The sequence below is a fragment of the Monodon monoceros genome, unplaced genomic scaffold, assembly GCF_005190385.1.
Source record: "Monodon monoceros isolate NGI ecotype Baffin Bay Population unplaced genomic scaffold, NGI_Narwhal_1 Super_Scaffold_21, whole genome shotgun sequence".
NCBI lineage: Eukaryota > Metazoa > Chordata > Mammalia > Artiodactyla > Monodontidae > Monodon > Monodon monoceros.
Genome location: NW_021703778.1, coordinates 78,665,924 through 78,779,789, shown reverse-complemented (window position 1 = coordinate 78,779,789; position 113,866 = coordinate 78,665,924). Strand labels below are relative to the sequence as shown.

The following is a 113,866-nucleotide window of genomic DNA, read 5'->3' as shown; positions in this document are numbered from 1 at the left end:
CCTGGCAGTGTGCTAGGTGCTAGGACTCCCAAGTTTTAGAGCCTTTGGAAGTAAAGTGGTCACTCTTAGGTTTTGTCACATGATGGGCTGGAGGGCATTACCTGATTTATAATCTCTAGGGCAGGAGTCAGCAGGGTCTGTTATTAGCGGTCTGCATCTGCTGGACTAGAAACAGCTACCCTCCTCGGCCAGGCCCAACTTGCTAAGCTGTGATGCCTTCTTTGCTGACTTCCCATCACCCCATCTCATGGGCTAGTGCTGGCTACCCAAACAGGTAAATGAGCCTGTCCTGTGCCAGAGCTGAAACCCAGCTCCTAGCTGGCACCGCCTCTGCTGTGGACTTCTACTGCAGAGAAAACCACAGGACAGGGAGGAAAGCAATGGGGTAAGATGTTAGGCAAGTGGCCCCTGCTCTCTGCCTCAGTTTCCCCACCTAGAAGACCTCCACTTTTAAAAGCTGGTTTCTCAGGGTATTTACAAATTGCTGTGAGGTGAAATTCTGCCTGAGCATTCACTGTTGCCTTCCTGCTTGAACAGGCAGTAGCAGTGTTAGAACTGCCGCACAAGCAGATGAAGACTGGGGACAGAGATGCCGAGAGGTGGTCCCACCTCTCTGAGAACAGAGTCTACAGTCACCGAGTTAGAGGGTGCACACAGACAGAGGAAGCCACTCACCTGAGGACAGGCGCAGGGCAGTCTCTCACAGCCTGAAGTGCAGGAGGTGGAGAGTAAAAGCTTTGGCTTTCACGGTTCCCCCGGGTGCCACAGCCCAGAGTTATGGCTGGCGGGCAGCTGGGGACCGGTGGAGATGGAGCCTGAGCACTCCCTGGGAGGTTTGCAGCTCTGGGAAATAGCTCCCCTTGCTCGTCAGCCCATTCAGAGAGCCCACTCTGGTAATCTCCCAGGAGACAGGAGGGTCTGGTAACAGCTGCTGTCTCCTATAAGCCAACAAGAGGGTGATAACAGTAATGGCTCCCATTTATTCATTTCCTGTTGTGATGGGTGCTCTTTGGGTCTGTGATGGGTTTTGATCACAGCCTTGCAAACTGGGTGCTGTTTTCCTTGCTTTACAGAGGAGAAAACAGACACAGAATGATTAATTAAATGACTTGCCCAAGGGCATACAGCTAAACTACTGGCAGGATTCAAACCCAGGTCTGTCTAGGTTAGATGCCATGCTGGATATGGTGAAACGAACTGTGGGGAAATAAACCAGGTGTCGTCAGGAGAGCCAGAGAGAGAAATCAGCCTACGTGGCCCCTCAGGCTGGAGGGACCCCCCACCCTCTCTGCAGAGCCCTGTGGCTCCTCCCACAGGGCCAGCCTCCTGGCTCCGCCCTGCCACGAAGCTGGAGAGGAGCCAATCCTGTGGCCAGGGTGCCACCCTGACCTGCCAAACCTGGCAGCGAAGGCAAGGCTGAGAGCCACCAGTACTGGTGGCCAGCCCCCAAGGCAGCTTGGCCAGAGACCTGCAGGCCTGGCTCTAAGTCCACCCAGGACTGGGGAGCTGTAAGACCTTCCCTGAATGACACAACTGGCCCCTCTCCAGTCAGCCCTGGGCAAGTCCTCCAGACCAAACCTTGGTTTTTCACATCAAGTCACACAGACTGGGGTTTTTCACAGACCCTGGACAATTAGAGGCTGGTGGCCAGGAATTCTCTTTGGCGTGGTGGGTGTTTATTCCATCAGTGACTCTCAGCTCAGGAACACCTTTCTGACTCCAAGCTCCTGACTGGTGCTGCCTCCATTCCTCTCTGGTGTAATTTTCTCATCTCTAAAGAGACTAAAGGTGGGGCCATACACTCTGTGAGCTGGGGAGAGCCTCAGATAAGATGAGGTCCAAGGAAGCCTTCTTAAAAACCAAGTATCTTACTAACAAGTCAATAGGGCACTTGCACAGAGTTGCTTAACAAGGATACCCAACAACTCTGGGAGTTAACAGCAGGTTTTGAAAGGACATCTCAGGGCAGGAGAGAAGTCTGGATCACTCCACCTCCACCCTCCATCTCAGATGCTGTGGTGCGTACAGGGTGTGCCAAAGCCCTGGATTCTCAGCCCAGCTCTGTTTCTGGTTTGCTACATGGCTCCAAGCGAATCCTTGGACCTGCTTCCTCACCCTGTACAGCAGGAATAATAACTCTCGTCCCCTCCGCCCCCATCCCCGTGAGGGTTGCTGGGATAGCTAATGACATAATGGAAGGGAAAGCCCTTTGAGAATGTTTCAAGGGAGACACAAACAGAAACCATCCTTATTAATAATGGATGCCTGGGGTGTTTCACTGCCTACCCACGTTCAGCACTTCTGGGGAAGGCTGCCCAGGAGATGCTCAGCTATTTCATTTGCTGCCACTGATAGTCTGATGTGGGGAGAGGGTGGTAGATGGGTGCTGAGAGGACGTGTGCCCCACCCCCCAGCCCCAGTAGCCAGCTCAGGCACTGTATCCCCACTGGTTCCCCTGTAAATAATGCCCTGGAGTCACCCCAAGTTACAGCACTGTTGTTCCCCAGACAGGAGCCACCTTATCTGCTTTCCTCTCCCTTTTCCAGTACAAGCCAAAAACATACATTTCCATGGCATAAACTGAGTGATGAATTCATATCTACTCTGGAATTTTTTTTTTTTTTTTTTGCTCCAGCACTGAGAAGTTTAGTATTGTCTCCTGGTGAATAGTTAATTTAATTATCCAAAGAAAATGATGGAACATTTGCTGCTAAATTTATTGCAAGCTACCAAAGAGACAGGGCTGGCATAATTTTACGCAGAGCCCCAGGCTATATAGCATAGGGGAGCAGGCTGCCTATTCATCCTGAAACAAGCAAATGAAATGGACTACCCTGGAGATCAATCAGGACATTAAACACTGTGATGAATGTGGCAGAATTCTTCAGTGTCCGAGATTTACAGGGCACCTTTCACCACGCACTCTAGGAGCCTCCCCAACATCAATTAGCCTCACATCTAGGTAGGCTCACCTCCACCTCCACTGCATAAAGAACAGGCATGGGGTTCTTGGACCTGGGTTTGCTAAGTACCACAAAAGATAGCCAGTGTGCAGACTAGATCCAGATTCTAGTACAAAGACCCCCTACTTCCCTCAGCAAGGAACGTTTTAGAATGGAGGAATCAGGTTAAAAGGGGACTGAGGGATTGGGGTCCAGAGTGTGTCACGTTCTTGGTGCTTCCGTGCCTTGTTCACGCTGGGCCTTTTGCCTGGGATACATTTCTTTATGGGTTGATTCTGACTGGTCCTTCTGAACTCGGCTTAGCTGTCTCATCTTGCTCCCCTCCACTTCAGCCTGCCCCAGTCAGGCTGGATTAGGTACATCCTCTGTGTTCCCAAAGAGGGACTCAGGATATGGCATGTGGTTGAGAGTAAACTTTGGCCCAAGGTCACCACTCACTAGCTATGAATCCTTTGGCAAATGTTTTAAGCTCTGTAGGCTTCAGTTTTCTCAACTGGAGAATGGAGAATACTACTATACCTTGTGGGGTTATGAAACTTAAATGAAATATAATGTCTGTAAAGCCCTCAGCACAGCATCTTGGGCATAAAAAGCTCTCAAAAGTGGTTACTGTCTCCATTTACCTAAGCTGCTTGATATCTGCCAACACATTCACACAGGTCAAAGCTTGAAGATATCTTGGAAGATTACCAAGTGCAATTTGCCGTTTTACAGATGAGGAAAATGAAGGCTAAAAGGAGAAGGAATGTGGCCAGGGTACCTCTGAGACCATATCAGAACAAGGACAAGAATCCAAGGGTCCTGGTGACCAGCCCACTCAGTGCTCAGCCCTTCCTGTGGTCCCCAGGTCCCAGACCCCAATGTTCCCCGTGCAGGCCCCACGCTGGGAAGGGAAACAGCCCTCCAAGCTGGACTTGAGTCCACAAAAAGGCAGCAGTAAGCTGCCTTTAACCACATGACCAGTTGTGGTAGGCAAAGAAGGTGAAGCCCAGACAAGTAAAACCTCACCATGGCCTGACTGCTCACCAGTCGGGCACCAAAGAAGGTAAATGCCAGCTTCCTTCCCAATAAATTCCTAATTCCATCACACGTCCATGTTTCTAATGATGAGCTTGCTGTTTTGAGGCAGTGCAAGCCAGAGGATAAGTCCTGGAGAAGCTGTTAGATGCTGGGGGGCAGCCTGGCACGGTGCAAAGGCCAAGCCCTCCAAACCTGGAGTCAGCTTAGGTTCCACATCTCAATTACTGCCTCTGCTCGGTTACCTCTCAGCCCATTTCTTCAGCCAGAAAGTAGGGGTTAATGATACCCCCTTTGGGGATCATAGTATTAGAGAAGGATATACAATGCACCTAGTAGGTTCTTAACAAGTAACATTTGCCGAAATTCTGGTTTGTGTTCTACCTCTACCATCTGCTTTGTGCCTTGGGGCAAATCACCTCTCCTGAGACCCTGACTTCTTCACTGTTTCCTACCTTTTCCACCTCTTGGAGTAACTTACATGAAAGTGCTTTTATAAACCAAGGATTATCAGCAACTCTTCTTCATTTGGGTTTCCCATAAAGTATTTTTAAAACCCTAGGGCTATACGAATTGTGGCATTATATCACCCTATATGGGCTTTTTTTTACAGGTTATCAGTCAAGTCTCCTTTAGTTCAGCAACAGCTAACCAAATCCATCTGTTACAATCAATAGTGTTCTCCGCGTTTCCCAGCCTCTTAAGCACACTTTTATGTGGACCAAAACAAAAACCCCTCTTACCCCCGTGAGAGACAGTGTGAAATGCAACCAAGCTGACTATCCCTTTCAGAAAGACAGCAAAGAGAGCACTTATGGCTGAGGTTTCATTCAAAGCCCCCCAGCCCAGTACAGACACGCCCAGGCTCTGCCGGCAGCATGGCTCCCACTCTGTCCTGGGAGGAAGAGTCCCAGTCTCTGCCAGCCTCGCCCACAGCACCGGACCCATTTCCACAGTCTCAGGGGACCCATTCTGTACCCAAAGAGCTTTCAGCCAAGCCCATCCGGGACATAAGGCCGGAGGATTCCTGCAACAGCCTCCTAATCACTTCCATCTTCTCCTCCTCCCTCCCTCCATCCTGTACACACTGCCAGGTTATTTTATTCCTCTAGGTTATGTTATTCCTCCAGATCAGGTTACAGGCCTTCCTCTATATATGTCAGTATCTCCCTGTTGCCCGGAGGGTGCTTCTTAAGACCTGTTCAGGTGGCAGGGCCTCAAGACATCATATGCAGCTATTTGTGGAACATTCTGGATATACTGACATGTTTAATTCTAACATACAAACAAGGAACAGAACAACCAGCAGAGAGCATTTTTAAGAATTCAACACATGTCCACTAAACAAAAGCTGTGGAGGGTCAGTGGCTGCTGACCTCCTTAGTTAATATCTATTTGCTACCTGTTCATTCACTTTGGAATCTACTTATATTAAGACGACATAGCAGCAACCAAAGTTTTAGAAAAACGTATGCAAGAAAGACTTAGATTGGGAAATTCTATTATTTTTTTTCCTGTAAATCAGGAAAAGACCGTTCACAGTACCATCCCCAGCCCAGCTCCTGAAATGGCAGTATTCCTTGAGGGCAAAGTTTGAGAATCACTGACCCATAAGGAAAAAGGACAAACTCCTCAGCCTATCAGTCAATGTCCTCTGCAATCTGGCCTTAACTACCTACCACCATCAACCCCTTTCCTGACGCCCTGTGTTTCCACCCGTCACTGCCTCAAGCATCCACGTGAGCCCTTATCTGTTCTACTTCTGCCCCACATGCTAATATTAATGCCTCCACGCCCAAGGAATAACCACAGCTGGCCCACTGAGGGAGCTCTCCCTGTATGTGTTGACTACATGCTATCTGCTTTTCTAATCACTTGGGTCTCATCTTCCCTGGTAGCTGCAAATCTTGAGGGCAGGGACAGCTTGTATTCTCAGAGCCCAGGAGGAAGCTGTTCTCCCTGTCAGGACCACAAGCTTCAGGACAGTGGCTGGGCCAGACTTCCAGGTGTTTGCTCCAGCATCCCACACAGCACAGCTGGCGGATGAACCAGGGAATATGCCCCATAGTACTGCTGAGAGACCGTGGGACCAGGGGCAAAGCTGGGTTCTGTACTTTCTCAACTATTGGAAAGCTGAGACCAGGGCCCTCACTGGGCCTCAGTCCATAGAGTAAGGAGTTGTTCGCTTGATCTAAATGGCCTCAAGGACCTACTCAGCTCTGCCCTCACAGGGCTGCCCTTCTACATGCGTACTTTTGCTCTCTCAGGGACTCCGGGTTCTGCCTAATTAACCAAATTCCCAGGGGCCGTATGAGGTTAACCGAAGACCTCAAAAAACTAGGGAGAATAGAAAGCTACTCCTAACACCTTTCCCCACACTGCTTCCAGAGCTACTGCTCTGGGTACTCAAGCCAGATGCAGGGGCAGTCATTTGGAACTGACAGCTTGGTTTCCAACAAAACGTAAGGAAAAAAAGGGCAGGTCAAATTGCATCTTCTGGCATATATGGTAGTTTTAACAATTTGCCCCCATCTCACACAACTGCCTTTTTAAGGTAAGCTTTAAGTGGGCACTTAGAGGGGCTTCTGAGTTGAACGAATTCCTGCTGGAAAGACAAGCCCAGAACACTGACTCTTCTCCTCAACTAGGATCCTCAGGATGTGCCCTGCCCACCCAGCACCAAGCACTGAGTGCCCTTTACCTGAGGTTACTGTGCAGCGACTCCCTGTTCCGTGAGCCGAAGTGAGGCAGATCGCATACTGCTGAAGCCACTGCTCTGAAGCCAAACTTCCTGGTTTCAAATCCTGGCTCTCATTTATAAGCTGTCTGAATTTGGGCAAGTTATATAACCTCTTTGTGCCTCAGCTTCCTCATCTGTAAAACAGGGATGATAATAATAGCATCTATCTTACAGGGTATTGTGAAGACTTAAGGGGTTTGATATATTTCAAGTGTTAGAATGGTGCCTGACATATAGTAAGCGCCATATTTAATGCTATTAAGATGGTGATGAGTTGTACCCAGTAAATTAAGTGAACAGCTGCTTAGAGCTGGGGCAGGGCAGTCATGATAGGAGGGAGCCAAAAGGGAGAAAGACCAACCAGTTCAACCCTGAGGCTAGGAGCCACACAGAGATACCAGCTGGGATGGTCCTCCGTGAGCCAGCACACCCTATATATATTGGGGGTACCTCTGCAGCCATCACCTTTGCTGTCTCTCCTCTCCCCCAGTTACAGTGTCCAATAGGGATGAGGAGTAAAAGAAGAAGGCAATGAGCAAGGTTAGCTTTCTTCAGAAGAGCCCCAAAGATAGCAAAAAGATATGAGAACTACTTTTGCAAGGGTGATTCAAACTGTGTGGCCTTGGACAAGTCACTTTACCTCCTTCACTTCTTCTCTGTGCCTCAGTATCCCTACCTGTCCAAGAAGTGTGAACCTGATGATCATTCAGCTCTGCATTCTAGGATTCTACAGTTCTAGCAGAGCATCACTTTGATGCTCCTCTCATCTCATTAAAAGAAGGCAGAAATGCCAGTGTTTCACAGCAAATGATTATGACACATCAAAAAGGGTTCAACTAGTCAGTCCCAGGCTGGCCACACAAAGGGACTGGCTGGCCCCTCTGCTCCTTCCCCTTATGTATCACTAGTCACTTCCCATCTCTTCCCTGCCATTTTCCTTGTCAACTACTATACCTTCTACAGATTGGCTTCAGGGTGGCAGTTCTCTTCATTCAACTTGCCTACTGACTCCTGGCCTTTCTATGACCCCAGATACCTGCCCACGCCTTCCTGCAGGCTTGGCCAAAGCCTCACCAGCCTCTGTTCTGTGGGCTGCATTCACACCAGCTTCTGGCCTCTTGCGACACTCTCAACCTCAGCCATGCCCTAGGGCAGCAAAGGGAGAGTGCCAGTGCTCACCACACATGTGGCCAACTCACATACCTGGCTGCTTTCTAAGACAGCCCAAAGGAAGCCACCAGGAGGGCAAAAGAAAAGCCAGAGCATTCTCTGAGCAGGACTTTAAACATTTACAATAATATCAAACTATCTGTTAGCGTAAGAGGCCATACTGTCTCAAAGCAGCCCCTCCTTCTCCACTTCCCTCTCCTTTATAGACACAAAGTCCTATCAGCTGACAAAACCTTAAAATGAAATGGAAAATTAAATTAACTTCAGCCAACTAAATATATTCAGCAGGTTCAGGTTTAAGTCAGGTCTGCTTTTGTCACATTAGCTATGATTTTCGGAAGACTGGAATATATTTAAGATAATATCCATGCTTTGTGGCCATGCTTTTTTAACTCTCAATTTGCCATTCTAGTTCCCTTATCTGTTACTAGATTATGTTGATTAGGCTGGTGGCAACATTCATGTTTACAATTTTGCCTAAAACACAGAGCCTTCCATGAACAACACAGGCAAAGATAAAATAATAAATTAACTTTCACTCCTTTTTTTCAATTTTCTCTCTTCCTTTACAAAGATAGGCATATTTCTGGTAATAGTTTTAAAGCTGTGAAAAGGCTTTATTATATATTTTATTACAGAACTAGAAAATTTCAAAAAATAACTGTGTGGAACCACAAATAATTAAAAAGAAACATAAAAATAACCCCATAAAAAAGCATTCCGGCGCCTGTTAGAATTTTCCCTCAAATTACAAAATGTAGCTCTCCACGCTTTCCAATGATTGTTACGTTAGCCATGAATTTCTATTTCAGCTGAATATACTTTGATACAATTTTCCTTCTTAAGACATGGTCATGGCTCATTTTTTCTTCAATAGTTCTGTCATTTCAGGAACAACCTGCAAATTTAAAAAAAAGTGTTATTAAGCAACTTGAGTCTTCACTGTGATATGGTCACAGCTCCTTAAGAAGTAAAAAGAGACCAAAAGAAACAATGTGAATCACTACAGAGGTACAAAGTGCCCCCTTCTCTCCCCCACCCAGGAACTCCCGGTTCACCCACAGCCTCTCTTCCCATCCATGGGGAAACTATAAACCTTAGTTGGGAAAGGTCACCTGGGACACACGGCTGGCAGGGCCAAAGCCCACTCATGGCCTAGGAGCCTTTCTGACACAACCCCAAACCTCAGAAAGGCACCACAGAAAATAGGAAGTCCAACTTTTCTCTGTGCTGAGAATAGTGTATATTTTTTACCTTCGTGTTTTCTAGCATTCTTCCTTCCCTCACTGCATTCCTGCCCTTCCTTCAAAGTCCACACCAGAGTCTCTTGCTTAGTCATGACTCCTATCAACCTCCTCTAGTACTTGTTTTCTCATTGTTCATTCATTCATTCATCATTCATTTAACAAACACTGTGGCTGTTGTTCCTCAGCATATGTTACTATCTTCTGGCACATAAAAATGAGCTGCATGCTGAACATTACCCATCATCACTCTTTATTAAAATCAAGGCCTTGTGCTGATGCAGTGGCTGGTCAGCAGACACAGTAAGAAACCACAGTGAGGGAAACTGACCGAGTTGGCTCCCACCTTAAAAAGGATTAATTACTAACCCTTGGTCTTGGCAGTTTAGTGGCTGCAACTGGAGCTTTTGGTGTGGAGCTGCTTTGTAACAGCCTGGACAACAGAGGAGGGCTACATGTGGGGACTGCAGGGGAATGTCACACAGAGCCCACCTGAAAACTAGCTGAGCCACTCATGTAAAATATCAATTACTCAGTCTTCCAAGGAGCTGTCGACTGCCCTAGCTCACAAAGATCCCAGCTGAACTCGCCACTGATGAATATAGCCTCTCAATTATTTAAGAGAGCTACATTTCCATTAGGTGGAAATAATGTGTTCGTACAAAATTTATTAAGGAAATTGTTGACATGTTGTTCCTTCCGAATGTCACTTTGTCTCCAGACTATTAAAAGGCCCATGTTTACCATGGAGCCAGGAGGCATTAGCTCAGGGGCAGCATTAAGTGCTGGCACCACTTCTCCCAGCTTTTCTCGGTGGAGAGACCATGAGCTTATGCCAGTCATACAGATGACATGCTAAATGAGCTTCATGTGGGACCTACATGTTTCATGAAAAATAGGCTAGAGCTCAACTTCTTTTAAATAAAACATTAATTTGGTTTAGAACACAGTTTTTAAAAACCTTACAGAATGTCCCGCTGCCACGCTCCCCAAAAAAGAGTCGAAGGGTCTTTCTCTCTCCATCCTCTACATCCTTTTTATTAGATCAACCTCAGACTTTCCAAGCATACCACACAATGCCTTAGTTAGGAAAAAGAACACGTCAACTCAGTTTACTGAGTATCTGATGGTCTTAGCACACTGAAAGATCTGGATTCTTATTTTTATTCTATTTTAGATACTGCAGAGGCAGTTCCCTATTCAGGTAAGACCAAATGAGAGTGAATTTATGTTTAAAATACGATAATCTACTGATGTAAGTCACAGCACAACTATATTTCACTCATTTACCTAGTATTTCCTCAGGATAAGCACTATGGGAGATAAAGAAGTTCAGGCCTGATTCCTGGCCGTGAGGAGTTCCACTCACTATTTGGAGAGAAGAGCCAGAGGCCTATGAACAACCCAATTAGAAATGTGCTCATCTTCCACTGTAATGTAAGAGGATGAGAAGAACGGGACTAAAAGCTCCAAATTCAGGAGTCCTGAGGAAAGTTGAGACTGGTGCAGACTAAGAAAAATCAGGACATTACCATGGAGAAGAAAAAGATACTGAGCAAAAAAATAAGGAGGCAAACAGATAAACACTGCAGGTTCCAGAGACAGTAAAGGGATTAGAATGACTCCAGTGAATGACTATGCTGGGAAGAGGTGAAAAAGGTTTAAAAAGACAGGAGATATGCCAAGTCTAATCAATGGGAACACAATAGTCTCTCCAACGGAGATGGACAACTGGATATCCACACATACAAAAGAATGATGTTGGATTGGACCTTCACCTCACACCATATACAAAAATTAATTCAACATGGATCCACAACCTAATTATAAGAGCGAAAACCATAAGACTCTTGGATCATGACAACAGATTCTTAGATATGACATCCAAAACATAAGCAACAAAAGGAAAAAATAGATGAACTGGCCTTTATCAAAATTAAAACCTTTTGTCATCAAAGGACATTATCAAGAAAGTGAAAAGACAACCTACAAAATGGGAGAAAATATTTAGAAATCATATGTCTGACAAGGGTTTAACATCCAGAATATATGAAGAAATCTTACAACTCAACAACAAAAAGACAAACAATTCAATTAAAAAATGGACAAAGGACTTGAATAAACACTTCTCTAAAGAAGATATACAAATGGCCAAAAAGCACACATGAAAAATGCTCAATATCACTGGTCATCAGAAAAATGCAAATCAAAACCACAATGAGATACCACTTCGCAACCATTATTAGGATGGCTATAATAAAAGACAATAACAAGTGTCAGCCAGCGTATGGAGAAACTGGGGCCCTTGTATATTATTTGGTAGGAATGTAAAATGAGGCAGCCACTTTGTAAAACAGTCTGACAGTTCTTCAAAATGTTAAACATAGAGTTATAAAGTAAACCAGCAATTCCATTCCTAGATATATATCCAAACAAGACGAATCAGTGCACAAAAACTCATACATGAATGCTCATGGCAGCATTGTTTACAACAGACAAAACATGGAAACAACTCAAAAGTCTATCAGCTGATGAATGGATAAACAGATTGCGGCATATCCATATGATGGCTATTACTTGGCAATAAAAAGGAATAAAGTGCTGATACATGCTAGAACATGATGAACCTTTAAAACATTATGCTAAGAATCCAGCCACAAAAGACCATATATTACATGATTCTATATCTAAGACTGGCAAATCTACAGAGACAGTAAGTAGATTAGTTGTTGCCAGGGGCTGGGGAGAATGTGAATAGGGAGTGGCTGCTAATGGGTATGGGGTTTCCGCTCAGTGTGATGAAGATGTTCCAGAATTAGACAGTAGTGATGGCTGCATAACTCTGTGAATATACTAAAAAAAAAAAAACCCCACTGAACTGTACACTTTAAAAGTGTAAATTTTACAGTATATGAATTACATCTCAGTAAAGCTATTATATTAAGAAAAAAACAAAGACCCCACTACCAGTCAGGTGGTGCCCTCTGCCCTATCACTCTAACTCTGATTATGATATTTACCATTTATTAAGCACCTACTCTGTAAATGTATGATAGGAAATACAAACAGGTAGGCTAATATTTAACACAGACTATACTAGGTGCAGTATAATCTCATTTAATTCTCATTACAAGGTAGTATAATATTTATATTATCTATGAGAAAGCTTATATTCAGAGAGATTAAATAACTTGGCTAAGATAATTTAATTAGAATGTGCCCAAGACAGAATATGAAACAAAGCTCATAATTACCATACCATGTTATTTCTGTCATATGAAGAAAAAAAAAAAAAAACCTTGTCCTAACTCATATGATTGTTGAAGGGTAAACTGAAAGGATGAATATAAGAAAATAAAATGTTATGCATATACATTTTTACTCCAGACATGATGAAATTTGGTGGACACAGTATCCCTTAGAGAATTATTAGTCTAATAGCTATATATACTTGTTATGTGTGATAGTTTGAAATTTTTAATTTTTAAACAAAAATTTGATCTAAAAAAGCCCTTTTTATACAGCTATTATTTGATTTATGATGTTAAGATCATAATCCCAAATAGATAATAATTTTCATTCATCATTTGCATACTTGTATTTTTCAAGTTGTTATACCTTTAAATATTTGATTTTTAAAGAGAGGGTGGCTCCAGTGAGAAGTATATTCACTGAGCCACCCTGTCTCTTCTTCTGTCAGAATTACTATAATATTCATCTGGAATCATTCTGATTTCAACTGAGAAAACAATTTGATTTCTATCTAGTTCTGCCTTGGCTGCTAGTCTGTCGAAGATGTGGTTCTATTTACTGCAACTTATCTAAGGTACAGGAGTAGCGGTGAACCACCCAGCTGTGGTACCTGATGAGCTGGAAAGGCAGAGTGATGAGAAAACGAACAGAATCAGGAGCCTGGCTTAGTTGTGCCAATAACTTGCTGAGCAGCTTCCCCAAATCACATCTCTCTGGGACACAGACAACTTAAGAAGAACACACCCTGCATGTTACTCATATAGTAATAAATGGGAGGCTGCAACTCAAGCAGAATTTTTAGTATCTTCTTTACTAGTTTTTCCCCAAACTGCGTTTTTTAAGGACTGATTAACTTTCTCACTTTGTATTAATCAAACGCATATAACTGTACTTCAGAACTTCTGAGCAGCATGAGATAGACACTACCATAATTCTAGCTAAAGGCAAATAAAAATTATGTCTTACTCCAAAGAGTCTCCCTATAGTCAAATGTGGACTTCCTAAGGGATGGAAGATGATACTCCAAGCAAATGGCAGCCAAAAGAAAGTGTAGCTACACTCATATCAGACAAAAAGACTTCAAGACAAAAAAATTAACAAGAGACAAACTGGACAATGTATAATGAAAAAGGGACAGTTCATAAGAAGACACAACTTATTAACATATATGCACCTAACAGAGGAGCATCAAAATATATAAAACAACCATTAACAGACCTACAGGGAGAAATTGACAGCAACACAGTAATAGTAGGAGATCCTACTTACATCAACCAATAGATAATTCAGACAGAAAGTCAATAAGAGCAGCCTTAAATGAAAAGTCAGATCTGATTTGACAGATTTGTACAGAACAGGCCATCCAAATGCAGCAGAATACACATTCTTCTCAAGTGCACATGGAGTTTTCTCAAGGATAGACCATATGTTGGAACACAAAACAACTCTCAATACATTTAAGAAGACTGAAATCATTTCAAGCATCTTTTCTGATCATAATGGTATGAATCTAGAAATCAACTACAAGAAGAAAGCTAGAAAAAAATCATAAAAATGTGGAGAATGAACAACATGCTACTGAACAACTGTTGGGCCAATGAGGAAATCAAAGGAGAAATAAAAAATTACCTGAAGACAAAGGAAAATGAAAATATGACATACCCAAATCTATGGGATGGAGCAAAAGCAGTACTGAGAGGGAAGCTTATAGCAACACAGGCCTACTTCAAGAAACAAGAAAAATCTCAAGTAAACAATCTACCCTCACACCTAAAGGAACCAGAAAAAGAACAAACAAAGCCCAAAGCCAGTAGAAGGAAGGAAATAATAAAGATCAGAGCAGAAATAAATGAAATAGAGACTAAAATATGATAGAGAAGATCAGTGAAACTAAGAGCTGATTCTTTGAAAAGATAAACAAAATTGACAAACTATTAGCTACACTCACCAAGAAAAAAAGAAGGCTCTGATAAATAAAATCAACAAAAGAGAGAAATAACAATGGGTACCACAGAAATACAAAGGATTATAAGAGAATATTATGAACAGCTATATGCTAACAAACTGGACAGCCTAGAAGAAATGGACAAATTCTTAGAATCATACTACTTTTCAAGACTAAATCATGAAAAATAGAGAATGTGAATAGACCAGTCACTAGTACAGAGACTGAAACAGTAATAAAAAGCTCCCCAGAAAACAAAAGTTCAGAATCAGATGGCCTCACAGGTGAATTCTACTAAATATTCAAAGAAGATTTAATACCCACCCTTCTCAAACTATTCCAAAAAACTGAAGAGGGAACGTTTCCTAACTCATTTTATGAGGCCAACATCATCCTGATACCAAACCCAGACACAGAAAACACAAAAAAAGAAAATTACAGACCAATCTCTCTGATGAATATAGATGAAAAAATCCTCAACAAAGTATTAGCAAACCAAATACAACAATACATTAGAAGGATAACACACCATGATCAAGTGAGATTTATTCCAGGAATGCAAGGATGGTTCAACATCTGCAAATCAATTAATGTGACACACAACATTAACAAAATGAAGGACAAAAACCATATGATCATCTCAACAGATGCAGAAAAAGCACTTGACAAGATTCAACATCCATTTATGGTAAAATCTCTCAATAAAGTGGGTGCAGAAAGAATGTACTTCAACATAATAAAGGTCATATGTATCAAACCCACTAACATCACACTCAGTGGTGAAAAACCAAGTTATCCCTCTAAAATCAGGAACAAGACAAGGATGCCCACTCTCATCACTCTTATTCAACATAGTACTGGAAGTCCTAGCCAGAGCATTTAGGCAAGAAAAAGAAATAAAAGGCATCCAAATTGGAAAGGAAGAAGTAAAAATGTCACTATTTGTGGATGACATAATTTGATATATAGAAAACCCTAAAGATTCCACCAAAAAACTATTAGAAGTAATAAATGAATACAGCAAAGCTTCAGGGTACAAAATCAACATACAAAAATCTGCTGCATTTCTACATACTGCCAATGAACTAGCAGAGAGAAATTAAGACAACAATCCTGTTTACAATCACAACAAAAAGTATAAAATACCCAGTAATATATTTAACCAAGGAAGTGAAATACCTGTACAATGAAAACTGTAAGACATTGCTGAAAGAAACTGAAGAAGACATAAATAAATGAAAAGATATTCCATGCTCATAGACTGGAAGAATTAACACTGTTAAAATGTTGATACTGCCCAAAGCAATCTACAGATTCAATGCAATCCCTATCAAAATCCCAAGGACATTTTTCACAGAAATAGAACAAAAAATTCTAAAGTTTACATGGAACATAAAAGCCCCCCAAAAACCAAAGCAATCCTGAGGAAAAAGAACAAAGCTGGAGGTATCCCATGTTCTGATTTCAAACTATATAACAAAGCCATAGTAATCAAAACAGCATGGTATTGGCACAAAAACAGATACACAAATCAGTGGAAGAGAATAGAGAGCCCAGAAATAAACCCACACATATATAGAAAATTAATTTACAATGAAGGAACAAAGAACATACAATGGAGAAAGAATAGTCTCTTCAGTAAATGGTGCTGGGAAAACTGGACAGCCACAGGTAAAAAATGAAAATAGACCATGCCCCACACAAAAATCAATTCAAAATGGATCACAGACTTGAATGTAAGACCTGAAACCATAGTACTCCTAGAAGAAAACATAGGCAGTATGCTCTTTGATATTAGTCTTAGCAACATCTTTCCAGATATGTCTCCTCAGGCAAGGCAAACAAAAGCAAAAAATAAACAAATGGCAAACTAAAAAGCTTCTGCATGACAAAGGAAATCATTGATAAAATGGAAAGACAACCTATGAAACAAGAGAAGATATCTGCAAATCATATATCCAATAAGGGGTTAATATCCAAAATATGTAAAGAGTTCATACACCTCAACAACAACAAAATAAACACCCTGATTAAAAAATGGGCAGAGGAGCTGAATAGACATTTTTCCAAAGAAGACATATGGATGGCCAACAGGCACATGAAAAGATGTTCAACATCACTAATTATTAGGGACTTGCAAATCAAAACCTCATTTCTGTTAGAATGACTATTATCAAAAAGGCAAGAAATAACAAGTGTTGGTGAGGAAGTGGAGAAAAGGGAACCCTCCTGCACTGTTGGTGGGAATGTAAATTGGTGCAGCCACTATGGAAAAAAGTATGGAGATTCCCCCCAAAATTAAGAATAGAACTACCACATGAACCAGCTATCCCACTCCTGGGTATTTATCCAAAGAATACAAAAACACTAACTTGAAAAGATATATGGGTATTTAAAATGACCCATATACAAGGACCTACTGCATTGCACAGGGAACTCTGCTCAATGTTATGTGGCAGCCTGGATGGGAGGGAACTTTGGGGGAGAATGGATACATGTGTATGTATGGCTGAGTTGCTTTGCTGTGCACCTGAAACTATCACAACATTGTTAATCGGCTATACTCCAATATAAAACAAAAAGTTTTTAAAAATTTTAAAAAAAGGAAAGAAAAGATATATGGGGACTCCTGAGTTCACTGCAGTATATTTGCAACAGGCAAGATAGGGAAACAACCTAAGTGGCCATCAAACAGTGAATGGATAAAGAAGATGTGGTGTATACATATACAATGGGATACTATTCATCCATAAAAAAGATGAAATCTTGCCATTTATGACAACATGGATGGACCTTGACGGTATTATGCTAAAGAAATAAATCAGAGGGAGAAAGACAATTTCACTCAGGTGGAATATACCCCCCCCCCACCAAAACAAAGTAAATGAACGCACCAAATAAAAACAAACACATAGAATCAGAGAACAGAATAGTGGTTACCAGAGGGGAAGGGGCTTGGGGGAGGGTGCAATGAGTAAAGGGGATCAATGGTATGGTGATAGGTGGAAACTAAATTTTTGGTGGTCAGCATGCTGTAGGGTATACAGAAGTAGAAATATGAAACTTATGTAAAGTTAATTACTGAAACTTATATAATGTTATAAAACTATGTTATCTCAATAAAAAATTTTTTCAAAAAATTTTTAGAAGTGCGCTTCTTAAAACACCAAAAATAGCTTGAGAATCTCAGGTTGGAAATCAGCTGACTGGATGATCTTTGAGGTCCCTTTCCACTTTTACTGTCCTAGGACTCTCAATGAGATATCTCTTTGATCATGTGCATGCGCACAAACACACACACACATACAATATAGATACATACACTCTCTCATGTTAATGCACAATGTGTGGGACACCACTGCATCTATCATTGCTACAAAGATAGCAATGATATCCTGCCTTGAGGCAGGAGCATCTTTGTAGCAATGATAGATGCAATGGTGCCCCACACAGTATGAACATCACAAATTTCCGACTGTCTAACTCTTCATTCTTTTATCCAGTAAGCCCCACATGTGAGTAGCAATACACAGTACACAAGCAGACAGAATAACATAACTTAAAATAAACAAAATTACTTATAGATTTACTCAAATATTCTCGAGGAAAAATAAAAGCTAACTACAGTAGATGCCTGTCTGCAAACATATCAACATGATACATGGTTAAGGTTCAGAAAGTGTTTGCTTTCATTTTTAAATTAAAAGGTCTTTATTCCTTTATCTGTACCTCACTGGAACTAAATGCTTTCTACTTGAACAAAGGTATTATTATACAGAACTACAAAAACATTTATCTTTTTCATACTAACTTTTCCTCCCACTGGGATATCTTGGTCAAATGACTGCCACTACTGTTTGTTCTTACATAGTTGGGCCAGGTCACAGGAGCAGCTAACCTACCTAAACCCTAAATTTCAGATACAGAACCCCAGGATCACAGAAGAGGGGGCGTATTTTTCCCATGCAATATAAGGCTCTTTTGGGAGGGGGGAGGTCCCTGGGGAAAGCTGCCCTATGCTGACCCAGGACAATAGCCCCAATTCTAGTCTCTCCATGAAGTCTGGACCATTACTGAATAATTCTGAGCATTTGAAGGGCCCACCTTTCACTGAGCATGAACACACACTTCAAAATACAGATGTGCTCTCCAAGTGTACTCATTAGTTCATCTGGATCATAAACAGTGCTGGAGAAGCCATGGTAATGGGCCAATCCTCTTGCTGGGGAGACCACCCCGGCTCTGTTCTCAGGTTGCAGCCTCTCCATTAAGGCCCACAGTAGCTCATTATACTTCTATGCAAGGGGTTCCTCACTCCAGTAAACCCAGGGTTGGATGCTACTTTCAGAGCCTCAATTCCTGCATGAGTGATTTCTGCACAAGGTGACCTGGAAGCCAGTAGACAGGCCCTGAGGGACAAAAAGAGGCCAGGCTATGCATAAGCTATGACCTTTAAATGTGGCCAAATGAATATCAGGTGCTCAACAATATCACTAAAGTAATTCTCTCACGGAGAGGGCAAATACAGGGGTGGTAGCAGGGTAGAATGAACACTCAAAGAAACGAAGAGTGCGAGGAGTGGGAAATAAGTGTCCTTCTCTACAGCTGTCACTGTTAGGAAGGCCTGTGACTCTCAAACTGAGCAAGCAGAGCATACTTGCTGAGTAGATAAAGTCGACTTGAGTGCCCACTCACCCCATGAAAAGCTACAGCATCACTAGTAAATCTCTGAATGAGGGGTTATGATGTGAATTTCTTTAAGGTACCTGCCAAATATGGTTCTAGGTTATAGTTACTTGAGTCATTTCACACTGTATACTAACTTGGCATATGAGATGCCAAGAGCCATGTGGATATTTGAAAGATAATATTGACTTCTTAAAGGGAAAGTTATAATGCTCTATATAAACATCATATATTAAGCAGAACAACTCTTCACTTTAAGTAGTTCAAAACTGCGTATATTAATATATACATACACAGACAGACACAGATACACAAACACACAATGTTTTCCTATAATAGCTTCCTCCTGACCAACTCCTGGAGGTTGTTGGATGACAACCTAGATAACAGCCATCACTCTCAAGGCCAACTTACCTTAAATAAATCTGCAACTATTCCATAATCTGCCACTTGAAAAATTGGAGCTTCTGGGTCTTTGTTAATAGCCACAATTGTCTGTGAAACAAAAAGAAAGAGTTTGGCCTTTATAAGAAAACATACCACACAGATTGATGGTTCTATTCTAACTTCCCTAACAACAAATTTGTATTCTTAAAAATGTCTACCATATAAGATTAGTTTGATTAATGTATGCCAATATTGTAAGTTTAGAAATTTCTGGATTGGAACATAACAAGATTATCTCCCACCCCCACCACTAGCCCACTGCAGTACTAAAAAGGTTTTAAATCATTATTTTTTAAAGTTATTTTTTTACTTATAAAAATAAATGTTTTAGGTAAGTAACAAATCAGAGGAGCAGATTCTCGGAAGACAGCCAACTAGGAAGCACTGGGAATCTGTCTCCTCACGTACACTACAACTGAACTGGCAGAATCTTTCTAATGTAACCATTTTGGAACTTTGGAATCTATTAAAGGTTTGCAACTTCCAGGGGAAGACTTGCATGGTAAACTGTAGCTCTTAGCAAAATAGTTGCTACCCACCCCCCAACTCCCAGCCCTAGTGGCAGGTAGCTGTGCACATGTTCCTGGGGCAGCTTTCACACAGCTTACAGGAGCCAGAGTGGGCAAAAAGGACCCTGTTCTCCAAACATTGAGGATCTGTGCTTTGATCATGGAATGCTGCTTCTGATCACAAAGGTGCAAAGAGGACAGTGGCTACTGCTGTTGTACCTTAACCAACATTGTTCATGCCTTCCCCCTCCTGTCAAAGTTATTTCCAGGAGATTTAAAGGATCAGTGCTCTTCATTTTTCTCTTTTTCCCCTTTTGGGAGCCAGACATTAAAGCCTAGGACATTGAAAAGCAAATGCATATCAGGAGAAAACTACAAAGTGACCACACATGCCCAGGGAAAGGCACAGGCTCTGAAAAGACCCAAGAAGACAGTAAGTTTATACCTCAGGTAAATACTTGGCACAGTGACAGCCTACAACAATCAAAAAAACAAGAACAATAATAAGCAAAAACAATAACCAAAAACCCAGCAAACCTGGGGAAAAAGGAGAACCTGATTTCCAGAGATACCACATTATTAGATTCAAGCGTCCAGTTTTCAACAAAAAAAATCACAAGGCATACAAAGAAACAAAAAAGTACGGCCTATTCAAAGGAAAATAAAAAATCAACAGAAACTGTTCCTGAAAAAGACCTGATGGCAGATCTACTAGACAAACACTTTAAAACAGTCATCTTACAGATGCTAAAAGAACTAAAGGAAGATGAGGAGAAGGTCAAGAAAACAATGTGTGAACAAAATGGAAATAGTGATAAAGAGAAAACCCAAAAAGAAACCAAAAAGACATTCTGGAACTGAAAAGTACAAAAACTGAAATGAAAAATTCACTAGAGGGACCCAAAGGCAGACTTGAGCATGCAGGAGAATGAATCAGCAAATTTGAAGACAGGATGATGGAAATTAACAAGCTTGAAGAACAGAAAGAAAGAAGATTTAAGAAAAGTGAACAGAGCTTAAGGCACCTGTGGATCACCATTAAGAGGACCAAAATACCTATGGTGGGAGTCCCAGAAAGAGAAGAGAGAGAAGAGGGCAGAGAGAATATTTAAAGAAATAATAGCTGAATATTTAAAGAAATAATTTGATTAGAGATATGAATAGAAACAGCCAAGAAACTCAAAAAACTTCAAGTAAGATGAATTCAGAGATCCACACCAAGACACAAAATCACACTTTCAAAAGCTGAAGATAAAAAGAGAATCTTGAAAACAGAAAGAAAGAATTGATTTGCTACACACAAGGAACCCTCAATAAGACTATCAGCAGATTTTCCATCACAAACTTTGGAGGCCAGAAGGTAGTGAGCTGATATATTCAAAGTGCTAAAAGAAAAAAACTGTCGAGCAATAATCCTATATCCATCAAAACTGTCCCTCCAGTGACTTTTGCAGAAATTGAAAAACTCATCCTAAAATTCATATGGACTCTCAAGGGACCCTAAATAGGACCAATGAAATAGAAGAGGGAGCCCAGGAATAAACCCTCACATACATGGTCAAATGATTTTTGACAAGGGTGTCAAGATCATTCAATGGGGAAAGGATAGCCTTTTCAAAAATGGTGTTGGGAAAACTGGATATCCACATACAAATAAATGAAGCTTGCCCCTTACCTAACACTATATACAAAAACTAACTCAAAGCAGATCAAAGATTTAAACATTAGACCTAAAACTACAAAACTCTAAGATGAAAAACATAGGGCAAAAGCTGCATGATGTTGGTTTTGGCAATGATTTCTTGGATATGACATCAAAGGTATACGCAATAAAAAAACAGACAAATTGAACTTCATGGAAATTTAAAAATTTTGTGGATCCAAAGGCACTATCAACAGAGTAAAAAGGTAACCCAGAGAATGGGAGAAAATATTTCAAATCATATATCTGATAACGGATTTTTTTTAAATTAATTAATTTATTTATTTGTTTTTGGCTGTGTTGGGTCTTCATTTCTGCATGTGGGCTTTCTCTAGTTGTGGCGAGCAGGGGCTACTCTTCGCTGTGGAGCACGGGCTTCTCATTGCAGTGGCTTCTCTTGTTGCAGAGCATGGGCTCTAGGCGCACAGGCTTCAGTAGTTGTGGCTCACGGGCTCTAGAGCGCAGGCTCAGTAGTTGTGGCACACGGGCTTAGTTGCTCCGTGGCCTGTGGCAGCTTCCCGGACCAGGGCTCGAACCCGTGTCCCCTGCATTGGCAGGCAGATGCTTAACCACTGCTTCACCAAGGAAGTCCCATGATAAAGGATTAATATACAGAATATATTCAAAAACCTACTAAACTCAACAACAAAAAAACCAAACTACACGATTCAAAAATTGGGTGAATGACTTCCATAGCCACTTCTCCAAAGAAGATATACAAATGGCCAATAAGCACATGAAAAAATGCTCAACATCACTGATCATTAGGGAAATGCAAGTCAAAACTACAATAAGATACTACCTCAGATCCATCAGCACGGCTACCATCAAAAAAACAGACAAGTGCTGACAAGGGTGTGAAAAAATTGGAACCCGTGTGCATTGTTGGTGGGAATGTAAAATGGTACAGTTGCTGTGGAAAACATTATGGTGGTCCCTCAAAAAATTAAAAAGAGAATTACCATATGATCCAGCAATTCCACTTATGGATGCATACCCAAAAGAATTAAAAACAGGGCCTTGAAAACATATTTGTACACCCATGTTCATAGCACCCTTACTCACAAAGGCTAAAACTTGGAAGCAACCCGAGTATCCATAGATGGACGAATGGATAAGCAAAATGTGGTGCATACATACAATGGAATATTATTAGCCTAAAAATGAAGGAAATTCTGACACATGCTGCATGGGTTAACCTTGAGGACATTATGCTAAGTGAAATAAGCCAGTCAGAGAAAGAGAAATACCAAATGATGATTCTACTTAAAAGATGTACTTAGGGGCTTCCCTGGTGGCACAGTGGTTGAGAGTCCGCCTGCCGAGGCAGGGGACACGGGTTCGTGCCCCGGTCCGGGAGGATCCCACATGCTGTGGAGCAGCTGGGCCCGTGAGCCATGGCCGCTGGGCCTGCGCGTCCGGAGCCTGTGCTCCGCAACGGGAGAGGCCACAACAGTGAGAGGCCCGCGTACCGCAAAAAAAAAAAAAAAAAAAAAGATGTACTTAGAATAGTCAAAATCATGGAGACAAAAATAATAGAACTGTGGTCGCCAGGATCTGGAGAGTGTGGGGGGAGACTGGGACGTTACTGTTTAATGGGTATGGAGTTTCAGTTTTACAAGACGAAAAGAGTTCTGGAGTTGGATAGTGGTGATGGGTGCACAACATTATGAATGTATTTAATACCACTGACAGTGGGTACACATCTAATTTTACACTTAAAAATGGTTAAGATGGTAAATTTTTTGTGTATTTTACCATGCAAAAAATATTAAGTGCGGTGTACTAAAAAATTTGAATTTTCTGTATATAAATTATACCTCAATAATCTGACTTAAACCAAACAAACCAAATATAACTGGAAAGTTTGGCAGTTCATCGAAAAATTTTAGATATATTGAATGAAAACCATGGATGAAAAATTAATTATTTTATATTTGGAGTGCTTTATTCAATAAGACAGTTAGAAGTCTACTTTATAAAATCATCATGAGATACATATTAGAGTCAATCCTCATCTTATTTCACTTATAAAATGATTAGTATTTTCTATCTCCTATTAACAAGTATATATATTTAAACTTGTGACTATAAATGTTAGATTTCAACTTTAAAAAAGTAACAAATCCATATCCTAATTCCTAATCCATATCCTAATCCTAATAGGCTTTGTAGCTCACTATTTATCCTCCATGTATTGCATTCAATTTAGTATTTTAAAATTACTATTCTGGGTCTATGTGAGAATACAAAAGTTAACTATCTAGTCAGCCCGTTAAGATGAACTTTAAAACAAAAAAGTTTAAGTCTTTATGTATGCAGCAAATATAAATAAATGTGATAAAGCAAGTAAATTATGACATCTCCTACAAAAACTACCACAAGTTCTTCTTATCCCCTATAAAATTTTTAAGTGTAAAAGGTTATAATGACAGATCAGTAACAGATTAAGGAGAAATAGTCACTAAAAAAGGTGTTATGTTTACACAATTATTCGATTAACAACAGACTTATTTATAAGTTACAAATAGTTTGGTATTCCCCACAGATGCTTCTAACACCATTGCAATTAAAGTAAAATTAGAGTTTTGACTCTAACATGCTGTTATTTTAATAAAAAGATCATAATAATGTGAATCTCTAGAAGAAAAATTAAGTACTTCCCTGCCTATTACACCATCTCATGCAAACAGCTGGAACACCTTTTTAAAGTATTTTGATATAGTCTGACTTAAAATATAGGCTACATGACATTATGTGTAATTCCCCTAGAGGGGCCCTGAGGCGGAATATTCCAGAATATCTAAAACTGGCACACACTGTAGTCCAGGTAACTAGTGATCCAGAGAAACATGCCATATATATTAAAGTACGGTCAGAGGCGATAAATGAGGGTTTCAATATGAGCCTCAAATCCAAAGTCACAAGGACAAACATTTTGAATCACAGGCATTGATTTGCATCGAGGTGTTTCTCTTCTGGGAATATGTAGCCTGCTTCACAGCTACTAGCAGAGATTTATTAAATTAACGATGGTTAATGATTTTCCTGGAGGCCACCTAGTCAAACGTCTGACAGTTTAATCATCTGAAAGCTTTTTCATCCCACTATATAAAAGTTATTTTTAAAGAAAGAGCACGTAACTGTGGGAAAGGAACCAATATAGTATTCGAGAAAAAAAATTTGGGCTGTTCACAGTTTTTCAGATTACTAAAAGAATATTCCTGAATTATCAACTGTAAATAACTATGATAAAATCTTACTTGCACCTTAGAGCTCTTTTAATATGTCCCTATAAATGCATGTTCTTCTTCCTTACAGACCTTTTAAAGCACAGACTGTATTCAACCATATTAATATGTATACAGTTCCATCAAATTTCATATTCTTTCAACTAGACCACAATGCTAACTAAAACTACAGCTTATATGTAATGCAACTATCAGATTTAAACCAATCACTTAATATTCCATTTTAGAGCTTAACCAAAATTACAACCTAAGACTGCTGTGTCTCCCACACAAGACAGTGATGGCAGGGACTATGTCTTTTTCATTTGAGCATCTCCAGCATCTAGTACAAAGTACACATGTTAAATAAATATTTGTTGATGGCATGGAGAGACAAATTCTTGGCTCAAGTTTATTCTTATGGATTGTTCCCCAACACTGGTCTCCTTACTTCAATTATTCTTTTTGCTTTGACTAGTCCAGTTCTCCCAATCCAGCCCTGTTGGCATGTAATGAGAACCTTCACCAAGATCATCTAGGCAGGTAGAGTCTTTTATTTTAGAGAAGCAGAATTCTAGATATGTCTGAACTGGCCCAGCTAAAAATATTTTTTAAGGTTGCTGGTGTTGGAGTGGTTTTTTTCCTCTAACACAGCAATAACATTTTCCCCATTGGCACTGCTGTTTTCAGAGCTCAGTAAAGAAACCTGCCATCCAACTGTGAAATCTGACTGATTTGGGGCCAATTCATTTAGAGGTTACAAGGAGGTAGTGCACGCATCTTTTCAAGTTAGAAGTTAAACCTATTAAAAGTTTTATTACCTTTTATATCAAACTTCCATCTGAATGGATAAAAGCAGGAGTGTCAGAGGCATCTCTGACTTCATGAAAGACTAAGTTCATAATTCAAACTGTGCATTGTTATGCATGAATTAATGTGTCATATTCTGAAATATATGTTCACAGAGTCATCACACATAGAGTCCAAGTAGCAAGTTAAAATCAAGTGTTTCCTCTATACTCTGTATTTTTGACAATTACTGAGGTTTTGAGACACTCCAAACCAAAACATGTCAGTCGCAGTTTAGTAACAACCCAAGAAGAGGGGCCTTGCTGAGGTATGAGGGTGGAAACGTTAGGGGACTAGGGTGAAGCAGAGAGAGAATCAGGCATCAGAACCTCATAAACTAGATAAGTCAGAACCTCATCAAGTTGTTTTCACCCCACATTTTCTATCCATAGATTGTCAGAGCTGAAAGGGATCTTAGAGATCAGCACCCAACACCTGCATTTGGCAGACACAGAACTGAGGTACCAATAGGACATGTCACGTGGTAAGTTGGCAGTGGAGCTGGGATTCAGGTTCACACCTCTTTCCATGACATAGCACTGCCTCTCCTACCAATGGTACATCTTCAGGCAGGGTACAGTAGCTTATTTATCTTTCAGTTCCTAGATTTGTGTTCATGTGAATGGTTCCACTATACACACTATAACTACATGGAAACATACCAGTCAAACCAGAGTTTTAAAATATGAAAACTTTTCCTCTTAGCATCTTTATTGTTGTGTAGTTACCTTGCTGTCTTTCATCCCAGCTAAATGTTGGATGGCTCCAGATATTCCTACAGCAATATAAAGTTCCTGAAACAAAAGAGACCATATCATTAGTATGTATTTATATTATATTATACCTTCCAAAGTATTTGCTATTAGCAACTTGAGTCTTACACCAAAAGTATTTTAAATAGAATAGATGCAATATGTATTACTTAAATTATGCTTTCCTCCTTCTCTGATCTCCCTAACCCATAGTCCTCATTTTCCTCTGAATTCCTATAGTAGTGGTGGTATAATAATAAATACATGGATAATGAGAGTTACTGAGCATTAACTATGTGTCAACCACTGTGCTAAGCATTTTACATCAACTGTTTCACTTAATCTCACAATTTCCTGTGAGGTAGCACTTTTTTGTCTATGCTACTCATTTGGATAACCACACTTCAACTCATCACTCTGTATGTAACCATTCACAATACACACACATTGTATATTAACATATAGACACATACACTTACACATATTAAAATATATTTTGACTTAATTGTTTGCCTTCTCATGGATATTTGTGGAAGTGGTAATTAGGGTATATTTATTAAGCTTCATATTTAGAAAAACCAAAAATACAAATCAGTCTCAAGAGTCATGCACACACACACAATCTCCTTAACTAAAAAATAACAAATTTCTCAAAGGCATAGAATGAACCTTTGTATTTCTAACGCCTAATAAGTGGGTCACCGCACTGTAGTTTCTAAGTAAATGTTGATGATATTTGCATCTCTTCCTACCCCTCTGCCCCCACTAATTACAAAGGGAATGATGACTTACTGCTGCTCTCTGTCCCTTTATCTAAAATTTTTAAAGTATCCATGTTTGACAAGTAAAATTCACTATTATCATGGAAAACTGACTTAATAAGTGCTTAATTAAAAGAGCTTAGCTGCTCTATTCTGTCTAGTAGGGATAATTAAAGCTTCAGCTGAAAAGCTTTTCCCACACATAAACTGAACTAACAAGTCCTGGCTTGGGTAGGGGGTGCACCTACCATGTAACCAAAATAACACTACAGTTTTGTCACAAATGACAGTAAAGTTTCTCCTCAATATGAATAACATGGAAGGCACTGAAGGTGGCTCTGTCACACTCAGTTTTATTACAGGGCAGATACTTCGAAGTCAGTGACAGTGTCAGGTGGTCCCACTTTGTTTTCTGTACTGCTCATAATCTTATTTATGAGCATTGGACCTTTCTTAAAAAGCTCCCCACGATGCTCTAATGTATAGCTAGAGCTGAGGCCCAGTAAAACAGATGATCCTCAGTTCTTGTGCAGCTTGAAACCTGTAACTCGACACAGCACACTGACAGCATATCTCTGGGTCTCATCTTTAAAGGCATAAAGTGTCCATTGCTTCTAGAGCAGTGAGATACACTGTGTACCCCGGAAAGGACACAACCTAGCCCCCATTGTGAGTTAATCATCTAAAAATCTAAAATGAGCTGGGCTTGTTTTCTGATTCAACTTGCTCTATAGTTAACCATCAAAAGCCTGAAGATAAGAAAGAGCAATTTGGCCTAAAGAGACTGTGTCTTAGGGTGGAGGGTATACTGCAGAAAGTAAAATGTATGGGTGAGGATAAAAAGCAATCCCATGCTCCATGATTCTATCTTAAACATAATCCAATGTGTCAATTATGACCATACACAGCTGGACAATACAATAAGGCCCTGTCATTGATACTGTCTTACTAGACATGGACACTCACATGAGTAATAAACAAGCACCACTATTTTCCATTGAAGATTTTACAGGTAACTTCAATTGATAATTTTAGCATCATTTCAGTTTATTCTGACTAGCATTTCTTTCAAGAAAGAACATTCATTAAATTATTAATAAAAATATACTTACTAAATCCTACATGCAGGAAAACCAGGCCAAAAAGTTCTAATGTAAAGATTTTTAAAGTAAGATATTTAGACAGACACTGTCTCACTAACCACTCTTTTAAGTATATTCTCAAAGCAAGTATTGGGAAGGATCAATAGTTCTGTAAATGAGTCTTTCTGACATACATGTCTTCATTAAAATTCAGCCAGTTTGGGCTTCCCTGGTGGTGCAGTGATTGAGAATCTGCCTGCCACTGCAGGGGACATGGGTTCGAGCCCTGTTCTGGAAAGATCCCACATGCCGCAGAGCAACTGGGCCCGTGAGCCACAACTACTGAGCCTGCGCGTCTGGAGCCTGTGCTCCGCAACAAGAGGCCCGTGCACCGCGATGAAGAGTGGCCCCCGCTCGCCGCAACTAGAGAAAGCCCTCGCACAGAAACGAAGACCCAACAGAGCCAAAAATAGAATAAATAAATAAATTTATTTTAAAAAAAAGAAAATTCAGCCAGTTTTAAAAGCTGCTCCATTTGCATTATAAAATGCTAATAAAAAATGCTGATTCACTCTGGCACTACACATCAACATAAATATGATATAAATGAAATTTACTTTAAACCCCCTGAGAAATGAATACTGTTGGCTTTATCCATAAATGTCACTAAGGAAATAACAGATTCTGGGGCAAAGGAAACCAAAGGCAAGTGGTTCCAGGGTCATTCCCTCCTTTCTGACCAGCATAAATTGCCCAAATAGGTCCACATGACCAACAGGACCTTATTTTATACTATCTTGCAAACATGGTTCTCTTAATAAATATAAAAGCTTTGAAACAACAGCCCTGAACGAGTCCTGAGATTTTGGCTGCTGTTCTGAGATCTGATAGCTCTCTAAGGCAGGAAGAGAGGCTTTTTTCTTCTTTTTTAAAAAACATGTACAGGCAATTAGACTAGTGTCATAGGATGCTTCCTCAGGGTTCAGAAAGCACTTCTGTATTTCAATAATAATAATTAGTATGTACAAAACTCTCCACAGATGCTAATTTATGGAGCACTTTAGACACTGCTTCACAACATAACAAGGCAATGCCTGCCCTGAGGCACTTTCTTTCTAAATCAGTAAGATAATTTGGAGAGAAAATGAGAGGTGATGTTGGAGGGGAGAACAGCAATTAAGGTTTCAAGAAGAGGTGGCATTAAAGAAAGGAACAGACACAAAAGGAAGGAGGGGTAGTCCTGGAGATAAAATCCTAGTAGCCTTTACAAAGGGAGGGAAATCTTGAAGAGTGAGAGACTAGGACAAACTACACAGCTGGTAGCAGTCTGGGTGGATCATCCTGCAATTCAAGGATGGAGACTGGTGGGAAGAAATAAAGCCACAGAGCAGTAAGAGAACCAGAGGTTATTCTGAAATATAAAGAAGGGACAGCACCTTCTTCAATACAAACAAATTCTGGCAGAAGAAAACACAAATCTCTCTTCCTTTGCCAAAGCCTAAAAAAGACTACAGCTGTAGACTCATCCAAAGAACTTACGGGCAGATGGCTAAACTACTCTAGAGTGGGCTCAGATAAAAACAAGAATGGGGCTTGGAAACTTCTGCATCCAGTGTGGTTAACAGAGGTTTGCAAGAGGAGCATATTATTGTTGTTTAGAACCTAGGCTCTGGAATCTCACTGCTACGTTTAAATGCCAGTTCAGCCACCTAACAGACATGAGACCGTGGGCCAATTATTTAACCTCTCTATGCCTCAGCTTGCTCATCTGAAAAACTGGGATTCTAAGAATCCCCACTTCATAGGGTTACTGTAAGGCTTCAGTTCTTAGCATAAGTATCTGGTTTCCCAAGACACTGGTGTGCCACTCATGAATTGAGATTTGCTCAAACATTGATTTTCTCAGCCCACTGGGTGACCAGTGGACTCCTGGGGTGGTCCCAGGGCTACCATGTACAGCTGAGCAGGCTGTATACTGAACAACTCTGAAGGGAGGTATCATTCATATCATAGTTGTTAAAGACCTGCATTTTATTACAATAATTTTCCAACAGATGGCAGTAAAGTAACTTGAGAAAGGGGTATTTTTTTCCTAATTCATACAGAAGAGTTGTATGGACTAGTAGAAGTGCAGGGCAGCAAGAACCCCCTGTGGTACAAACACTGTCATTGTCTTAAGGATGCCATAACATGGTTTTACTGTTGTTGGTACAGTTATACGTTACAGGCAATATAAAGACAACTAATTCTTTGTCCTGTGTTCTCGTGAAGCTCACAGTCTAACAATGTAGGTTAAGGTAAGATAATAAAAATCTGTAATTCATTACAGGAAAAAATCAGGGTGTGATAGAGCTCTGGTCTCTTATGCAACCCCTTACTTTCTGTTTCTGCCACCGAGAAGTGGAAAGGCCTTTACAAGCAAGAAGCAGTTCGCAGGATGACAGTCCTCTGTAGTCATTTCTATCCTCTGCCAAACAGGAGTCCACTTTTATAACCATCTGTTCCTGTTCCCTTAGTCCTTCAAACAAAATAAGCTTTTAGAAGAAGTTTTATTGATCCTAGCCTGATGATAAATCTGTATGTCTGAGAACAGAAAGACTGGAATGAAATCTTAACACTTTTACAGAAATCTAACCAACCTGTGGAATCGACATGGTCAGAGTATTCCCTGGTGGATGATTTGGGTTTGGGCTGCTTTCTTCAGAAAGTATGTGCTAACATCATTCTCCTGCTTTACCCAAACCTTGTGCAGGAAATCTGGAATTCCAAGAGGTATTTATTTCTGAGTCCTGCTCTCTAGAGGATTCTGGTGCAAAAGCTAAGGAGAAAACTTTCTTATTTCCTCATTGTGATTTTTGCCTAACGTTATTAAATCCAAGAGATATACAATATGATGTGAGCTACATAATTTAAAATTTTCTATTAGCCTCATTAAATAAAGTAAAATGAAATAGGTGAAACCAATTTAAATAATATAATCTCAATTAAGACTAGCCACATTTCAAGGGCCCAGTAGCCACATGTAGCTTAGTGGTTACCATGCTGGACAGCACAGATCCAAGATGATTTAAGAGCAAGCTAAAGAAGGGAATTCCCTGGAGGTCCAGGGCCCCTGCTGAGGGCCTGGGTTTGATCACTGGTCAGGGAACTAAAATCCCACAAGCCATGAGGCATGGACAAAAAAACAAACAAAAGAACAAGCAAACAAACAAAAACAAACAAAAACACGCTAAAGAAGAGCCTTCTTGTAAGCTCTAAGAGGTACTGTAGAGCATAGTTTGATAGTAGGCCTCAGGATAGAATAACATTAGTCTCTTGTGTCAGCTCTGCTTGTATTACCTCAGAACAAGAATATTTATGGTTGTTCAAACTCTGAGAGAACCAAAAAGGAAAGTCAGCAGAATGACGAAGCTGAAGATGAGCGTAAGAGACATGAGACAGCAAGATTAAACAAGGGAGCAGCCAATAGAGACACAAATAGATGACAAAAATCCATCAATTTTCAGGTACAATAGACCATCATAGGAAAACCAAAAGCAGATGAAAATGACTGGTTTAAAAACAGTAAATTTATACTCTGAAACTAATTATCAAATTTTGTTCTCTAGTAAGATATTTTTTCTTAAAATTTTAGAAAAACCTGAAAAATCTATCCTGAGAAGCTCACAATTCTTAAAAAAGGGTACAGGCATACTGTGGAGATTTTGCGTGTTCTAGACTACTGTAATAAAGCGAGTATTCCAATAAAGCGAGTCACAAGAATTTTGTTTCCTAATGTATATAAAAGTATGTTTACACTCTACTGTAGCCTATTAATTGTGCAATAACTTTATGTCTAAAAAACCAACATACCTATCTAAATTTAAAAATACTGTATCGCTAAAAAAATGCTAACCATCATCTGAGCCTTCAGCAAGCCATAGTAGTAACATTGAAGGTGACTTTTCACAGATCACCATAACAAATATAATAAGATCAGAGACAGATGGGTTCAGATCCTGGTTCTTCCAATTAACATCTGTGTTCTCAGGTAGGTTACTTAACCTCTCAAAGGCTCAATCTCCTCGTGTAAAATGGAGATAAATGCCTGCAGCTAATAAGGATTGCTGTGATTATTAAATAACAGAATGCATGTGATGTGCTCAAGATATTAGACATTAATGCTATTATTATTATTACTGAATGATCACTAAATCTTTAAACTAGAAGGCATTAGACAACCAACTACCATATAAATTCCACTTTAAACAACTTAAGTAGTTTACTATTGTAATAGTAACTATTACTATCTCAAGGCAAGTTGTTACTTAACTTGATACAATTCTTCTGGGATAATGTACTGAGGAAATTTCTTTTTATTGATATTTGTTAGTTTCTGTTTTGCATTTAGTACTAGCTGTAAAGTTTGAATTTCTGCCCAACTTTCTAGACAGTGCTGGCCGGCCTAGGAAGTTGAGGTGAGTTTCTTTACAAAATTCTAACACAATCTTCATACAGGTACCAAGACATATCAAATTGGTCATACAAAAAATACATATATCAAGTTGAAATTACACTTTTTTTTTCTAGAATTGGAACAGTATTCTGCTGCAGCAACTTCAGATCTGCTTTACTTTAAACAAAGTAGAAAGGAAAGATTTAAACATTTACTTTTTTGTTTATATGAAATATGGCTATGAGAGGAGTAGTTAAATCTGGAGCTTTCCAAGTAGAAAAACCAGGCCAATATTACTTCCATCTCTTTAAAAATCAGGTTTAAAATATCTTTCCTACCAAGTCTCCCTTTCTAAATAGAGTTGGGGAAGGAATGTAAAAAACTACATTTATTCAAAGATAAAAAATTTTAAAGACGTCATATAAGTAGTTCTCACTAGAGTTCAGCAATCCAATGTTACGTGCTCAAAAACAATACCCTATGACTACCTCAGACAGGACAAGTTTTACGGAATGGCACATGCTCTCTCAACCTTGTTTACTCAGAAGACTACAGAGGCATAAACTTAAACAGCAACTGTTACAGCTAAAACACAACACATACACAGGACAAATGCCAGGTTAGGAGTTAAATGGAATTCATCATAACAAATAATGAACGTCTCTTTGAGAAGTAGATTAACTGAACTATGTTTTCTAATTAGGGCAAGTCTCCTGTGCATTAATATTGCTATATTTCATCCTGCTACTCATTTAAAAGGCCAAACTATTTCCTCTGTTTGCCAAATTGTGTTTAAGTCTCTTCTCTTTTTGGAAGAGGCCCCAAAACGCAAAGCACAACTATCTGTGGCTCTTTTCTCAAACAGCTCTCTGCCTATATTATGAAATTCTCAGGCAGGATTATGGCTAAACTGAATTTTACATGAATAGAGAACTTTACCCATACTCTTGGTTTGAAGCTGAAGGTATGTCCCATCCATCAGACAATGCTCCTATACTAGGACTAACTCAGGTTTTATCAGGATTCAAGATGGCATAGTAATCATCACAACTACATGAACTGTCTATGATATTGCCAGTAACCATATTCTACTTTATATACATTAACTCACTTAACTATGACAACTCTAAGGGGTGGAAATTCTTCTCATTTCACAGAACAGAAAGCACAGGCTCAGGCAGGCCTGCTGAGTTGTTCAAAGTTATATACACCTAGTAAAAGGCAGGCTTCTTAACCTTAAATTTTTCTTAAGAGAATATTTTGACAATAAATTTTTAATATTTAACTATTTTGCAATTAAATGCTTAGCATTTATGTAATTAGCTTCTATACTAATTCACAGATTTTCTACGGTGGGGAGATATTCTTCAAGTATACCTAGAATGATAGAAAGCAAAGCATATTATATAAAATTATTATATAAAATTATTCAGATGATTAAATTACAATGAAATATTTGGGTGTATGACATCAAAATATTTAGATATACAATCAGTCTATTACAAACTTTGCATTTTAGCAGATCAAATAAAAATTTTGACTATAAAATTTTTTATCAGTAAGGTTTTTTAACTGACATGGTTAGTTAGATCATGCTAAATTATATATGCCTATATAGAATTTTGTAGTAGTAAGGAACCTCTACGAATTTAGGCATAACCTTTTCATTTAATCAATAACAAAACAGAGGCCCCCAAAACCAAAGCTGGCAATTGAACCTGACTTCCAAGTACTATTCTTTTCACTCACCAAGCTACCTCTTTCCCAAAATTACTAAGAAGGCCATTGTTTGTGCACAGCCTTTCTTGATGATTATTTAATCTAAAATTATTAACTTCTGTGCCAAGGAGCTTATGAAAGGTACAAAGTAACCAGAGGAACACAGTTTGGAGGTTCTTCAAAAAGCTAAACAGAGAATTACCATGTGACCCAGCAATCCCACACCTAGGTATACCACCCAAAAGAATTTAAAACAGGGACTCAAACAGATATCTGTATGCGAATGTTCATAGCAGCATTATTCACAATAGCCAAAAGGTGAAAACAAAACAACGCAAGTATCTATCAACAGATAAATGGATAAACAAAATGTTCATGGGGGCTTCCCTGGTGGCGCAGCGGTTGAGAGTCCGCCTGCCGATGCAGGGGACACGGGTTCATGACCCGGTCCGGGAAGATCCCACATGCCACAGAGCGGCTGGGCCCGTGGGCCATGGCTGCTGAGCCTGCGCGTCCGGAGACTGTGCTCCGCAATGGGAGAGGCCACAACAGTGAGAGGCCCCCGTACCGCAAAAAAAAAAAAAAAAAAAAAGTTCATGGACTATTACTGAAATATTTTTCAGCCATAAAAAGGAATGAAGTTCTGACACACGTTACATGGATTAAATCTGAAAACATGCTAAAAGAAGACAGTCACAAAAGGACAAATATTGTATGATTCCACTTTTATGAAATATCTAGCATAGGCAAAATCATAGACACATTAAGTAGATTAGGCATTACCAGGGACTGGGGTGGGAGGGAATGGGGAGCTACTGCTTAATGGGTATAGAGCTTCTGTTTGGGGCCGTGAAAACTTTCGGGAATAGACAGACAGTGGTTATGGTTGCACAACATTCTGAATATAATTAATGCCTCTGAATTGTACATTTTAAAATGGTTAAAATGGTAAATTTTGTTAGATTTTACCACAATAAAATCATCAAAAAGTAATTTCCTTGACAGAATCCTTTACATAATTACCCATCTTCAAAACACTTAATTCTAGAATCCTATGGTTTCAACAACTATCAAAAGTAAATAGTTCAACATAACATTAAAGAAATAACAATAGGTGAAACCAGGTAAAAGATTGATGGGAATTATCTGTACTATTTTTGCAATTTTTCTGTAAATCTAAAACTGTTCTAAAATATTTTGTTTTGTTTTTTTAAAAAGCAACTAGAGTTCTCTGTGAAGTTCAGCCCAAGTTACACAAAGACTCCTTGAAGCACTTGAAGCACATTTTAAAGTTATAAGAATTTGAGCAGAGCTAGTAATGTAGAAAAGGGAAGTGCCTATAACACAATAATAAATTTACTATTCTTCCAACCTTACTGGAGACCTTCTAAGTAATCTCACTTTAAGGAAATGGAAGATATTCCCCTGCCCCAAATACCATTTCCCAAATTCCTTTTCAGACTAAGTTTAGTTAATATTAATATATAATTATATTAAGATAAGTTATTAAAATGTTTTATACAAGATCCAAGTACTCATGTCTTTGGCCCTAAAGTAAGCACAAGGATTGAATTACATACTCTAACTGATCAACCATCATTAAATAAACATTTCCTTTTAGTACAGTGTCTTATGTTCTCTGACATGAATGTGCAAGTTTATCTTATCAGAAACTACACATGAGAAAAAAATTAGCTTTTATATGAAAGAACCAAAAATACAGTTAGACTAAGAATAGAAATTTAGAATAGTTTTATTCAAGTTGCCACACCACGACAACTACAACAAAGATTTGCTGTCTGCTCTTACTGATTTTCGTGCCAGCTGTTAAATGAGATTGACCACCTACATGTCAATTATATCAGTGGAATCTTTTTTTAAAGTTCTAATATATACATTAAAAAATTCAATTGTCTCTCCAAAACTTAAAAAATTTAACTTTATATATAAAGTAGTAATGGATAAAAAACCTGGCTGATATTTGTCCTCTGAAATAAATGTTTAGAGAAATCAGTCTAATAAAAATTAGCTAAGAAAATAAAGCAAAGATATAATTAGAACCCAAAGATACAATTACAACTAACTTTTAGCAAAGAAGTTTTTAACTATTGCACAACCAAACTATTTATACATCCAAATCACAGTTTATTAGTTCTACAACTTCTCCTTTGTCATTTTAAGCTTCACTGTAAGGGCTTCGATCATCCAGGCCATGTAATTAATTACCTTTAAGAAGCATGCTTAGGGTGTTTCTGGACTACAGGTCCATACAGCATTTCTCTTTGTCCTCTTGGGAATAGAACATCAATTGCTTTCAGCTAAATGCATTCACATATGAATATTTTAGTACAATTTAATGCTTCTACACCAACCCCAAAGGAACAGAGCATCAATTTGTGAACACTGTTCTCTTGGAGTTAAGAGCCAAGCTGGATAATACAGTATGAAAGGGGTTGTCAATCTTTAGCTTTTTAGCAAGTCAGAAAAGCAGTCCATAAATTCAGTCCCAGCTGTGTACAAATAACTCCATAAAATTTATTCATACACAGATTTTTCAACATTAGTGAATTTTTTCAAGAGAACCCCAAAACAAAATTTCTTGTCTTGCTAAATTCTCCCCAAAACTGCTTCTTCATCTAGTGACTATTCACCTTGTCTTAGAATTATAAATGAACCACTAATCTGTTAGTAAAATACCAAAATACAAAGTAATCTACTTCCACTAAGTATAAAAACACATTTTCCTGGCATTAGGTAACAGATTCTTTAATGACTGCAATATGTTTATATGTTTGGATGATTAGGAACATAAAGTCATCAACAGGGCTTCTAAAAGGCAATCCAGAAAAAAAGTTAAATGGGAACTACAACTAACTATGACAAGGCTTAAAAAGCCATATTCATTAAATTCTAGTCAGAGCATAAATCTGACACTCTGTTAAGCTCAACACATGTTAATTAATGTCCTAACGAACTATCAGGTATTCGTTAAAGAATTCAATACCTCTTCATGATTTCAAAACAAACAAACTTTCATCTAACAAGGATTTATAATAGTAATTATAAAAATAGCTAATTCACAGTACTTATACTATATGCCAGGCACAGTTTTAAGTGTTTTACATATACTAACTCATTAAATCTTTAGAACTACCATATGAATTATACAGACTGTTACTATCACCATTATACAGCTGAAAAAACTGTGGCACAGAGAAGCTAAGTGATCTGTCCAAGGTCACAGAGCAAGCAAGTGGTAATACTAAGAACTGAATTCAGACAATCTGGCTACAAAGTCTGGACTGTTAACATTTTTAACCATTATATGACACTGTCTATTGTAGGAAGCTACTTTAACATCATACCTAGTGGTGAAACACTAGAATTCCCTTGAAAATAAGAGGTAGGGATGTTTATCAATCAAAACTCCAACTGTGGAGCTTGACAAATTAATTCTAAAACTGTGGCGAACGGCAGAGAGCCAAAAATGGCTAAGACGGTTTTGGAGAAGAAATGAGGGAGAGGGGTATTGCCCAGCTAGATAATTTTATTATAAAGCTTTAGGTGCAGTATTGGTACAATGATAAACGACTGATGGATAGAACAGAACAGGGAACACAGAAATAGACTTGTGCATATATGTAAACTTGATATGTAAGAGGTAATACTGTAGATCAGTGGGGGAGAAAGGAAATGTGTAATAAATGATTAGCTACATGAGGAAAAATTAAATAGTTACTTCACACCAAACAAAAAATCAGATCAAGCAGATTATAAACCAAAATGGGAAAAGCAAAACTTTAAAGAAAACAAATACTGATTAATATTGTTAAGACCCTGTCTTAGGAAAGATTCCTTAAATAAGACACAAAAAGCACATATCAGAAAAGAAAAACTGTTCAACAACGTTAAAATTATAAGCTTCTGTTTATCAAAAAATATGATTTAAAAAATGGAAAAGACAGCCATAACTGAGAGGAAATGTAACACACATAACAAAAGATTAGTATCTAGAATATATAAAAGAACTTCCAGAAATTGATAAGAAGACAGACAATTCTATAGAAAAATGGGCAAAAAAGATATAAACATGAAACTCAGAGAGGGAAAAAAACCATGAATGGACATTTAGCATATGAAAAGATCCCCCACTAATAATCAGGGAAAAGCAAATTAAAAAACACAGTGAGATTTCATGCCCATAAGACTAGCAAAACTTTTAAAAAATCGTAGTAAAACATAACTAACAAAGAAGTTACCATTTTAATCATTGTTAAGTGTAGTTCTGTAGCATTAAGTATGTTTGCCTTGCTCTGCAACAATCACCACTACCTATCTTTGGAACTATCATCTATCTCTAGAACTGCAAAACCTTAAAAAAGAGAAAATACCAAAATACAGAGATGATGAGAATAAAGGTAAATTTTATAAACTGTTGTTAAGTGTAAATAACCACTTTGGAAAATAATTTGTCAATATCTGGTAAAGCTAGACATTTACTGGTAACTAAGCTATTCCACTCTTAGGCATACTTCTCTAGGGAAATACTAACATACAAGGAGACATTTAAGAATCTTTACAGCAACATTACTTGTAATAGCAAGAATTTATAGACTACCTAAATAAACATCCATTAATAGGAAAATGGTGGAGTTATGATATATTTATATACTAGAATACCATAAATCAATGAAACACAAATGAAAAAATGCTACCTGCATTAAATGAATGAATCTCACAAACAAAACTGACTAAAAACAGGATAAAGAACACATACAGTAAACAAAGTGGGTATAGAGGGAATATACCTTAACATAATAAAGGCCATATATGACAACCCCACACGTAACATCATACTCAACAGTGAAAAGCTGGAAGTTTTTCCTCTAAGATTAGGAGTAAGACAAGGATGCCCACTCTCACCAATCTCATTTGATATAGTATTAAAAGTCCTCACCACAGCAATTAGGCAAGAAAAAGAAATAAAAGGCATCCAAAGGCATTCCTTGGAAAGGAAGAAGTAAAACTGTCTCTATTTGCAGATGACATGATATTATATACAGAAAACCCTAGCTCTCCTGCCCACCCGGCAGTGGTGCATGGAAGGCAGGGGTGTGGACCCCGGCCTGCCTTTGGTCTTCCACCACTGCCTCGCATGCCATGGGCACTCTAGCCTCGCTGCATGTCTCATGATAGGCCCTCCCCACAGTGGGGTAAGGGCGGGGGTGTCCTGCCACCACCATGCACCCCTCTCAGTGTGTGAGAGCATCTCGCCCTGCCCTCAGTGGTGCCCCTGCAGTGCTCCGGGTTGCCCCTCAGTGGCCCAAGCTGTGGCATCATTTCCCACTGCCAGCAAGGCCCTCGAGTCCCCACCGCGATGATACGTCCATTGAGCAGATCTCTCGGGATATTGAGAGGTCTTTTCCAGAGATGTTCATGAATGGGCTCCTTTCCATCCTAGAGATCGACCTGAATAGATTCTCATCATTCTATGTGATTTCAAGGGCACCTATCAGGCACCGGAGGGGGACCATGGACACCTAACAGGACAGGAGGAACCCCCAGTGACTGGCTTCCGGGATCTTGGCTCCCAGGCCAGAGGTATTGCCCAAGCTCCTGTGGTGGGAGCCCCGAGTCCAAACTGCTGGACTAACAGAGAACCTCAGACCTCAGGGAATATTAATCTGTGTGAGGCCTCCTGGAGGTCCTCATCTCAGCACCAAGACCTGGCTCCACCCAACTGCCTGCAAACTCCAGTACTGGACATCTCAGGCCAAACAACCAGTGAGACGGGAATACAGCAACACCCATCAAAAAAAAAATGAAATGACAAAAAAATATGTTACAGACGAAGGAGCAAGGTAAAAACCTACAAGACCAAATAAATGAAGACAAAATAGGCAACCTACCTGAAAAAGAATTCAGAGTAATGATAGTAAAGATGATCCAAAATCTCAGAAACAGAATGGAGAAAATACAAGAAACATTTAACAAGGATCTAGAAAAACTAAAGAGCAAACAAACAATGATGAACAACACAATTACTGAAATTAAAAATACTCTAGAAGGAATCAATAACAGCATAACTGAGGCAGAAGAACGGATAAGTGAGCTGAAAGATAAAAGGGTAGAAATAACTGCCAGGGAGCAGAATAAAGAAAAAAGAATGAAAAGAATTGAGGACAGTCTCAGAGACCTCCAGGACAACATTAAACACACCAATATTCAAATTATAGAGGTCCCAGAAGAAGAAGAGAAACAGAAAGGGACTGAGAAAATATTTGAAGAGATTATAGTGGAAAACTTCCCTAACATGGGAAAGGAAATAGTCAAACAAGTCAAGGAAGCACAGAGAGTATCATACAGGATAAACCCAAAGAGAAACATGCTGAGACACGTATTAATCAAACTATCAAAAATTAAATACAAAGAAAAAATATTAAAAGCAGCAAGGAAAAGTAACAAATAACATACAATGGAATCCCCAAAAGGTTAACAGCTGATTTTTCAGCAGAAACTCTTCAAGCCAGAAGGGAGTAGCAGGAGGTATTTAAAGTGATAAGAGAAAAACCTACAACCAAGATTACTCTACCAAGCAAGGATTTCATTCAGATTCGATGGAGACATTAAAACCTTTACAGACAAGCAAAAGTTAACAGAATTCAGTACCACCAAACCAGCCTTACAACAAATGCTAAAGGAACTTCTCTAGATACACAAGAGATGGAAAAGACCTACAATAACAAACCCGAAACAATTAAGAAAATGGTAATAGGAACAAACATATGGATAATTAACTTAAATGTAAATGGATTAAATGCTCCAACTAAAAGATATAGACCGGCTGAATGGATACACAGACAAGACCCGTACACAACCTGTCTACAAGACACCCACTTCAGACCTAGAGACACATACAGACTGAAAGTGAGGGGATGGAAAAAGATGTTCCATGCAAACGGAAATTGAAAGAAAGCTAAACAATAATGCTACTAAATAACCAAGAGATCACTGAAGAAATCAAAGAGGAAATTAAAAAATACCTAGAAACAAATGACAATGAAAACACGACGACCCAATACCTATGGGATGCAGCAAAAGCAGTTCTAAGAGGGAAGTTTATAGCAATACAATCCTACCTCAAGAAACAAGAAACATCTCAAATAAACAAACTAACCTTACACCTAAAGCAATTAGAGAAAGAAGGAAAAAAAAAACCAAAATTAGCAGAAGGAAAGAAATCATAAAAATTAGATCAGAAATAAATGAAAAAGAAATGAAGCAAACAATAGCAAAGATCAATAAAACTAAAAGTTGGTTCTTTGAGAAGATAAACAAAATTGATAAAACATTAGCCAGACTCAACAAGAAAAAAAGGGAGAAGACTCAAATCAACATTACTAGAAATGAAAAAGGAGAAGTAACAACTGACAATGCAGAAATACAAAGGATCATGAGAGATTACTACAAGCAACTATATGCCAATAAGATGGACAACCTGAAAGAAATGGACAAATTCTTAGAAATGCACAATCTTCCAAGACTGAACCAGGAAGAAACAGAAAATATAAACAGCACAATCACAAGCACTGAAATTGAGACTGTGATTAAAAATCTTCCAAGAAACAAAAGCCCAGGACCAGATGGCTTCACAGGCAAATTCTATCAAACATTTAGAGAAGAGCTAACACCTATCCTTCTCAAACTCTTCCAGAATATAGCAGAGGGAGGAACACTCCCAAACTCATTCTACGAGGCCACTATCACCCTGATACCAAAACCAGACAAAGATGTCACAAAGAAAGAAAACTACAGGCCAATATTACTGATGAAAATAAATACAAAAATCCTCAACAAATTACTAGCAAACAGAATCCAGCAGCACATTACAAGGATCATACACCACAATCAAGTGAGGTTTATCCCAGGAATGCAAGGATTCTTCAGTGTACACAAATCAATCAATGTGATAAACCATATTAACAAACTGAAGGAGAAAAACGATATGATCATCTCAACAAATGCAGAAAAAGCTTTCAACAAAATTCAACACCCATTTAAGATAAAAATTCTCCAGAAAGTAGGTATAGAGGAAACCTGCCACAACATAATAAAGGCCATATATGACAAACCCACAGCCAAGATCACTGTCAATGGTGAAAAACTGAAACATTTCCTCTAAGATCAGGAACAAGACAAGGTTGTCCACTCTCACCACTATTATTCAACATAGTTTTGGAAGTTTCAGCCCCAGCAATCAGAGCAGAAAAAGACATAAGAGGAATCCAAATCAGAAAAGAAGAAGTAAAACTGTCACTCTTTGCAGATGACATGATACTATACATAGAGAATCCTAAAGATGCTACCAGAAAACTACTAGAGCCAATCAATGAATTTGGTAGAGTTGCAGGATACAAAATTAATGCACAGAAATCTCTTGCATTCCTACACACTAACAACGAAAAATCTGAAACAGAAATTAAGGAAACACTCCCATTTACCACTGCAACAAAAAGAATAAAGTACCTAGGAATAAACCTACCTAAGGAGACAAAAGACCTGTATGCAGAAAACTATAAGACACTGATAAAAGAAAGTAAAGATGATACAAACAGATGGAGACATATACCACGTTCTTGGATTGGAAGAATCAACATTGTCAAAATGACTCTACTACTCAAAGTAATCTACTCAAAGTAACCTACAAGGCAATCCCTATCAAATTACCAATGGCATTTTTCACAGAACTAGAACAAAAAATGTCACAATTTGTATGGAAACACAAAAGACCCTGAATAGCCAAAGCAATCTTGAGAAAAAAAAACACAGCTGGAGGAATCAGGCTCCTGGACTTCAGACAATACTATAAAGCTACAGTAATCAAGACAGTATGGTACTGGCACAAAAACAGAAATATAGATCAACAGAACAGGATAGAAAGCCCAGAGATAAACCCACGCACATATGTTCACCTTATCTTTGATAAAGGAGGCAAGAACATACAATGGAGAAAAGACAGCCTCTTCGATAAGTGGTGCTGGGAAAACTGGACAGCTACATGTAAAAGAATGAAATTAGAACACTTCCTAAAACGACACACCAAAATAAACTCAAAACGGATTAAAGACGTAAATGTAAGGCCAGACAGTATAAAACTCTTAGAGGAAAACACAGGCAGAACACTCTATGACATATATCACAGCAAGATCCTTTTTGACCCACCTCCTAGAGAAATGGAAATGGAAACAAAAATAAACAAATGGGACCTAATGAAACTTAAAAGCTTTTGCACAGCAAAGGAAACCATAAACAAGAAGAAAAGACAGTCCTCGGGATGGGAGAAAATATGTGCAAACAAAGCAACTGACAAAGGATTAATCTCCAAAATATACAAGCAGCTCATGCAGCTCAATATCAAAAAAACAAACAACCCAATCCAAAAATGGGCAGACCTAAATAGACAGTTCTCCAAAGAAGATATACAGATTGTCAACAAACACATTAAAAGATGCTCAACATCACTAATCATTAGAGAAATGCAAATCAAAACTTCAATGAGGTATCACCTCATACAGGTCAGAATGGCCATCATCAAAAAGTCTACAAACATAAATGCTGGAGAGGGTGTGGAGAAAAGGGAACCCTCTTGCACTGTTGGTGGGAATGTAAATTGATACAGCTCTATGGAGAACAGTATGCAGGTTCCTTACAAAACTAAAGCAGAACTACCATACAACCCAGCAATCCCACTACTGGGCATATACCCTGAGAAAACCATAATTCAAAAAGAGTCATGTACCACAATGATCATTGCAGCTCTATTTACAATAGCCAGGACATGGAAGCAACCTAAGTGTCCACTGACAGATGAATAACGAAGATGTGGCACATATATAATGGAATGTTACTCAGCCATAAAAAGAAACAAATTTGAGTTATTTGTAGTGAGATGGATGAATCTAGAGTCTGTCATACAGAGTGAAGTAAGTGAGAAAGAGAAAAACAAATAGTGTATGCTAACACGTATATATGGAATCTAAAAAAAAAAATGATTCTGATGAACGAAGGGCAGGTCAGGAATAAAGACACAGATGTAGAGAATGGACTTGAGGAGACAGGGAAGGGTAAGGGTAAGCTGGGACAAAGTGAGAGAGTAGCACTGACATATATACACTACCTAATATAAAATAGATAGCTAGTGGAAAGCAGCCACATAGCACAGGGAGATCAGCTTGGTGTTTTGTGACCACCTATGGGTGTTGGATAAGGAGGGTGGGAGGGAGGCGCAAGAGGGATGGGATATGGGGATATATGTATACATACTGCTGATTCACTTTGTTATACAGCAGAAACTAACACAACACTTTAAAGCAATTATACTCCAATAAAGATGTTAAAAAATAAAAATAAAATAATGTCTGAAAATTAAAAAGAGAAAACCCTAAAGACTCCACCAAAAAACTGTTAGCACTAATAAATGAATTAACTTGGAAGATACAAAATCAATATATAGAAATCTGTTGTGTTTCTACACACTAACAACAAACTATCAGAAAGAAAAATTAAGAAAACTGTCCTATTTACAACTGCATCAAAAAGAATAAAATAACTGGGAATACATTTAACTAAGGAGGTGAAAGACCTGTATACTAAAAACTATGACCCTGATGAAAGAAATTAAAGAAGACACAAATAAATGGAAAGATATTCTGTGCTCATGGATTAGAAGAATTAATATTGTTAAAACATCCATACTACCCAAAGCAGTGTACAGATTAAATGCAATCCCTATGAAAATTCCAATGGCATTTTTCACAGAATTAGAACAATCCTAAAATGTGTATGGAACCAAAATATACCTTGAATAGCTAAAGTAATCTTGAAAAAGAATAAAAAAGCTGGAGGTACCATATCAGAAATTTGTAATATAATTTAAAACTATACTACAAAGCTATAGTAATCAAAACAGTATGGTACTGACATAAAACAGACATATAGATCAGTGGAATAGAACAGAGAACCCAGAAATAAACCCATTCACATATGGTCAATTAATTTATGACAAAGGAGCCAAGAATGTACAATGGGGAAAGGACAACCTCTTCAATAAATGGTGCTGGGAAGACTGGACAGCCACAGGCAAAAGAATGAAACTGGACCACTATCTTAAACCATACACAAAAATCAAATCAAAATGGATTAAGGACTCGAATAAGACCTGAAACCATAAAACGCTTAGAAAACATAGGTGGTAAGCTCCTTGACATTAGTCTTGGTGATGGTATTTTGGATTTCACACCAAAGGCAATAAAAGCAAAAATAAACAAGTTGGGCTATATCAAACTAAAAGGCTTCTGCGCAGCAAAGGAAACCATCAACAAAATGAAAAGGCTACGTACTGAATGGAAGAAAATATGTGCAAATCATATATCCAATAAGGGGTTAATATCCAAAACATGTAAACAACTCACACACCTCAATAGCAAAGAAAAAACAAAACAGAATCCAATTTAAAAAATGGGCTGAGGTTATGAACAGACATTCTTCCCAAGGAAGCCACAGAGAAGATGGCCAACAGGTACATGAAAAGATACTTAATGTTGCTAATCATCAGAGAACTGCAAATCAAAATCACAATGAGATAGCACCTCACACTGTTAGAAATGGCTGCTATGAAAAACAAAACAAAACAAACAAAAACCCAAGAGACGACAGCTGGCTAGGGTGTGGAGAAAACGGAGCCCTTGTGCACTGTTGACAGGAATGTAAATTGGCACAGCCACTATGGAGAACAAAATTAAAAAGAGAACTACCATATGATCCAGCAATTCCACTTTTGGATTTTTATTCAAAGAACACAAAAACACTAACTTGAAAAGATATTTATTGCAGCATTATTTACAACAGCCAAGATACGGCAACAACCTAAGTATCCACCAATGGATAAATGGATAAAGAAAATATGGTGTGGGGCTTCCCTGGTGGCGCAGTGGTTGAGAGTCTGCCTGCTGATGCAGGGGACACAGGTTCATGCCCTGGTCCAGGAAGATCCCACATGCCGCGGAGCGGCTGGGCCCATGAGCCATGGCCGCTGAGCCTGCACGTCCGGAGCCTGTGCTCCGCAACGGGAGAGGCCACAATAGTGAGAGGCCCGCGTACCGCAAAAAAAAAAAAAAAAAGAAAAAGAAAAAGAAAATATGGTGTGTACATATATACAATGGAACACTATTCTGCCATAAAAAAGAATGAAATCTTGCCACCTTGAGGGCGTTATGATAAATGAAATAAGAGAAAGACAAACACCATATGATCTCACTTAATGTGGAATCTAAAAAAACAAACAAAACAACTCTAAGCTCATTGATATGGAGAACAGATTGGTGGTTGCTGGGAGTGGGGAGGAAGGGTCAGAGGGTGGGCAAAATGAGCGAAGGGAGTCAAAAAGGCACCAACTTCCAGTTATAAAATAAATGAGTCATGGAGATGTAATGCACAGCATGGTGACTATAGTTAATGATATTGTACTGCACATTTGAAAGTTGCTACAAGAGTAAACCCTAAAAGTACTCATCAGAAGAAAAAAAATTCTATAACGATATATGGTGATGGATGTTAACAAAAAAACAGCATGTTATTATTAACATAAAGTTTTTAAAATATACAAAACAGTAGTACGTATCAGTGCTTCCCAACTTATTTATATCATGGCACACAGAAAATAGTAATATTTGTATGGTACACTAGGCTAAATGAACAAGGCTAGTCATAATATTTACTCTTCCAAAGACTGGGAGGATCAACATCTTGGCAAACTTGTAAATCATCCACGGCACTCAAGTTGAAAAGTTCAGCTATATACTGTTTAGGGATCTGTCGATATACAGTAAAAGTAAAAATGAAATTCATTGAAAAAATAATCATCAAATTTAGGGTAATGGTTACGTTTGAGGGGAGGGAAGGATATGCATTGAACAAAGAGTTACAGGGGTTTTCAATTGTAATACTGCTTTTTAAATTTGGTGGTAAAAACGTAGGTGTTTACTGTATTATTTTATATATAAATATATATTTACATATATATTTTTTAAATAAAAAGAAAAGATGGGAAACAAAGTGAATTTAGTAAACATAAGCTAATTTTTCAAGCTTAGCCTAGCAAGAGAGATAAACAGGGTGGTAGCTAGCAGGGAAAAAGAGCTGCTGGGTGGGTAGATGAATAATTTTCTTTTTTTAAGGTTATAAAATAGCAGCCAGGGACTTCCCTGGTGACGCAGTGGTTAACAATCTGCCTGCCAATGCAGGGGACACGGGTTCGATCCCTGGTCTGGGAAGATCTCACATGCCACGGAGCAACTAAGCCTGTGCGCCACAACTCCTGAGCCTGCGCTCTATAACCTGCAAGCCACAACTACTGAAGCCTGTGTGCCTAGAGCCCGTGCTCTGCAACAAGAGAAGCCACTGCAATGAGAAGCCCGCGCACCACAACTAAGAGTAGCCCCTGCTAGCCACAACTAGACAAAGTCCGCATGCAGCAATGAAGACCCAAAGGCAGCCAAATAAATAAATAAATAAAACTAAAATAAATAAATAAATAGCAGCCAGTAGAGAGGTGCCCTGGACCCAAAGTATGGGGGTAATTAATGAAATACCATCTCAAAGGAGGTAAGAAGTGATGGGATCCAACGACAGGTAGACATATTAGTATTAAATAAGGGCCACCTCTTTCTCTGATACATACAGGTAACCTTGGTTTTTGTTTTGTATTGTTTTTTGCTTTCATAGAGAGGACAATAAGTTGACTTGTGAAGCAGAAGGAAAGGTCAGTGTCCAAGAATAAGGGAAATGATACTAAATAAGGGGTTTAAAAAATTGGTACAATATAAAATAATGTAGTTGATATATACTAACAAATCAAAATTCAGTTCAGGTAGATATACTTGTGGAAAACTGTCTGAGGCTATACAATCCACCAATTTTTTCTGGACAAGTGATTTTCAAAACGTGCTCAGGGCTCTAATCACTCTGCAAAGGTGCCATAGGAAATCTCTCAGAATACTGAGAAAGGGAGGGAGCTGAGTTAGTAGCACTCCAGATACATGGCCCCAATTCAATCCCACTTTTTCTTATGTTATGTATGGAGCTTTCTGATAAGATTTCATATAAAGAAGGGCTCTACAACGAAACCACTATGAAATTTTATCCTAGCCAGACCTACAGGCCCAAAAGCAAATAATTTTGACTCCTTACAGTAGTACACTTAAATATTAGGCAATTGGCTGACACTGAAAAATACTATTTTTTTAAAAAAAACCTGCCCTATGAAACCACTCTCCTATTTATAATAAAGATATTGTTGAGGATGTTAATCAATAGTGTCCTCTGTATAAGGGCTCAAGGGATAAATGTATTTCTCTGATCTTGATACCAGGCCAAATTATGCTTCCCATGTGCAATTAGTTTGTTTTTACCTTAGGGACAATGTAAATGAAGACACTGATCTTGTTTCCCAATATGAACTGGCTTCTAGAAAACCTAGTGCCAAATTGGCAGCCCGGGTCTAACAAATGGACAAGGACATACAGAATTTATTTTCTTTAAAATCTCTCTCCTAGTTTCAACACATATCTCCAACCTTTGTTTACCCTCCACCTGAATTTTCTCAAGACCACTCCAATTGCTATCCAGCCACCCCCACACCTCACCCCAAGAGATACAAGGCAGAGTTTGGCTGTGACAGGTATGGGAGTGGAAAGTCAGAGCAGGAACACTAAGAAATCCCTATCTCTGAGGCCCAGGTGCAGAGGACCTGCCTAAGATAAGGTTAAATAAGAACTGAGAACCACCCCTTAACACAACCAAAGACTAAAGAGATATGACAACTAAATGCAATACTTGGCCCTAAACTAGATGCTGTACTGAGAGGGGAAATATATTATCATGAACATCAACAGGCTAATAAAATAGGAATATTCCATTAGAATATGGAAAACTGGAATTGGAATATCAACTGACAAAATCCAGATATGGAATGTAAACTGTACTTTGGCTATGTAAGAGACTATTTCTTTTTTTTTCTTTTATTGAAGTATGTTGATTTACAATGCTGTGCCAATCTCTGCTATACAGCAAAGTAACTCAGTTATACACATGTACACATTTATTAAAATATTTTTTCCATTATGGTTTATCACAGGATTTTGAGTATAGTTCCCTGTGCTATACATTAGGACCTTGTTGTTTAGCCATTCTAAATGTAATTGTTTGCATCTACCAACCTGAAACTCCCAGTCCATCCCTCTCCCTCCCCCACTCCCCCTTGGCAACCACAAGTCTGTTCTCTGTCTATGAGTCTATTTCTATTTTGCAGATAGGTTCATTTGTGCCACATTTTTGATTCCACATATAAGTAATATACGGTGTTTGTCTTTCTCATTCTTACTTCACTTAGTATGATAGTCTCTAATTGCATCCATGTTGCTGCAAATGGCATTTCATTCTTTTTTATGGCTGAGTAGTAGTCCATTGTATATATGTACCACATCTTCTTTATCCATTCATCTGTCAATGGACATTTAGTTGTTTCCATGTTTTGGCTATTGTGAACAGTGCTGCTATGAACATACGGGTGGATGTATCTTTTCGAATTATAGTTTTGTCTGGGTATATTCCCAGGAATGGGATTGCTGAATTATATGGTAATTCTATTTTTAGTTTCCTGAGGAACCCCCAAACTGTTCTCCATAGTGGCTGTACCAACTAACATTCCCACCAACAGTGTAGGAGGGTTCCCTTTTCTGCACACCCTCTCCAGCATTTGTTATTTATAGACTTTTTAATGATGGCCATTCTGACCAGTGTAAGGTGGTACCTCACTGTAGTTTTGATTTGCATTTCTCTATTAATCAGTGATGTCGAGCATCTTTTCATGTGCCTACTGGTTATCTGTAAGTCTTCTTTGGAAAAACGTCTATTAAGGTCTTCTGCCCATTTTCAATTGGGTTGTTTGGTTTTTTGTTATGGAGTTGTATGAGCTCTTTGTATATTTTGGAGATTAAGCCCTTTTGGGCTTAATATTTGCTTAATTTGCAAATATTTTCTCCCATTCTGAGGGTTGCCTTTTGGGGCTTTTTTGTTTGTTTTTTATAGTTTCCTTTGCTGTGTAAAAGCTTGTAAGTTTGATTAGGTGCCCTTTGTTTTTGTTTTTATTTCTATTGCCTTGGGAAATGGACCTAAGAAAACTTTGGTATGATTTATGTTAGAGAATGTTTTGTCTGTGCTTTCTTCTAGGAGCTTTATGGTGTCATGTTTTATGTTTGTCTTTAAGCCATTTTGAGTTTATTTCTGTGCATGGTGGGAGGGTGTTCTAACTTCATTGATTTACATGCAGCTGTTCAACTTTTCCAGCACCAATTTGCTGAAGAGGCTGTTTTTTTCCCATTTTATATTCTTGCCTCCTTTGTCGAAGATTAATTGACCGTAGGTGTGTGAGTTTATTTCTGGGCTTTCTATTCTGTTCCATTGATCCGTATGCCCGTTTTGATTTCTGTAGCTTTGTAGTACTGTCTGAAGTCTGGGAGAGTTATGCCTCCTGCTTTGTTTTTCTTCCTCAGGATTGCTCTAGCACTTCTGGGTCTTTTATGGTTCCATACAAAATTTTGAATTATTTGTTCTAGTTCTGTGAAAAATGTCATGGGTAATTTGATAGGGATCACATTAAATCTGTAGATTGCTGTGGGTAGTATTGCCATTTTAACAATATTAATTCTTCCAATCCAAGAGCATGTGGTATCTTTCCATTTCTTTGAATACTCTTTTATTTCCTCTATTAATGTTTTATAGTCCTCAGCATATAAGTCTTTCACCTCCTTGATCAGGTTATTCCTAGGTATTTTATTTTTTCAGGTGCAATTTTAAAAGGTATATATATTTTTTACATTCCCTTTCTAGTATTTCATTGTTAGTGTAAAGGAATGCAACCAACTTCTGAATGTTAATCTTGTATCCTGCTACTTTGCTGAATTCATTTATTAGATCTAATAGTTTTTGTGTAGAGTCCTTAGGGTTTTCTATATACAGTATGTCATCTGCATATAGTGACAATATTAGCTCTTCCCTTCCAATTTGGATACCTTTTATTTCTTTTTCTTGTCTGACTGCTATGGCTAAGACTTCCACTATTATGTTGAAGAGAAGTGGTGAGAGTGGGCATCCCTGTCCTGTTCCAGATTTTAGTGGGAAGGCATTCAACTTTTCACCCTTGAGTATTATACTGGCTGTGGGTTTGTCATAAATGGCATTTATTATGTTGAGATATGTTCCCTCTATTCCCACTTTGGTAACAGTTTTTATCATGAATGGATGTTGAATTTTGTCAAATGCTTTTTCTGCATCTACTGAGATAATCACGTGGCTTTTTACTTTTCTTTTGTTAATGTGGTATATTACATTGACTTGCATATCTTGAACCATCCTTGTGAACCTGGGATGAATCCACTTGGTTGCAGTATATGATCTTCTTTATATGTTGCTGGATTCAGTTTGCTAATATTTTGTTGAGAAATTTTTCATCTATATTCATCAAAGATATGGCCTGTAATTTTCTTTCTTGGTGGTGTCTTTGGTTTTGGTATCAGAGTGATGGTGGCTTCATAGAATGTCTTTGGGAGTGTTCCCTCCTTTTCAATCTTTTGGAAGAGTTTGAGAAGAATCAGTGTAAGTTCTTCTTTGTATGTTTGGTAGAATGTGCCTGTGAAGCCATCTGGTCCTGGACTTTTGTTTGTAGGAAGTTTTTTTTTTTTATTACAGATTCTATTTCACTTCTAGTGATCGGTCTGTTCAAATTATCTATTTATTTTTGATTCAATTTTGGGTGGGCTGTATGTTTCTAGAAAGTTGTCCACTTCTTCTAGGTTGTCAAATTTCTTGGTACATAATTGTTCATAGTATTCTCCTACAGTTTTTTGTACTTCTGTGGTATCAGCTGAGATTTCTCCTTTTTCATTTCTTATTTTGTTTATTTGGGATCTCTCTCTTTTCTTCTTGGTGGTCCTGGACAGAGGTTTGTCAATTTTGTTCACCCTTTCAAAGAACGAGCTCTTGGTTTTGTTGATTTTTTCCTATCGTTTTTTTAATCTCTATTTTATTTATTTCCTCCCTGATCTTAATTCTTTGCTTCCTTCTGCCAATTTTAGGTTTTGTTTGTTCTTCTTTTTCTAATTCTTTTAGGTGGTAGGTTAGGTTGTTTACTTGAGATTTTTCTTGGTATTTTGAGGCAGGCCTGTATCACTATGAACTTCCCTCTAACAACTGCTTTTGCTGCATTCCATAGATTTTCTATGGTTGTTTTCATATTCATTTGTGTAAGAGACTACTTCTACTCTTTGGAAATACACACTGAAGTATTTACAGGTCATGATCTTACTGTCAAATAGTTCAGAAAAAAACTGTGTACATACGTGTACACATACACACACACTGTATTATTTTTGATTTTCAAATTTTATAAGTTTGAAATTATTTCCAAATAAAAAGTTAATTAAAAAAAGAAAGGAAAAGAAGTCTTCGTTGCAACAGTAAGCTACAGACTAGTGGATCCCCATAACTGGGTCTGAATTCTTGCATGGAGCATGAATCCATAAACATACCAGATTGTTCCATATAAATAAATGTTCAGTAATCTTCCATATGTACGTGTCAACTACTATGAATGATAATAAAAAAATGTATTTAAAAGTATAACTAAATTCATAGAATCTCTGAGGTATCAGATATTTTCTTAAAAAATTGATAATAAAAGTAAAATTATTTTGTGAAATAACAGAATTTGCCTTTAAGTGTCCCCTTACGTGAAATAAGGAACTTCTTACTATCATCATCAGAGAGAACTATGATGATTCTTTCCATAGCTGTAACAAAATGGCAACAAAATACAACATAGGATCTTCAAATAATATAAAGTTAAAAGGAATATGAATGAAAAAAATCAAGCTTTAAAAGATTCAGGAGGTTTTGGTGGTAAGACAACACAGACCCAAATTTAATAAAGATAACTGAAAGTACTTTGTTCAGCTTTAAACACTAAGAAACATTGCATTATTACTAAACATTGCATTATTACTAGACACGGTTTTAACAGCAGACAATAAAATATGGAGGAAGGAGAAGAGAGATTTTGGATGTCTTCAGATGCCAACAGTAGGATCTGGCTGCCAAGAATCTAATGCAATATTAAGTAGCACTAATTAAAATATTATTTAGGAAGATAATAATCCAACTCTGTACTAGTCAGAGCACACATGAAGTAATGTGCTCAGTTCTAAGCCTCAGGACTCCTGCTTATGGCCCTGAGAATAGTTTGTATCAGACTAACCCCCCTCTTGCAGAGAAAAACTGTGAAACCTGGTGAAAATAAAGGCAGCAACTGTTTAAATACGTTGGAGATCAACCAAGATAGTGGACACTTGAGAAGCCAGAATTCTGTTGGGGAGGGAAGCACAATGAAAACAGCCCACTGTACACCTCTACTTCTTCCCTTGGGACATATGCAGATCTCCCACAAGGGGAATAAAAGCCCCTCAGAAAGCAGCCACTTTAGACAGAAACCTGCAGTCTTATTAGTGGAGGGAACAAACAAGACAGTATTTATGGCTGCAACATTAGCTGGAAGGTGAGGAAAATATTCCAGAGGGACAACCACAAACTCTGCATACATATTCTGCTCAAAACTCTGGCTGACCACCCCCGGACACACACTGGACATGTGTCAGGTAGCCTCTAAGCCAGCTGGCTAGGCCAAAAGAGAAGAGGATTTGAGGTTTGAGTGCAGTCAAATTAATTGCCTGCGAAAACAAAAATGAATATTCTCAATAGAAATATAAGAGAATCCATAATCTCTAAACATATTATTCAATGTGCATAATATGATCCCAAAGTACTAGGCCAGTGATTCTTAAAATGTGACCTGCATATTCCTGTAAGTCCCAAGACCCTTTCAGGGGTCTGCAAGGTCAAAAATATTTTCATAGTAATACTAAAATGTTATTTGTCCTTTTCTCTCTCATTCTATCACAATGCTACAGTGCAGTTTTCCAGTGGTTACATGACTGTTTGAGGAAGTCATCTCTCTGGTAACTACCAGAAGGTAGGCATCTGTATTTCTGTGTTACCTAAAAATGTTTAAAGTAGTAGGTTTTAAGTATAAATATGTATGTTTAGAGAGATTAACTCAGTTTGTTCTCAGTACAGTAGCTTGTGCTCTTATAGTTGTAATTTCTGTAACCTCATTATCATCCAATAAATTGATATTTGGAATCCCAAAGATTTCCCTGTGCCTACAAGGAAACACAAGAAGTACATTTTGTTACCTTATATGGCAATAAAAAATGTTTTGTAAATTTTTACATATTTTAAAATTTATCTAAAACTATAATTTTAGATTTTGCTAATATTTATACTAAAATACAGAAGACTCACTTTCCCAACCCACAGCTCCAACATCTACATCAAAAGATGCTGATAAAGATGAAACTGATAACAGAGATCTCTAACTTATGGAAAAGAGGAATGTATTCTAAAAAATATTGTGTAAAATTAAAAATAAGTGAAAACATGATGAAAGTTATCTTTCTCTTGGCTTCAGAGATGTTAATAATTTATGTTACTGTGTCTTTTGCAACAGAAATGATGGCCATTTTGAAAATAAGTCCATTTAGAGAAAAATTAATTGAATGTTTTATTTTTAACACAGATGTGATGAGTTTAAAAGTAAAAAATTGTTTAGCTTTTCAAACCAGGAAGGAAAAAGTCACTGAAGCATCATATGGGTTATCATATTTCATTGGCTAGACAAGCACAGTTGCTAAAAGACTAATAAAGGTGACCTTGCTAAATGCCTGCTAGATGAAAAAACAGTGAAAGAAACTATGGCACTGCCACATTCCAATGATACAGGAACTTGCTGAATAAAAGATTTAACTGTAAACATGAATATTAAGTTAATAAATCATCTGCAAAATTGTACTTCTGCCTAACAAACAGACAAATCTATATAGTTGGGTTTTGTGTTTTAATTGTATTTGTCCAGTATCAATAACAACTAAATACTGAAGAATTCCTTTATGTGAATGCTTGGCAACAAACAAAAGTGGTACTGAAAAACTCAAAGTATTAAGTAACATTTTTGGATCTCATGGCTTATCCTAGAAAAACTGTATTGACTTTTGCACTGATGATGTAAAAATAACAGTGGGTAAAACTGCTGCCTTAGCCTTAAGCAAGACAGTTGCACCAAACTGTACTAGTTGTCACTGCATTCTTCATGGCCACATACAGTTTAAAAAAAAAGAAAAAGAAAACCTGGTTTCACTTAACAATGCCCTTGATGAAGTAGTAAAAATTATTAGTTTTATTAAATCTTGACCTTTGAGCACACATCTTTTTAGTATTCTGTGTGACAAATCACGAAGTATGCAAAGTACTTCCATTGCATACAAAAGCACAATGATTGTCTTGAGGAAAATGGCTCGTGTGATGGTTTGAGTAAACCACCCACATTTTCATGGATCACCATTTCCACTTCAAAGAACAACTGATAGATATTTGGAGTTTTGGCAGACATTTTATTGAAAATGAATGAGGTGAGCTTATCAATTCCTAGAAAACAAAGTTTTTGTTGCCATGGACAAAATTTGTGAATTAAGTTGATAATTAGAATTTTTTAAAAACTTGTATCCATGAATATGAACTGTAAAGACTCCTCTAATGAGATGAGTGGTGATACTCATGATGAAGGTAATGTTTTGATATTGATAAAATGTGTCAACATTTGAAAGATCTACAAAACTCACTAAAGGTTATTTTCTAAATGTTACAGGATAGTGAAAGATCCATTCGAAGTACAATACAGACCAACAGATTTTAATGTAAGGGTATGAAAAGTTCATTGATATGTTTCAGATTCCACACTGCCAATACCCTTTAAGAATTTACTCCTTGTCAAGTTCTGATGTAGTGTAAAAGAAGAATATCTACAATTTAATGAAAAGGCTATTAAAATACTCCTTTCTTTCTATATATCTGTGTGATGCTGGATTTTCTTCATATACTTCAATCAAACCAATATAAAACAACACACAATTAGCAGAAACGAGAATCTAGCAGTTTTCTACTAAGCCAGATATCAAGTCAAAAATGTAAAAAACTACCATTATTCTCATTAAATTTGTTTTGGAAGACAGTTATTTTCACTAAAATGTTATTTATATTAAAAGAAATGGCTTTACTGTTGTTATTTTCAAAAGAATAAATATTTTAAAATTTTCTCAGTTTGAATTTCTAATATAAGAAATATCAATAGATATAACCCAAATAAACAAAAGCTCTGAGAGCCCTAAATAAATTTTAAAAGGAGCCCTAAGACAAAAAATTTGAGAACCATTGTACTACACACATAATGAAACGAGAAAGTGTGAAAATACAATCAAAGGACATCAACCCTGAAATAACCCAGAACTTGGAATTAGTACACAAGGATTTAAAAGCAGCTATTACAAGTATGGTCAAGGATGTAAAGCAAGATACCTGTAATGACTGCACAGATAAGAAATCTCAGCAGAGAAATGAAAGTATAAAAAGAACCAAATGAAAATTTAGAACTAAAAAATACAAAATCAGAAATTTCCTAGATGGGTTTAATAGTATATTAGAAATTATAAAAGAGTCAGTAACCTTGAAGATAGACCAATAAAATTATTCAATCTGAAGAACAGAGGGAAAAAAAACATGAAAAAGAATGAACAGAGCTTAAGTAACCTACAGAAGAATATAAAGATATCTAAAATATGTGCAACTGGAGTCCTAGAATAAAAGTAGAGAAAAATAATGTGGCATAGTGTTCTATGTCAACAGGCCAAAACTGGACCGCCATCTGTTTTTGTACATAAAGTTATAATGGAATACAATTCATTCACTTACTTACAAGTCTATGGCTGCTTCTGCTCTACAACAGAAGAGTTAAGTAGTTACAACAGAGACTATGGCCAATTAAACCAAAAATACTTCCTATGTGATTTACAGATAGCTTGCTGTCCCCTGGTCTAGATCTTTTATGTCCTTACTGAAATTTTCCATCTAGTTATTCTGTCAATTACTGGGAGAAGGTATTAAACCCTCCAACTATAATTATGGATTTGTTTATTCCTCACTTTAGTTCTGTCAGATTTTGCCTGATGTATTTTGAAATTCTGTTATTGGGCAGTTACACATTCATGATAGTTCTTTCTGATAAATTGATCCTTTTATCATTACATAATGGCCTCTTTATGTTTGGCAGTACCCATTGTCTTGGAAGTTTGCTTTATCTGATATTAAAAAAGACAAACCAGATTTCTTATGCTCACTATTTGTATGGTGTATTTTTTTCTATCTAAAATGTATTTCTTTTAGGTAGCATATAGCTGAGTCTTGCTTTGTATACATCTGGTAATCTCTGCTTTTTGACTGGAATATTGAGTTCATTTACACTTTTCTCTCACTGCTTTTAAGAATTTATTTTTATCAGTATTGATGTGGATGTACATTGTTTATGAGTTTTGAATACAATTATATCAACCATAAAAATAGACCAAACAATTCTGCTTGTCCGTCAGAAAACAATTCTTGATCATGAGATTTTAGGTCTTCGTTTTGTTCTCATTTAAAGTAATAAAAGGTGTTTGCTGATCATTAGCTGGAGAAAACTGCAAAGTCAGTGAATCTGGAAACATTTATGACATACAGATGGCCAAGAGGCACATGAAAAGATGCTCAACACTGCTAATTATTAGGGAAATGCACATCAAAACTACAATGAGGTATCACCTCATACCAGTCATAATGGCCATCAACAAAAATTCTACAAAGAACAAATGTCAGAGAGGGTGTAGAGAAAAGGGAACCCTCCCACACTGTTGGTGGGAATATAAACTGGTACAGTCACTACAGAGAACAGTATGAAGATTCTTTAAAAAACTAAAAATAGAGCTACCATATGATTTAGCAATCCCACTCCTGGGCATATACCCGGAGAAAACCATTATTCAAAAAGATACAGGCACCCCAATGTGCAATGCAGCACTATTTACAATAGCCAACACATGGAAGCAACCTAAATGTCCATCGACAGGTGAATGGATAAAGAAGATGTGGTACATATATACAATGGAATATTACTCAGCCATTAAAAAGAATGAAATAATGCCATTTGCAGCAACATGGATGAACCTGGAGATCATCATACTAAGTGAAGTAAGTCAGAGAAAGACAAATATCATACGATATCGCTTATATGCAGAATCTAAGAAAAAATGATACAAATGTACTTATTTATAAAACAGAAACAGACTCACAGACTTAGAGAACCAACTTATGGTTACCAGGGTAAAAGGGTGGGGGGTATGAACAGACTGGGAGTTTGGGACTAACATGTACACACTGCTATATTTAAAATAGATAACCAAAAAGGACCTACTGTATAGCACAGGAAACCCTGCTCAGTACTCTGCTAATAACCTAAATGGGAAAAGAATTTGAAAAAGAAAAAAGTTTCAATAGGGAATGCAGCAAGGAGATCTGATGTTGGTTAAATTATGGACTCTTTCCAATTAGTTGGCTCTCCCTCCAAAGCAAATGTACTAAAAATAAAATGACTTCCTTTCTGAAAAAAATTTTTTCCTTTTTATCATTCTGTAAACAATTTGACTATTATACGCCTTGTAGTTTCATTCCTGTTTCCTGTTCTTGGCGTTTGTTGAGCTTCTGAGATCTGTGGATTTATAGTTTTCATCAAATTTGGACATTCTATGGTCATTATTTCTTACAATAGTTTTCCTGATCCAATTACACATATATTAGGCCTCCTAAAGTTGTCCCATAGCTCACCAAGGCTCTGTCCATTTTTTTCCTGTGTTTTCAAAATTTTCTGTGTTTCATTTTGGACAGTTTTTGCTGCCATATCTTCAAGTTCACTAATCTTTATTCTTGTAGTGGCTAATGGCAGGATAAACATTCTTTTCAAGTGCACAAGGTATATTCACCAAGATAGAGCATTTGTTAGGCCATAAAATAAGACTCAATGAATTCTGATACTGAAATATTAAAGAGATGCTCACCAAAATTAAATTTGAAATCAGTAATAGAAAGCTATCTAGGAAAAAAAATCACAAATATATAGAAATTAAACATTCTTAATTTTCTAAATTAGAAAATTTTTTTAACGAATGATGAAAACATATCAAAATTTGTGGGATGCATCTAAAGTCCTATTTAGAGGGAAATTTGTATCTTTAATATTTACATTTAAAAACAAGCAAAATACAAAATTAATGAAGTAAAGTTCTACCTTAAGAGCAAGGTAAACCCAAAGTAATTAGAAGGAAGAAAATTAAGAGCAAAAATCAATAAAAAGAAAACAATGAAAAAAATTAACAAAGCTAAGAGTTGGTTCATTAGTGTAGCTGCTCTGCAAAACAGTCTGGCAGTTCCTCAAAGGTTAAACATAAAGTTACCATATGAAAAGCAATTCCACTCCTCAGTACATATCCAAGAGAAATGAAAACACATGTCCACACAAAAACCTGTACATGAATGTTCCTATCTGCATTATTCATAAGAGCCAAAAAGTAAAAGCAGCCCACACACACACAAACCAATCTTACACAGATATTTCCTTCAGAAAATATAGCAGGAGGGAATATCTTTCAACTCATTTTATGAAGCCAGCATAATGCCAATACCAGAATTAGACAAAGATATTGGGCAGGGGGGAATTAGAGATTATTTTGATAAAGACAGGCCTAAAAATCTTTAAAAAAATATTAGTCAATCAAAACCAGCAATGTATTAAAAGGATAACATATCATGATCAAGTAGGGTTTACCACAGTAACTCAAGGTGGTTTAACATTCAAAAATCAACCAATGTAATTCACCAAATTAACAGAAAAAAGGAAAAAAACCATGATCATTTCAACAGATGCAGAGAAATATTTGACAAAATTCAACAACCATTCATGATAACAACTCTCAGCAAATCGGGAACAGAAGGGAAGTTCCTCATCTTGATACCATTAAAATAAATAGGCAAGCCACAGATTGGGAGAAAATATTTGCAAAACATATATGACAAGTAACATATCTGGAATAGATTTTTTTAAAAACTTCTACAACTCAATAACAAAAAGACAAGCAATTCAATAAAAAAGGTGCCATACATCTGAACAAATACTTTGTAAGGAAGACATCTGAGTGGCCAATAACACAACAGTGTTCATCATCACAGATATCAGGAAAATGCAAATTAAAACCACATATAAAGTACACCACTACACAAGCACCTGAACGCTAAAATACCAAATGTTGGTGAAAATGAGGAGCAAGTGGAACCCAGATACATAGTTGGTGGAAATATAAAACTGTACAACTACTTTGGGAAGAAATGATCCAGAGGGGTGTCAGAGTCCAAGCAAGGTAGGTAGGGTTATCTATATAGGAGGGCTGAATGTTCAGTGCAGGGTGTGGGAGCCTGAGTGGGGCAAGGAGAGCATTTGTGCAGGTTAACGTATTGGCAGGGTCCAGGTTTTTTACTGCCAATGAAAGGCATTACAAACAGGGAAAGGGAGAGTCAGAATTGACCTTGGACTGGAATTGGTGATGTCACTGTGAACTCATGGTTTTCAATGTAGATAGACTGATAGTGAAATACATATAAATGTTTGTATGTGTATATGAATACATATGTGTGTATATCTGCATACATATATACATACCTACACACATTCCCTAGCTTTTTTCACTGAGGGGTCCTGGGAATAGCAACGAGCACAATTAACATCCAGATGTCAGCTTCATACTATTCTTCACTAAAAGGAGCCAGGACTCCCTGGAGAAAAGACTGATGCCAGGGCTGGGATAGGAAAGGTACAAAAAGCCTGGAACGTCTTATTCTGCCAGTAAGTAAGAAAGGCCTCAAAGAATTATGGGAACATGTCAAGAAGATACAGAAGCCACCTTGAAGGGGTTCTCACTGGCCAAATGTGGAACAATTTTTACATCAATTAAAGTAATAACAACAGATTTTCACCCATTGAATAAAACAGGAACCATAAGTCCTATTATAAAGAAATGAATATTTATTTAACATTCATTTATAAATAAATATAAACTGAAAGTGAGGAGAACTGGAATATTCACATCATTTCAAAGTACCTCCTCATAAAACATTTATTAATTGCAAAGGGAAAAATAACTTTACAGTGGAGAAGTTTGACAGATATCAAAGCCTTTAATATATTTAAATTCCTTATGAAAAATTTAACCAAATGGTCAAAGTGAAAATCTAATAAGACACAATGAAATTGTGTACCATCTGATAGTATAAAATACATCCTTTTGCTATATAGGACATTATTGGGACAACTGGCAAAACCTGAACAAGGGCTAATGATTAGATAGTATTAATGTAAATTTATGTTAATCTCCTAATTTTAAAAGTTGTATTGTGGCTTTATAGGACAATGTCCTACATATTTGGAGATGATGGAGAATCATCTCAGCAACTTACTCTCAAATAGTCCACAAAAATAAAGGCTTTTACTCTGTCCTTGAAAGTTTTCTGTAAACTTGAGATCATCTCAAAAAGGCTTTAAAGCCTTAAAGAAAACTACACACACACACACACACACACACAAATAAATATGTACACATATATATACATGTCAAACTCTAACTCAGAGTTAATGAATCAGAATCTCAGGGGCTTACATGATTTATGTTAAAGAAAGTCTTCAAAGCCTTTAATGTATTTAAATTCCTTATGAAAAATTTTCAATAATCCTATATTCATGACAGTAATGTTGAAGAAAGCTGACTGTATGACATTTATTTACAATACAGGTAAGGATGCCACTGGTCATTCCCTGTCATTCTGCTATCCTACTTAATAACAAGTGTGTTGTTACTGAAAAGTCAATGTAAATAAAAGTTTGTCTCTCACCATACTTCCTTGTAGAAGTATTATTGATTAGGAAGGTTGTGGGTCTGATCTTTTGTAAATAAATTCAAGCCTAAAGATTATCTATTCATGTAAACTAGGAAGAAGAAGATTTCTACCAAAAAAATACCTATGTGCCACACCTCATTAAATGCTAGGGAAGGCTTGAGCTTACTTGCTCCATAAATGCTCTCACAGCCTCACTAATGCAGTATCACAAGCAAATAGGTCACATGGTTTTGTGACTTTGTTTATTTAGTAACTATTTTACATTCTGAGATCTTATCTGACTTCAAATAAGCTGAATAACACAAAAAGTATTAACAACCATCAATACATTAGATCTTATAAAAATTAAAAATTTCTGCTCTTCAAAAGAAAGTGAATAAAGAAGCAATAAAAAGACAAAGAACCCAATTTTAAAATGGGCAAAAGACTGAACACTCTTCAAAACAAACTTCAAAAGCAAGACAAATTTTTTGCCTATTTTGAAACTTTGAATGAACCTCTGATGGAACAGGGCACTGAGATATGAGATTTTTTAAAACGGATATGACTTAATATCCTGCTTTGAAATACATTAAAAAAATTTTGAAATACATTAAAAAATTTTTGAAATATATAAAAAAATTCATTTTCCTCCATACAGTAAAGACTTAAACTGGCTGAGAATTGTATTCACTGAAAACCTGAATCATCTAAGAAATGTGAACAATCATTAGATATTGTTAGTGATTCAACTTTGAAACCAAAGTATTCCTTTTGTAAGTTTTGGATAGTTTTAACTGAATAGTCTAGTATCACTTACCCATATGGATAAGAATTTTCTGAATTTCATGCAACTAGACATAATACAGAAATAAACTAGGTGTTCAGGAAGATATAAGACCACAGTTGTCACTCACAGCTCCCAATTTTGAGATTCTGTGTTCATTAATATAGATTCATCAGTTTTACTGATAGATTTTATAATATATAGGCTTTATGGTAAATAAATGTTAACGTGAACTTGTAAAATCCATTTAATAATAAAATGCTGCTTCTATCAATTTTATATTTAGTGTTGTGACATAAATTTGACAAACTATTCCACTGCTTTAAAAAATGTGAAAAACAATGCTGGATTTAAGAACTGCTCTGTGTTTTACTGAGGCCAAGAAATCCACAGACCTGTGAGAAGGACACATTCACCATGGTAATGGCTAACTGCTTAGGTACATTGAATAGGGCACCAATCACAGGTATGATTGTTCCACAAATATATACAGTTCTTATCCCCATAGAATTCTGCATGGCATATTTTATTGCGATACTTACCGGTGCTACTATTTTTCCTGTCTGTCCAACTTGCAAGTCATTGGGAACAAAGCCAGCATCAACAGCAGCACGAGACGCACCAACTAAGGAAAAAATATTTGTCATTTTTTTAAGCTCTATTATTCAACTAGTTGGAATATTCACTGATAACAGTAAAAAAAAATACTGATATAGTACATACATAAAACATACATTATAACCTGTTTGGGACGTCATTATATAATGCTCCTTTACACCGTAACTTCACAGCTTTTAAAGAAAGGTATTATAATATCTTTACCCCTAGGACCAGATAAAGAAAAGAGTTACATACAACACAAGATAAAGGCTTAACCAGTATTTTCTATCTAAAAATAAAAATGAGAATTTAACTAGCCTTCTATCCTCATTCAGCAGGAGTCAAAAGGGGCCCTGTACTTGGAGAAAAGGTACCCCACTCCCAGCAGGGGTCAACAATGAGCCTCAGGTCCTCTTCATCTCCATCTAGAGAGGACAAAAAGGGGGAGCCCTAGTGAATACTCCTCACTACCTCTTAACACTCACAGATTCACCTCCACTACCTATCATGAGTCAGTCAGGACTGATCACATTCTGCCCTTCACTTACATTAGTCACTGCATCAAGCCCCAGACTCAAAGGTTATCCTTCATAACCCATACACTGATCCCCACAATGCCCTGCAGCTCCCCAATCTGCACCCTTCTCCCACTGCTCCCCAATTCCTGAAACCTTACACTATGATTTCTGGAATTCACAGCTTGATACCAGCAAACCACAAGTCTCTGTATCTTCCACCTATCTGTCTAAATGTTCCCTGAGGACAAGGATTCCCCTGCAGCCCTCTCCAGCAGATGTCGCTTTGTCTGCCACCATCTTCATACCACTGGGCCTAGAGGTGGTACACCAGGCCCTCACCGCCACTCTCAGAAAGTTTCCCCTCCTCCCTCCTTAAAACCCTTCAGCTTCGAATCTCATGTCATCAGATGTCACCCATATATTGCTGTGTCATCTATCAACCAGCAGGTCAATCTCCTTCATCCCTCAATGATTTTTAGCTTCTGGGTCTTTGTCACTTTCTCCAATACTAGTCTTAATTCTTGAAGACTTTGACACCCTGGCTTCTCAGTTCCTTGAGCAACTCTCCTCCAGTCATCTTGTCCTTCACTCTGCCCATGGTCAAATCCCCAACCAGCCCATTAGCAACCTCCCTCAATAATCTTGATTTCCAAAGTCTCTCTGTGACCTCCCCTTTCTAGCTGACTATTTTTAGTACCCTACTCCAACAACCCTCTGACCACACTGGGATCCACAATTCTATTCATTGTCCCTCTCTCCCCTCATGTTCTCTCTTCTTTCTTTACCCAGCTTAATTTCTATGATCAGTGACTCTAATCACTCCTTTGCATATGTCTTTAATTTCTTTGCCCTCCTCTTATACCATCACACTCAAGTGGAAATCCTCCATCTCTGGTTACTGATTAAGCAATCTTTCCACCTTTTCCATGCCTGTCCTACTATAGTTCTGCATGGCTGGAGAAAAACACCAATACTCAGCCATGTTAACTGGGTTTTACTTTAAATAAATAGGCCTTAATTCTCTCCATCTTTCTTAAACTATCGATATAATTTCATATCTTTCCTTCTCTCTTCAAACTTCCAATACTCTTTAAGATTCTGCCTATTTCACTGAAAAAGTTGAAACAATCAGAAGAGAATTTCCACGTGCTCCAACTAACACATTCACCCATCAACCTGCAGCTGTGTTCATATTCTCTCTCATCTACTCAAGAACATCCCTCCAGTAACTCTCCTGTCTATCTCGTGTATGATTAATCTCCCTCTTAAATGAAGCATTCCTATCAGCATGTAAGTATGCTATTATTTGTCCAATCTTTGAAAAGTCCCTCTGTTCGTCCCACTCCCCCTCTAGCTACTGGCTATTTCTCTGCTCTCCCATATAGTTAAAAGCCTCTAAAGAGTTGTTTGCATTCACTGTCTCTAATGCCAGGCCTCCCATTCTATTTCTAAAAACTTTTTTATTAAGATATAACACACATAAAGAAAAGCACACAAATCACAAATGTGCTACTGCTCAATGGCTGATCATAAGTGAATACAACCAGGTAACTACTACCTAGGACCATTCTTTTAAACCCACTCCAATCAGGTTTTCACCCCCACTACCCACCACCCCCATTACTAAAACTGCTCAAAGTCACCAATGACTTCTAAGTGTTTGAATCAATTAGTCACCTTTCAGTCCTCACCTTCCTTGACCTTCTGTCCTTGCAGCATTTGACATAGGTCATCACTCTTTCCCTTACTGAAACACTTCATTTGGATTCCAAAACATCATACTCTCTATCCTGATTTTCCTGCCTTACTTACCCCTTCCTTTTGGTCTTCGTTCTCCCCTTCTCCCCTACCTCTTAATCTTGCAGAGTCTAAGGCTTAGTCCTGGGACCTCTTCTATATCTACACTCAGTTAGTTCCCTTGGTGAGTTCATCTGGTCTCATGGCTTCAAATGCCAAATAAACGCAATTGATTTCCAAATTTCTATCTCCAGCCCAAACTTTTGAACTCCACATTCCTATACCGATTGCTTAACTGACATCTCTATTAGGATGTCTATTATTTGACATCTCAAAACTTAGTACAATCATTCCTCAGTATCCGCAGGGGACTGGTTTCAGGAACCCCGCCCCACAAGGATACTGAAATCCAAGGATGCTCAAATCCCTTATGTACAATAAAATGGCATATATTTGCATATAACCTACGTATACAGGCATACCTCAGAGATATCGCTGGTTCGGTTCCAAACCACCACAGTAAAGCAAGTTACATGGATTTTTTTGCATATGAAGGTTATGTTTATACTATACTGTAGTCTATTAAATGTGCAATAGCATTATGTCTAACAAAATAATGTACGTACCTTAATTTAAAAATACTTTATTGCTAAAAAATGTTAGTCATCATCTGAGCCTTCAGCAAGTCACAGTCTTTTTGCAACAGTAACATCAAAGGTCACTGATCACATATCGTTAACAAATATATCAGTAATGAAAAAGTTTGAAATATTGCGAGAATTACCAAAACGTGACACAAGAGACATTAAGTGATCAAATGCTGTTGGGAAAATGGCACCAATAGGCTTGCTCAAAGCAGGGTTGCCACAAACCTTCAATTTGTAAAAAATGTAATATCTGCGAAGTGCAATGCCTATACTTTAAATCATCTCTAAATTACTTATAATACTGAATAATGTAAATGCTATGTAAATAATTATAAATACAATGTAAATGTTATATAAACAGCTGCCAGTGCAATGTAAATTCATATTGTTTTTGGAACTTTCTGGAATTTCTTCCCCCTGAATATTTTTCTTTTTTTTTTGCGGTACGTGGGCCTCTCACTGTTGTGGCCTCTCCCATTGCGGAGCACAGGCTCCGGACGCGCAGGCTCAGCGGCCATGGCTCACGGGCCTAGCCGCTCCGCGGCATGTGGGATCCTCCCGAACCAGGGCACGAACCCGTGTCCCCTGCATCGGCAGGCAGACTCTTAACCACTGCGCCACCAGGGAAGCCCCCGCCCCGAATATTTTTGATCCATGGTTGGCTGAATCCATGGATGCAGAACCTGCACATATGGTGGCCTGAATGCATGCCCAAAACTGAACTGCTGGTCTATCCTTGGAAACTGTGCCACCTGGGGTATTCCCCATCTCAGCTAATGGCAACTCCATCCTACCAGCTGCCAGATAAAAACCTTTCCTCATAATCTATATTCAGTCTATCAGGAAATCCCAATGGTTCTACCTTCAAATATATATCCCAAAACTCTTTCTCCCCACCTCTACAGCTACTAACCTGGTCCAAACCATGAGCATCTCTCACTGAATGATTGAAACAGTCTTCTAATTGATCTCCCTGTTACTGGACTTATCACCCTATAGTCTATTCTCAAAACTGTAGCCAGACTGATGCTTTTAATATGTGTCAGATCATGCAACTCTTTTGCTCAATCGTTCCCCATTTTACTCAGAGAAAACCAATCTCCTTACGAAGGCCTACAAGCCCTATGTGATCTGGTCTATTACTTCCAATCTTATCTCTTACCACTCTCCCTTTCTGCACTTTTCATTCCAGCCACACTGGCCTCCTTGTTATTCATCACGGAGGCCAGACACCTTCCTGCCTTAGCAAAAAGCCCTTTGCACTTTACTGGTTCCTCTACCTGAAACACTCTCTCTCAGATTTCCTCATGGCTTGCTTCCTTACCTTCTTCAAACCTTTATTCGGATGTCTCCTCATTAAGGCATACTCTGACCAGCTTATTTAAACCTGCAATCCTCCCCCTCCAATCCTCCTCCTTCTCCTTTTCCTGTTCTATTATTTTCATAGCATTTACTACCCTCTAACACACTATATTATTTACTAATTTATTGTGTTTACTGTCTGTAGTAGGCAGAAAAATGGCCTCTCCAAAGATATAGTCACTTTCTAATACCCAGAACCTGTGAATATTACCTGTATGACAGCAGATAGGATAAAAAATTAAGGATCTTGGGAGAAGGCACTTATCCTGAATTATCTAGGTGGGTTCTAAATGTCATCACAGTATCCTTGTAAGAAGGACACAGAAGGAGATATGAAACAGATACAGAGAGAAGAAAGTAATATGAGGACAGAGGCAGAAACTGGAGTGATGCGGCCATAAGCCCAGGGATGCCAAGGCAGCCTCTGGTAACTGGAAACAAACAGATTCACCCCCAGAGGGAGTGTGGCTCTGCCAACACCTTGATGTCAACACACCTGTGGCCTCTAGAGCTGTGAAAGAATAATTTCGCTTATTTTGTTCATTGCTTTCGCTTAACTCCTAAATAGTGCCTGCCAAATGGCGGACACTTGATAAATATTTGTTCAGTGAATGAATGAATGAATGAAATATCCTCAGTCAAATACCACCATCTGATTATAAAGAGTCGATATCCTGCCTTTATTCAGACAAAACCATTAACTGTTTCTATGGGTACATATATTAGGTAATATAAAAGCACAGGAAAAGCTTAGAAAGTTATACACAAAACTCTCAAAAGGGGGAGAACAAAACAGATATTTTTATAAAAAGAAGAACATATTCATGTAATGGTTGTATAATTAAAAACTAAAATATTTTTAGTTTTCTGATTTTTCAAAAAACATCATTCCATTCTCAATATACTTTTAATAACAAGATGTCTCTTCCCTATAAATTTAAAAAATAATGTTAAATGTTAGTTTCTACTTGTATGAGAGATTTATGTTAGACCACCAATAAAGGGAAAAATAAGGCATTCCTGAATCTGAAGTAGGCGATGAAGCTGACATTTAATTTTTTTTTAATGGAAAAAACTACTAAAATGGGGCAAATGTTAAGTGTGTCATATAAATAATAAAAAAGAACATAGACAACCTCTCTTCACTGAATGCTATACCATTTACTTGGAGACTAAGAAAAACTGTTTCAGAGAGAAAAGTTGAAAACCAGAGAAAGCAAAAAATCTGCAGCTTTGAATGACTTATATACAAAAGAAATAATGAAGAAAAAATATTTCCAACGAAATGGGAACATTTTTCTACTAAGGAAAGTAACTTTACCTGCAGCATGTAGTTGATCTGCCAAATCGTACAATAATTTAAAGTTCTCTCCACTCTTCAAACCCCGACCTCATTTAAAAAGATGAAAAAAAAAATTGAGCAAATATAAACTCCATTCCATAAAAATTTTGAACTTGGTATACATGAGTGAATCTTCATATTACACAACTGCCATCTCCTCTATAAAGTCTTTCCTGAGTTCTCCCATGATATTCCTGTACTTCTCCTATAAAGCATTTAACACTACTGTAATTAACTAATTGGTTAACTAATGGTATAATCAGTCTTTAAAATCAGTGTTCCCCACTAGAAGAAAAACTCTTTCAATACAAGATCCTTACCTATCTTGGTCACTGCTATTTTTAGCAATACTTAGCTGAACAACTGAAAGAAGTTATTATTTTCATGGAAGTCATTCCACTAGACTTTCAACTCCCTAACAGCAAGAACAATCTGCCTTTTCCTCTTTGTTTCTTCAGCACTTTGCAATGGGCCTGGCAGAGAACATATACCCAATAAACATTTCTTAAAAAAATAAGTGAATAAACCAGTCAGATATACCTTTTTTGAAATATTAAATTATTTCCTCTCAATGCCACTTGCAATAGGAGGCTGTATGGAAGCTTAATTATTTCATTTGATGTTTAGTTTGGGAAGATTTTTAAATCACAGCAGTTATTTTTTTAAAAAGCCAGCAGGCTATAAAATGTGGGCCTTTTAGTTTGTTTCTTGGTCTTTTTTTTTTTAAGTAAGAAACATGACATACAAAAAGAAGCAAGTCTTGTGCAATATTAACAGCTTTGATACTAAATGTGAAAAAACTTTCAAAGAGTTATCCATAGAGACCTGGACTGCACTGGAGGTCTTTCAAAGTAGAGTGAAAGGTGGGAATCACACAACACAGCCCTGAGATTCCAACCAGTTCTTTCTGTGATTTCAGAAGTCAACCATACTCTTCTGAATAACACAGAAGTCAGTCAAAAAGACAAAGCTATGGAGTTGAGAGATTTGTACCATGCTCCCCCTGGTGCCAATGACACAGATTTGCAACAGAAAGTCCAAACTGTGTATTAAACTCATGATTTCATTTTCCTAATCGGTAAAATGGGACTAATATTCGCAACTTACCTACTTCTTACATTTGAAAAAACACCTGTGCGCCTCTAAAATGAGTACTAATAAAAGCAAAGTATTTTAAGTTTACATTATTTTTTTAAATTAATAAATTACAATATTCCACTTACCACCAGATACCACCACTTTGGCACCTGTTAGCTCTGGTCGATCGCTTTTTGTTAATTTCTGGTCAAGCCATTCTGATATCCCCACTGGGGAAGCACTTGACGCTGCATATATTGATACATATAACAAAACACAGAGCATGAATTCAAGTTCTACAGTAAAAAATAATTTTTTAAGAGAAATACACAAAGAATTAATTCCAGGAAATTTAACTTTGTTAGTTACTGTGAATTTTTTATGCCACTAATTTCATTCTCTCTGATTTTATGAAAGACAACTAGATTCCAGCCTTCACCTCATTAGCTCATTGAGAAGTCATTTAACTCTCTGAGTCTAGCTATAAAACTGGAATAAGCCTCTCTCTATGGGGTTCAACAAGATACTGTATATGTTAAAGTATAACACCTTCCATAAGTTTACTATTATTACATTATTCCATTATATTGAATCTCTATTATAACAGGCAACAGTGAGAGGGGAGTAAAAAAATCTTTACATCAACATAACGGATTAATCTTAATGCACCCCCCTCTCCCCTACCCTTTTGATGTACACCAAAGCAAATATCTGAGGACCAAAAACGATATAAATATTTCTTATTTTTGTATAAACTTGGGAATAATATTTAGATTGAGCTCTCAAACACTCTGCATTAGAAATTTAACTAGAAGCCTTCTCTTATTCTAATATAATCTCTGAGCTAAAAACTAAAAAACTGAAATAAATACAAACAAATTCAAAGGAACACTCACCCTTTTCTGAGCTGGCACTACCTCCACTTGTTGCTGCAGCTTCAAAAGATGTTCCTCGGACAGAAAACACCTTCACTTTCTCATCACACTTCACTGTACATAAAGCATTTCCTGTAATACACATTTATTTTTAAGAAACCACCATGAAAGGCAAAAAGCCTCCCAAATATTCCTTTGAGGTTCAGAATTTACTTCACAAAGAGAAGGAAGAAAAACTGTAGACCAGTTACTTGTTTTCTACCTTTACTAAGTATAGGATAAAGGACTACACACTGAAGAAACATATCAGTGGCTCTCTGTATAACCTTGGATGTCTTTAAAAATAGAACAAGTGCTGACCTGCGTGGAAGAAACAAACTGGAAAAGGCAGTCACACTAATCAGGTACACTCTTCCTAAAAGGAATATAAACAAAAGCTTCCTTCTCCAAAAACAACATAATCAGTAACTCAACAACATGAGCTGCGACAATAAGAACGAAGCTACTATGCCTTGCTAAGGGAGGAAAATAAGTGAAAACATGATCAGGCACAAAGGACAGGAAGTGTGATGCATCAAGACTTTTAAAGGATTTGAAACATTTCTTATGGATTAGCAATCACATTAAGAGTGACCTAAACTATGACCAAATATTTTCCTTTAAACACTACTAACGATGAAAGATCTGATTTGAGAATTGCCCATTTATACTGAAACACACAACTTCGATCAGAAAGAACAAAGAGTTCACTGCCTTCTCCAGCCCCACTAGAGACCAGCATGCTTACCAAAAGATCAACTAAAGAGATACCAAAATGAATATCGTAATGCAGATGGAAATGAAGTAGAAGCAGCAAAGAAGACTGAAAATACTACTTTACAATAAAGATGTTAAAAAAAAAAAGAAAATACTACTTAAAAAAAATAGAAAATGTTCTTTTCCAGGTGCCACTTACAAAATATACTAAATAGTAAATCTAATTTTTATTGATCACTGGAAAAATCTCACTCCGTACACTGAATGATCAGGAAGGAAAGAAGTGTGTTCCAGATTTACCAGAGAGAATGTCATGTCATGGTCCAGCAGCAATTCTAAGACTAAGATTTTCCTCAGAAATCTTTAAGATGGTCCATATTTCAAAATCCTATCTTCAAGATTAATCTCTGCTTTTAAAGTTTTCAAAAATGTAACATACTGATTAATTATTTTCCTTGGGTACTCACCTGCATAAATGGTTCTCACAAATGTGTCAGGTGATTTGATTGCAATGATGTCAGAAATAGGGGCAACATCAAGTTTGGCTGCTATTCTGGGCAAAAGGTTCTAAAAGCAAAATAAGTAGTGAGTTACACACATACATGCTGATGGATGGCTATAAAGTATAAGCAATAACATTCTCTAAATGGAAATTCTGTAGAAATTTTAATTTGAATATTTTGTATCTCACATGCATCTTTAGACATACCACAATTTCAAGCACAACTTTTTGGATAGTCTTTGAGCATAAGTAAGAGTCGATGATTACTCTAACTACATTAAGAGTTTTATAGCAATAAATTACCTTAACTCAGTATGCTGAATTATGAGATACGATATTTGCTTTAATGATCATCATTTATGAAGTGTGACAGTTACAGACTACTGAATTTAGAAAATATAGAAAAATATTTAGAGTAGTAGTAAAATTCTCAAATACTGAGAAAGAACATACTTGTATATGTTTATTTAATGTACATGAAACAAAAAATTTCAAAGCAGACATTTTCACCTTTTTAAAAAGGGATGTTGCATTTAAAAAGACCAAAACTAACCTAAGTGTCCATCAATAGGGGATAGGTTTATAAATTATAGTTCATCCATATAATTTTAAAAAATGAGAAAAGTAAAGCACAATGCCTCTCTCTCTCTCTCTCTCTCTCTCTCTCTATATATATATATATATATATACACACACACACACACACACACACATATATCTCAACAAAAATTAATGTACGTGCTTTTCCTTGTATATGCATATAACATCTTTGGAATAGATACATGTGGTAACTTTGCTCCCACTAGCAGGGACCATTGGGCAAGCCACAATATTCCCAGGCCTTAGTTACTTCACCTCACAAAGAGAGGAAGAGAATCTCTATGCTTCTACTCTAAATTTGTCTCTCAGGCTCTAAAACAGAATCAGTTAGTGAAGAATGAATATCCATGCTTTCTAGATTCAGAGGTTCTCTTAGATGATGACACCATCTAAGTGTAATTTTAAAAGTGAAGCGTTGCTTTGATCACATAAATAGAAAAGGTGAATTGTACACTACTTTCTACAGAGAGCTTACTCCATGGCATCTCCTAAACTCAGTACATGATACTACCTCTAGCAGGCAAACTTTCATTATGACAGTACTCAAGTTCCTCTCCTCACTCCATCCCCAAACTCTCTCTGTTCCTCTAAGAATTCTCTCAGGATTATCGTCTAATCACTCCTTTATTCTTCATCCTCTTGCACGCATGTACAATTATACTATTTAATTGGCACTAACGTGTATTTTGTTTTAAAATACTTTTTAATATACATACTATATGACCCTCAACTAAATTTATAAAGCACCCTGAGAACAGAGGTTGTGTGTCTTCTGCTTCTTGTGTCTCTGCCCCGTATCTAATAAGCAGTTCTACATAAATCGATGCTAACAAGTGTTAAAAGCCTGAATCAAATTTCCTCCTGTTGCATCTGAAAATCTATAAAGATTTTCTAATTTTCAATCTATTGCTACCTATGTTATATAGTAATCCCCTTTCAACCATGATAAAAGAGCTACTGAAAAGTACTGTAGTTTATAAATCCACAATTAGAAAAAATTAAGATTTCATAGGAAATAAAGGGCTTGGGAAAATAATTAAAATTCCATTAAACATAGCTCTAACTTGATAAATAAGAGGTTTAGAAGACACGTGCTTTTAAAACAAACCAAATTTGTCAGCATTTAAAGTCTACTTCAGTAAGTAACTCTTTTTCCTGAGCCACCTTCTTTAAATTGTTCAGGAAATACTGCTGGAATATTGTTACCTGGCTGAGCAGATTCTCTTACAAATTTTATGATATGCAGACTGTGCTTCTTTTTAAAGTTTTAGAACTTTCTAAACTTGAAATTTAATATATTTTGTACTTCTATTATCCCTTGTTTTATTTTAGCACTTCTTGAAAAAAAATTTACCACAGTACTTAAAGGCACATGTTTTTCCAGGTCTGATCTTCTGTCTGGATGTCCTGAGAGGATGGATGGTAAACAGATCTATTTCTACACTATCCAACAGGCTCAACCACATGGTTTCAGGGAAGGAGAGGCAATAACTAACACAGTTTTCTTTTGATGCACAAAAAGATGACAGATTTTTAAACTCTAGCATACCAGCACAAAGGTGTGGTATCTTGAAAACACAATTGGTGAAGAACTGTTATACAGCCAATTGTTTAGCTTAATCTGATGGACTCTTCCTCATTCCAAATCCATTCAGAGGCTGCAGCAACAGCTACTATTATGTGACCTTTGTTCTCAAAACTCCCATATGTCACAACATACAAACCAAGGCTAGAGTATTAAAATCTAGCTAATCAGATACAACAAACACCCCTTCTTGGTTTAACAATCTTTTAGGTAAACTCTCATCACAGAAACTCAGACTCACGAAATTGTTTAAATCACCCAACACAGAACCAAACTCTCAGAGATGGAATGGTCCATAAAGATCTTTTAGTTCAATGCTCATGTACAACAATCCAAAGTACAGGAGCTGGATGTCAAGCCTCTGACTTAATCATTTCCAAGGGAAGTGAAACCTGCCATAGAAAAAACCCATTCCATTTTAACATTTCTAGTTGGTAGATCATAGACATCACTTGGCCAAACCGCATCATTTTACATATCAGAAAACAGATTTCAGGAAGGTGAATGACTAGCCCAGAGTCATATATCATATATATAAGAACCATCTTACTTAGCAATTACCAAACCCCACACAAAAATGGGAAAACTTATGATAGTCTGCAATGTGACAACCTAATTGTTGTCACATTGTTATTAGTAAAAGGACAATTATTCATTAAACTCATGTATTTACATTGTAGATTACAAATTCTGTTATTGCCTAGAAATTCTACTAATCTTAAAAGAAAAAATTTAATGAATTCAAAGTGATAATTCTGAGCTTAAAAACAAACTAGAGCAATTCACATGGGTGACAGTGCAAGATCCCTACATGTTTGCAGTGATTCACGTCTAGAAGCAATATTGCACTACATATAAATATTCACAAACACTATTCATTTTGCAAGAAAAGAGATCAATCTATTGGGAACTCACTGCTAATACCACTCGACATGGTTAGCTGATGAGAGAGCTTATATCTTATTCCCCAAACTCATATTTAAAAATCAATTACAATTGTGAATGTAAAAGGAAAAAAGTCAAATCAAGACACTTCAAAGAAGAAATTTAAATGACTGATAACTATATGAAAAGATATTTGACCTCACTATCAATCAGAGAAATGCAAAATTGTTAAAGATGTAATTTTTCACACATCAGATTGGGGGGAAATGTTAAAATGTACAATAGCAAGTGTTGGCAAGCTATGTAACTGGTGGAGTGCAAACTGAGGCATCCTTTCATGAGCAATTTAGCAATATACATCAAAATTTTAAAAGCACGTAGTCTTGACCCAGCTATTTCACTTCTAGAACTCTGTTCTAAATAAATACCAGCCCATGTATACAAAGGTATATACAAGGACGTTTCTTCACAGCAAAGTTCATAAATACAAAAAAATTAGAAACAACCTAACTGTCCATCCTTGGCTAACTATGAAATATTATGCAGCCATTTAAAAAATGAGATAGACACATTATGAGCAAATATTTTCAAGATATACTCTTAAGTGAAAACCACCAGTCACAAAACAATTCATGCTATACTATCACATTCTAGAAGTAAAAAAAAAAAAAAAAAAAAAGTACATTTATTATAATTTGAAAATCCACAGGAAAAGGCTTAAAAGAATGTACAACTGTTAACACCAGTACTTTGGAAGAGGGAAGAGAGTTGGGAATAAGAAAGGGGAATTGTGATACCTTGCTCTGCATACTGCTTTACTGTATGCACCTTTTATAATAAGAATGTATTTGTGTACAACTTAATTTACCATCTTTAAAGGTAAAAATAAAAGCTACAAGCTGCAGCTTATTAAGAATGGGATAAAAGAAAAGGGAGCTAGAATAATACCCATGGTCACAGGGAGAGCAAGAAAGACCCACTGACAAATTCCTTCTCTTGGGCTCCCCCTACATTCCCCCTCCCTTTTTTTTAAACTTCATGCAGACCACGACCCATCTCATAGCACATTCTTTCTTCAGACATATCACAATGCACATGATCAGATTACACCTTTCTCTACCCTAAGGATGTCTTCAACCACACAGCCCTTCCCAAATCCCCCAAGCAGATAAATTTGGCCTTTCTAAATATCCATCAGTCACCCAAACAAAGCCATCTCTTATGATGGGTTACTAATACAAATGACATTCACACAATAAGAAAGTTCAACGTTGTTTTTAAAGAAAAATGATTTTTTTTTAAATAGAGTTTTCTCCATAACAAAATCTGAAAATCTGGAAGAGGCATTCTAATAAATTGTGACGAAATCTTGAAAGAACAGAGTTGTCTCTGTGACAAAATGGAAAGCCTGGAGATAGCATTTTCACAGAAATTATAACAAAATCTTGAAAGAATACATTTTAGCAAAACTATCACATTAATTCTGAAAGCCAGGATTAGCTATCTAAACAAAGTCTGCTGTACATTTTCAGCACAATGAAATCTAATGCTTCCAAGTAGTGACATCAGATTCCACAGTCTCAATCTTCTCACCTTTCCAAAGGCAGATGCTCCAGCGCAGATGTGTGTGTAATTAAACTGCTTCTGAGTTGCCAAAATCAATGGTGTCAGTTCCTCTGAGAATTAAACACATTTGATAAACACATTTCATAGTATTTTATTTATTTCATAAATTCATAAACTTATTTATTTCTACTGGAAAAACTCACCTGGAAGGAGGCCTTTGTACACATCATGCTGAGCCACCAGAACTTTTGCTACACCTGTTACTTTGCAGAGATCTTGTGCCACCTATGAATAAAAGTTTTCAATTATCCATCTAACAGAAAGATACTGATAGATCCACCACTACAATTATCAACAGAGCATAAAATCTTAATGGCCAACTGTAAAAACTGTTCTTATGGGAAAAAGGACTATTTGGGAATTTAAAAAATTATTTAACAAAGAAAATCTTAAGCCAATTGATCTTACTGTCCACTGACCTTAAACAAAAATTCCTGCCTTGAAAAAGAGAAGTACTCATTGATAAACCAAAATCAACACAGCTGTCTACTCAAATTTTGTTGTACATTGTGCTCTTTCCTTTCACTCAGTGCAAATGTAAATTCACATTTTAGAAATGGTGAAAATGAAGCAACAGTTAGATTCTTTCACAATAACAACACAGCCAACACACTTCAGACTCAGGGTTCCTAGAGCTAAAGAACAGGAGTTAACCACATTGGTATACAGACTACTGCACTTTATCTGGCAATAATAATTTCTGCTGATTTTAAAATTAGTGAGTGAATCTGGGCAATAAAGAAAATCTTATATAACAGTCCCCTGTGAACCACTGAGTTCCTACTCACTGACATATATTTATCTATGATGAAGCAAAATATTTTGTATTTGAAATCCTCATTTCTTCTGTTTAGAATCAGGATGGGGTTCTGGGAAAGCTTTCTGACCACTCAGACTTCCTGTATACAGAAGGCAATTAGAATTCCTCCTTTTAAATCTCTTTAATTACAGCATAACTAGTTTCTGCTTTAGGAGAAACATGGTAATCATATTATGGTCTACTGTCTTCTTGTTTACCTCCATGCTGATTCACTGAGGTGTAGGCATAAAATGCTGTGCCTCCTGTCCCCTCCCTTGATGGTGGGTAAGATTGTAACAATATTCACTGAAGAAAGAATGCAGTGCAAAAGCACCTCTTCTGAATCAAGTGTTCACTGGAAGACAATCTTGTACTATCAAAACCATCTTTTTTTTAAAAAAAAACAAAAACCAGCAAAAACTTCAGGCACTACACAGAAGAGTCACTTGCTGTTTATGATACCTACAGAAAACAATATAAAACTGAAATACGCCTAGGCTATTAACAGAGTCTCTATATACAGGTACTGATTGTTTTTCTTTAAGATTAAAATGTGGCACGACAATAAAATTGTACCTGAAGAAAAGATGATTTGTTTTGATCTTTCTCAAAATAATGTAAATAAAATAGCATCAAATATTTTTAAGTCATATTAGAATAATTATTTAAAATCACAGCAAAATAAATAATCAAATCCAGAACTAGTATATCTGAAAGTAGGGCAACCAAAAAGATAGTTTAGCTATATCATCATACATTGTGGTTAATAACTATATAAGATTCAACAAGTGTTAGCAGGATTTTGGTAAAGAAATCCACATAACCGCAAACCTGCTTGAATACATTCTTGTAAGATACCAATTTCACATAAGAATATGGACAGAAGCAACACTAACATTCTGAACCTGCATTACATCACATGCTCTGCAACAGTGCCATTTAATAAAAAATAAATTAAACCCTCTAAAAAGAAACATGCTCTATTAGGGATTTCTTCCTCTGAGGTCCAAGCCCCCAGCTATACAACTGGCAACTCCTGTATAGTGAGAGGGAACGGGCGGCTCAAGCTGGGTAAGCTTAATTGAAGCACAATTTCAACTACACTACAGCCCAGAGGTACAGACTCTGCATACCACATTAGAGCTCCTTTCCAGGGGGTTAGTTTACAAAGCTGTCACTGTCTTATTTCAACAACAACCAAAATGAAGAACACCTTTTAGTAGCAGCTATAGTTTAGAAAGCATAACACTTACATTTGAATTCTTACACCAATTAAAAATTAACACGCATGATACTTTTTCCAGATTTACCACTTACAGGAATTAAAAGCAATTAGCAAGTATATTCATCAATACAAAAAAGGGATCGGCTATTAACCTCTAAGGGGACTCAAATATTATCACTCTACTTGGTACCTGATGGTACATGATGGTGCCAGTGGAACTAAATTAAGTATTCTACCTCATTTCAAAAGATAAAATGCCTGGTGAGCAAACCTTTTAGTTCCTTTTTTCACACGTAGTAACGGTTGTGACATTCAGCATTTAATGAGGACCAGAGACCAGTTTGGGTTACAGTCCTCAGCATAATTCTCTGTCTCCATCTTTCCCTGTCTCTTGATGGAGATTATATTTGCTATGGTTGACCTTAAAAATTTCTCACCTTGTCACATTTGGTTCCAGCGACTAAACAGGACACTTCACCTCCAAGACGATTGGCTGCAGTGATGGTATTTAATGTAATGGGTGCTAGGGTATCATTTGCATGCTCAGCTATTACCAGGGTACTCTGAAATCGTAGCAATGAGGCCTAAAAAGAGAAAGAAAAAAAGAATGTTGTAATACAAACTTTATTTTTACTCTAATTGGTAAGCATGTGTGCTTTAAAGAAAACTGTATGCAATATTCAGTTTTATAAATGTATTTATAAAATACTTGCTCAGTAGCAAAAATTTGGGCTGTGTCTATCACTCTATTACTGATAGTCTTACCTAATAAAAACAGAGAATACAAATTAGTATTCTACTGTTAGAAAAAAAATTTTATTATTTCCAAGCAACTTTCCCACTAATCCATGTTCAATAACAAACTGATAAATGTATCTAAATTTAAAATCCTTAGAACACATTAACTATCAAACTAGGAATCAGCTACTACCAATTACATTCACTTGCAGCAATACTGCTAAACAGTACAGTGTATCTAGAAATAATGATTATGAAATCAATTACTAAAGTTCTGTTGCTTCAGGCAAAATGAATACCAAAATAACTGATAATGTAAATCTGCCTTTAAAATACAATACTACACAGCAATTTTGCTAAAGTTTCAATTGTTCAAATATGCTTCCAACTTCAAAAAAGAAGCTTTTGGACAGTATCTTGGAACCAACTAATAACCATCCATAGCTACTGTGGACTATCAAGAGACCACCAATAGTTCATGGTCATTTGAAATAATTTCAAACACCAGAAACACAAAGGTGAACAAGAATGGTCCCTGCACTCAAAGTTTTCAAGAGAAATTAAGACTTGTTCGCATACAATTATAAGTTTTCAATTAATGAAGAGAGCCAAAATGTTGGCAGCTGCCGATCATGAAGCAGAGAATCAAGAGGAAGAATGGAAGGAAGTTTAGGTATTCCTATCATGTGAAAGGATAAGGAAGCATACCACAGGCACGAGGAAAGGAGAAAATTTTGGGAACTATCCTTGTGGAAAACGGCAATGAAAAATGAGAAAAAGGGGCACTGATGATCAAATGTCATGGTTCTGTGGCTTTAAATTCAGCAATAATCTTCAGATCTGGAGTTGGAGTGAACAAAGCAGAGTGTAAAATGTACCCAGAGCTTAAAATTTACAAAGAGGGTATGAATGAAGGGAAGCCAGGTACATACAGGACTATAATGCTGGTTGCACAACTAAATTGACAAAATACATATTTTTTTGTTTACTCTATTGTATATATCAATTGCTATATTCTTCACCTTTTTATTAATATATGAGCATATCAGTTCAACTAGTTTCCATAATCATTTGGGTTATTAGTAATTTTTTATTATTATAAATAATGCAGAGACGAGCATCCTCATAGCCAAAGCTCTGCACTTATCCTCAACAGATAAGAGTTCCTTTTAGTCCAGTAAGACCTTTTTGGCTGAAACTTAGCCAAGTTACTCTACCTGCTCTGCTTCCACGGATGACTAAGTCAGATTCTGTGCAACCTTCAACAAAATAGGCCCTTCTTCCTCTAAGCCTCCTACTTCTACCACTGCAACCCCTTCCTTCTCCTCAGCCCCCTAAACCCCCTCTATCCTTGAACCTAATCCCAGAGCTGGGGGCCAGAGACTCCAAGGCAAGCCTTCAGGGGCAGAAATGCTTCCAGAGCCACAGAATGAGGATGGAAAGAGGAAGAGGACAGCACTGAAGAATATGCCAGAGGAAGAAATTGCTGCATTGTGTATCAGTGGATAGCATTTCTTGTCTTTTTTCCTCCCTTTCTGTTCACTCAAAGGGAGCAAGAAAAGGGGAGAAAATTAGACTTTTGTTTTTGCCAAATCAAGTCGCTGTTTGTATAACTTTTCCTTTTTTACGATAAAAAAAAATTGCCTTCTCACGAGAGGTGAAATTCTTTATGGTTAAGGTTAGAAATCTTTATGCACTTCTTAAGATTCTCTTCTTATGACAAATTCCTAGGAGTGTTAGATCAAGAGATAGACACATTTTCAAGGCTTTTAATACAGATTGACGCAAACTGTTCTCCAGAAAAGTTGTAGCAATTCAAAATTCACAATTCCTGGGATGGCATGAAAGTTCTTAGAAGACAAACACCATGCCTGTTCACTTTTGTATCCCCATAGTCTAGAACAATATTGTTTCCAATATACATCTGTAGAATTATACAGTACTTCTTTTTTAATCAGAAGAGCACAATATCTTGTAAAGAACTTTGTAATTAGGACCCAATGGCATAATTTATGATTTAAATCACATTTCACAAGAATTGCCAGTAACAAACTATTTATTACCAATATATATCAGACACCATATTTTTGATTATGCTTCACACATCATTTGCCATAAAAATTATGAGCTTTTCATCACCATTTAAAGAATAAATCCAAGATTTGGTGGCAAAAGGCCCATATTTGCTATAAATTATAGTTCTAACATAAGATAAATTAGGTAGTGTCCTAAGGAATTGTCAAGCCTTTTAGAACTTCCAAGGGATCACTGCATATTCTTTCTAAAAGACTATTCAAAATTAAATTTATAAGAATAAACAACAAAAGAATATACATAAGAAACTACTCAGTCCGTCTATCTGATCAATCTTTACTAAGTACTACATATATCATAAGGCACTCCATATTACTTTATCAATTGACTCCTTTATAGTTTTTTTAATACTACGCTTTCTTCTAATTCAATGTTCCATCTTCTATTTCTCAGATACCACCTAAAGAGAAGCTGCAGCATCTAAACATGGTTATGTAGCTTAATTCAGCAATAACAGCTGTGTGTAGCCTACAGCAGAAAAAACTGGTCTGTGACCTTTAAAATGTTATTCCTCACTCCAGAGCCCAGTTTCTTCATCTTCAAATTGAAGGAGACAAACTAGATCAATGGTTTTCAGACTATACTCCATCCAGGGAGGCACCTCAGGAATGACCGCATAGAATAAAGTGAGAACCAGGCAGGTAGGGCTGCCAGAATGGTCCCCAGCTTTGCTTTAACCAAATTAACCAAACTAATATTATAGAGCCCTGTACTAAGATAAAATTGTATTTAAAATTCAAGAAACCTCTATGATGTAGGTACCATTATTATCCTGAGTTTACAGATGAGGGAATTGGAGCTTAGTGGCTACATAGCTAAGAAACAGAGCCAGGTTAAAGTCCAGGTAGTTGGACTCCAGATTTGGGGTTTTTAATTACCAGCTCTCATCAAAGCACCATCATTTTTAGCTGTTTTATATATGGGTCATTCCTGTAATGTTTCACTTAGCAAATATTCTCTTGTTTAAAAAAAAATAGCACTGGTCAAAAAGAAACAAAAAGATGATATCAAAGGCCTCTTTTCCAGCTCTAAAAATTCTGTAACCCTAAAATCCTATTTTAAATAGAAGTGGTATAGAATATCACAAAAGATACAAAAAATACAGGTCCCGGGCTTCCCTGGTGGCGCAGTGGTTGAGAGTCCTCCTGCCGATGCAGGGGACACGGGTTAGTGCCCCGGTCCGGGAAGATCCCACATGCCGCAGAGCGGCTGGGCCCATGAGCCATGGCCGCTGAGCCTGCGCATCCGGAGCCTGTGCTCCGCAACGGGACAGTCCACAATAGTGAGAGGCCCGCGTACCGCAAAAAAAAAAAATACAGGTCCCATTACTGAAAAGGTTTTTAAATGAAAGTCATTTCATTATCTTATGACCCATTCATTGCATCTGTAGACTTTAGGGCCCTCTCTTTTATGGGGAAAAAAGGAGCCAAATCTTAAACATCTGAAGGTAACTATTGAAATCAGTAAGATAGCTGCTCAGAAAAGAATCTCAATCTCTTCAAAACACTGCTACTTAAATTAAAATTAATTCATGCAGACCAGTGCCACCATATATTCTTGGTCATCAACCTTATCTGGGCCCTCTGCCTGGCAATGTTACTATGACATCCTTGTTGGCACTCTCACTCACTCTCCACAGCAACTATTTCCAATATCCCCTTCTGACATTTTTCAAACTGCCAACATAGTCTGCTCCTTACTCTCAGAAGAAAGCCTCACTTCTTACTTTGCAATGAAAACTGAAGCCATCAGAAAAGAACTGCTTCCCCTTCCTGATATCCAACACAGAAATTCCCACCCCTGCTCTATCACAGTAGAAGCTGCTGCAGGCCCTTCCTCCTGGATCTGATCCCTTCGTCTGGACTCTGGATTCCATCCTCTCAAATCTAGTCAAACACTTCATTCTGTAATCACCTCTCAGTAACGTTTCCAACCTCTCCCACCTCTCCCTTTTCCTGGGCTCCTTCCCGTCAACTTTAAAACATGTTTGAAGCTCTCCCAATTTTAATGAAACCCAAAATTAAAAATCCATTATCCCACCTTTCACTCCAGCTAATTCCTCATCTCCCATACACACCTCAACTACTGTACTTGTATCCTGGCTTCTGCACTCACCAAAATTACCAACAAATACTTTTCATGCTTACTTCTTCTCTCAAAATGTTTGAAATTACTGACTAGTCCATTCTTACTTCCATTGCTTAATTTATAATTTATCATCTATATAAAAATGAGATATACAGACAGAGATAGAGGTATCAAATCTCTCTCCTAAGTGCTAGACCTATATAATTAGGTTACACCTGCATATCCAATTGCTTAACTTGACTCATCAATCACTCACCAACTCAGCAAATCCAAATCTTAACTCATCTTTCCCTTGATCCTCCAGTCCCCTCCCATACTGCTTCTCTGGAGTTCTTCAGGGGATGCACCATCCCCTAACAAGTTGCCCAAACCATGATCTGAGAGTCATATCTGGGTTTTTTCCTCAACTCTCACAGCCAATCAACCACTAAAGCTGTAACAATTCTTCCTTCTAAATATAGTATCTCCTAACTCCACTCACTTCTCTCCATCTTTAATTCCACTACCTAGTGCAGGCCATTAACCCTCTCTTATTACTCCAACTGACTCCCAAACCAACTTTGCTCCCATCCAATCCATTTCTCTCAGTGATCTTTAAATGATAAAAATCCAACGTTATTCTCCTGCTCAAACAAGTCAACTGCTTCCTGCCTCCTTAGGATATGGTAAACTAGACTCCTTAGATTGGCTTACCAGGCATTTATTCTATGGCCTGATCTACCTCCCTAGCCATATATCTTTTGCTCTATTTATAACTTACTTTCGGATACTTGAACTTGCCCTGCTCTTTCTGACCTTTAGCCTGTCCTCACATTGTTCCCTCTGACTTAAGGACCTCTTCCTCTATTATCAGATTAGCTTCCAATCACCCTTAGATTTTCTGCTTAAATGCCAACCCCTCCAAGAAACTTTAGTACAGTGCTGTGGTAAAGAGTACAGGCGCTAGAGCTCCCCTGCCTGTTCTTGTTTTTTGTTTTTGTTTTTAAATTTTCTGGCTGCACTGTGCGGCCTGCAGGATCTTAGCTCCCCAACCAATGATCAGTCCTGGGTCCGGGCAGTGAAAGTGCAGAGTCTGATCCACTGGACAGCCAGGGAATTCCTGCCTGGGTTTAAATCCCACCTCCACCATTACTTCTTTGTGCCTCAGTTCCCAGATCATAAAATGTAGATGATGATAACAACAGTAATAATCTCAGAGTTGTTGGGAAGGATTAAATTAGTAATTGTAAAATGAAGCTCTTGGGATAGTTCCTGGAACATAATAAATGCTCAATAAAAGTTAGCATGAAAGCTTCCTGGATCTCCTCCAACTGGTTAACTTTCCTAGCACCAACACAGTACTCTGAATCGACTTCATTACAGCACTTGACTACACGCACCTGATTACTTTGTCTTCCCTTCTTGATTTTGAGTACAGAGGTCATGTCTGGTCTTCTTACTGCTACAACCCCAGCTTCTACTTCAATGTCTAGCACAGAGTAGATGTCTAATAAATGAGTTGAAAATTGCTTCTAAAAACTTCTTCATCAAAAGGATAACAAGCCACAGATTGGGAGAAAATATTTGCAAAAACAATATCTGATAAAGGACTGTTATCTAAAATACACAAAGAACTCTTAAAACTCAACAATAAGAAACAAACTGATTTAAATATGGGCAAAAGTTCTGAATAGACACCTCACCAAAGAAAATATACAGACGGTAAATAAGCACACGTAAAGATGCTCTACATCATATGTCATTAGGGAACTGCAAATTAAAACAAGAATGAGATACCACTACACATCTATTAGAATAGTGAAAATCCAAAACACTGACAACACCAAATGTTGGTGAGGATATGAAGTAATGGGAACTCTGGTGTAAATTCAAAATGGTACAGCCACTTTGGAAGACAGTTTGGCGTTTTCTCGCAAAACTAAACATACTCTTGCCATACAATCCAGCAGTCACACTCTTTGGTATTTACCCAAATGAGTTGAAAACTTACATCCACACAATGGGACTTCCCTGGTGGTCCAGCAGTTAAGACTCTTCTGGACTTCCACTGTAGGGGGATGGGTTCCATCCCTGGTCAGGGAACTAAGATCCCACATGCTGTGTGGTGTGGCCAAAACAAAACTTACATCCACACAAAAACCTGCACACGGATATCTATGAAAGCTTTATTCATAATTGCCAAAACTTAGTAGCAATCAAAACGTCCTTCAGGGGACTTCCCTGGTGGCACAGTGGTTAAGACTCCGCACTCCCAACACGGGGGCCCAGGTTTGATCCCTAGTCAGGGAACTAGATCCCACATGCATGCCGCAACTAAAAGTTCGCATGCCACAACTAAGGAGTCCGCAAGCCGCAACTAAGGAGCCTGACTGCTGCAACTAAGGAGCCCTCAAGCCACAACTAAGGAGCCCTCGAGCCACAATGAAGGAGCCCATCAGCCACAACTAAGGTCCAGTGCAACCTACTTAATTAAAAAAAAAAAAAGTCCAGTAGGTGAATGGATAAACTGCGGTACCACTCAGCAAATGGAGTACTAGTCAATGCTTTAAAATAAAAAAAAGAGCCATCAGACCATGAAAAGGCATGGAGGAACTGTAAATGCATATTACTAAGTGAAAGAAGACAGTCTGAAAATGCTACATACTATACGGTTTGACCAATGTGACATGCTGGAAAGGAAGAGCTATGGAGACAGGAAAAAGATCAGTAGTTGCCAGAGGTTGGCAGGGAAAGGGAAGAGCACAGAGGATTTTAGGGCAATTAAACTATTCTGTATACTATAACAGTGGATACTTATCACCGTACATTTGTCAAAACCCACAGAATGTATAACACCAAGAGTGAACACTAACGTAAACTATGGATTTTGGATGATAATGATGTGTCACTGTAGGTTTTTCAATTGTAACAAATGTACCACTCTGGTATAGGACGTTGATAGTGAGGGAGGGAAGAAGGGGTAATATGGGAATGCTCTGTACTTTCTGCTCAATTTTGCTATGAACCTAGAACTGCTCCAAAAAATAAAGTCTATTTTTAAAAAATCTTCTGTTGCTTTAAAAACATCCTTTTAAACTTCTACTTTATACACTGAGCTATAAAAAAACAATTTTAAGACTCTAGATTAGTTACTCCTCAAGGTTATTCATTTGAACCACAGAAAATGATGCAAATAACTGTTTTCTTGATTCTCCTGAGAATGAACATAGCTAGGACCATTCCAGATTCACAGGTAAGAAGTTATTTAATTACATACAGTGAATGCTTAAGGATTATAAATGTTTGTTGCCACCTTACACTTAGATCTTCCTTTTGTGTGTGTGGGTGTGCAAGAAGTTTATTGGGGAGTACTCTTGAGAACGACACTCAGGAGGCATCAAGGAAATAGAACTAGGCAGTGGAAGAAGCTGAACTGCAATATTGCAGTGCAGTCACTACAAAGCTCTCGGCTGATCTCACAAGGAACCCTGGAACTAGGATGGCCCTTCAGAGTTGTCCAGAACTGAAGCAAGGGGGCCACAGACCTTGGGTGGTTTTTTGGGGTTTTTTTAAGAATAATCAAACTAACATGACTGACGCATTCTTTTATTTCTAATTCAACCCTGGAAATAACGCCATGTTTTAAAAAAAAAGCAAGATATGATCAAATAAGAACACATACAATATGTACAGAATTAAAACAATGGTAAACAGGTGATTTAAGATAGCCAAAACTCAAAAATGAAGTGGCCTTCTTATCTAAAGAAAATCCTTCACCCTTACTATTACTCCATCAGCCAATAACAACAGTGGTAAAGCACCCTAGTTTACAAAGTAATTTCACAGGTTTCTCTAGCCCATTAACTAGATTAATCCTCTCCCCAATTACATATTCCCCAAACACCCTATACACCTTTCCGTCACAATGATCACACTTAAAATAATGTGTTCAATATTTGTCTCTCCCAGTCTGTTTGCACCATGTGGGCAGGGATTAGGTCTGTCTCATCCTCCACTGTGAACTCAGTATCTATCTTTGAGCGTGACACATAGTGGGCATTCAATGAATGTTTAGCGACTAACTGAAAAGTTTCCCCCTAAATGATCAAAATCTAAAAAAGCAACCGTTTTTCTCTCATTGATAACTTAATTATCTAAGCAGTTAATATGTGTATCTACCAAGAACAGTACGCAAACTTGCTAAATCACTAAAGAAATACCCCATCATACTTTTACAGAACTTATCTAGACTACTAACTAGACTTAGTTCCCATCAGTAAAATGTGAAGTTTTCTTCTGCATACCTGCCACATACCCTTGTTAAGTTGACTGGCCTTAATTAGACAGCATTCTTGAAGATAGGATTAAAGGGGTCATCATCCTCTCTCCACCCTTTCGGAGCCAGACTTCTTGAAAACAACGTCCTTAAGCATAAACTCTGCTGCCTCACCTCACTCTTTCCCCTTTACTCACAGCAAACCAGCTTTCACTTCCACTACAACACTGAATCCAGTCTCTTCAAAGTCACCAACAACCTGGGATAGCTAAGTCCAGTGAACACATTTTGGTCCTTTTCTTATTCAACCTTAACAGTTTTGACACTGTTTTTGCTTTTCAGTGTTTTTAGGAGCAACAAAGGAGATTCACTGCTCAGGCGCTCCTGCTGTGCCTTTAACTGTATGTTCAGGTAGTAAACTACCACAGGTGTTAGAAGGAAAAAAAAAGTTGGACTCTAACTCCCTACTGTACAAACCCACTCAAAACCTAAAGTAGTAAGAATAAGTTTAATCTATCTCCCCCACTTCTGAAAACTAAGTGGGGTAATGGTAAGGGGGTGGGGGTCGTTTTGCTTAACTCAAAAATTAAAAAGCAGGAACAAACTATAAAATCTTTCCAACTTCTACCGAAAAAGATAAATATATAATTAAAGTTACCCATCCCTATTTTAACATATATTTTGTAATTTAAAAATGTATATTACATTTCTGTACTTTAACCTCCTTAGTAATAAAATATGATAGCTTTCAATCATGACTAGAAATGTCATATGACTTTGATTATATTATTAAAAACACAGTCAATTTACTTCACTTTAAAAACAGAGAAGACCCTTAAGTAGACACGTTGGCAAGGAAGCATAATTTTACGGAATTCCCCTTATGCAATAAATGTTTTAGTACCACATCAAACTTGGCTTTCTTCTTTCAAAAGAAATTAAAATTTGCATGTGAATTACAGAGTTCAATCTCATTCATCAATGATAGACCGGGGACTCTGAAAAATGTCATGTTCCTTCATACCAGTTTCATAGCTTCTGAATCAAGGTAGATATGCCTCCTGTCTGGCAATGAATATAGTAACAGGAAGACTCAAATAACCTTGAAAAGTGTTGCTTCACTCTCCATGTAAAACATCTCTTTGGTATCTTTGTCAACAAATCAATTTCAAATGCAAATGAGTAAAATAATACTAATAATTCAAATCAATAACCCTGCAAGAACGTTAACTACCTATTTTCCTCTTATTGTGTTCCCCAGCTCTTTACTGTAGATGGAAAACACTTTCATTAACAGATAACATTGAGGACCACCCCCCCCCACCAAGAGACTTTGCTCAAGGCCACAGATAAATCAAAATGAAAATGGAATTTAGATACCAAATGCGAGTCATTTAACTTACATTCTAACAGTTTAAGGTATCTCTTTTATTTTCACTAGTTGCAATAAATGTACCGTCTTAACCATTTTTAAATGTACAGTTTAATAGTGTTAGACATTCTAACAGTTTAAGGTATCTTTTTTCACTAGTTGCAATAAATTTACCATCTTAATCATTTTTAAATGTACAGTTTAATAGTGTTAGCTATATTCACATTATGATGTTAACAGTTTAATCTTTTTAATCTTTTAATAGATAAATCTATTATTAAAAATGTGGTTTTGTAGAAACATATCTTCCTGAATTTACTCATGGTTAGCTACAGAACAATTTATTTAAATTGCAAGAGTGGGGATTCAGATAACTCATTTTGACTTTACGGTATCATAAATATAAGTAAACAGGAGCCAGACTGAGGGACTTGCACTTTAGAAATCTGGGACAACTTGAGCACCAAAACATTTAAGAGTAGTAATGGATGAAGTAACCTACTGAATGAAGTAAGGATACATGAGTCCATAAATAAATACATCAGTAAGCAAGAAGAAAATGTTCTTTCTTATAATTATACAAAGCTAATAAAAGTAGAAGGAATGGACTTCTCTGGTGGCGCAGTGGTTAAGAATCCGCCTGCCAGGGGCCACAGGTTTGAGCCCTTGTCTGGGAAGATCCCACATGCCGTGGAGCAACTAAGCCCGTGCGCCACAACTACTGAGCCTGCGCTCTAGAGCCCACGAGCCACAACTACTGAGCCCACGTCCCACAACTACTGAAGCCCGCATGCCTAGAGCCCAAGCTCTGCAACAAGAGAAGCCACCGCAATGAGAAGCCCGCTCATGAAAACGAAGAGCAGCCCCCGCTCGCCACAACTAGAGAAAGACCGCGTGCAGCAACGAAGACCCAACGCAGCCAAAAATAAAATAAAATTGATTAATTTTTTAAAAAGTAGAAGGAATGATGAAATTAGAAAAATCGCTATTTTACATCACAGTACTCATTTCTCAGGCAAGAATCATCAACAGATAAGGCTAATGGGTGAAAGTCTGATGAGAAACAGAAGGGTTATAGGTTCAATGTATCTCTCCACAAATTAGTTAAAAATCAGGAACAGATGAGTAGTAATTTGATAGTGGAGAAACCTGCTGAACACTTTAGCCAAGTAATTAACATCACCAATAACGGGATAAACCAACATTATGAGCCTCCTAATATGATGCACTGAGAACACAATACCACTTCTGTGATACTCCTGCCAGTACATAACCTGAAACTAATCAGAGGAAACACCAGACAAACCTAAATCGGGGGACAGCCAACAAAATAGAAGGCCTGTACTCTTCAAAAATGCCAATGCCATCAAAGCCAAAGAAAGGCTGAGGAATTTTCTAACAAAGACTGAAGAGACATGAGAACTAAATGCAAGGCATGATCCCAGAGTGTCCTAGACCAGAATAAGAAATACTGCTACAGATGCAAACTATTACATAGAGAATGGATAAACAACAAGGTCCTATTGTAGAGCACAGGGAACTGTATTCAGTATCCTGATAAACCATAATGGAGAAGAATATAAAAAAGAATGTGTACACACACATATATAAATGAATCACTTTGCTGTACTGCAGAAATTAACACACTGTAAATCAACTATACTTCAACTAAAAAACAACAATAAAAAAATACTGCTACAAATGAGTAACAATTGGTAATACTTGAGTAATATCTACAGATCATAGTATTGTATCATTGTTAAACTTGCTGATTTTGCCAATTATACTGTGATAATGAAAGATGAACCTCCTTGTTCATAGAACATATACTGAATTATTTAGGAGTATAGAGCATGTCTGCAACATACATATTATATCAGAAAAATAATATGTATATATGAGGAGAGAAAGCAAATGTGCCAAACTGTTAATAGCCGGTGAAACTCAGCAAAGGGTTTTGAGAATTCTTTGTACTATTCTTGCAACTTTTCTGTAAGCTTGAAATTTCTAAATTTTTAAAGTTAAATATGTATGTGTATTTACGTATCCATTTTACAAGTGTTCCCGCTGTTTTCCTATACCCTTGAAATTCAAATCTCTCAAATGTTCTTAATGACTTTAGAGGAGCTACTCTACTTAGCATGACTTCAAACTCTGAAAATAAAGTCAAGGTCAAAGTCTTTGGCAAACCACAGCAAAGATTTGGAAATACTGCCTATGTATATTGGCAGTGTTTATAATGACTTAAGTTAGTCATTCCATTTTTTTCTGTTAGTGCTACAAAATAACTGAGTCCTAAATTCCCCCTCCACAACTATTTCACTTATGCCAGACTTCTAACCTGTCCACATAACTATCTTCCAATTACTGTATAGGTAAGAATCTGGCTCTGATACCTGGAACTTTCCCAAATCCATGACTTTAACTTGTTTATGTCTGAGTCATCTGAGGAAAATTTCTGGGGAAGACTGAACACTGACCTGAAGGATGTGGGTTTGAACTTTGAGTGTATGGGGGGGGGCAGGGTTGGGATTTTTTTTTTTTTAAGGGAACAAGAATACATAAGAAAAGGGCCTACAGATATCTAGAAATACTGCCAACTATGTTTCAGGGAGAAAATCCCAGCGGTGGGTATGAAAACATGCATGCACAAGAAAAATTGTAGAAAAAGTACAAAATGTCAGGAAAGTTTCTGACCCAAGTTTAGCAATCTTGTCACTTAACCATCAGAATATCTACAGAATCTACAATATAAATTGTTACTTGACTTGTAATTGGTCAATCTCCAAATACTACTGTCCCATAGCATTAGGACAAACACATATTTTCTATCAGTCTTTCTCACAATAGCAAAATGTGGTAAACTTATGATTTGTAACTAATGAAAGCATCAAAAACTTGCCGCTACCAATATCGTTCCCTAGCTATTTAACCAGTAATCTGCTGGTTTAAAAGCAGGTCAGCTTGCAGTAAAAAGACGCCTGCCTTTCAAAATTGGCTACAGCTGTCAGCACAATCACCTAAACGCAGCACTGCCCCAGTAGCCAGAGAGCAGAGCAAGTTTCCAAAACCACATTGCCCCTCGCTCGCCCCAGCACTTGACAGTGAGTGGATTCGAAGAACCGCAATGCATCCAGGGAAAATGTTTAATTCTTCCAGAAACGTCACCTTCCAAGCTGAATTCAGGTTTTAAACTTTTTCCAAGAGGACATGCCGGCGGCGACATTTTCCTCCCTCGGGTAAAGATTCCCCGGGGACTCAGCAGCTCGCTCCCCGTCAAAGGTGGAGAAACTGGCGGCCTGTCAGTGCTGGAGGCTGGGAGAGGGGCTGGGAAGAAGACGGGGAAGAGGAGGGGCAGCGGGAGCGCAGGTTCAGTACCCTGACCTCTGACCTCGACCCCCACCTGGCGGCCCGAAAGGAGGCAAGGGCAGGCCCCAGAACTTTGAGCCCGAGCCCCAGGCCGGGCTGGGCCTGCCAGCGCGAGGGCCAATCAGGTCCGGGGGTGGCGGTGACCTTCGCCCAGACCTTCACAGGGACAGCAGATCGAGGCTGGACCGTCACCGGGCTCGACCCTTCCCGCCCGGACTCACCGCCCGCCGGAACTGCCCAGGAGCCACCGCTCGGAACATGGTCACGGCACCCGTTCGCTTCACACTAGCCGCGAACGAACCCAACTGCACCGCCTCCGCGAGTCACCGTAACGCTCGCGAGACTCGGGAACGAGAGCGGACTCCCCGGCGAGGAGAGCAAGCCCGCGGTTTCTGCCTGCCCATTGGGCGGTCGCGCAGCCAATGGGGCCGGCGGAAAGTTAGGGGCTGGACTTGGGAGTGGGGCAAAGGTGAGGCTTTTAACTAGGAGACGTAGGGGGAAGCCAGGCTAAAGAAAGGCACGGGCAAAGCGGTCAAACTGCCGCTGACCGTAGCCCAGACTGTCTGCCAGCCCCAGTGTGCAACGCTTGTTAGACTGAACTTTCCCACTGAGCTGATGACGTCACTGTCCTGGCTTCCCAGACCTCTGGACGAAGTTCACCTCTCTCACTCTAATCATTCTTCTGCCTGTTCATTTGCTCACGGATATCAATGTTAACCCCTGCAATGTGCTAAATACATTTTCCAGGTCAGGGGAATATAATAAAAGTATGCATAAAATGTTGACCTCACCAAACTCTGGAGGAAACATACGAGTAAACCTATCATTACTATTATGGGAGGAGGGATTCCTGGAATTGGTGATATTTGAGCTGGGTTCTAGAAGGAGGAACCTCCGGAGCACAAACAGGGAAGGAACATGACAGGAAGGTCCAAGGACAAGGGCAGGATGCTGTGTGCTGCCCGTAGAAGGACGCAGATTGGGAAAGGTCTTGAATGAGGGAGTAACATGCGGCCCCACCCTAGCCCTCTTCTCTCCCCACTCTTCCTATCCCGGGACAGGCCCACCCACACCCTGGCTTCAGTGCTCTTGACTGCCAAATCTCTTCTGACCTTTGGATCAGCTTATCCACCTGCCTACTGGGCATCTTCTCAGGATGTTCCTCAACACCTCAGACCCACATATCCACAACTGACTGGGCGTTCCCTTCCAGACTTTATTCTCCTCCTGTATGCCCTTTCTCAGGGAATGCTTTCCACCTCCACCCAGCTGCTCAAGCCAAAAACCTGGGGGTCATACTTGACTTGTTTCTTCCTTTCTTCCCTATCCTATGAGTCACTAAATTCTAGCGATTCCACTCCCAGAACAGCTCCCAAATCCATCCAGGACTCTCTACCACGCTCTGTGTTTGCACTGCTGCAGTTGCTTCTTTACTCTTCTCCCAGTTTCCAGTCTTCAATCCATCTCCCACTGCAACCAAAGGGCTCTTTCAAAAGAGCAAACTGGTAGTTACTCCCCTGTTGAATAATACAGTTCAATGGCTGCCCATTGATTTTAGGATAAAATGCAAACCCCTTAACGTGATGTAGAAGCCCTGTGTGAGCTGATCTCTTCCTTCCTCTTTTACCCCCTTTCCATCTCCCATGGCCATACAGAATTTCCTTCACATCCTCCAACGCCCTATTCCTTCTGCCTCCCCACTCTCTTCCCCCTCCCTCTCCCCTTTACTCCTTCAACTGTTTAATACTTATTCATTCTTGACATTTCAGCTTGGACTTTCCTCCCCCCAGTAACTCTGAATTAGACCTCTCCTCCACATGCCCCTATCTCTGCCTGTACTTCACCTGTATATAGCGGCAATTGCCACATTGGTTGTAATGGCCTGGTTACTCGTCTTTCTCACCCATCTGACTGTAAGACCCGTAAAGGCAGAGTCTATCCTACTTTTATTAATGTGTCTTCACACCTTGCACAGTGCCTGGCTCACAGGAGGCATTCAATCAGTGTTTGTTGGAGGGATCCACAAATCAATGAGTGACTTGCTAAAGAGTCTGGACTTTAAGCAGGGGAGTGATACACTCAGAAATTGTCTCACTTCCCAATTTTGTAACCATCTACCTTTCGATCCTTGTCGAGTCTACCAACAAATCCCACTGGCTCTACCTTCAAAAGATGTCCAGAATCCAACAACTTCCACCAACATGTCTTCATTCCTCCACTACTACCACCTCCCCTCAGGCCCTTATCATCTCTCCCCTGGATCATGGAAGGAACCTCCTGACTGGTCTTTCTGTTTATACCTGTGCCTCCTGAAGTCTCCTCTCCAAACAGCAGACTGATTGTGTCCTCTGCTCAAAGCCCTCTTCTGCCACCGCCCGCTCCGTCACTATACCCCAACAGACCTCGCAGCTCCTTGTACACACCAGGCAGCTCCCATCTCTGGCCTTTGCACTCCTGTTGTTCCCGCTGCCTGAAATGCTCTCCCCTGGGGACCCACGTGCCTCTTTTTCTCACTTCATTCAGGTCTCTGTTCAAAAGCCACATTTTCAGAAAGCTCGACCTTGGCCACCCTACGCAAAAGAGCCCCCCTCCTTCCACACTCTCAGTCGGCTCCTTTGACTTTCCTTCTTGGCATTTATTACCACCTGACAGGATGCACATTTCTATTCATTTGTGTTTCTTGCTAATCTCCCTGCACGGGAATGTAAATTCCCTGGAGCAAGAACTCTGAGCCAACAAACATTCGAAGGGCCCTGTGCTTGGCTTTTGCTCTTGCCTCTGTCTGGAATTCCCTTCCCCACTCAGCAGGCCTCTGTTCCACATTTAACACTCAGCTCACATGACATTTCTTCTGTGAGGCTTTCCCCACCCCTCTAGGATGAACGAACCCTTTCCTCTTCTTCACGCTCCTGGTTCTGTGACCATAAATTGAGCATACGTTACATCCACTTAGACTATGTCTGCGCCCACGTGGTGGGCTGGGGCTCGGGACCCCCTCAGTGAGTCTGCATGTGGGAGGGGCCGTTTAGTATTCCATATATCACTGCATTTGCCTCCCAACCCAGTTTCCCAGTTGGACTCATAGTCCTATGGAAGTGGAAAGAAGAGGGAAGGGTGCTTTAAGTAAAAACTGAAAGGGGTATTTTACTAAAAACGATGTAAAAAAGTGGTCCACAAAGCCACCTCCTCCCCTGCCTCCCCACCCATGACAAAGCAGAACACAAAAGAGGAGAGGAGCTTCCCCACCCCCTCCCCACCTCCATCTCCCACTGGGCAGCTTTGGCACCACCCAGCCTCCGGTGAATCAGCAGCAGCTGTGCCCAGCAGAGGTGCGATGCCAACGGAGACAGGGTGGTTCCTGGCAGAGCTGAGACAGAGCCAAGGAAGAGGCAGAAACCTGCCCAGGTCTATGATAACTGACCAGACCTGCGCATGAGCACAGAGGGGACGCCCCTTGGGACTTCGCCGGGGAGTGGTGGGGAGTTCTATATTCACATGCAGGTCAACAACCACCGAAATGTGTGTACGAAAACGTCTAACTTAGAGGGATTTCCCTGTAGATACTTGGGTGTCTGTTTTTCCCCCTCAGTTATGAGCTGCTCTGATGGCAAGACCCCGTGATTTTTATTATCTGGTTCATGTTTAGTGAGTGTTTGTAGAAATGTTTGTCCAAAGAGAAAGGGAGTAAGAGAGGGTGGGGAGAGGGAGGAAGGAGTTGCCACAGTCAAGCCCTGAAGACTTACTCCAGTCTCTTTGGAAAAACAGCTCACCTCACCTCTTTCCTCTTCACAGGCCAGTTTCAGGAGCAGTTTCTCCAGGATTCCTGGTGAAAACTTAAAAGAGGAGAGTTAGTGGGATGAACTACAGCCCCAGCTGCTGCAACTCTCTTGGGGGGCCACACTCCTTCCTCGTCAGCCATGCTAAGCTCCCCTTACCATCAGCTGGCACCTCCTCTGGGCTCAGTGGTTTATCTGCTGATCTGAGCCCTTGACCACCAGGCCCTTCATAGACCAGAGTTGTTGTACTTGTCCATTTATCATCACAAGTGGGCAAGAGAGTACTGAGAAGCACCCAGGTGGATCACTCTTGGCCAGGATGATGTCTCCTCTTCGTCCCTGCATACAACGTGCCCAAAATGCCCAGGTGGCATCTGTAGCTAAATACTTCAGTGGGACTCTTACCGTGTCCTTTGGTGGAAGAGTCCCAGTTTGGAGTCAAAGACCTCTAACCCTGCAGAGCTCAGAGCTGTGAGGTCTGGAAGCCCAATCTCCTCAAGTGCTCACTGAGAGTGATGGTAAAGTAGGCCCCTCCTGCTTCCACCCTTTGGTTCCTGGATCCATGTATTCTTCCTGCTGGGGACAACAGCACCATATAAAGGTCTTTGATTCAAGATGCACATGGCATCCTGGAGGATGAACCCCATCCTCATAAAGTATTGCCTCCAAGCTGGTGCTTCAAGTGGGCCTTCAGGAGGTCATTCTGATGCCCTATCAGGCCAGCAGCTTTGGGGTGGTAGAGTGTGTGACTGGATCAGTGACTCCTGTGATCACAGACTCATTCCTGCACCTCCACTGCAATAAATTAGGTCCCGGGTTTGACATGATGTTACGTAGGATCCCATGCTGGTGAATCAAATACTCGATAAGCCCTCAGATAGTGGTGCTGGCTAAGGTCTTGGGGGCAGGAAAGGTAAACAGTACCCTGAATATGTGTTAATTCCTATCTGGATGAATCATGGTTCTACCAGGGTGGAAGGGGTTCAATGTTGTTCAACATGTCACCACACGGCCAGTTGGTGTCCTGGAGGAATGGTACCGTATTGCTGGCTCATTCAGCAGCAGCAGTAGCTAGAACAGCCTTCTTAAGTGGGAGCCCATGCTACTAGGTTCATACTAGCCTCTCTTGCTGTCACTGTGGCCACTTCGTTCATGTATCCTTAGTGCCAGCACTGGGTAGCTGACAGCAGAGGCTGGCTGAGGTCATCTGGCCAAGTGATTTTTTGTCTTCTTGGTTATTTAGTGCCTCTTTCATGCTGAATGCTTGCTGGTGGGTGTTAACATGTGATACAAATACTTTCATACTTGGTGCCAACTTCCACACACCCATCCATCCTTGTGTCTCTATCCCAGACCTCTTTGAACCTAATCCTCCAATCTTTCTTCTTCCAGGCCCCTACTAAGCCATGTAGGCCATTCATCACTGCCCCTGAGCTCCTATATATTCTAACCTTGAGGCACCTCTCTGTCCACACAATGTGGATGACCAGGTGCACCTCCTGAAGCTCAGCCCACTAAGAAGAGTTTCCTTCACCACTACTTTCAAGGTCACCCCAGAGTGGGGCTACAATGCAACTGACATCCATTTTCAGTTTGAATTCACATACTGAGCCAACTCTCCATAAACCATATACAGGATTTTCTTCCTCTTGTCTGCTGGTTGTGAGGGATCCTACACAGAGCAGTAAGTGTGAACTGAGGATGGGTGCTGCTATAACCTAGGGTCTGGGCTGCCTGCTCAGGCAACTTGCTCATGCTCTCTGGTCCTACTTGTGCTCAATTCCAGATGTACCACTTCCATCCTAGGACAGACTGTTGCTGCCTACCTGATAATATGACTTGGTGGGTTTGATAGAACCCAGCTTATGATGGGTGGTTTCTGACATATGGTTACTTGGTGTGGTTACACCAGCTTCCTTTTTGCAAAAGGCACATAAATCTCTGCTGTAGGTGGCATGGCCTTGCTCCAGGGGCAAGGGCCTATTTTGTGATTCCCAGTGGAGGTTGCCATAAACTTCACACAGCATCTCTTCTACAACTGATAGCACTAATACCAGCTATGGAAACATAAATGGCCTAATAGCAGGACTGCTGGGACTACAGCCTGGACCTCCTGTATAACCTTTTTCTGCCCTGAGCTGCATTAAAGCTGGTAGCCTTTTGTGTCACCTGGTTTATGGACCAGAGCAATATGTCCAGGTGTGAAATATACCATGCCAAGAACCCAAAGCGGACTACCAGGCGTTATGCTCCCTTATTCATGGTAGGAGGTACAATAATTTATCTCTTTCTTTGGATGGGTTATGTGGCATTCCCCTGACTCTGGACCCCTAAACATCTTACTGATGCTATCGGGCCCTGCGCCCTTATAGAATTTATCTCCCACCCTCTGGAGTACATGTGTCAGACCAAGGCCTCTAATGTGCTAGCCACCTTTTTGTCCATCTGACTGAGTTAATATGATGTCTTTGTTGTAACAGATCAGGATGTGATGTTTTGCAGGATGTCTAAATGGTCTTGATCTCTTCAGTCTGTCTTACTGCAGAAGTTGAAAGTTAACATAGCTCTGGAGCAAAACTATAAATGTATGATGTTGATGTTCCATATGAATGCATACTGTGTCTGATCCACTTTCCTCATAGGGATAGGAAAGGACTTATTCACCAAATCAATATCCACATAAAATGTACCTGAGGCTGTGTTCATTTGCTCTAGCCAAGATACCCAAACTGGTGTGGTGGCTGCAATAGGGCTCCTACTTGGGTGAGTTTGAGCTAGTCCACTGTCATCCTCTAGGTTTAGTCTGGTTTCTGCAGGGACAATACTGATGAACTGAATGGAAAAATAACGGGATTCCTTTAGATCCTTAAATGTTGCTTCATTGTATGCTGCCAAGGAGGCCCTCTGACTTTTACACATGGTTTTCAATTGCTTGTTAATCACTCCTAGTCTTTTATATTTTTCTCTAGGGCATCAGTGGAGCTTAGCAATTGCCACCCAATGCCATTGTCTTGTAGTTACTATTTACCCTGTACCTCTCAAATGCCTAGCATATTCCCTTCCACAGGCAAAGCATCCCAATTCACCACCAGTGAAAGCTGTAACAATTGAACCACCACTTTATGTGAAGGGCTATCTGTACTCCAGCTACTGGCAGTGAGGGGGTCCTCAGTGCTGGTCTAGCAAAGAGTAATACAGCTCCAAATCCCTATCTCATCACCTGCTTTCTCAGACCGCTCCCATACTCCTGTTTCTATTGCAAGCTGGCTCTGAGACAAGTTTAAAGTACCTGATGACTATTGGGGGGATGCCCTTAAGATTCACACCTCTGTAAAGGATGAGAGAAGCAGAATGGGGCAGAAGGAGAAGCTGGGAAGATATGTAGGCCTGAACAACAATGCAATGGAATGTGAATTATTCTGTTATTGAATAAGTGGAAAAGCACTGTGTTTATTATGCAATAACACTATTGCCATGCTAAAAGAATACAGTATATATCAACATTCACAGACTAAACGCTGACCATTATTGTCAACCCGTAGGAGAACAACCATCAGAAAAATTAGAAAATTAAAACTGGAATGTATCATCTGTGATATTTGAAACTGAATAGCTCATTACATCAGAATTTCTTCACAAATGTAAAGACTGAAAACAAAGCTGCAACCAAAGTAAATTTCTGATTGGCTCATTTGTTAGCCAAACAAGGAAAGCCTTTTTACTGATGGTGATTTAATTAAATTGGGCTTGATTGCAGCAGCTGACAAAATGTGTCCAGAGAAAATTAACTTGTTTACTATGATTAGATTTGGGGGGTAGAAGAAATGAGGACATGAAAAGCAACATCAATAATCAATTAAAAATCAAGGTAAATTATTTCAAGTAGTTTTCTGTGGCTTTTGATGAGTTAACAGATGTTACCAATAATGCCCGGTTAGTCTTGTTTATTCAAGGAGTCAATGCTAAGTTTGAAGTTACTGTCGAATTGCCCTCTGTGAATAGTCTGAATGAACAAACTATTCCCTAAGAAGGTGAGAAAACACAAATCAGTACAACCTGAAGTGGAATCTGCTAAGCCAATGGTGGCAAAAATATGTGTGAAGCAGAAAAAGGCTTAGACAAATTTAAAAACTTGTGAAAATGTAAGGTGTGTAAAGCCTGTAGTTATTCATTGTATTATTTGTCAGCAGCTATTTCCTTGAAAATATTTTGAATCTATCATTTTTCATTGTCTCAGTGTCAGCAGTGAAATTCATTCACTCTCATGGACTCTTATCAGTTCTGTGATTTTTTTGCTCAGAAATAGAAGCTGAACTTGTGCTACTACATAGCAGTTTGACGGTTTAGCAGTGATAAGGTTTTATTGTGATTTTTAGCTCAGGGCCTAGATTGAAATTGTACTCGAATGTTTACAACAGCTTATTATCATAGCCCCAAACTGGAAATGACCCAAATGCCTATTAACTGGTGAATGAATTAACAAATCGTGGTCTATTGTATTCCATTGTGCTATGGACTGAACTCTATTCCCTCCAAATTTATGTATTGAAGCCCTAACCCCCAATTTGGTAGTATTTGAAGATGGGGACTTTGGGAGATAATAAGGTTCAGAGGAGGTCATGAGGGTGGGGACCCAGTGATGGGATTACTGCACCCTTCCTCTCTCCCACATTTGAGGACAGAGAGAGAAGGCAGTGTCTGCAAGCCAAGATTACCAGAACCCTACCATGCTGGCACCCTGATCTTGGACTTCCAGAACTGTGAGAAAATACATTTCTGTTGTTTGAGCCCCTCATCTGTGGCATTTTGTTATGGCAGCCCAAGCTAAGCATGATCCATTGTATTCCATTGTAAAACAATAAAAAGGGTACATACTACTGATACACACAACATGAATGGATATCAAAAGCATGCTAAGTGACAGAAGCCAAACAAAAAAGACATACGATTCCGTTTATATGACAGTCTGTAAAAGGCAAAACTAAAGGGACAAAAAGCTGATCAGTGGTTTCCAGGAGCTGGAATGGAGGGTGGAGATTGACGGCAAATGCGCATGAGGAAACTTTCTATGGAGATGAAAGTGTTCTGTATCATGATTGTGGTATATATATCAATGATTATGTACATTTATCAAAACTCAACAAACTGTATATTTAAAATTGGTGAATTTCATTATATGTGAATTTCACCTCAGTAAAGTTGATTAAAACACATCCACACACACATACAGCAGGTCACCAGACTGAACCCTCTGCTGATACAATTTACAATCAGGATATTGATGCAAACATAAACTGAAACATTTCATTTTGTAATGTGACCCACATCCTACATTCAATCCACCAGCAAATCCTGGTGGCTCTAGCCTTCTGCTTCCACTCTAGTCTAGCCACTGTCATCTCTCCCTGGGGTTATTGAAGCAGCCTCCTAACTAGCCTCTGGGTCTCTGCTCTTGCCTTCACAGACTACACTCAGAACAATCAGTGATCCTCTTAAAACATAAATCACATTACACCACCCCGTTCAAACCCTTCCATCCTGCTGGGGAGAAACTCCAAAGCTCTTGCCATGGTTGCAAATCCCTCCCTGATCTGGCCCCTGCTTGGCTCTCCTATTTATTTCCTCTCTCTCCTTCCATTTCAGGTACTCTGTCTCTCTACTCTTCCTCAAACACATGAGCATACTCCTGCCTTGAGGACTTTGCACTTGCTGTTCCCTCTGTTTGGAATGCCTTTCCTCTAGACCTTCTGCTCAGTTTGCTCCCACTTTTCATTCAGGTCTCAGCTTAAGTACTGCCTCCTGGGAGAGACTTTTTCTGACCACCACCAGGTAGTTCCTTCTCCATTTTCTCCATCTTCTAATTATGTTTTATTTTTCAGAGCAAGGGCTTTGTTCTATTCCCTGTTGTATCCCTTGCCCCTAGAACAATATCTGGTGCGTATCAGGACTCAGTACATACTTTGTTAATGAACAAATGAATGAACAGATGAGCTTACTTGCTATGAAGCCTTCTCAGACCGCCTGGCCTGCCTCTCCAGGCCATCTCTCCCTCTTCCTCATCTTTCTGGCATTTGCTCTTTTTGTTTAATTTTAACAACACCTTTATTGAGGTATAATTATGTGCCATACAATTCACCCATTTCATGTATATAAATAAATTATTTTTAGCATACAAGCCACAGTCAATTTTAGAATATTTTCATCACTTCCAAAAGAAACTTCAGGACTTCCCTAGTGGCGTAGTGGTTAAGAATCTGCCTGCATGCAGGGGACACAGTTTCGAGCCCTGGTCCGGGAAGATCCCACATGTCGCAGAGCAACTAAGCCTGTGCGCCATTACTACTGAGCCTGCGCTTTAAAGCCCGCGAACCACAACTACTGAGCCCACGTGCCAGAACTACTGAAGCCTGCGCGCCTAGAGCCCATGCTCCGCAGCAAGAGAAGCCACCGTAATGAGAAGGCTGTGCACCACAAGAAAGAGTAGCCCCCGCTCGCCACAGCTAGAGAAAGCCTGCACGCAGCAACGAAGACCCAACGCAGCCAAAAATAAATAAATTTAGATTAAAAAAAAAAAAAACCTTCATATTCTTTTTTTTTTTTTTTTTTTTTGCTATACGCGGGCCTCTCACTGTTGTGGCCTCTCCCGTTGTGGAGCACAGGTTCCGGACGCGCAGGCTCAGCGGCCATGACTCATGGGCCCAGCTGCTCCGTGGCATGTGGGATTTTTCCGGACCGAGGCACAAACCCGTGTCTCCTGCATCGGCAGGCAGACTCTCAACCACTGCGCCACCAGGGAAGCCCGGGCCTGTGTTCTTAAAACCTGCTTCACAGTTTCAAGGCTCACCCGTGTTCCCAACAAACAATTATTCTGCAATGACATTCTGCCTTTCTAAATACAGCACATGGAAATGGACCGCCCTTTTTAGCAGTGTCTGGCAACAGGACTTCTTTCTTGGTGCTAAAATTACCTGCAAATTATTTTAACTGTGCCACTTTCAGATTCTCCTTTCAACGTATCTGTTCCTTCCCATGTGTTGTCATTTCTCTATTTGAAAGTCATGACCGTGAAACCTCAAACATTTATGGGTTATGCAAACTGCTTCTTTTGGTATATTTTTAATAATCACTGCTCTTATTATTACCAGATGTTGAAATCGCAAATGATAACAAAGTGACAGACTTTAAGGGTAAGATTATTTGGGCAAGAGAAATATGACTTTTTGTTCTCTGAGAGATAGCGGGTGTCTTGCCTGGATTTGTATCCATTTTTTCCCACTTTTAGCTGAGATGTCTTAGACAAATTCTTTAATTTCACGGATCCTTTGTGTCTTCATTGGTAAAGAGTGCTGTTAATGCCTCTTTCATAGAGTTTTGTTGAGAAATGTGTGGGATTTTATGTTATTTATTATTATCAATTAGTAATTAGTTATCTATTGCTGTGTAACAAATTACCTCCAAATTTAGCAGCTTGAAACAATGTTTTTTATCTCACACAGTTTCAGAGTACTAGAAATTGAGTGCTTTAGCCAGGTGGTTCTAGCTTAGAATCTCTCACAAGATTGCATTCCAACTATTGGCCAGGGATGCAGTCTCAGTAGACTTAAATGGGATCAGAGGATTTGCCTCTAAGCTCACTCATGTGGCTGTTGGCAGGAGGCTTCAGTTCCTCACCATGGGGACCTATCCATATGGCTTCTCCCAAAGGCAGTGATCAGAGATCAAGATGGAGACAGAGATACCAAAACATAAGCTGCAGTCTTTTATAACCTAAACTCGATGGTGACATACCATCATGACTGCCATATTCTACTGGTCACACTAACCAACCCTGTTACACTATGGCAGAGGACTGTGCCAGGGTGACTAGAACAGGAGGCAGGGATCACTGGAGGCCATGGTGGAGGCTGGGTACCACCTATAGATAGAGTACCCAGAAGGCATACCTGAACACCACGAATTCAACAGCCCTTCTAGGCTCAGGAGATATAAAATAGACATTGTCCTCGCCCCCCACGACTCTCATTCTAGAGACCCATAGTAAGTGCTCAAGAAATGTGTTTTTCCCTCAAGAAAAAGAAAGAAACAAACAAAAACTTCACAAAAGGAGATCTTGCTAATCAGAGGTATAGCCATGATCGAGGTAATTCCCGCTAGGGAAAGTAGGGAAACTCTCCCTAAGAGTGACTATTACAAGTTGGATGACTCTGCAATTTTCAGTTTAGAGCCTGAGAATTTCTGTTAAGGATCCTAGCAGAAGTAAAGACAGCCATTATAATTGTCTGTGAGAAAAAGGTGTACTAGGCAAATTGATGGTATCCACAGCCCAGCAAACAAGGTTATTTTCCAAAATTATCTTTTCAGACATTGGCTGCATCTATAGGCACACTAATAAGGTTCTAAAGTCCTGGGCTCCTTATCTCTGTGTAAAAGCAACTAAGGTGGGACCTCTATTTGGCAATGACTCATCCACTGTCAATTTTGTTGATGTTTAACATAACGTGTATATATAGATAATGTATGTACTATATAATAAGGTGACCTTGAGTTTAACATCTTCTAGAAGGCACTCTGACCTCCCAGTTTACCCTAATTAGTGAGGTTTTACTCCCTTGATATTTTACCTGTGCTAAAATATTCATATTTCAGGTTCTTAGAGGAGGCATGTATGACTCACGGGATTAATGGCAAAGGAATTTGCTTCCTTTATCAGATTAGCCTTGCATCTCACCAGCCTTCATAATACTGAAGAGAAGCTTGAGATTTATACATAAATATTGAAGTCTTATTCCAACTTTAATAAAACATGCATATCTTTCTAATATACCCATAGACAGAAACGGACACTGGAACTTTTGCTGACGCAGAAGAGCCCCCAGGTGTCTGAGAGATACCAATTCAAGTCCCACTGGATGGCTGTCATTCCCTCTAATGCCCTTGACCGGCCATTTCAGGTCACTGAAAACTTTGTGGTTCAGTAGCTCTTTGCGGAGCCTGCCGTCCTCTGCCAGGCCCATGGAGGATGCCGGAGAAGAGATTGATACCATCTCTGAGCTCACAGATTTAATGAAAAACACTCGTCCTAGAGTCCCTGCCTCCACGAGAAAGAGCAAGGATTATATCTGTCTTATTCACAGCTGTGTTTGCAGTGCTTAAAAAAGGGATTTTCAGGCAAACTCCGTTAGGGAGTCCCTAAGAACTAAATCATCACGTGGTCCCCGGGTGTCTCCACACTGAAGCATACACACCATGAAACTATAATGAGAGCACTGGGGCCAAGCAGGGGCTAGACCTTTCACAGTCCCCGTGTTTCAGGTTCATTCCTGCCTCCCGGCTTTGCTGCCAGGTGCCTGCTGCCTTGGTGCACCCTCCTCGTTGCCAAGACTCTACCCCAGTGGTTCCTAATCTTCAACCCAAGAAGAAGTTTTTGGCATTTTGCAGCCAAATGAGAAAAACCAGAATAATATAATGAGTTTTTCACAAAGCTCGATGGGAAGGACTATTGATTCTGAGACTAGGCTTTCTTTTTTGGTGTTACTATGTTACCTCTTATATGAAATTATGGTAGGAGATAGTGGGTTTTTTGGGGGTTTTTTTAGTGCCTCACTTGGCATCATGGAATAGTGGCAGTCCTGTGTGATGTCCCCATTGTTTTTTCCTTGGTTCCTGAATTCCAGAAGTCTGAGAACCACCGACATACAAGAACAGTTCGATCCCCACCTCACTCTTGGGGTCTTCCCTGATCCTTTGGGGCTCACTTTTCCTTTCTTTAAAAACAATATCAATTAGGATATTTTTCTAAAGTCATAAGTATATAGTGCAGGACAAGTGGTAAATGTAAAAACTCACAAAGAAGAAAACAGAAATCCTCTATAGCCCCACTTCTCAAGAGAAAATAAACTTAGTCTGAAAGATGCCCTTCTATTCCATTTTCTGAGTTTTTCACTTAACTTTTTAACAAAAATGGAGTTATTTTGTATAAGCTGTTTGGTAATTTCATAATATTCCATCCTCCTCCTCCTCCACAATTTTTTAAAAAATAAATTTATTTATATTATTTATTTTTGGCTGCGTTGGGTCTTTGTTGCTGTGCGCGGGCTTTCTCTAGTTGTGGCGAGCGGGGGCTACTCTTCGTTGTGGTGCACAGGCTTCTCACTGCAGTGGCTTCTCTTGTTGAGGAGCACGGGCTCTAGGTGTGCGGGCCTCAGTAGTTGTGGCGCGTGGGCTTAGTTGCTCTGCAGCATGTGGGATCTTCCCGGACCTAGGGCTCGAACCCGTGTCCCCTGCATTGGCAGGCGGTTTCTTAACCATCGCACCACCGGGGAAGCCCCCTCCACAATTATGAAGTGCTGACTTGGTCTAGCTGCTGTGGTAAGCATTTACATGTATGAGCCACTTAATCCTCACAACAACCCCATAAAGTGGATACTATTATTATTCCCTCTTTGTAACTGAGGCTCAGAGAGGATAAGATACACCCCCCATTTCACAGAGCTGCTAAGTAGTAAAGGCTTTCTGACCAGGGGTGCCTGGCTCTGGAGCCCAAACTCCAAAACAGTATGATTTAGTGCACTTCCATTATATGGATTTACCACAATTTATTTAACCAGTCTTTTACTTTTGTTCATTTTCCTTTTTTTCCCCAAGTTTCTGGTATTATAAATAAAGCTGCCCTGTACAACCTCATGAGTAAATCTTTATGTACATTATCCATAAGTACTTCCATAGAATAAGTTCTAGCAGAGGATTTGCTGGGTCAAAGTGATTACAGCATTTTAAGGCTTTGACAAAATTTGCCAAACTGCATCTCAGATTGTTGTGCCTTTTCAGAACGTTGTACCCTGGACACTCCCTCCAACAGGCTGTGAGAAGGCCAGTTTTCCCACACTTTGCCACCATTGGGAATTATCGGGGTTTTGTTTTTTTAAATCTTTGCCAATGTGAGAGACCCAAAATGGCAATTTCTGATGCTTTAGTTACTAATGTGGTGGTAACCCCCAGAGACTCTGGCAAAAGTGAAGGATTTTGTAGATGTAATTAAAATCCCTAATCACTGATAACTGATTTTCAGTTAATCAAAAGGGAGATTATCCTAGGTGGGCCCTACCTAATTGAGCGAGCCCTTTAAAGGGATCATTGAAGTTAGAGAGAGACTCAAAGCAGCAGAAACTCTCTCTGTGGCTGGCTTTGAAGAAGCAAACTGTCATGAAATGAAGCTGAAAGTAAGTGAATTTCATCGCCAATCTGGGAGCTTGAAAGTTTGTCCTTGCCTAGTCAAACCTCCATATGAGAATGTAGCCTGGCCATCACCTTGATTTCAGCCCTGTAAGGCCCTCCCAGAGCAGAGAACCCAGATAAGCCATGCCCAGACTTCTGAGTTACAGAAACCCTGAAATAATAGACGGGTGTTGTCTTACGCCACTGAGTTGTGTGCTAATACAACTAACGAGACTACAATTTTTCCACGTGTTTTTAATCACGGTTTTTTCTTCTTTCTAGCTCATTTTTCTGTTAGCATTCATCATTTTCTTATTTGAGTTCTTAATATATTTGTTTTAAAGGTATCAACCCCTTTGTCTGTCATAAATAATAATCAGCCATTGCATTTTTATGTGGTCAAATCCATTGGTCTTTCCCATCTGGAATCTATCTTTGTTGTGCACTTGGAAAGCCCACCCTCATCCCAAGGTTATAGGAAGAGTCACATACATTTTTGTCTAGGACTTTTGTGTTTTTTTCATTACATTTAAATCTTTAATCCATCTAAAGAGGGTTTTAATAAACGGTGGTGCAGAAAAGTCCAACTTTAATTACTTTCAAATGTACCAATAATACCTACTGAATAATCATTTGCTTTCCAATTGAATTCATATAAAATCAAAAGTCTAATTTTGGCCTTTTCAGTCTGTTACATTAAGTCCATCATGTTCTGCTTTAGTATCAAACTGTTTTCATTATTAGAACTTTATAATGCATTTGAGTATCCAGTGGGAAAAACCACCCTTCATTTCAGTTCTTTTATAAATTTTCCTCACTATTCTCACACATTTCTTCTTTCATTTTATCTTTCGAATTATTTTGTCAAATTCCATTGGCAATTTAATAGTGTCTGTAGCATACCAAAATACATTTATAGATTTATACACATATAGATTATTTGGGGGAGAAATGACACCCCATAATTCCATACCAGAACATGTTTGGCATTCTGTGCATTCTTCATGGCCCTCATCAAGATAGGTTTATTCATGTACACTTGACATATTTCTTGTCGAATTAATGACAGGGTTTTAAATATTTTCATTTAAAATATACTAACTCTAGTATATTTTAATAACTGTTTATTGCTAGATTATAGGAAAATATATATTTTTTACTTACTTATGCAACCATAAATTAGTAAGAGTTTGGCAAAAATCAATGAAAGAATTCTGTGAGAATCAGTTGGCTATGTGGAATTTACAAGTCAGAGTATTGCGTATTTTATAATTTATTTGTAAATTATTTGCTATAGTTCCTTTATATCAGTAAAATTTATTATGAACATATATATGCTTTATGTGTATGTATATGTGTGTATATATATATAAGTGTGTATATATGTATAAAATTTCTTCCCTAGAGACTCAGTTCTTAAACATTTATCAATACTCCACTCGTGGGATGTATGTGCCTATGCTGATTTGTCTAAGGAATCCCAAATTTCTTGCCAGTAATTGGTTCAGGAATGGACAAATCTAAGCCAAGTTGGGCCAGTGAAACAGGAAAGAGGCTTCCCAGGGGATTCTGAAAAGACACTCTCTTGCTCTTTGGTGAGAGCCCCAGGAAGCCAGCTTCTCCAATTGGTCACAGACAAGGAGGCATGTGTATATCTTGGCAGCCGTTGTGTGACCATAAGAACCACTCTCAGAATGAAGCTGAGTCTGTGGACAGTAGAGCAGAGAAACAGAAAGACACTGCTGATGACATCTTTGAACCCCTGGGTCGTGTAACTCTGGGGTCTACCTTGCCTCTGTGCTTGTTCTTTGAGCCAGCTCATTTTCTGTTTATGTCCCTTTCACCTGGGCCTTCTTTAGCCAAAAGCACCCTGCCGATACATGAAGACTGAGTGAGGTATGTAGAGTATCCACCAGTTCCCAGCACACAGTGGCTGCTCAGTAAATGACAGCACCTCACCCCCACCCCACCGCCTCCCACCCCCAGCCCCGCCAGGCCTTGCTTCCCCATCCAGTGCAGGCCTGCCTCCAGCTTTTGCTCCCGCAACCTCCCTCCTCACCCACAGGCCACACCTGAAGCTTTCTCACCCTTAAAGACCCTGCTCAAATCCCACCTCCTTCACAAACGCTGTCCAGCTCATGGGGGATTCTCCTTCATGCTCAGCTTGTGTGAGCCTCATCACATACTGTCTCCTGTGGTTGCCTGTGCCTTCCTGAATCTGGGTCCATCTTCCCTAGAGCGGATCCCTTTAGGGCCTGGGCCATTCAGTGTGCATCAGAGTCTGCCTCCTGCACTGGCCTGGCTCAACCTCTTGCCCCCTGTAACGTTTAGTGAATACTTGGTGCTGAACTTACCAGACTTTAATCTCTTCTCTTCCTTGCTTTTTGTAAGCTGTGGGCACCAGGATTCAGCTGAATGAGATTCCTACAACAGCAAAAGGAGTGTTATTATTTTGTTCTGAAGGTCTTTACAAGCATAAGGCATGTCTAAAGTGGCTATAAATAATTTATATTGTCCATAACTCAAGCTGATCAAAATAGACCTCATCACAGTGATGCGGCAAAATCTGGTACAAGCTGCTTTTCTGCTGCCTCCAAACCAATTACACATTCGGCACAGATGAAAGTCTGCCTGGATTCCCTCCCGAATCGGATTAATGCCCCATCTGCAATCACATTCATCACAATCCGTCCATGATTAGACATTGGATAATCCCACTGGACAAGAGGTGACAACCCAGTTTCTAGTATCTCATTTATTACCTATTTTTGGAATTTGCTGGTAACTCTAGCCTCCAGAAGATGTTTTCCAGTGAAAGAGGCTCCTCTGTAGATTCTTTTGAAAAACTGTCACTTCACAGGCTTCAAATAGAGCCAAGCACTTGGTGTTATTTACGATTCCTATTTTGTTTCCAGGTGATGAATACACAAAACAGGACACAAGTCTGTGGTCTTTGTTACGAGAAACACACACACACATTTAGCTTCTTACAAATGTGTGTTGGAAAGAATAAGACATCCTTCAGAACCTTTAAAAGATCTGGACAACAACTTTCTGAAGAGGCATCCTCACGTTTGAGATATATGATACTTCCTTTTCTGTTTCTTTTAGTATCATAAAAGCAAGCATCTATGATTGGTAAAGGAGCCGTAACTGGCCCCAAAAGTCTGAAAACCTAAACCCACACACATGCACACATTTGTGCAGGAGGGAGGACGTTTTACAATATTCCATTTTCCTGCTGGAAGGTCAAACTGAACTCTGATAGCTGAATGTTCCTCTCATTTGCATCTAGAAATACCGCTCAAGGGACTTCCCTGGTGGCGCAGTGGTTAAGAATCCACCTGCCAACGCAGGGGACATGGGTTCGAGCCCTGGTCCAGGAAGATCCCACATGCCGCGGAGCAACTAAGCCCGTGCGCCACAACTACTGAGCCTGTGCTCTAGAGCCCACGAGCCACAACTATTGAGCCCGAGCACCACAACTACTGAAGCCTGCATGCTTAGAGCCCGTGCTCTGCAACAAGAGAAGCCACCGCAATGAGAAGCCCGTGCACCACAACGAAGAGCAGCCCCTGCTCGCCACAACTAGAGAAAGCCCGCGCGCAGCAACGAAGACCCAACGCAGCCAAAAATAAAATAAATAAATTTATTTAAAAAGGAAAAGAAAAGAAAAGAAATACCGCTCAAGGGAAATGCTAGGACCACATGAGTTCGGGCAATTCTAACATCGCGCCCACGTTCTCAGACCCGCGGGTGCTGGAGCATGGCAGAGAAAGCCAGAAGTCACTCCCACCCCAGAAGGATACAACTCACAAAGCAGGATTGTTCCCCACAATGTTGGTGTCTGTATCTCAAACCAGATGTATTTTTCAATACCTTCAACAAGTAAGTTACAAGTGAGTGGTATTCTTTTCCTCCTTCTTCCCTTCACCCCATGGAAATTGTTGCGAGCAGCTGATCACCAGCCACCCCTCCCTCAAACCAGCCTCTCTCCTGCCTTTTCTAGGTTTCTAGGTGGAGAGAGGAGCCCGCCAGAGGGTTTCTCCCTTCGTCCCCCGCCCCCACTCCTGACTCACGATCTTGTTACCTCTTGCCTCGCTTGACTTACCCACGTGTTAATTTTCCCGCAGCACAGCTATGTTCTTGCCATTTTCCCGTCTGAATCTCTTCAGTACAACAACAGGATCCTGGAGGTTCTCCTTTGCCAAGAGAGTCCCTCATACTCCTCAGTGGAAGTCTGAGGCTTCCCACTGTCTGACACGAGCTTCCCTTTCAGCCTTTCGCTCATGCTGACTCCTCTGTGGGAGTCCAGCCCCACGGACTTGCCTTGGGTGGCTCCAGGGGTCTTCCCTGTCTCTGGGCTTTGCCTGTGCCACTGCCCTGATTCATTCCTGCTTCTCCCAGCTGCTCACATTTTCCCCAAAATGCACTCAACTCACTCATCTCCTCCCTCTGTCTTCGAGACTGTTCCCTCTTCCAAGCAGACCTTCCTGCTCCTTTTCTGCTTGGAAGAATCATACTCATCCTACAGGGCTCAGATGATTTGCCGTGGGCTCCAAGAAGCCTTTCCAGTCATCCCGTTCTGTGCTCCCTCCTTGGTGTTCCTGTTGCAGCTCTGGTTCTCAGCTCTGTGGTAGCCCTCGTCTCATTGCTGACCCTAAGTCAAAGGTGAACAAAGCTGGACACTAGGTAAAGTGGCAAGGACACATTTTAATTAGTAATATCTATTGCAACAGGGAGAAGAGTCCCGCATGAACCGAACTCAACTTCGATTTGTACTGAGGTGATGGGAATTGTAAAGGGAGAATGAGGGAACAGGGAGGGGGATGAGTGGGGGCTCAGAAGAGTCAGCAAAGTGATAAATTATAAAAGGCAGGAATCAGGGGTTGGTCTGTGAGAAATCCATCGGGGTTTGCTAACTGCTGCTTATCCAAGGTAGGCTCCTACCCTCCCACAGAGGCTGGGAGACACTGGCCCTATCTTAAGGTGTTGGATGGAACAAAAAGTAAATTCTTTTGCAACCTTGAGCTTTTTTCAGGTAAGCACTTTAAGCGGGGCTGGGGTCATCCTAGGGATGTGGCGTTGAGACGTTATAAACTATGTTAGTGTTTTGCTCAAATCTTCATAGGCTAAGACAGAGGTCTAGTTGAGAAAGTGCTTAGAGGAGGCTGGCTAAAGTCTGATCAAGGAGAGACTCTGTGTCACCTACCACCATCTTTCTCTTCTCTCTACCGGGCTGCCTTGTTTCAGTGAAGGCACCTTGTCCAACCAGGGCCCCAGCCCCAAGCCTGGCCCATTTGGCAAGAGACTGGCCTCTCTGCAAAACCACCCAATCCTGGTTTGGTTAATCTATTCCTTTTGGAGCTCAGTCTCTCCCTCTTTCCTTCCTTCCCTTTCTTTCTCATTTTGCCCAGTATCCAGATCTCGGCAAGGGGAGGGATAGTGATAGAAAAAAACCGAACCCTAGAAGGTAGGCCCTGTGAGTCTGCAGGCTGGCAGAAGCAGCCAGGAATGCCAGTG

The 113,866-nt window shown here is 38.9% G+C and overlaps 1 protein-coding gene across 1 annotated transcript; it reads right to left on the bottom strand.

Annotated features, from left to right (window-relative positions):
* Positions 1-8,483: 8,483 nt before the first annotated feature.
* ETFA (electron transfer flavoprotein subunit alpha) lies at positions 8,484-93,737 on the bottom strand. The gene is made up of 12 exons (XM_029236799.1): positions 93,575-93,737; positions 79,875-80,021; positions 77,557-77,638; positions 77,381-77,463; positions 72,683-72,782; positions 71,481-71,591; positions 70,731-70,832; positions 69,487-69,555; positions 63,844-63,926; positions 26,483-26,548; positions 19,432-19,512; positions 8,484-8,788 (listed from the first exon to the last, which is right to left on the bottom strand). The coding sequence occupies exons 1-12, from the start codon at positions 93,611-93,613 to the stop codon at positions 8,750-8,752; spliced, it is 1,002 nt and encodes a 333-aa protein (XP_029092632.1). The 5' UTR covers positions 93,614-93,737; the 3' UTR covers positions 8,484-8,749.
* Positions 93,738-113,866: the final 20,129 nt, after the last annotated feature.

Coding starts and splice junctions, on each gene's coding strand:
- ETFA (XM_029236799.1), bottom strand. CDS start 93,613: ATGTTCCGAGCGGTGGCTCCTGGGCAGTTCCGGCGGGCG. Junction 77,639..79,874: donor CTGGAACCAAATGTGACAAG/GTGAGAAATTTT, acceptor TTTTATTCATAG/GTGGCACAAGATCTCTGCAA. Junction 77,464..77,556: donor GTACAAAGGCCTCCTTCCAG/GTGAGTTTTTCC, acceptor TTTAATTCTCAG/AGGAACTGACACCATTGATT.